General features: G+C 40.9%; 12 protein-coding genes and 2 pseudogenes across 14 annotated transcripts; 7 read left to right on the top strand and 7 right to left on the bottom strand.

Annotated features, from left to right (window-relative positions):
• Nucleotides 1-24,769: 24,769 nt before the first annotated feature.
• Nucleotides 24,770-26,837, bottom strand: LOC121743635 (floricaula protein-like). Its single transcript, XM_042136966.1, has 3 exons — nucleotides 26,335-26,837; nucleotides 25,917-26,212; nucleotides 24,770-25,319 (listed from the first exon to the last, which is right to left on the bottom strand). The coding sequence occupies exons 1-3, from the start codon at nucleotides 26,690-26,692 to the stop codon at nucleotides 24,951-24,953; spliced, it is 1,023 nt and encodes a 340-aa protein (XP_041992900.1). The 5' UTR covers nucleotides 26,693-26,837; the 3' UTR covers nucleotides 24,770-24,950.
• Nucleotides 26,838-33,013: 6,176 nt separating this feature from the next.
• On the top strand, nucleotides 33,014-36,797 carry LOC121744587 (annotated as a pseudogene).
• A 139-nt stretch (nucleotides 36,798-36,936) lies between these two features.
• On the bottom strand, nucleotides 36,937-40,296 carry LOC121744586 (phosphatidylinositol transfer protein 3-like). 2 transcript variants are annotated; one of them, XM_042138181.1, is made up of 6 exons: nucleotides 40,057-40,296; nucleotides 37,885-38,179; nucleotides 37,775-37,811; nucleotides 37,521-37,626; nucleotides 37,316-37,426; nucleotides 36,937-37,247 (listed from the first exon to the last, which is right to left on the bottom strand). In XM_042138181.1, exons 1-6 carry the CDS (start codon nucleotides 40,204-40,206, stop codon nucleotides 37,095-37,097), a joined length of 852 nt encoding a protein of 283 aa, XP_041994115.1. In that variant the 5' UTR covers nucleotides 40,207-40,296; the 3' UTR covers nucleotides 36,937-37,094. The 2 variants fall into 2 exon arrangements, with proteins under 2 accessions (XP_041994115.1, XP_041994116.1); XM_042138182.1 differs by having other exon boundaries at nucleotides 37,885-38,143; nucleotides 40,057-40,292.
• Nucleotides 40,297-49,914: 9,618 nt separating this feature from the next.
• LOC121745755 lies at nucleotides 49,915-51,036 on the top strand. Its single transcript, XM_042139713.1, has one exon. It carries the CDS (start codon nucleotides 49,915-49,917, stop codon nucleotides 51,034-51,036), a length of 1,122 nt encoding a protein of 373 aa, XP_041995647.1.
• Nucleotides 51,037-62,048: 11,012 nt separating this feature from the next.
• Nucleotides 62,049-65,636, top strand: LOC121743407 (probable beta-1,4-xylosyltransferase IRX10L). Its single transcript, XM_042136709.1, has 4 exons — nucleotides 62,049-62,273; nucleotides 63,805-64,193; nucleotides 64,340-64,581; nucleotides 64,925-65,636. The coding sequence occupies exons 1-4, from the start codon at nucleotides 62,168-62,170 to the stop codon at nucleotides 65,436-65,438; spliced, it is 1,251 nt and encodes a 416-aa protein (XP_041992643.1). The 5' UTR covers nucleotides 62,049-62,167; the 3' UTR covers nucleotides 65,439-65,636.
• An 854-nt stretch (nucleotides 65,637-66,490) lies between these two features.
• LOC121745754 lies at nucleotides 66,491-68,893 on the bottom strand. Its single transcript, XM_042139712.1, has 4 exons — nucleotides 68,805-68,893; nucleotides 67,827-68,603; nucleotides 67,443-67,539; nucleotides 66,491-67,039 (listed from the first exon to the last, which is right to left on the bottom strand). Exons 1-4 carry the CDS (start codon nucleotides 68,891-68,893, stop codon nucleotides 66,491-66,493), a joined length of 1,512 nt encoding a protein of 503 aa, XP_041995646.1.
• Nucleotides 68,894-71,786: 2,893 nt separating this feature from the next.
• Nucleotides 71,787-72,755, top strand: LOC121745390. Of its 2 annotated transcripts, none has more exons than XM_042139269.1 (4): nucleotides 71,787-72,133; nucleotides 72,230-72,288; nucleotides 72,370-72,491; nucleotides 72,584-72,755. In XM_042139269.1, the coding sequence occupies exons 1-4, from the start codon at nucleotides 71,907-71,909 to the stop codon at nucleotides 72,674-72,676; spliced, it is 501 nt and encodes a 166-aa protein (XP_041995203.1). In that variant the 5' UTR covers nucleotides 71,787-71,906; the 3' UTR covers nucleotides 72,677-72,755. The 2 variants fall into 2 exon arrangements, with proteins under 2 accessions (XP_041995203.1, XP_041995204.1); XM_042139270.1 differs by having other exon boundaries at nucleotides 71,801-72,133; nucleotides 72,370-72,487.
• Nucleotides 72,756-72,986: 231 nt separating this feature from the next.
• Nucleotides 72,987-77,648, bottom strand: LOC121745389 (chromophore lyase CRL, chloroplastic-like). The gene is made up of 9 exons (XM_042139268.1): nucleotides 77,341-77,648; nucleotides 77,216-77,265; nucleotides 76,512-76,572; nucleotides 76,389-76,424; nucleotides 76,221-76,271; nucleotides 75,991-76,083; nucleotides 73,578-73,682; nucleotides 73,375-73,467; nucleotides 72,987-73,280 (listed from the first exon to the last, which is right to left on the bottom strand). The coding sequence occupies exons 1-9, from the start codon at nucleotides 77,557-77,559 to the stop codon at nucleotides 73,143-73,145; spliced, it is 846 nt and encodes a 281-aa protein (XP_041995202.1). The 5' UTR covers nucleotides 77,560-77,648; the 3' UTR covers nucleotides 72,987-73,142.
• Nucleotides 77,649-78,160: 512 nt separating this feature from the next.
• LOC121745589 (uncharacterized protein At4g14100-like) lies at nucleotides 78,161-79,097 on the bottom strand. Its single transcript, XM_042139545.1, has 2 exons — nucleotides 78,567-79,097; nucleotides 78,161-78,460 (listed from the first exon to the last, which is right to left on the bottom strand). The coding sequence occupies exons 1-2, from the start codon at nucleotides 79,057-79,059 to the stop codon at nucleotides 78,282-78,284; spliced, it is 672 nt and encodes a 223-aa protein (XP_041995479.1). The 5' UTR covers nucleotides 79,060-79,097; the 3' UTR covers nucleotides 78,161-78,281.
• Nucleotides 79,098-79,856: 759 nt separating this feature from the next.
• On the bottom strand, nucleotides 79,857-86,759 carry LOC121745590 (succinate dehydrogenase assembly factor 2, mitochondrial-like). The gene is made up of 5 exons (XM_042139546.1): nucleotides 86,599-86,759; nucleotides 86,409-86,510; nucleotides 86,171-86,297; nucleotides 80,493-80,561; nucleotides 79,857-80,393 (listed from the first exon to the last, which is right to left on the bottom strand). The coding sequence occupies exons 1-5, from the start codon at nucleotides 86,685-86,687 to the stop codon at nucleotides 80,247-80,249; spliced, it is 534 nt and encodes a 177-aa protein (XP_041995480.1). The 5' UTR covers nucleotides 86,688-86,759; the 3' UTR covers nucleotides 79,857-80,246.
• A 15,490-nt stretch (nucleotides 86,760-102,249) lies between these two features.
• On the bottom strand, nucleotides 102,250-105,499 carry LOC121746225 (carbonyl reductase [NADPH] 1-like). Its single transcript, XM_042140163.1, has 5 exons — nucleotides 105,347-105,499; nucleotides 104,034-105,064; nucleotides 103,599-103,857; nucleotides 103,279-103,473; nucleotides 102,250-103,027 (listed from the first exon to the last, which is right to left on the bottom strand). The coding sequence occupies exons 2-5, from the start codon at nucleotides 104,123-104,125 to the stop codon at nucleotides 102,632-102,634; spliced, it is 942 nt and encodes a 313-aa protein (XP_041996097.1). The 5' UTR covers nucleotides 104,126-105,064; nucleotides 105,347-105,499; the 3' UTR covers nucleotides 102,250-102,631.
• A 10,353-nt stretch (nucleotides 105,500-115,852) lies between these two features.
• LOC121745753 lies at nucleotides 115,853-119,093 on the top strand (annotated as a pseudogene).
• Nucleotides 119,094-120,026: 933 nt separating this feature from the next.
• On the top strand, nucleotides 120,027-121,630 carry LOC121743547. Its single transcript, XM_042136873.1, has 4 exons — nucleotides 120,027-120,139; nucleotides 120,217-120,350; nucleotides 120,420-120,707; nucleotides 121,368-121,630. Exons 1-4 carry the CDS (start codon nucleotides 120,122-120,124, stop codon nucleotides 121,420-121,422), a joined length of 495 nt encoding a protein of 164 aa, XP_041992807.1. The 5' UTR covers nucleotides 120,027-120,121; the 3' UTR covers nucleotides 121,423-121,630.
• A 594-nt stretch (nucleotides 121,631-122,224) lies between these two features.
• On the top strand, nucleotides 122,225-124,422 carry LOC121744570 (inositol polyphosphate multikinase alpha-like). The gene is made up of 2 exons (XM_042138157.1): nucleotides 122,225-122,403; nucleotides 123,417-124,422. Exon 2 carries the CDS (start codon nucleotides 123,440-123,442, stop codon nucleotides 124,355-124,357), a length of 918 nt encoding a protein of 305 aa, XP_041994091.1. The 5' UTR covers nucleotides 122,225-122,403; nucleotides 123,417-123,439; the 3' UTR covers nucleotides 124,358-124,422.
• The last annotated feature ends 15,264 nt before the right edge of the window (nucleotides 124,423-139,686 follow it).

The following is a 139,686-nucleotide window of genomic DNA, read 5'->3' as shown; positions in this document are numbered from 1 at the left end:
ATTATTTCTTCCCATCCAACAAGACGAATGCACTTAAGAAAGAAATACTAGAGTGTAAGCAAGATTACGATGAATCGTTGAGTCAGTATTGGTCGAGATTTAAGGGGTTGTTGGATGCATGCCCGAATCACCGAATGATAGAGGCAGAGACCTACTCTCTGTTTTACGAAGGAGCCACTCCCGAGTCAAAGGACTTAATGAACTCCTCGAGTGGGGGAAATTTCACAAGAAAAAGGGGAAGTGAGGCAAGAGAGATCCTAGGGAAGTTGATTGACGCTAAGAAGGCGTACGATAACCCTAGGAATGCAGTGAGAAGAGGATCGGTGCATGCTGTGAGAGAACAAGAAGATGACAAAGTCGAAGCAAGGATTAATAGGCTCGAGAAGGCTCTTTTGAACGCGATTGAAAAGGCGATTCCACTGGCTTCACAAGGGAAGGAGAAATCTCCTGGTCCAGGAGATAATCAAATTCAACAATATTACGGGACCCAGGAAGGAGATTATCAGGCCCAGGTCAATGCAATGGGAAGTTGGAATCCCGATGGGAGCTGGAATCCAGGGAGACAGAGAGATGCGCCCTGGAGAAACCATCCAAATTTCAGATGGACTGACAATGAACAGAATCAGCCGGCACCGCAACAAAGTCAGCAGCTTGCACCTCAGCCCGAAAGACAAGGTAATAGGTCAGGAAGGAATCAAGAGGGGCAGGGCAACTGGATTAATCGGAACCAAGGAGACCACTCGAGCTGGGGAAACAGGAATCAGAGCAGTCAAGGGAACTCTTATGTACCCCCACACCAAAGGAATTTTCAGAACAATTACCAGGGCCAAGGAAATCAATACAATAACTCTTCAGGCGGTCAAGGAAACGCTCGTCAGAATCAAGCAAGTGGACCGACTCTAAGTATCGGCCCAGGACCCAGTCAGCCACCGAAACCACCAAAAAGTATCGATGATATGGTGCACGACCTCGTCAGTTCTCAGCAACATATGCAAAACAACCTGCAATCGAACAATGACGTAGTGCACAAGCTTCAAGATGCTCAACAGGAGCAGAAAGCAGCCATGGATATGCTGGCTAAGCAATTGTCCCAGATAGCTACTTCTTTGCGTGATATGAGGGGAAATGAAGGGAAGATTCCCGCCTCCGTAAGGCCACCGGACAGAGCAAATATAAGTCAGATTACCTTGAGATCCGGGAAGGGATATGATGGGCCAGTGGTAAGAACAGAGGAGGTGACAGATCCCAAGGAAGACAGGGAAGAAGAGGATACAATTCCTAGGCCAAGACACTTGGAGGGAGGAAGTCCCTTGGTCAAGGATGACCTTAAGACAGGAGATTTAGAGAAACCTTTGCCTAGATCAACTGAACCATTCTTCCTCGATCCAGAGCCGGAGTTGGAAGATGAGGCAGTGGGAAAAGAAACTGGAGAGTTATCAGCTGAAAGTTCTACTGGAGTAGGGAAGCGACTGAAACCCTTTCCGAGTCGGGGGGAAGCCAAGAAATAGAAGGAAGAACCGGTAGACTTCATGGACATTTTTGGGAAGTTGGAAATCAATCTGCCATTCTTACAGGCCCTGAAGATGCCAGTCTTTAGCAAGTTCATCAAGGAATTTATAGCTGGGAAGGCTAGGCCCAATGGGAAAATTCTGATAGGCGAGAACGTCTCCACAGTGATTCAGAAGAGGAAGATGCCTTCAAAATGCAATGACCCAGGTATGTTCACCTTGCCCATCTCTATTGGTGATGTGAGAATCGAGCACGCTATGTGTGATTTGGGTGCGTCGATAAATGTGTTACCACTTTCCATATACAAGAAATTAGTGGGGGTAGGCATGGTAGACACGAGGGTTGTGATTCAACTGGCGGACAGGTCATGCATCTGTCCTGAAGGGGTGCTTGAGAATGTGATAGTCAAGGTACATGACTTCTTGTACCCTGCTGATTTCCATGTGATTAAGATGAGTGATAATGAGTCTGCAGAGTCGGGCGGAGTACTTTTAGGGAGACCCTTCCTACGTACCGCTAAGACTATCATTGATGTTTTTGATGGAACAATTCTCCTTGATTATAATGGGGAGAAATACACATTCAGCATTGATGAGGCAATGAAGAAACCTCTTGACGTTGAAAATTTGCATGCTATAGATGTTATTAACCCTTTGGTCCAAGAATACCTTGAGACGGAATTAATGCAGGAACAGATTGAGAACTCCGGGATGAGTCATGCCATTGACAGAGAAGTGGCCAGTTGGTGTCAAGCAATGAACACAAGCGAGTTATCAGATGAGGAGCTAGCTGAAGCAATTCTAAAATTCTGTGCAAATCCGGAGCTAGCTAGGTCAAGGAATACACCTTATGTGGCGAGTGTGGAAGGTTCTGCTGGGTCGAGGAAGGGAATGACAACGGAAGTAACAGAGAAAAATCCCTTGCCCCAGGAAAAAGATGTTCCCAAGAAAGAGTTGAAAACACTTCCACCAGGCCTAAAGTATGCTTATCTAGAGGAGAACGAAACTTTCCCTGTGATTATCAACAGCAGCTTGACCGAGGGACAAGAAGAGGGACTGCTGAAGGTAATCCGAAGAAACAAGAAGGCTATTGGGTGGACACTCTCTGACCTGGTAGGAATTAGTCTAGATTTGTGCATGCATCACATCCGCTTGGAGGAAGGAGCAAAAGCCTGCAGAGATCCTCAACGCAAATTGAATCCTAACATGAGGGAGGAAGTGCTGAAAGAAGTATTGAAACTATTCTCCCTAGGAATCATTTATTCCATACCAGACAGTGAATGGGTGAGTCCAGTCCATATGGTACCCAAGAAGTCAGGAATACAGGTGGTCAAGAACGACAAGAATGAATTGGTGCCCACCAGACTAGTTACTGGGTGGAGGATGTGCATCGATTATAGAAAGTTAAATGAAGCGACCAAGAAAGACCATTTCCCTCTACCTTTCATTGACCAGATGCTGGAGAGGCTAGCAGGCAAGCAATACTTCTGTTTCCTAGACGGGTATAGTGGGTATTTTTAAATCTATGTGGATCCCGAGGACCAGGAGAAGACAAATTTCACGTGTCCTTTCGGCACGTACGCTTACATGAGGATGCCGTTTGGCCTGTGCAATGCGCCAGGCACTTTTCAGCGGTGTATGATGAGTATCTTCTCGGATCTTTTGGAGGACTGCATCGAGATTTTTATGGACGACTTCACTGTGTACGGGAATTTATTTGACTCATGTTTGGCTAGTTTGGATATAGTATTGAGAAGGTGCCAGGAAAAACATTTGGTTTTGAACTTCGAGAAATGCCACTTTATGGTCCCTGAGGGAATTGTCCTAGGGCACGTAGTCTCGGAAAGAGGTATACAGGTAGACCAGGCAAAGATTGAGGTGATCTCAAAACTGCCTTACCCGACGAATCAGAAGGAGGTGAGAGGATTCCTAGGGCATGCAGGATTCTATAGGAGGTTCATAAAAGATTTTGCAAAAATTGCTCAGCCACTCACCCACTTGTTGCATAACGATGTTGATTTTGTCTTTGATGAGGAATGCAAAAAGGCTTTTCAGTTGTTAAAAGACAGGCTAGTATCTGCGCCTATTATTAGAGCGCCCGACTGGAATCTACCCTTTGAGATTATGTGTGACGCAAGCGATTATGCCGTGGGAGCGGTGCTAGGTCAAAGAGTTGATGGGAAAAGCTATGTGATCTTTTATGCTTCAAAAACGCTAAATCAAGCTCAGAGAAATTATGACACTACTGAAAAAGAAATGCTGACGGTAGTATACTCATTTGAGAAATTTCGCCCGTACTTGCTTGGGTCGAGGGTGATAGTCTTCACCGACCACGTGGCTATAAAGTACCTGTTGGCAAAGAAAGAATCCAAGCCGAGATTAATCCGATGGGTGTTGCTTTTGCAGGAATTCGATTGGGAAGTCAGAGACAAAAAGGGAACAGAAAATAAAGTAGCCGACCATCTGAGCAGGATATTTCAAGGGGAGACCGAGGAAGCAATACTGGATGCATTCCCAGAGGAACATTTGTACTACGTAAAAAAAATTCCTCGACCTATCAGCTGGGAAGAGATTATGGTGTTAACAGGTCCAGGGGATGCCGAAAAAGGGAATGTCATCAAAACGCTGAGCCATGGTTCGCAGACCTGGCAAATTACTTAGTCACTGGAGAGGTGCCCAGTTCGCAAGTAATTTCCCGGGCCCAGAAGATGAAATTGAAAAGCGAGGCCAAGAACTATTTCTGGGATGACCCGTATTTGTGGCGAATGGGAGCCGACCAAGTAATCCGGAGGTGTATTCCGGAGTGGGAACAGAGGGATGTGTTGAATCATTGCCATGCCCTAGCTTGTGGAGGTCACTTTGGACCTAGGAAGACCGCAAGGAAGGTGATAGATAGTGGTTTTTACTGGCCTACATTGCATAAGGATGCGTTCGAGTTTTGTCAGAATTGTGAGAGGTGTCAACAGACTGGGGGAATCTCCAGAAGAGATGAAATGCCGCAAGTCCCGGTGATCGTTTGTGAAATTTTCGATGTTTGGGGAATAGATTTCATGGGTCCATTTCCATCTTCATACGGGAATACATACATACTAGTGGCAGTGGATTATGTTTCGAAATGGATAGAAGCCAAGGCGACCACATCTTGCGAAGCTAAGGAGGTATCGAAGTTTCTTAGAGCTAATATCTTCAATCGGTACGGAGTGCCCAGAGCTATAATATCTGACAATGGGACGCATTTCCGCAACCGGACTATTGAAGCTTTGATGAGAAAGTATGGCGTCCACCACAGACTGTCTACACCTTATCATCCTCAATCTAACGGCCAGGCGGAAATATCCAACAGAGAGATAAAGGCGATACTGGAAAAGACTGTTAATCCGTCTAGAAAAGACTGGAGTAAGAGGCTTGGAGACGCACTATGGGCTTACCGGACGGCATACAAGACGCCTATTGGGATGTCACCATATAGGCTTGTGTTTGGCAAAATGTGTCACTTGCCCGTGGGAGTAGAACACCGAGCATATTGGGCGGTCAAGGAGATAAACATGAGACCCGAATCTTGCGAGGAAGAGAGGAAATTGCAGCTGCAGGAGTTGGAGGAGCTAAGGCTGGAGTCATATGAATCGGCAATGTGGTACAAAGAGAAAACAAGACTTTGGCATGACAAGAACCTCCGAGTCAAGGAATTGCAAGTTGGGCAGAAAGTTCTCCTATTCCAATCCCGGCTCAAGTTGATGCCTGGTAAGCTGAAGTCCAAATGGGTTGGACCATACACTGTTGTGAGTCTTCGTGCAAATGGAGCAGTAGAGATCCAGGGAAGTGCTCCAAACTCTACTCCATTTCTTGTCAATGGCCATAGGGTGAAGGTATTTAGGGATAATTCGGAGATGTGTGTAGTGGACGAAATGCCACTACGCGCACTCCCTGATATCGCCTAATCGGTCTGGGAAGTGAGTGTTCTTAGAGAATTTCCTAGGTCCAGCATCCAAGAAGTTTTAACATGTCCTGACCTAGGGAATCTTGAGAACACTTGAACATAAAATGTAAATATTTAATCGCTTTCTTTAAAATCAAGAAAAACCCAAACAAATCAGAAAAAAATAATCTTCCAAAAATATTTTCGAAATACTAGACTCCTTAAGGAATATTTTTGATACTGTCATACCCTAGACCCGGGGAGTCTGGCGTTTCATTTTTTTTAGTTTAATGTTTTTCTCTAAGTGTGATTTTGCAGAAGGAAATTACTTGGGCAGGAAATTGAGAGAAGTAAAATTTTAGAGGGAGTTGGCACCGGTTCGGTTTTCAAAAGACACCTTTATGGGAGGCGTACAGTCGCTAGCGTCATGCCTGCAACCCGCCTGCAAAAATCGTCCTCGCCCATACTTATCGGATAATAACCGTGTTCTTTTATTTTTACTTACTTACTCTCTCTCTCTACATCCCAATTTCTCTCTAGGTTTTCTTTTCTAACCCTAATCAAAGAAGTTTCCGTCCAAGTCTTTGTCAAAAAAAATTTTCTGCAGAATTCTCCATGGATAACAAGCAAAGTGCCGGGAACACCTCAAAATCCGCCGATTCAAGTGCGGCGGCGTTTATGGCAGACATGCTACAAAAATTTTGGGGACCAGAAAAGGCGATGGAGGCGTTTGCCATGTTCGCGGCTGTAATGGGGAAATCCGTACCAACCGCCTCAACATCCTCCGCACCACCACCAGAGACCGTTCAAGAAACCACCGCTGAGCCGGAGGCCGTCGCAGAACCCACTGCCGCCGTTTCAGAACCAACCGCTGCAGAAACTCGCGAAGACGAAGCAGATCTGGCCGCGGGGTTGGAGTTGTTGGCCGTAAGTGCACCCAGGTTAGGATCTGCCACTGAGGGGGAAACCCCTGTTTTAGAGGATAGAGTGGCTGGTGTTTCTGAGGGGGAAACCCCTGTTGCTGATAGCCGTGTTGAGGGGGAAACCCCTGTTTTGGAGGAGTTTGTTGAGGGGGAAACCCCTGTTGATGGAGTTGAAATTCTAGAGGGCAACGAAGCCCTAGATGCTGAAAGAGATGTGGAGGGGGAAACCCCAGAAGTGGTTGGGGGCGACGAAGCCGTAATTACTGAGGAAGATGTCAGAGAGGGGGAAACCCCTGAGAAGTTTGCGGGCACAGAAACCCACGTTGGAGAAGGTTTGGAGGGGATAGAGACCCCTGTTTATTTTTCAGGGGCAACCCCATTGTTGAACAAGGAAGGAGAAGCCCTCGGTGCTGAGAATGTCCAAGAACCCATCGATGTCGGGTTGGATTTGATAGTGGATCTGACTGATGTCCCCGAAGAGACCGATTCACCAGTTAACGCAAGGGAAGCGCGGAGACAGGCTCATCGGAGCCTGCTTGATGAGATAGATGAAACCGTCCAGCAGACGGAGGAAGAAATGCTGGGTCCAGAAGCCACAGCTCCTGAGCAGGCAGAATCTCCCAGACCGAGCAGAGGGGAGAGTGATGCAGAGGAACGCCGCCACGCGGCCGAGAAGAAAAGGAAGGGGAAACAAATTGCTCCTTCCAAGATCAAGAAGGCGAAAGGGAAATCCACTGAATCCCCACTTCCTCGACCTGCCAAGGTACCATACGCTGCAGAGCCCGAGGATTCTGCTGGGTCTAGTGACTCTGAAGAAGAACAAGAAGAGGAGCTCAACTTTGAGCCAACTGAGATCTGGATTACAAGAGAGCTCCTGGACGAGATGAGAAAGTTTGACGACCCGAAACGCGCAACCATCCACAAGGAGAAGAGTGCCCAGGGCAAGTACGCTAAGTCTGGAAAAATGTACAGCTCATCGGAGCTCAAGCAGATCGCTTGCAATGATGAATTCCGAAATTATATCGACGCAATCGGCTTTGATTGGTTGCTCAAGCACAGCACCGCCGAAGTTCCAATCGACCTGGCAAGGGAATTCTTCTCCACCTTCCGATTTAAGTCCACCACCGATCTGAATACTGACTCCATCAAATTCCGGCTCTTCAATGAAGAGCATGTGATGAGCATCCGTGAATGGACTCTACGGATGGGACTGCTTACGCGCACAGAGGATGATGAGGGTTTGTGGAGCGAGAGAATGATTGGTCCGCCGAAGTAGACGCCGGGATTCAAGACGCAGAACGCATGGGAGTTTGTGGCTCACCCTAGGGTAGGTCAGTTCAAAACCAGCTGGTCGAAGGCCCACCATATTGAGAACAGGGTCCTGCGATTCGCCCAGACCTTCATTAGCTACAACCTGATGGGCACAGCCAACAATGCTCTGACGACCCCCGACTTGTACTTTACTTGGTGCATGACCAAGGGAGTACGTGTTCACTTGGGCTATTGGTTAGCCCAAGCCTGCCATCAAGTGACAGCCAACCCTTCCCGACATCTTTACACATGCCACCTTCTAGGGGCTTACCTGCAACGCAACGTTATTATGAAAATCCACAAGTCCTGCAGAGAAGTGAAGATGTGTCTACCCCCGGAGGTGTTCAACGTGGACTACTTTTTCAATAAGGGGCTGCTCATTACACAGGGAAGGGACATGTGCTTTTATGAGGTCGGTCAGTCGGAGGCGCAGACGAAGCAGGAGCCTGAGATGGTGGAGGCGAAGGATACTGCTGACATGGAAGCCGGAGCCAGGATAGAAGTAGAAGAAGTAAGGAAAGAGGTTGGATGTATGAGGTCAGAGATGAAAATGGTTTTGGAGGGGATTGTGGCCCTACGGGGTAAAGGAAGGGACAGTGCTGAGGATGCAGAAGTCAGAAAGTTAGTTGAGGAAGTGAGAAACGAAGTAGAGAATGTGAGGAAGGAGGTAATCGGTGTACGAAAAGAAGTGACGGAGATACGAAGGGAAATAGGGAGAAGTAGAGAGGAGGCCGCAGCCCTAAAGGGGCGTATCACTGACCTAGTGGCAGAATCGTCAAGGCTTTCCGACAAGATGGCGGAGGCCGTCGCACTGATGATGAAGATGACGAAGTGGCTTCAAGCGAAGTTCCCCGAGACACCGAAGGGACTTCCTGAACCTAGCGGCGGTTCCAAGACGCCGGGTCAAGGGAGTTTAGCTGTGCAGAAGCCGCCACAAGCCCAAAGGCCTCAGACCACCCCGTCTTCCTCCAGGCCCGTGCTTTTGAAGAAAACCGTACCCCGACCCACAGAAGATCAGAAGGAGACGCCGGAGTCACCGATAAGAAAGAAAGTTAAAGTGACCCAACAGACAGTGCCACCCAAGTCTGGCTCCCGCAGGGGCCAGAACCCGAATTGAATTTCCCCCAGAACCAAGTAACTTTTACTTTTCTGTCTTTTACTTTTCATTTTCCTTTCGCTTGTGTTTTTATGTGCCAGCATGCATCGTTCTGTATATATGTGTTATACCTTCCTACACTTAGCCCAATTTTTGGTCTAAGTGTGAGAAGGGGTTGTTTTGTTTTGGTTTTGTATGTTGCGCTTTCTCCCACTTAGCCCGATGTTCGGTCTAAGTGTGAGAAGTTTGTTTTGTTTTTGTGCTTTGTTTGCGTTTGTGTCTGTTGTCTGCTGTTCTTACTTCCTTTTCCCCCCTTCACTAGGATAGCTTGGGGACAAGCTTGAGTGAAGTGGGAGGGGGGGAGTAAGTATGGTGTTTGTGTTCTTTCTGTTTTAAGAGTCTTTAGGATGTGTGTTTCGCATGAGCTAGTGAGATAATAAGGCAGGTTTCCCTTAGTCAGAGCGATTGAAGAGAGAATGCATGTCAACTTTGACACCTTCTTCCTTAATAAACCAAAGGCGGTCTGAATGAAGTTGGGACGATGGAAAAAGCCTTAGATAACCCAGCTGTGCAGCCCTACTATAAGAGCGAGTTATAAGGCTAAACACTTTTTTGTGCTAACATGTAAATTGGGCTGCCACTTGATGCTTAGGGAGTAGAGTATGAAGGAGAAAAAATGGGTTTCGGAGGTATAAGCTGGACGAAGTCCAGGAAAAGGTGGAATAAGCTGGACGAAGTCCAGGGGAGGAGTAAAAAAAAAAATTTGGAGGTATAAGCTGGACGAAGTCCAGGGGTAAAGGGGATATAATACAGGAAAAAATAAAAATTAAATAAATATAATATTAGTATCCTCAAGGGCAGGAAACAATTTCAACCTGACCCAGGAAAATCAATGGGAAAAAAAAGAGAAGTAAGAAGGGTAAAACTCTCATAACCCAACGCATCAGTGGCATAACTTTAACTGGGGAGCGTTTTGATCCTAACATACCTGGTGAGGAATGAGTGATCGAGCGAACCTAACAGCTGGGGTGTCAATAGGCTATCTTGACGAACTGACGGACCGTTTAGGTAGAAGAGGGAAGGGGGAAGATTTGAAGACTGTAGACGATCGGATTGAACTTAAGCTTGTGGGGACGGTTGCCTAAAAGTCGAACCTAGTTCATGCTTGTTTGTGTTTTGATTCTTTGTGTTGTTTTCTTTTATAAGTCTGTTTTTTTATTTTGCCAGTTGTCTAGGTCCAGGAGTCTGTTTTTGTTTTTGTTTGTGTTTAGACGAAGCCGCCACCGACCTATTAGGGTTTGTATACTAGAAATCACCTTTCGAGTGATTGAATACTGTAAAACTCTAATTATCATTTTCCAATGAATGCAACAGATTATTTTTGTCGTAATGTTGTTATGTTTTACATTTAATGGATGTTTATTGTATATTTAAATGTATAAGTGAACATAACAAAGTCTAAGTCTTTGTTTTAGTAGACCGGTTGTGGGCTGCGCTCAATTTAAGGTAGCGGTCATTCCTGAAAAAAGAAAAATAAGAATTTCACAACCTAGATAGGCCTAGACTACCTATCGTGAAAGGTTGCAATGTCAGTCCGATTATTTCTAAGCCTTATTGAAATATGATGACGTTGGTGTGGTATAGTACTGAATGGATCTAACAGCAAGACGAGTCTTTATGCTATCTACTGAAAGACGAGGTCTTGATAATTAATTTCTTAATCAATGTACGTTAGCATTGAGCATACGATATTGAGTATCTACTACTTTGACTTACCAAAGGTGCGGGTTTTTCGTCACCCAACGATCCAGGTATATTGGGTAGTGGTGATCATTATCTGGCGGTGCTTGGATTGCTATTATGTTGAATCGTGCGTGATGAGAGTCTCGTTTGATAACATCCACTAGAGGAGCTCAAAACAAGGTTTTATTATTCGAAACCTAGCTAGTTGGAGTTTGATTACTCTATGAATAATAAATAAGAGTTTCTTGCTAAGTCCACTCTTGGAAATTAAAATATGTTAATTAATTAAGTCCATAGCAGACATTGATTAATTAATGGATGTTTCTATCTTAAGCGCAAGAAATAAAATTAAACAAATTAAAGGAAACCCGGAATACTTGTAATTTCGGATTTGGAAAGGCAGTGCAATATTACTTCTGTAGTGGCTGCTTGTAATATTCCAATATAAGTGATAAGGCTAATTTCATGCATCGGTCTAGGGGTTTTATTTCGTGAAATTACTGGGTCTAACGCATGTTTTAAGCCAGGTGTGTGAAGGTTTTCGCTAGATCCAGGAAAAGAAGAGGACGTTTGCATAGTCCTAGGAAACTGGCGAAAGAGCGGACATTATGAAAGAAATTGCTTGACGGAGGAAGCCTCGGAGTTGAAGGGTAGAATAGGGATTTCTACGAAGACTCTAGAAGGCTATGTCCGCATCTATAAAAGGAAGAAGCATGCAAGCTGGAGGGACCTTCTCGGTAGAGGCCTTACGAACAGCCTGTTGCTCAGTTCACTTTTCACATACTTGGTTCTAATTCGCGGAGGATCTCGGGTTCGCGCTGGGGTTCACTTTTAGCTTTCCGATAGTATTTGTGGGTTGTAACACCGTCCTTCTTTGGGGCGAAGAAACAATTTATTTCTGTTTTTTTTTTCGTTTCTGCTGAATTCGCTGAGCTTCACTGTTCGAAGCTCGGTCCTCTTTTGTTTCTGGATATTTCTCTACTTTTATACAAGTTTCATTTTCGCTTACGTCGATCGTGATGATTTCTGTCGATTGATTGTGTTTACTTGAATTCTGGAGTTGGATTGTTGGAGTTGGTTGTTTTCGTGGTTATTTTCTGGATTATTGCAGGTTAATGGTGAGATCTGGAAGAATGGAGTTTGTTTGTGGATGAATCGGGGTTTTGTTTTGCTGATGTTGTGGAGTTGTTTGTGATTGTTGGAATTTGGAGTTGATCGGAGCAGATCTGTGAGAATCGGAGTTATGGTGTTGATTTTGTTGGTTGTTGAGTTCGGATGGCTTGGATCCGGAGGTGATTAAGCGTCTGAAGTGATTCTGAGCAGGAGTGTTTTAATTTTATGCCTAGCTTACGTGTTTTCATTTCATTTCACCTAGTTTATGTAGATCTGATGTATTTCCGATTCATAGCAACTTTCCGGCGTCCAAACTTTATATTTTGTTTGAATCTAGGAGTGTGCTCTGTTTTCTTCATCTGGGAGTTTAGTTTAGTTGCGAAGGTGCATGTCGTAGTTAGTTGGAGCATGGGTTGGTTATCTTCAGCTTTTTACCGTACTTGCTATTTCTGGAAATATGGTCCCCACTGTTAGTTGCTTACTGTTTAGCTAGATTAGGTAGTCGTTTACTTAGTCTAGGGAGTAATTGTGTCTTTCGGTATTGATGTCTGATTCCAGTAAGTTTTCTGTGTCCTAGGTCCAGCGTTTACATTTCTTGCCTAGATCTAGTGTTAGTTTAAATCTCAACCCCTTTGTGTGGCAGCAGCCGTTTGTTTCCATAGTCTTTTAGCACTACTTTGCGAATCCATCTCTGTGGGATCGACCCCACTTCCCTATACTAATTCATAGTATTCGGGTTGAGGGATTTATTTTTGAAGGGGAGTCGAGTGTGTCCAACGACAAAAACACTGTAGTTCTCTAGAGTTCCTGGACCCAGTGATCTAGTGGATTTAAGGAGCGTTGTGTCTGGACCGAGCTTTGCATTAATTCTCATATGTGCACACTCGCTTACTCCTGAGTCTAGTCATTCGACATTAGAGTCGAGGAAGACCCACTTCAATAAACTTGTATTAAATTGTGGTTTCAATTTAATTAGTAAAAAGCTAATTGGGTGAGGCCATGTCCAAATTCTTCCTTAGATCCCTGACTGAGCCAAATATGTGACTTAATATAAATAGGAGAATAGAGGAGACAGAAAACAACACTTTTTCTCTTCGAAATTTTCGTCCACTCCTTTTGAGAGAGAGAGATCGAAAATTACTTTCTTCCGTGAGTAGAGTTCTGTCTTCGTTATTCAAGTCCTAGTACACTGGTGAGATTTGCCCACACAAATATCAGTCTACAGTCCGGGACACCAGTCAGAAGATCCTAGGTCGAGTTCTGAAGATCTTCACGTGGAGAAGACGCAAGCCATCTTCGATTCTTCAGTGAATCAACGAGGTAATATGGCTAACTCCGTAGTATACATGTTTTAGGATTTATTTGTTCTAAAGCATGATTATGATTCAAGTTATGAGCATGATACGTGGGATAATTAAGCGAATAGAATTTTTCTAAATAATCTGCTAAATAGATCAAATTCATGTGATCGGTTTTACTCATGCACGCTTCCGCTGCCAACCCCTTCACGACCACCGCAGATTTCCGACCACAAAGTCATGGAGAACCAGCAACCCAAGCATACCATCCGACGGAAGAATCCTCAACCCACCAAGACAAAGACTGGAGAGTCTTCGTCGAACCTGCCTGCGAAGAAGCCACCGATCGTTCCTCGAACAGAGGCGGCGGTGACGAACAGACGCGGCGGCAATTTCGTCAATACAAATCGTGACGCCCACCTGACTGCAGTAAGGCCGGAGCCAACGGCGTTGGCAACTACAATTTCTGCCATACCACTGACGATTTCCATCGCCCCGCCTGACGCAACTGCCGCCGCCTCCACTGAGCCGACCAACGAGCTAGATCCAGAGAAAATCATGAAGGAATTCCTCCAGAAATTTGGGCGTGGAGCGAAGGCTAGCGCATCTTATGCTCGCATGGTGGCGGCATGTCAAGAAGAAGAAACCACCATGTCCCTGCTTGATCCCTAACCTCACATAAAGAAACCACCCAAAACTTACCTGACACACTAACCCTTGTTATAGAACCCCCTTCCTCGGCGATCCAAGCCGAAATCCAAGCCATGGCCTCTACCCATGCCCCTGTCCTGCAACATGCAGAGGCGGCAGAGTGCTAAAAGAGCAGGTTTTGTGCAGGCTCGTGTAATCAACTGGTCAGGAGGGTGACTCCCAATCTAGTTGTGTCATTGGCACGATGACCTAAAAACCTGGTATCAACAATTTCCTCAACCCACATTTACTGGTTGGTATAGTGAGAGCAAGGGTCGAATCCCACAGAGATGGATGTTTGCTTCTTGTGATTGTGGTGATAATCTGGAGGGGGTTGATTAGCTACCACGCTTGGGTTGAGGTTCTATCTAGACACAAACTAAAGGGTGGACCTGTACTCTACTGACTGGTAAGAAGTTCTCGTATCGGGATCAGGTTGAGCACGTGGAAGGTGGGTTGGTACGACTCCAGCGCATGTGAAAAGTAGAAGTTTACTAAAAATAGGTAGACAGAGACAAGACGGGTCTCTGACCGAACTGGCTAATGAACTGCCAGATCCGCCAAGAGTCTGACAAAAAGTGAAGGACAAAAGGTAAAAGTAGCTGAAAAGTAAAAGTGGTCCACAAAGTGGATGTGGATGTTGTCATCTCCAACAAGTTTGCACAAAACTCAAATAAACAGTGATTCCATAGATAACAACTCAAATCAACACCTTCTACAAATTAAGATCCTCGATTGAAAAGCTAAAACTCGAAGATTAACAACCGATAATCCTAGATTACACATACTGACTAACATGCAAGGTGGCGACAGCCACGTAATCTCACATCTCATGCATTAAACTTCAGATCGAACGATTAAACACTTAGAATCCTGTCTAGTAAACTCAGATATAGCCTACTCAAACGAATTCATGCTTCAACACTTCGAAAACTCATGCAAACAACTGGATGTAACTAATCTAGTTAGAACGAAACACGATTGCACGAAAAGATGAAATAAAAACCAACTTCCATATCATAGCGTTTGGATCTCAACACAAGACTTCAAAAACAACGAGAAATTTAAGTTCCAACGATAGATCCAACGAAATAAAACGAAATACGAAGTTAAACTAAGAAAGCATGTAAAGATTATTTTGCCACTCCGAGCGATGAAACAGTATCCTGGCTACTACAACGGCTGGAGGAGTTGACGGTGAACTATCCCCGGTTGAACTCCGAGATCTTCAAGTGATTCTGACCGGTGGCGAGGAACGAAAGGTGTGGAGCTAGCCTCTACTCCGGAACTAAGACTTCTGAGAATGGTTTCTAAGTGTGCTTTCTAAAATTTGAGTCGTCTCCCTTCTTACTTCATGTGACCTTCTATTTATAGGGTGGCTTGCCCCAAAATTAGGGTTGTTCTTCACTGTTCATTGCCGCTTTGGCTTGTTAAATAGTTGGTCGTCTACTAGCAATCCTCTTCTCCCCATCTCGAGCCTTTGGGCACTTGTACCATTTATCACTTGAAACCTCCGATTCCTTTCCTGCTGACTTGTACCATTTCCTGCACACTTACACAACTTTTCTTACAGAATATGCATGTTAAGCTCATCATACTGACCAGTAACCGAGGCCTAGAATATGACTTATCAAGTGCCCCCATAAGAAACTAGTGGAGGAGGTAGAAGGGAATGACAAGGAGGAGGATGATGCGGGTAATGCAGGAGGGGAGGAAGAAAAAAAAGAACCGGAGGGGAAGGGTGTTGACGAGCCAGAGGGTAATGAAGGAGATGAGAGGGATGTTGAGGAAGACGCTGAGGGTGATGGGGAGGGTAGAGAGAGAGGAAGTATATGGTGAAGAGAATGTTGCTGGTGATGAGGGAGATAACGGAGAGGCTGAACAGGATGACGAGAGGAATGTTGAGGGAGAGATCCCTGCTGATGTTGAGGGAGAAATCCCTGTTGTTATTGTTGGATAAACGGAGAAACAGATCGTCAATGAGGACGATGGTAAGGAAGTTGGGTCAGAGGAGTCTGTTAGTGTGAATGTGGAAAACCCCGAAAGCGAAGGGTTGAAATAAATTGTTGATTTAAAGGATAGGTCGGAGGCGGAGGAAACGCCCGTCGACGCGAGGATGATGAGAAGAAACACCCGTCGGAGCAAGCAGATGGATGACTTGGTAGCGGCGACTAGGGCAAGGAAATAGGGGAGGGCACCCCCAAGACCCAGGAGACTCCAGAGAAGGAGGAGGAGGCTTCCGCTGAGGTCGTTGAGAAGTGCTTTGCCGCTGAGCGTAAGCGTAAGCTTCCGCGACCCTGGTTATTAAAGAGCCGGCACCAGAGCCCATCCGAGTACCTTTTGCCAGGACATTAGGAAAGCCTGAAGAGGACAGCGAGGAGGAGGAAGAGTCAGAAGATAACCCGCCTGAGGAGGCCATCTACGAAATGATGGAGGTACTGGTAACGAAAAAGTTGCTGGAAGGTATTGCCCATTTCGATGATCCCAAGAAGGCTCTGACATGTGAGGAACGAGGTACGAAAGGAAAACTTGCTAAGCCAGGAAAACGCTTCCACCCACAGTCGCTCCAGGAGATTGAGTCGGAGGACGAATTCCTATCTTACATCAGCGCCATTGGCTTTGAATGGTTGTTGGGCCATAGCGAGACGGAGGTGCCGATCGCCTTTGCCAAGGAATTCTTTACCTCGTTCAAGTTCAAGTCCACCATGGACCCTGACGCCGATTCAATAAGATTTCATCTATTTAACGAAGAGATAACAATGAGTATTAGGGAGTGGTTCTTGAGGATGGGATTGTTCACACTGGAGGAAGACGAGGAAGGCATATGAAATGAGAGGGTGATTGGACCCCTGAAGAAGGCCCCCAGGCTTCGACACACAGAGGGCCTGGGACCCCTGAAGTGTGGTGGAACCTTCAAAACAAGTGTCTCAAAGGGACTCCACATTACTAACCATATCCTCCGTATCGCCCAAGTCTTCATCGGGTATAATATCATGGGTCAGGCAAGCTCACCCGAGCTATACTTTGCCTGGTGTATGGTGAAGGGCGTGAAAGTCCATCTAATATACTGGCTGGCCCAGGCTTGCCATTTGATGACTTCCCATACCTCTCGCCATCTCTACACCTGTCACCTCCTCGGCGCTTACCTTCAGAGGAGTGTGATCATGAAAATAGCGAAATCGGTGCCTACCCTCCCAATGTGTGATCCTCCAGAGCTGTTAAACCTAGATTACTTCTTCAACAAGGGCCTTTGACTATGAAGGACGGAGAGATTGCATTTTATGAAGTGGGGAAGGCCGATACGACTGTGATGGTGGAAGACGGCGGTTTGTCAAATGCTGAGCGAGATGGATGGCGAAAGGAGATGGGGAAGTCAGGAATGAGATAGGAGAGATCTGGGTCTGAATGAGCATGATAAGCTCAGCTGTATTGGGACTGAAAGAATCGTTGGAGACGCACACAGAGAAGATAGGTTGTTACCTTGATGATGAGGACGGTGACCTCAGTTGAGCAGAGGAGTTCCCAGGCCCAGCAAATTATTCCTCCTAGACCCACTGGAGATATCAGACCCTCAGACCCCCTGCCCCAGGAGTCTCCGCCATTTAGCAAGCGTCCGTTAAGCTTATCGGTACCACAAGTAAGAAGAGGAAGGAAGTGTCAACAACAACAACCACCACCATGCAAGTGAAGAAGAAGAACACCCCCATGCCAGTGAGGAAGGAGACAGATGAGCCAGCTTCATCAGCTCCTAAGAAAGTGAAAGCATACCCCCAAAACAAGTGCCCCAGGAATCTTGCTCCCAAGGGAGCCAGAGACATAATTGATACCCCCAAGTGACCAAGTAAATTTTCATTTCAGTTTTTATTTTTCTTTTCTTTTGTTAAGTATCTGTGATGCAGGCTTTCTCTATTTTTAGCATGTTTCGTTGTGTTTGTGTATATGTGTTTGTGTGCTCTCTCTCACTTAGCCCAATTCTTGGTCTAAGTGTGAGAAGTTTTGTTGATATAGCGTATGTTGGTATCTATTGATTTCTATTTTTTTTTTTGGTTATCTTCTCTCACTTAGCCCATTGCTTGTGAGAAGACTGTTTTGTATATATGTTCTGTTGGTTTTGTTGTTTTGTGTTCTCTCCCACTTAGTCCAATTCTTGGTCTAAGTGTGAGAAGGTTATGTTTGCCGGTGTACACCAACTGCCCTGTTTTCAACTTCATAAGGATTGCTTGGGGACAAGCATTTGTGAAGTGGAAGGGGGAGAGCAGTTAGTACAGTTAGTGTCAAGCATGTATAATTGTTGGTGTCGAGTCAGTATAGTGTCAGTTTTTTTAGGATGTTTGTGTTAAGTATAAACTGGCGAAATAGAAAGCAAGATTCCCTTAGTGAGAGTAATTGAAGAGAGGATGCATGTCAATTTTTGAGACCTCTTTCCTTAATAAATCGAAATCAATTTGAAGGAAGTAAGAACGATAGAAAGGCCTTAATTGATCTAGAAGTGAAGCCCTCTATAATGTGAGTTATAAGCCTAGAGTAGAACACTTTCTACTTAAATGAAAAAGGAGAGGCTGCCACTTGATGCTTAGGGAGAAATGACATAGGGGAGTAAGGACTAAAGGCAATAGGAGAAACCGGTTGAGCTTATTTCTTTCCAATTTGCTAGACCTGCCTCATTGTAAGGGCACCCCCTAGTTGGCCAATGTTGAGCTTATAAGAAAATTTGTCCTTTCCTTGGCACCCTTAGCCGTCATATCATGTGAACAAGGGGGCGGAGTGGGGGCAGCTAACCAATTGGGGAAGGAAATAGGTCGTGAAGCAGGGAGATATAAGTAAAGAGTATGGAAATAAAAATGGCAGGAAAAGTTATAACCTGACCCAAGAAATTTAAAAAAAAAGAAAAAGAAAGAGAAGTAAAGGGCAGGAAAAAGTTGTAACCTAACCCAGGGAAATAGTATGAAAATCAGGGCAGAAAAAAATTATAACTTGACCCAGTAGAAAGGAAGAATAAGGCCACCTTGGACAAGGAACAACTCCAAAACTTTTTGGGAAGATAGATGGTAAAAAGGGAGGTTGTTTCCATCTCTTGTCCTTAAGTTCACATGTCCTTCACATATTTTTTACTTACACTTCTTTGAACTTAGGCCCCTAAAATCCTCACCCATATACTACAGTCCCCTGGCCCCGTTACAACCCAGTGAAAGACCTTAAGGAACTTCCATGTGTCAGTAGAACTCAGTGGTATGGCAAAAATGAATGAGTGAATGGTCCTAACGTTTCTGGTGAGGAATGAGTGACCGAGTGAATCCAACAATTGATGAAAATAGAGGCTATCTTGACGAACTGACAAACTGACCAGACAGAAGAAGGGAGGGGGGAATCTGAGACTGTAGACGATTGGATTGACCTTAAGCTTGTGGGGACGGCTGCTAGAACTTGAACCAGTTTATACATCTGTGTTTGTTTTTATTTCTGTGTATTGTTTGATTTATTTAATTATGTGTCTGTGTTCTGTTCTTGTCTAAGTCTTTTTGCGTCTAGGTCTATGAGTTGTCTTTTTCTTTAGAGTCAGTCAGGAGATAACCATGCATCGAAATTTGTCTTATTTAATTATTTATTTATTTTGTCTTTCATATTAGAGGACAAATATGGTTTAAGTATGAACAGTTTGATATGGCTCATTTCATGCATTGGTTATGGGGTTAAATCCTGTGATTTCAGTGAACTAATAAGTGTTTGTAAGTTCAGGTGCGTGAAATATCTGCCAGACCCAGGAAATGCATACAAATCAGCCGGGCAGACGAAAATGAGGAAAGTGAAGTGAAAATGCGCCACCAATTTACCTGACCAAGAAAATAATGAAAACGCTGGTAGGAAGCAAAAGTGAACAAGGAGCAAATTTTAAAAGATCATTTTTCGGAGGGCAAAAATGACAAATCATGAAGAAGGAGTACCCTAGGGATCTGAGCCTCAACTATAAAAGGGACAACTAGCTTGAAGATGAGAGAGCTCCAACTTACTCCTTAGTTTCACTTTAGTTTTAGCTAATTTCACACACACACTTGGCATCAATAGGGTAATTCTTGGTATATTGGGTTCGGTTAGCTTAGTCTGTTGTGTAACACCGCCCTCACGAAGGCGAAGATACAATCATTTTACTTTTCTGTCATTTTATCCTCGCCGTGAACTACTATGCCGGAAGCTCGGCGACTGCTTTTGTGTTTGAACCTATTTTCTGCAGCTGTGGAAGTTTGTGTTTACTGTTTTATGTTGGTTTTGATGCTTGATGTTGGTTTTTACTGAATTGAATGCTTTTCGCAATTGATTGTCGATTTAGAGTGGAGATCGATTGAATCGGAGTTGGTTTGTTGTTGAATTGCGTTGAATTGGAGTCGATGGATATGGATCTGAATGTGGTCGAGGTTGGATTGGATTGATCTGGAGTGGATTGTGAATTGGAGTTGTAGATCTGATACATACTGATTTGGATCTGTATGGTTATGGATGTTTTTACTGTTGCTTTCGATTTGCTCGACCTGGTAGTTTAGATCTGGTAGTTTTTAGCTTAATCGTAGCGTTTGAAGTCCGATCTGAGTTTGCTCTATTTTTCTGTGTTTGATGCTCTATTTCGTCCATGTTCATGTCAATTTGCTGAAGAAGATGAAGATTGTTGGTAGTTAGACTGAGATCTGTTCGTTTGTTTGCTTTTGCAGCTTTATCTGTCGCAGTAGCTAAATCCGGAAATCTGTTCCCTTGCTTTCCTGACATCTTGGTCTAACTGTTTCGGGAAACATTTTTACTTGACCTAGTAGTTTGATAAACTTTCCTTAGTTTAGTCATCTCTCGAATCATGCATGCGTACGTGTTTTTTTGTTTTTCTCGTTTCTTAGGTCCAGTAGTAGTTAGATGCTTTTAATTCTCTTGAGTCCAGTAGTTTAAAGAAATCTTAACCCATGAGTTGCGTGGCAGCATCAGACCCGTTCCAAACCCACTAAATACTTGCTAACATTTTCTTCTCTGTGGGATCGATCCTTACTTCCATATACTAACCAATAGTATGATGGGTTAAGGTTTTGAAACAGTGAAAAGTGTATCCAACGACCATTTCTGATTGATTCATGATCTCCTAGACCCTGTGATCTAGTGAATCCTCTGGACCTGTTGTATTGAGATATATCAAGTGCACACACTCTTTCTAGCAAACTTCAGGTACTATCTTGCCGACGGCATCTGTCCGAAGTGGTCAATCTTCGTGAAGACGTTCAACAGGCCGATAAACGAAAAACAGGCTCTTATTGCGCAGAAGCAAGAGGCTGCTCGCAAGGATGTGGAGAGAGCGTTCGGGGTTCTACAAGCTCGATACCACATTATCAAATCTCCGGCTTGTACGTGGTTTATGGAGAATATGGTCGAGATCATGTATACGTGCATAATCTTGCACAACATGATTGTCGCCGACGAAGGACCTGAAGCGGCCCTGAAACACCGGGAGGCTCTACCGCAAGTAGTCCGCCTCGAAGTGGAGTGCATCCTTCTTTGCAAGAGAGAATGTGTGTTCGGGCAAGGACACGTGATTCTATCGCCCACGCCCAACTCCAGGAGGATCTAATGGAGCACATTTGGGCAAAATTTGTCAACTGTTAGACGATCACAACATCACTTTCCATGATTATGCGGATTTCAATGAATTGTAATATTAGGATATCAATTATGTATTTTTCGTATTTTCGGATGTTGTAATTTTCATGGTTTTTAATGATTTTATGAATTATTAGTATTAATTTAATATTTCAATGAAATATTAATTGAATTTGTTGGAAATATAAATAAAAAGTGAAATTGAATGAATAGTTAAGGGATGAGATGGTTAAGAGATGGAGGGTTGCAGGTGTTGTTTCTTAGTTAAGAGAGGGGGTAAAAAGTGCAGTGGGCCCATGAATAGTTAAGAGATGAGACGGTATTGAGACATGGATGTGGATGGCCTAACACTCACATCCGTACTCTTCCGCAAGACAAGATCTTACACTATTCATTAGTCCCACTATTCTATTATTCAATTTAAATACTTTAATTACTAAAAATATTTCCACAATATTAAAATGCATTAAAAATATTCAAGTAATATTGTGGAAATGTTTTTTGGTAATTGAAGTATTTAAATTGAATAAAAGAATGGTGGGTGTTGAGCTTTTGCGGAAGAGCGGGAAATTAAAAATGAATAAAGGTGGGTTCGGGCCCATATCTGTGCTCTTGCGAAGAACATGGATGTGGATGCTCTAAACTCGCGTAAATTGAGTGATTGTTACCCGCGGTGACGGAACGACAGTGATGTGCGATCGAGATGCGACGCCAGGGCTAGGGCTAAGGATGTCAGGGCAGCCCACAACCCGCGGGCTGGCCCGAATAGCCCGTCAAACTTATAGGGTTATGGCTGGAAATTTCTAGCCCGATAAAACTTAAACCCGATTAACCTGCAACCCACTAGGACAAATCCGAAAACCTGATAAAATTTCGGTTGTTCTATTTGTTTGAATCCTAATTCGACATTTTATTGATTAATTTTATTATATAGATGGTTAAAAAAGTAATTTTAAATTTTATTATTAAATATACAAATTATATATTTATTTTTACTAATATAGTATAGATAAATAAATTAGAAACTTCAAATTCACTAAAAAATATTTAAATTTCTAAAACATACATTAAAATTTCTCGAAATATGTTTATGTTTCATTTTGTACAAATCTCAAATATTAGTATTTGATCGTGTTTATGCTTGAGTTTAAGCATATACTATCTCAAGTTCATCATAATAAAATATTTTATTGTATAAATATAACTAACTTTCATCATTATTTATTGGATTGATAAAATGTTAATTATACCGGTAGCAACCCCATTAACCTGTTGGGCTAGCCCGAAACCCGAGCTTATAAGGTTACGGTTAAACTTTTATAACATGGAAAACTACAGCTCGATTAGCACGCACCCAATTAACTCGCAACCCGAATAGGGTGGGCTCGAAACCCGCTGAGCCGACCCAATTGACATCCCTAGCTAGGGCGGCAGCGTAGGGGTTGGATGGATTGGAGAGAGAACCAATTGTGCAATTGTATTTTTTGTAAATTTTGTAATTAGAAATTCCTAATTAAGGATATAATTTTGGAAGTGTTTTTAATTAATTGTATCTTTATAATTAGAGACGCAACTATTACGTTTTGGGTCTTCAATTTAAATCATTTGTTTATGTTGGATTCTGCTATTACAAGAGATACAACCGGGCGTAATACAACCCAAAAGAATTAATACAAAAGGGGAAACTGAAATGAAATTACAATTGAGAAATTCGAAACAGTAACCGTGAACAGTGGTTTAGCCGAGTTGAGGAGGCCTCTTTCCGCAAGACGGGATACGCCCCGGTAGTGCTCTCGGTTTGGCGTGTCGTCCCCAAAGATAAAATGGCTACGTCTCTGGTGAAGCAGCACCGCAATCAACAGAGCTCCGGCGAACTGGATGGAGGAGAGGGCAGAGCTTTCGACAGAAAAACAATGCAGAGAGAGAGAGAGAGAAAGCTTATGTTGTTGTGCTTGTGAATGATATGTCAAATGCAGTGGAATGGCTAGCCTATTTATAGGCCAAACCACCATGCAGAGTCAACCAAGCCATGAAGGCTCATCATGGCTCATTCGTAACCGTCGGCGGTTACAAGCTTGTGGCAGGAGTGTGCCTTCCGTGTGTGGAGCGTGTGGATTTCTCACGTGGCAGACGTGTAGGCTTTGACTGTGCCACTCTTGACGATGTGTCAAGCCACTTGGATTGCTGACTCAGCGGTGGTCTAAAAAGATTACTACGGGTCCAGACCCGAGCCCAAAGACCAATTGCCAAGATCCAAGTCCAAGATCGAGATCAAGCCCGAGGCTCGCGAGCGGGCACGGGCTCGGGCGGGCGGTGGCGGCGGCGCGCGCGTATGGGCTCTTTCACCCATCTTGGTCCACTATAATTATTAAGTAACATAAAGTCACTTAATTTAAGCACATTAAAAGATGTGCCACTTCTCCAATGTGGGATAATTAATACTAGTTAATTATTCCCTAAGCTCAAACTCCAAGCTTTAATTAAAACCTAATCATGTCCAACTTTAATCCACTATTTCTCACTCACCGAAAATCGGATTTGAGGAAGTGAATATACTACATTTATATGCGTAAAATGTAGATCGACGCTATATCATTTAATTTCACAAAATTAGATGTCTCGTCACATTTATTATTTGGTCAAAATCCATTGACCGAGCATATTTTATTCCATGATTTCTACCGTTTAAACGTGAAACATCACTTTTGTCTAATTATACCATATTTGTTTAAACAAATACTCCTATAATTAATAAGTTTGGACGCGCTTATGTATATAATATGTAAAACTTAAGCCAATTGCAAAGTTTATTTCTATTTATACTTCTACAATAAGTTTGGTCGCGATTATATTTATGTAAAACTTAAGCCAGTTGCTAAGTTTATTTCTATTTTGGTTATCTACTAATCTCCAGCAAACTGTTCATTATTGATAAAACATATACTCTCTATTCCAATTAAATTGAGTTGTATTCTTTTTAAAATATTTTTGTATTATCATCTAAAATATTCAATATAGCTATGATAATAGTTAAATTTTTTAGTCCAGTAACTACAATACAAAGGTATAAGAGTATAAAGGCACTAATTCGAAAGCTTATTTGATTAAGTCTCTATGACTCAACATATGTGATGCAAATAATGCAAATATAGGTAGGCTATTATGTTTAGAGATGCCATCTATTTAAAACGTCCTAAATTTAAACACTTAGAGATGCAATTAATTAATGCATCTTTAATTTAAGGATGTTTATTTTTGCGTCTTCAATTTTAGTTAGTTTTAAAAATAAATTTAACGCAAGTGATTGTGTTCTTGATTTTGTGTCCTTATAACTAAACTTTTAATATAACATGAATTTATTATATAAAATTGATAAAGTAAGAGAAAAACGGAAAGGAAAAAAATGTATTAATGAAAAATGGGTCCCTCTCCCTCCACATAGAGAGAAATTTTCTATAATAGTACTCCTTCCGTCTCACTTTAGAAGTCTTATTTGAATTTAGTATGAGTTTTAAGAAAAGTAAAAGAAAGTTGATGAAAAAATATAGTGGAACGATAGTTTGCTATTGGGACTACTTGATTAATTAATTTAAGTAGATTGCAATACTAATAAATAATCAGCAATTTCGAAAATGGCATCTCATGAAGCAAGCAAACCTCAGGCAGAAAATGCAGTAGCAATAAATACTAGCTAGTTCAAGTTTAATTATGCATGCATGGGCAAGACTAGAAGGGGAGATGATCGACTCCGGCGGCGGTGATGGAGCTGGACGCGGCGGCGGCGGTGCTCCTCTCGGCGTGGCAGAGCTGACGGAGCTTGGTGGGGACATACCAAATGGAGAGACGAGGATGAGCATTAAAGATGGCGTCGATGTCCCATCCCTGCCTCGCTGCAACCGCAACCAACGGCTTGTAACACGCTTGCCTCCACGCCCCCACATTCTCCCCGCGCTCCTTGAATGCGCGACGCAGCGCGTTCGACGTCTCCTCGTCCAGGCAGTGCAGCGCGTAGCAGTGCACGTAGTGCCGCATCTTCGGCTTGTTTATGTAGTTGGTTCCCGCCTTCTTTGCATAACGGAACACTTGATTCGTCACCTGTCAGTCATAAACAACTTATATTTGTCATTTTGGTTCGTCCTTCGAATTAGTACACCTGTACTTTCACCACACATAATATATTTAATTTTATGATTTTTTATGTTTAATCAGATTACATTTTCTATGTTTTCAATTATTATGAGTGTATAACCCTAGGGGAAGGGGAAGGGGAAGGAAAAGAGAGATACTATTAGAAATGATTATGATTTTCATTGATAGACAGAGTGCTGAGAGAGAAACAGGTGTCAGTAATCTGCGTTTTTTGGATTGATGTGCATTGAATTGATTCTTGTTTGGGCCATTTATTTTTTTTGCAGAGACCAACAGTTCCGTACGCAACCTGTCGAGTTCTCATGTGGACACCTGCTTCTGCAACCTGACCTAATCAGCCCCTTTTTCCCAAAGCCCAATCCTAAACTTATTTCTCACTTCCACAATATTATCATTTTTTATTAATTATTTCTCAAATTTAAAATATTATTCCACTCCATTCTACCTACATACCAACATATTCAATAAAAAAAATAAAATAGCAAGAAATTATAGTAAATACAACAATGATATTAATTGATTGAAAAGTTATTCATGAGTTACCTTGGTGGGACACTTTTCTCCTCTGTCCTTGGCTATGTTTTGGACTTGGATCAAGAACTCGCGGCATTGCTCATAGAGATGGAATAAGTAATCGAGGCCGTTCTTTTTCCCACGCGCCACCTCCCCCGGCTCCGTCACGATAAAAGGGTGCTCCCTCTGCCGCTCATTCCCTCCGTCGTCCTCGGTCTCATCCGCGTCGTCCTCGTCCATCGACGCCATCCTCGACCTCCGCCTCTGCTTCGCCACCACCATCTCCCACACTCCGCTCCCCGCCGCGTCCTTCTCCTCCGATAAACCTACACCCCACACATTATTTTCTTCATGCACACGCAACTATAAACTATAGTTATAAAACAGATCATTATCACGTTGAGACAAAAATGAGGGTTTTCAAAAAAAAAATTTGTTTTGATCCGACCTTCTTGAGAAAGCGCGTCGAGAGCGTGGGACGCGTCGGCGGAGAGGAGGTGGCGGCGGCGCTCGGCCCTGACGGCGGCCCGGATGCCGTATCGCTCGCCGACGAGGAGGTCCCAGCGGAAAATCTGGCAGAGGCTGTTCATCATGTCGTCGAGCTCCTCGTCTCGCATGTCCAAGAGAGTGTTGACGGTGAAACCGAGCTCGGCTATTTTAGCAGCTGTGAAATAGCGTATTCCGTACGCTTGGAAAAGCTCCTCCAACCCGCCCAGCTCCCGCGGAGGTGGAGGAGGAGGGGGAGGAGGCGGCGCGGCGAGACCGCCCCACTTGAACATACTCGCCGAGAAGCCGTCAGGGTCCATTTCTTGATATGGTGATAGCTATAGTTGGAGTTGGAGGTTTGTGGTTGGGGAGTAGGGAGAGACCCCTTTTAAACTTCTCTCCTTTCCTTTACTTTTCTACTTTCCCTTGAAAATTTCATTTCAAATGCGGATAAATGGGATTTAAGAAAACATTTGTTTTTATCAATGACAAGCGGTCTTAAAATTTCTGTTAATTTATTAATGAAAAAGCAAAGAATCATAAACAACTGTTCAGTATTGTGTTAAACAATACTCCCTGCGTCCTCAAAGAATATGCACTTTGGGTTCAGCACGGATTTTAATGTAAAATTGATCAAGTAAGAGAGAGGTAGGGAGAAAAAATAAATAAAGTATTGTTAGTGAAGAATGGATCCAACCTCATTAGAGAGAAAAGACTTTCCAAAATTAGAAAGTGCATATTCTTGTGGGACGGACTAAAAAGGAAAAAAGTGCATATTCTTGAGGGACAGAGAGAGTATATAATTAAAATAGAATATAATTGGACTAAAACATTACTTTATCCGTCCCTGAAAATTTGTCACATATTTCCTTTTTCGTCTGTCCCTAAAAATTTGTCACCTTTCCTTTTACCATTTTTGGTAGTGGACCATATATTCCACTAACTCATTCACACTCACAATTTATTATAAAACTAATATATAAAAGTAGGACTCATATGCCGCCAACTTTTTCAACCCACTTTCTATTACAATTCTTAAAACCCATGCCGGGTCAAATGGTGACGAATTATTAGGGATGGAGGGAGTATTAATTTGTAAGATTATTGGAAAATTCAGAGTTAAATTTGCAAACATGCATTATAGTAGTAAGTGGTGTCATCTGTTGCTAACTTGTTAACTCATCAACGTAGTGTATTAAAAATGTCAATACGATGATAATGAAATGTCAACATAAACTTAAGTTGATATTTTAATACATGTGTTGACATGTGTTGACATTTTAATGTGATCGTGTTGACTTTTTTAATACACTATGTTGATAAGTTAACAAGTTATCAATTTAAGAAAAATTAGCATTATAACGCACCCCATCCCATAGTAGTAATACGTAACTAGGGCGTATAATATAATTTGGGAGTATTTGAGTTGTATTGTTTGTGGTAGTAGTAGTAGTAGGAATAAGTGAATAGCAAAGTGCTTTATTTCTGGAGTTTGCATGATCTGATGAAACACTGTACAGTAGCAGTGAGCAATGTTGTATTGGCTGGTTGAAAGGTGTGATTCAATGTGCCTACTGCATACTATAAGTGAAATTGTCCTTGCTGTAATTATTCTCTTCAAACATAATGTACTTGATCACTCCATGCATCTTTTGTGTTGTCAATTAGGAGTAGTATACATATCTTTTGCTTGGATGCTTCCATTAAATTTAAATCGTATATGCACGTGTAATTGATTGAAATATACATGTAACAAGTTGTTTTGCTATAGAGGATGGTCTCATCATTTCTATATTTTACCAATGTAGTATAAAGTTGCATAAATCAGCAATATGCTGTTCCATGACCCGTTCACATTTAATCCACCCCCGCATTTCTTTTATAATTTTATTCAAGCTAAGAGTATATCATGAATTGTTATCAAGACCATTAAATTTTACTAATTAATTACCACAAAAAAATGAAACTTTAACACCATTAAATTTTACTAATTAATTACCACAAAAAATGAAAACAAAGTTTCATTTAATAATTATTTTGCTTTAGCTTAAAAGTGATAATAAAAAATAATGAATTAACATTTGATTTTTATGTAATTTGTAAATTTAATGATCTTGTTAGTAGTACTCCTACTTGATAGTGAAAATGTTGATAGTACTTGATAGTGGTGTGTGCTCGCTCACAAAAGTTGAATATAGTAGGAGTACGTCATAAATATCTTAATTAAATAAGTGAAACCTAAACCCTAACACTAACATTATGTATAGCCAAGTACAAGATTCTTTGTTAGTGGTGTAAATCTGTAGCAAACCACGAATCAATGGTAAAATAGACCTAAGAAAAGTAATCAAAATATTTCCTCAAATTAGAAGGCTTGATATATAAATAAGAATAGTAATCACAATATTTCTGCAAATTTACATAGATGTTTGAAAAACTTAATTAAGTTGGCCAGTTTTGGAATTGAATTAAGAGTATAGTACTATTTTGGTCCTAAACATATGACCGATTTACGATTTTGGTCCAGAATATTCACTTTTTGAAATTCGAGTCCAAAACATACGAAAATGCTATCGAATAGGTCCTTTTTTACGGTTTCCATCATTTTTCACGGTCAACCATCAATTAACCCAATTTTGACCCGATTAGACTTAATTTGAGATTATTAATTGATTAATATTATGTTAATTATTTTGCTAAATAATTCAATTTTTTAATATTTTGAATATGAAACATCAAACCCCAATTTTTACTAAGTGTGGGTTTTGGTACATCAAACGTCAATCTCTCTCTTTTCTATCTTCTCTCTAGTCACTCTCTCTTTTCTATCTTCTCTCTCGTCACTCTCTAAGAAGAAGAACCCTAATTCTGATTCCGACCAATTATTGTTGGTTGCCATGAGTTGGAAGTCGCCGTACCCAAACGACCGTTCCACCGAAGGTCTCGTCGACGTAAAAAAAGCATATGCGAGGAAGAGGAAGGTCTCGGCTACTGGTAGTTCTGAAAAGAACGATTCACGTCCGTCTGACACCGAACAAGGACCGTCGGCTGCGTCGAGATTTGTGGGTTCTAACCCTAGCTCTCACGCGGATGTCCATTCTTCTCCGAAAATGAACCCTAGTTCTTCAGTCAGTGACCGTCGAGCTCCGTAGATGCAGTGCCTTATGACAATATTTTATTGTGGATGTAATTCGACACTAACTGTGGTTGTTTTTTAGTTTTGTTAGTGTTAGGATTGATGCAGTACCTTATGACAATGTCTTTTTGATCGTGTAAATGTTCAGGACCAATTCGAAGTAAAAAATCAATATGAAGGACCACTCTATATTGTATTTTGTTGTCCATTTATCGGTTCAATTTGATGTCAGTTTATTGACATAGTCGACGAAGAAACAATCACATACGAAGAAGCAATCACATAATGTATGCAACCAACATCAACTACAAAATTTTTTGCTTGTAAGTCTGCAATGGGTGTGCTTAAATGTTCAAGACCAAATGGAAGTAAATAATTTATATGAAGGACTACTTTGTCTTGTATTTTAGGGTTGTCCAATTATTGAATCAGTTTGATTTCTGCCTATTTTTCTAAGAAGAATAAGAAGGATTCACTTCAAAATTCAAATAGGAACAAAAAATTAGGGTTTTCAAACACTCCATCAAACCATCAAATTACTTGAACATACAAATAAGTGTTACAACAACAAAACGAATACCAAAGCGCAAAATATTCACTAATTTCTAATTTTATCCTTAATTTCGGTTAAATTCAATGTCAAATCCTCAAAATCGGCACCACCGAATGCGGTTGGCAAAGAACAGGTCGCGGTTGACGAAGAACAGACCCGTGCTTCGACCTCACGATTTGGCTCGCACCACTTGAAGAAACTGCATTCCTTCCTCTCACATACAAAGTAAAGCTTCCCCTCGATGGTTTGCCTTGGCCGGTGACAATATGAAGCGCCGCCGTCTTCTTACAGTAGCAGAAAGAATAGCTAAATCGAAGGTCTCCGAAGTCACGAACGCCGTTGCTGCTGACGGAGTCTCGACTGCACGTCTAACGCCCCATGTTCGAAGGTGTTTGGTTGTTGCAGAGATGGAGAAAAAAATTAGGGTTTTTTGGGGGGGGGAAGGAACGGGAGAAAGAATGGAGAAATTTGAATGAAATGAAGTGTTGGAGAAAGCGATTATATTACCTAATTTTTAGAATTTTCATTCAATATTTAAAATGTAAAATCCGAATAAAATAAAATAAAAGTTAAATTAGCTACAGTAATTAAAATCAGCTAATCGAGTCAAAATTTGCCTAATTGACGGTTGACCGTCAAGAATTGACGGAACCGTAAAAAAATGACCTATTCAATAACATTTTCGTATGTTTTGGACTCAAATTTCAAAAGTGAATGTTCTAGACCAAAGTCGTAAATCGGCCATATGTTTTGGACCAAAATAGTACTTTACTCTTGAATTAATAGTTACCACTTATCAGAGTAGTTCATGCACTACACTATAGGTACGTTTTCCCACCGTTGATGTTAGAAATTGTGACCATTTGAGTTTTATGGTTACCAAGCACCGTTTTCATGTGAATAAGAGTGAGATATTAAAAGAGGAGAGGAGGGGTGTTAAATAGAAAAGGGACATTTAAGAATTACTATTCCTTGGCAACGTGATAGCAGACAGAGTACAAAAGAAAGTCAGAATTTTTATCAGCAACAAGACAGTGAAGAAGCCAACTACCGGCCCCCCTTCTTCTTATTCCTCCTTACAACCCATGCATCTTATACCATTCTTTATTTCTTTCTATCACTATAAAAGAAATTTTATGCTCAATCTACACTAATATTTTTAGTAAAATGAAAGATATATGTGTAGTATTTAGTTTTATTTAGTTTTCATGAGAACCTACTCCTATGGCTATATCTATATTTAGTTCTCCTTTGCAGCCAATTGAGAGATAAAGTATATACTCCATCCGTTCTCATATTTAACCTCTTCTATTTTAAAACTCATGCTATCCATAAATTGAACTATTTTTCATATACGGAGTGAATATATCTATGAAGCTTGTACATGCACCATTTGAATATACGTATATAAAAAACGCCAAAATAGATTTCACTTTTACATAAGTCTAGGCAGCAAATTCGAATCCAGCTTTTGCAGGGAAGATTATCCTTAAACAAGATGGGTCAAGCTAGGTAACATAGTTATGATAACGGTCTTTTGCATCCTCTGTATTCAATTGCTGATATCTATTTTTCTTCCACCTCGGACTTATCAATCACAACGATCAGATATATCAATTTTCTATTTTATTACTTATTTTAACTATTGAATTGCTGCCATCAAAATACATGCTCCCTCCGTTTACGAAAAAAAGAGCATATTTACCATTTTTAGTTATCCACGAAAAATAAAACACATTTAAAAAATGAAAGTTTTCAACAACTTTTTTCTTACCTTTTTCCCTTATTTCTTACTAATAATATGGATCTCACATTCCACTAACACTACTTCTCTTTTACTTTTTCCCTTTTCTCTTACTTTACCAATTCCACATTAAAACTCGTATCATTCACAATGTGTCCTAGTTTTCATGGACGGAAGGAATATATCCTAGGAATCACTACTTATAAATTAATTACTGTAACAATAGGGAGTTCTTCAAAATACCTAGTACACTAGGTTTTGATACTCTTGATATGATGTACATTTTCTTTTTACATATGAATATATATGACCTAGAATAGTATTATTGTACCAATAAAAATTATCATTAATGTGTCTTGCGCACCTTTGGACCACATTGCATATTGACCATGCAAATTTATTCACGTAAATATATACAATTAGAATTTTGTTACTATAAAAAAGTATCTATAATTTGATATGTATTTTATAATATAATAATTAAATTGCGACAGTTACATAAATTTAAAGCTATGAGATATTTTTTGGTAAAGAAAAAGTCGTATCCTATAATGTGAATAATGACAATGGTTATTGGTATATAAATACATGAATTTGCAATATTTTCCCCGAATTTTATTTTTTAGAATGCAAAATGTATGAACTTTGGAATTCTCTGATTTTTTTTGTAAATAAAAAATCAAAACATATCTGAAAAACTAAAACACATGCGGCAACTAAAACAATTTAATCTTAATTTTATTAACTAAAAAATGAAAATTTACAACCCACATCTAATACTTCTACATATTTCACCTATCTCTCTCTCTCTTTCGTTCTCTCTCCTCATTCTTCATCACAAACTCCTTTTCTCTGTATTTTATTTCTTGGTGTATGGAGTAGATAGGAAATGGCATAGGTGATCCCAATTAGAATAGAGTTGATTTTGAAAATTGAAAGATGTATCAATATATTGAATATTAGCATGAGCAGATTTTATCCCTAAAATCACGCTCGATAATCGATATAGTACATCAATTACATGCATTTATTTTTTTTATATAAATTGAATTAATAATCATCAATGTTTATATGGATTAAGTCTTGGGCTTTTGTTCATATTTGACGTGGGCTTTGTTTACATTTTTTGGGATCCAACTATTTCGATCGCAACAAAATTTATAAGAGCAAAAAATAAAAGCTCTCTCGCTCTTGGTCTATTCCTAATTCTCTCTCCTCCAAATCTAAGTTTTACCGTTCTTTTCTTCTATTCTTTCTCCGATTTTCGGCGGGAAGCGGAAATCAAGATTATGAATCAAACAATTCGGTAGGATGGAAGTTGTGAGGAGATCACATTCTCTGATGCGCCCATTCCATTGGGGATATGCCGCCATTTTCAGCCCTAATTCTTACTCCACTGCCGCCTCTCCTCAAATCCTTTATCCATCCACAGGTTGTTCTCTTCCTAGTTTCCTACTTCGCCTTTTCATTTTATTTTATTTTTACTTTTTCTTATTCTCATTATGTGAAAATGGTGGATATATTATTCAAATTTCATGAGTGGCATCCTCCTGTATTCTAGTCGATTGAGCCTATTCCGGATTTATCTATTGTGAGCCAATTTTGAATTGGCTAACTTTCTAGTAGAACATAGATACTTGAACGAGACCTTTATTTTATTTTGCAGTTATAATTATTGGCAAATATCCTCTTTTTTTGTTCATTTCTCCTTTTATCAAAGTAATTAAAGCTATGGACTTGAATACTAGTAATCATCCTGATTTGAGATGATCTAGCTATGTTGAAGTGCATATGCTGGTCTGGCTTATATACGCACCAGGCAATTTTGAGAAGTTACCTATGCAATCTTGTTGTGGTTTATGCTCAAATTTTTAAAAAGTTGTCATTTGGAAATCCGGTTTGATATTTTGTGCTTTGTTAGTGGCGTGGCTTTTGTAAGATGTGAACTGTAGCCTCTGTTAGTGTTGGTCTACTTTAATTCACAAGAATATATTTCAACATTACACGTGTGTCCCTTTGGGTTGAGAGCCCAGTATAGCATTCTTTACTATGATAGTAGGAGTAATATATACATAGTGATTTTTGTTACTTATTGTAACTTGTTTCATTCTAACAGCATACTAGTTCTCTATAATTCCATTTGCTCAACTTGAAAGAGCGCAATATTTTGCAGCTTGTCTAAGCTCTGAATGTGATTTTACTTTTTCTGATGATTTCTTCATATGATCAAACCCTTTTCTGCATTCTTGAATCATGCAAGCTTCCATCCAGTATCAGAACTGCAGCTACTGTGCATGGTAAAATCTTAAAACAAGGATCTGAACCCCCTCACTTTTGTCCAGTTTGGTTAAGGCATATGCAGCTTGTAACAACTAACAAACCCAAACAGGCTCACTAGCTGATCACTGAAATATGTTCACGGAGTTCTAATGTGAATTCTGCCAATCTGTCGATTGACAGTTTTGTGAAGAATGGGGAAATTGATACTGCCAAGAAAGTGTTTGACGTGTTACCCACTCGAGATGTGGTGACATGGAACTTAATAATTGGAGGTTACATAAGAAGCGGATTGTTTGTGTAAGCTATAGGTATGTTCGAAGAGATGTTGGTAGCAAATATTGACCCGGATGGGTTTACGTTTGCTTCTGTGGTAACTGCATGCTCAAAGCTTGGTTCTCTTAACCATGGAAAGTATGGGCATGGCAGTGGCGAATCCAGATTTTTTGAATTGGGGGTGCGAATTTTATACTCCCTCCATCCACGAAAAATAGGCAAGTTTTACCATTTTGGTCCATATACGAAAAATAGACTACGTTCAAAAAGAAAAGTTTTCAACCAATACTAACTTTACACATGATTCTAAATATGAACCTCACAATCTACTAACACGCATTCCACTACCTTTTCTCTCCCTCTCTCTTACTTTTTCCTATCTCTATCTCACTTTACCAATTATATATTAAAATCCGTGACAGTTACAATCTTTGTCTATTTTTCATGAACGGATGAGTATTAAATATAACACATTAAAAATTCAATAATATTTAAAATAAGATCAATATTCAATTTTAAAGTCAATAATTAAACTAAGAATTAGTATCACATAAAAATAGTTATAACATAACAATAGAACAAAAGAATAAAAAGTGTAACCTATATAACATCTAATAAAAAACATGAAGACTAATTTAATTTCCGAATTCATATCAAAGTATTAAAATGTTAATAAAAAAATAAAACAAAATGCAACTACCTAATATCTAAAATAAAAATAGAAAAAAAAATTCATACACATACATTGAAAATATAAATGAGATATAAAAATATAATAAAATACATCAACCTGATACTTAACATACAAAAGCAACCTAAAATATGCCTCAACAGAAATATGAGACAGTGGGGAATCGAACATGAGTCTTTCGTGTTGAGAAAGATACAACAACCGCTAGACCACAAAAGGTTTTTGTTAAAGAAGTATCAGTAATACATTAAGAACACATTATTTTGGGGGTACACTTGTACCACCTTGTTCTTAGCTGGATACGCCAGTGGTGCATGGTCTAATGACAGAGAGAAGGATTGAACTTAATTACATATTGTCATCTGCCCTGGTGGACTTGTATTCAAGATGTGGAAGAATTGAAACGGCAAAATCGATATTCGACACTGCTGATAAAACTGATGTTTCAGTTTGGATAAATGGATTAGCAATGCTTGGTCTTGCTGCAGATGCAATTTCAGTGTTCTTGGCCATGAAAGGGGAAAATATTACACCTGATCCTGTAACATTCATTGGACTCATCACAGCATGTAGCCACTGTGGTCTTGTTCAACAAGGTCGCAAGTATTTTGATATGATGAAGAAGGATTTCTCAATTCAACCACAACTTGAGCATTATGGAGCAATGGTTGACCTGTTTGGACGGGCTGGACTTCTAGAAGAAGCTAATACTATTATTAGTGAAATGCCAATGGAGCCTGATGTGGTTATATGGAGGACTCTGCTTAGTGCTTGTAGAACTCACAAGAACTCTGTGTTGGGTGAATTTGCTGTTGGAAAAATGAAGCATCTCTCTAGTGGAGATTATGTCCTGTTGTCGAATATTTATTGCTCCGCTAAGGAATGGGATAATGCGGAAACTGTAAGGTACTCCATGAATAAGAAGAGAGTTCATAAGAGTGTCGGAAAAAGTTGGGTTGAATTGCATGGTGCCATTCACTACTTCAAGGCAGGCGATAGGTCACACCCAGACACTGAACCAATATACAGAGTATTAGAAGCTTTGTCCCATCGCTCTAGAATGGAAGGATATGTCCCTGCACCAGACTTGGTTTTGATGGATATATCAGAGGAAGAGAAAGAAGAAAACTTGAACTATCACAGTGAAAAACTAGCTTTGGCCTTTTCTATCCTAAATTCCAGTCCTGGAACTGAAATCTCAATCTCTAAAACCTGCGTACTTGTCTTGATTGCCACTGTTGGAATAAAATTGTATCGAAGGTACTGCATAGATTAATCACAGTGAGGGATAAATTCGATTTCATCGGTTTGAAATGGGCTCCTGTTCCTGTGGAGACTATTGGTAGGTAATATTTAATTTTGTAAGTCAGCCATGCTGGTTCGAATTATGCATATGAGGGAAATGGAGACCATAGTGGTCATCAGATGTGGTACTCTAGTATAATGTGTAAACTACGTAGTTAAGGACCATTCATTGGTTATGTGATGGCTGCTGCAACTAGGACCACCAACCATGGCAAGAGTGGGAGAATCTGATAAATCATGTCATTGTTGGAGCTCAATGAAATGTTTGGAGGTCTTGAGCATATATCAGAAAGAGCGGAATGAACTTCTCATAAGTAGGAAATGTGGTCGTCACTGAAGAAAATAAATCTACAGTGATTTAATACTGTGACCAACAAGACTGATGAATAAATGAATGGTTACCCTTCACCTACAATAAATTTGTTTACCCCCAGACCCTCCTGCTAATGCAGGATACAGGGTCTGCCATTAACAACAAGCAATTAGCTTTTGTCTCACCTGTATTAGTCCATACCACAGCATACTTAGCATTTACTACAAGTTAAAGCCAGATTCCTGGTCTTGTTTAAGTCAGTGTCCGGATGTCCAAGTAGATATATAGTTGTGCATATAATGACAATTACTCGGTTTACAATATCATACGACATATACTTGCTATTTTATTGTTTCTGGACTAGTAAAGGAAGCTGGAAAACAACATCAAAGGTACTCTATCGATATAGCCATGTACCTAGTACGGATTACATAATTTGTGATCTGGGATGCATTGTGATCAAGTAGGCATTTTGAATTGGAACCAGCTGCAGTTTGCCTCCATAAATCTCCGGCAGCTGGTTTTTGTCTATGTCTTCCAGCAGAGTCTCATGCAGTCTCTTATCATCAACAAACATGACCTTGTACAATGGGACACCAAATCAAATGACCGCACTATGCAGCTTTCAGTAAAAATAGGTACTCTCACCTTCTCCCTTGTTTTTTTGTCGATAAATGGGTAGACAAGCTTCCACATCATCGTAAATATATATGGTGCGTGAACAATGAAGAGTTTCCCTAGCCTTTCTGGGTAGTATTCCTGTGTTGAAAGATCAGTATTAGGAAGAATTATTCTTCTGTTTTATCAATGGCTATATATTTCGATTTGACATGTTCACTGGTATAACTCTAACCTGTAAAATGGTAATTGCTGCAAGGTTTGCACGCAAGTCGCTGTTACAGAATCCGTATCCTTGCAGATCTCCGATGATCGTGAACTTCTCCACCCCATCAGGAATCCTGCTTTCAAGAAACAGACTTTAGCACAAGCTAGTGGTGTTGATTATTTTTCAAGAATTCATATGTCTATGTGTGATTTTGGAACTTGCACAAACAATTTCAGTCCAGTCAAACTAACACATTGTGTGTGAAGAAAAAAATGCAGCACCTTTGACACAGCTTGTCAAGGGCAAACACCAAGAAACCTAGAAATTGAACCATGGCATGTCAGAAACGAGTAGTTGAAGAGGAAGAAGAGTAAGAAGAAGCAAGACGCACGCTTGAATTCATCGAGGCCTCCTTTCCTGGGAAGATGTCTAGAACCGAAGACCAGGGAAATCGGGCGGCCTTTCTTATCTGTTCCCTGCAGAAACATCTTGTTCTGAGCAATCTCATTTGGCACCTCCGATTCTGAAATGAAACCCTTTGGAACGAAGGTTTGTCTCCAGCTTAAGCACTTGATTAGCATTGCCGATGCTTTCTCCACGTCCAGATCGCGCGCACGGAGAAACCTTCTCAGCGTTGGCTCATCTACATCCTGCAGCTTATCACATTTATTGAGTGCATCTTGCAACTGCCATGATGTAATTGCATTACCAATTCTGTCGATCATAAATTAATTTGCATTTTTATATCTTCTACTGCTGTCATTACAAGCTTATAACATGTGAAATCATGATTGTCTATTCATTTTGCCAAGATAAATTGTTTTGTTCATAAATTGCTTTTCTGTAATTATTTTAGATGAAAGTTAATTTCTAGTGGTCAAAACATTTCAAACAAAATCGTATAATTCTATCCGCCACAGTGAATATTAACTTTTTTATGATAATTATACGTTTTTGTTTTGATAATGCTTCTTCATAAATCGTACTGTAATAATAGTTCTTTTATGATAATAATAGATCATAAAAAGATCAATGATGCAAATTTCTAGAAAATGGGTTTATTGGTCAAAGAAATTTGCTTACATCAAATTCCTAAAAAATAAAAACTCATGTATTTATGAAAAAAAAAGGCTATAAAAACCAAAATTTGGGTATATTCCATTCCATATATTTATATATAACTTAATTTTTCGATAATCTGAAACTATCACTTAGAAGCGACTAAAGGTAAGCTAGCTAGCAAACCCCAATGAAGAAATTTAGAACACGATAGAGAAAAGTAAATAGTAGATTCAATCCTCACAAGCTACTTCGAAAATGATATGTATAGGTTCATTTCAAATAGTTAGTTTTAATTTTTCATAATTTACAGGAACCGTTGTCATTTAAATAACAAATTTTCATTATTATCTGATCAATTTCGTAACTTTTGAAACTAGATAATAAAATTATAAATTTGCAACTTTTTTTGTTGTTCCACAGTCAAAATTGACATTAATATGATATGAAAACAAAACAGACATTATTAGAATGTTATTTAAAAGACGGCGATATATCTAAAATGACATTTTGTCGTCATACTATAATATTTGATTTTAGTCATATTAATTCAATTTTAATTATTATGAGATAATTGGAAATTTATAGTTTTATATTTATTTTAAAAGTTATGAAATTGAAAAAAAAATATTTTAAAAATAGTTTAAATATCAATTATTCTTAATTTTATCATATTAATTCGGTGGCCTCCACACAAGTGGCTAAAATGTGATATCGACCTATCGCTGCAAGGAAATAAATATTCCACCTGTCACCATAGAACCAATTCATTTAAAGTGACATAAATTTTAATGCATAATTAATAAAATAATAAAAAATGAGAAAAAATAATTAAAATTATACAGTATAATGGTGAGACCCATAAATAGTTAAAGAGAATGAGAAAAAGAATGTCAAAAATAGATATGAACTATTTTTATGGGACAGACGAAAAATGAAATATAGCCTATTAAGTATTATAAGATGGGTAGAGTAGTAAAAACATCATTAAATCCACCATTGGATCTTTTATTGCACATAACTAAACGTCTAAACCTCTTGTTCCTCCTATATTATTACCCAAATTTTGTTTTGCACAAGTACTTTGAGTGTATAATAGATCTATAACAATTTTTGTACTTAAACGTCCATAAATGCCAGCTATACTAATGAATTTTGCATACCAACTCTCCAGTGATATAAAAATCCTAACTATCAATATGTATCTTTTAATTTTAATTAAAAAAAATTATGCCAATACTCGTTACACAGTACCTTATTTCAAATGCAAATCCGAAACACCAAAACATGTAAATGTAAACAAGGACACATTCTATTTGAGATTATATTTTCTCGTTATTGGAACCAAAATTAATTATAATACGGAAAACATATTCAATACTTTTTGCCTTTACAAATGTCACTTAAATTTGCGATTCAACTTTACATATAATAATGTTTCATTAAATGAGTTATGCTTCAAAATTCAAACCATATGCAACTAAAAAATCACATAATATTGTACCTTGAAGGAGGGATATTTCATTTGGAGAGCTGTTCGCATAAGCTCAAGCTTCTTCTTTTCGTCTCCATCATCAACTTTTTCATCTCTATCTTCCATTGTTTTTTCTGGAGAATGAAAAACATCCTTGTCTTCTTCCATCGCACATACCATATAGTAGTAATTAATTTTTGAACCAAATTCTTGTCCAAAAGAAAACTAATAGTTCTCTGAGGAAATGTAGTTGCTATTGAATATATAGACCAAAAATAGATGGATAGAAGCTGGTGCAGTTGACGAATTTAATGGCTTTGTCATTATATAATAATACTAATAATCATAATAATAATAATAATAATAATAATAATACTATATTAGTACTTTTTTATTCTTTTGGTCTTTTCAGTGATGAATCAAAATATTGTCTTAATTTTGGTGACTTTCCAATCGGATGTCAGTCAAGATCTGATCTACTAATCCATTCAATTCATTTTAGAAAATACTATTGTTCACTTAGATTGAATCATTGAATATTAAGTATATGGGAAAATCTAGAAATATTAGTTGGCCCAATTTACTAAGGCTTCCGGTATCTGGTTCGAGCTAATTAAGTAGTACTCCACTACAATAGTATTAAAATTTGAATCTTAACCTCTTTTTCTTGGGTCAACTTGTTTGGTTTTAAATTGAATTGACGTCTAAAAACCAACTCATTTGATTGGGACACACTAACTGATAAAATTAGAATGACATGTCCAAAAAAAAAGTTATGAAATTTGATACTTACATATCCAAGGGATACATAATATTGTAGACTTGCAATATTATGAAAATTTCATGTCTCTTTTAGTGAATTTGATATCAATACACGATTTTACTTTTGGGACAAGTTTAAAAAAAAATTAATGATGGAAAAATCATCATTTAATGAAAACAAACTTAGCACGTATGTTTCCTTGAACGAAAGAAGACGTTGTGAATCATCTTGTTGTTTACCGACAGCCTTTCCTTATGAAAACGTGAGAAATTTGAACAACTTTAAACTTTTCATTTTCTAAGTCTTTTGGCTTTTCACTTTTAGGGTAACCTCCAAAATGTTTATGAGGTTCTTTAATGCTAAGACCTCTCATATGGTCACTCTTATCCTATAAATAGGTATGGATTTTAGAGATAGAAAACACACCAACAAATCATTCTCTCTCCCTCTAGCTCTCAAGCATTCTAGTTCTCACTTAGGAGTATTGGATTGCTCGGTTCTCGCCTCCAATTCAAGTTCGTCGGAGCCTACGAGTTTGAGGTGCTTCAACTCGGTAGGAGGAAAGTAGTTTCATCTTTGGGGACGTTGCGCCAATCCGTGAGCACTAGCCGGGGCGTATCTCGTCTTGCGGAGAGAGGGATACCTCGACTCGACTTGAAGAAGACTATAGTTTGCATCTTGTTCTTTTTATTGTACTTACTTCGTTTTATTTACCTTATAGTTTGTTGTTCTTTTGTAATAGCAAGAGTTTGTCCGTGTAAAGACTGCAATATTCCCAACAATCGCAAGATGAGATATTGTACTCTTGCTGAAATCATGTCGACCGAAGCTGGAATGAAGAAACGAACAGTCGCAATGTTCATGAGCTACGAAATGATTAATTCCATGAGATCCATTCTCTTGAGAATTGTGTTTATCGTTTGTCATTTGACAAGCAAGACCAATTTAGACTTGGTAGTAGTAATTGGGATGCACATATGGTTCAATATAATTGTGTACTTATTAATGGAGACAATATTGTGCAAATTATTTGAACGTGTTGTTATAAACAACAAAGATCACGAGGTGGTCGCAATGGTATCCGACGTGAACCATGGTAACAATCCAAATGAATGGTTTGTTGATACTGGTGCCACATGTCATGTGTGCTCCGAGAGAAGCGTTTTTTCTACTTACAAATCTGTTGGAGGTAGAAAAGTACGTATGGGAAACCAAGCCTCTTCTAAGGTGGTTGGTGTGAGTAATGTGTTCCTAAAATTAGGATCTGGAAAGGTTGTTACCCTTAAGGACGTGTTGCATGTCCCCAACATCCGAAATAATTTTGTGTCAGGCTCACTTCTAGTAAATCATGGATTTTAACTAGAATTTGAAGGTGAAAAGGTTATACTGACCAAGTATGGAAAGTTCATAGGTGAAGGTCACCTAGTGAATGGGTTTTTTGAGCTGAATGTTACGGTCATTCACCGTTGAAAAGGAATAAGCAATAAGGAAGATGACACATACTCTTATTTGCTTGAAAGCTCTGATTTATGGCATAATAGATTGGGACATGTAAATCTAAATGCTATAAAAAGATTAGTGAATCTTGATTTACTAAAAGTTTGCGAGTTTAACTCACAAAAGAAGTGTGAAGTCTGTGTTGAAGCAAAAATGACCAAGCTACCGTTTCGCTCGGTAGAACGGAGCACAAAACCTCTAGAATTAATTCATACAAACGTATGTGATTTAAAATTTGTGCAAACTAGATGTGGTAAAAAGTATTTCATCACTTTTATAGATGATTGCACAAGGTATTGTTACGTTTACTTATTAAGAAGTAAAGATGAAGCAATTGAAGCGTTTAAAGACTTCAAAATTGAAGCAAAAAATCAACTTAATTGTCGAATTAAGTGTGTTCGAAGTGATAGAGGTGGTGAGTATGTAGCTCCGTTTGCAGAATTATGTCATGGAAGTGGTATAATTCACCAAACAACGGCTCCATATTCTCCCCAGTCAAATGGAGTTGTTGAACAAAAAAATTGGACACTTAAAGAGATGATGAATCATCTATTGATTAATTCTGGTTTATCCCAGAACATGGAGGGAGACTGTGTTAACAGCGAATCATATTCTGAACAAAATTCCACTCAAAAATAGGGATGTGACTCCTTATGAATTATGGAAGGGAAAGAAACCTTCATATGCATACCTCAAAGTGTGGGGGTGTTTAGCGAAGGTAGAAGTGCCCCATCCGAAACAAGTTGCAATATGCCCTAAAACAGTCGATTGCATCTTTATTGGCCATGCACTTAATAGTAGTGTATATCGTTTCCTAGTCCATAGGTCAGTTGTGCCTGGCGTGGCTGAAGGAACAACAATTGAGTCAAGAAATGTTATATTCTTTGAGAATGTGTACCCTTGCAAGAAGCATGAGGATCGTTCTAGTGAAAGAATGATGGATGAATCCACTAGTTCTAATCCTCCAAAAAGGACGAGGTCAAGTCTTGAGGATATAGAACCAAGACGTGGTAAAAGAGTTAAAATAGCTAAGACTTTTGGTCCAGACTTCATAACTTTCATGTTGGATGGTGAACCAAAGTCATTGGCGTAAGCTTTGTCTGGCCCAAACGCAGCGCGGTGGCAAGAAGCTATCAACAGTGAAATTGAATCCATCATGAGAAATAACACTTGGGTGTTAGTATACTTGCCTGAAAGCTGTAAGGCTTTAGGGTGCAAGTGGATTCTGAAAAGGAAATCCAAGCCCCCTAGCTCAAGTGGTTGAGAAGGGTGGCAAGGATATGGCACCATCCTGGAACTCTTGAGTTCGACTCCTAGATGGCGCGACTTTGGGATTAATTTCCCTGTGGGCCTGTTTAAGGTTGTTTCCTTGGGGCTTGGCAAGCTTTCGAGCCTGGACGTGTCTGAGGGTGGCGGGTAGTCTACCGGGGCTGAACTTGTTTGAGGGAGTGCAGTCTACGAGCCAACATTGGCTAGTTCACGCCCGAACCCGTCGGAGGGAAGCTAAAGTATTCGAGCCACGAGAGGCTGTGGCGGGCTAGTTCGCTTGCCGAATGTATCTCGAACTCCTATGTATGAAAAAAAAAATGGATTCTGAAAAGGAAATATAAGCCCGATGGTACTATAGATAAGTACAAAGCTCGCCTAGTTGTCCAAGGCTTTAAGCAGAAAGAAGGGTATGACTTTTTTGATACTTATTCACCTGTTACGAGAATCACTTCCATTCGGGTGCTTTTTGCGATTGTTGCTTTGCACAATCTTGATATTCACCAAATGGATGTGAAAACTGCGTTTCTGAATGGTGATCTGGAAGGAGAAATATATATGGAACAACCCGAAGGGTTTGTTGTGCCTGGACAAGAGCTTAAAGTATGCAAACTAGTAAAGTCATTATATATGTTGAAGCAAGCACCGTTATAATGGCATTTGAAATTTGACAACGTGATGTTGGCAAATGGATTCACTATTAATGAGTGTGATAAGTGTGTTTACATTAAGAACACATATAACGGGTTTGTTATTGTGTGTATGTTGATGATATGTTGATAATGAGCAGCAATAGTGCCATTATTAACTAGACAAAAAACATATTGAAAAGAAATTTCAATACGAAAGATATGGATCTAGCTGATGTGATTCTCGGAATCAAAATATTGAGGACTAATGAGGAAATTGCCTTAACGCAATCTCATTATGTTGAGAAAATGCTTAAGAAATTCAACTCGTTTGATTGTAAGCCAGCAAAGACTCCTTTGGAGCTCAATGTCCATCTGAGCAAGAATATGGGTGATTCTGTTGCTCAAGAAGAGTATGCAAAGGTCATAGGAAGTTTGATGTTTATCACAAACTGTACTCGACCTGATCTTGCTTGTCCTGTAAACAAGTTGAGCCGATTTACGAGCAATCCAAGCAAGGAACATTGGAAAGCTCTGTGTAGAGTTTTGAGATACTTGAAGTATACTATTAACTTTGGGTTGTATTACACAAGATATCCCCAAGTACTTGAAGGGTACCGTGATGCAAATTGGATCTCTGATTCAAAAGACTCATTTTCGACAAGTGGGTATGTGTTCACTGTGGGGGCGGTGCTGTCTCGTGGAAATCAACGAAACAGACGTGTGATATGGCTCATTTCATGCATCGGTTTAAGGGTAAAATGTACGCTGCTTGATTGGTTTATCGCGCAAAACAAGTGTTAAATGTGCAGGAATGCCACTTGACTAAGGCAGCAAGGCCAAACTGATCAAGCAAGTACAAAAGGCGATAAAAGGCCAAGAATCGGGGGAGTTGATCAAGGGGAGTGATCAAGCAGTTAGCCGGGGACCACTGGCTTCTAGAAGAAGAACACGTGAGGAAATGAGCTGGATGTGGCGCACCATTCTGTTATCAAGGACAACGTTCTAGAAGGGGACATGTGCTAGCTTATGAGACGCAAGGACGGACCTGAGACATGAATTTGATACTCAAAAGCGTCGTCATTCTAGAAGAAAGACACGTAGCAATCAATGAGTAGCTCATTCTCAGCACCAGCGAATATTCCCTGTCAGGATCGTTATCCAGCTGGAGGCCGAATCGAGCCTATAAATAGAGGGTGTGCCATCACAAAAAGAGAATCCGATCATTTACTTTCCGTCTAGTTTAGCTTAGTTTAGATTAGTCCAGTTCTCTAGAATAGCTTAGCTTCGATAAAGTAATACGTAGTTAGAAAGGGAGATTAAAGAAGCGTTGCAGAATACTTGTTTTCTGTCGGCGTATTCCTAAATTACCCACCGAGATTCTTCTCGGTTTTACTTGCTTTCTTATTTTCCGAAGTATTAGTTTAGTTTTAATATCACGCTGTATTGCTCTCAGTTTAGTAATCAAAGTTATTTCATTTTCATCCTCGCATTTACTTTCCGCTGTTACGTGCAATTTACTTGACCCAGTAGTTCAATTTCCGTTGATCAAGCTAGCTAGTTTAATTCTACCTAGAGTAAAAACAGTAGTTAAAAACTCCCAAGTTAAAGCGTGGCAACAGCCAACCCTCCTGTTCACTACTCACACACTCAACACACCAACTTCTCTGAGGGATCGACCCCGAACTTGCCGCTTTACTGTTAAAGTTGTGCAAAATTGGGAGTTTACAAATTACTTTGGTAAGGAAGAAAGAGCGAGAGCAATACTGCATTGATTAAGTGGCAACGACATTTGCTAACTGATCCGAACGGTTCGGTTATCATTCCATATAACTTGATCCGCATTCTAATCGCGTTTTCGTCTCTTTCCAAAACCTTCCAAAATGGTGCCACTGCCGGGGAAGCATGGTGTTACTTTATGTTTGTGCGTAGTGCGTAGGTGTATATAGTCTTATTTCCTTGTTTTCTCATTTTGATTTTTCACTGTTGATGAGAAGGTATCAACACGGTGGACACTGGAATCATCCCTTTCTATACAGATGGACTAACCCTCATTGGAGAGTCCAGGAAGCCGGCGTTGTCACCACTCGTTACAGAGCAGCATTAGCAGCCGCAGCAGCCGCTGAACAGAACACATAACCACCACCAGCAGAGATGGCCCTTGTCGCTGACGACTCCGGTATCGGATCTCTGCACGCTCATGATGAAAAGGAGCCCACACATGCCATTGCCGCTACTCCTGGGATGCGGACCATCACGATCAAATCAGGAGTACTGGCTGTTTTGTTCCACTTTTACAGTCTTTCAAAAGAGTGTCCGTACGCATTTCTGGAGGAGTTCTGCCGATACTGTGATATTCAGCCCGTTCCGGCTGGATGCATATCCGAAGATTACAGGCTCAAAGCTATTCCCTTCGTTTTAAAGGGCGATGCGGGTGTCTGGCTGTCAAGGCTGCCAGAAGGATCCATTAGGACCTGGGCCGAATTCCGCATAATATTCTTCAACCGCTTCTTTCCAGCATCAAAGACGAGTGCCCTCAAACGGGAGATTACCGAAGCCAGACAGGAGTACGATGAGCCCCTCGGTCAATACTGGGACAGATTCCAAGGGCTGCTTCAAGCATGCCCCAACCACAAGCTAGGGGAGCGGGAGATCTACTCGATCTTCTATGGTGGACTTACGGTGGACAGCAAAAACGACCTCAACCTCGCAGCTCAAGGGGATTTCTCGAAAACCCCGTTTAGTCAAGCCAAAAATATACTGGAGAGGCTGATCGAGGCTAAGCGGTCGTACGAGACATCTCAAGGCCAGTATAGAAGAGGGGTAGTGCATGTAGCAGAGGCGCGCAATGACGAAAAGTTGGAGGCTCGATTTGAGCAAATGGAGAAGAAACTGCTGGAGGCAGTAGAGAAAGCAAGACCGCCACCACCACCTGCACCAAAGGAGACACAATATGTGCCGCAACCGTCCCCACCAGAAGAACATCATTATTATTACTGTGAATTCCCCCCTGAGGTAGAGCCGCAAGCCCAAGTGAATGCCGTATGTCATTGGAACGCGAATGGGAACTGGATCCAAGGGAAGCAGAGAGATGCTCCGTGGAGGGAACACCCAAACTTTAGGTGGACTGATCAGAATCAAAGCCAACCACCTCCGACGCAGCCCTTACAACTCACCGAGGGGTAGCCCAACTGGCCTGCTCGGATCCAGGAGAGGCCGAACACTGGAGGGAACAAATTGCAGGGCGGTCAGGCAGGATGGTCAAGAGGACCTCAAGGGAACTGGTCAAGTGGAGGACAGCCTAACTGCTCAAGCTAACAGCAGGGATGAGAGTGGGGGTACCAGCACCAAGTCCCTCAGTTTGGCAACCAGGGAAGACAACCAAATGATCAAATGGTGAACTATGTCCCGCAGTGCCAAAGAGGAAATCCGCAGAATCACTTCCAGCCAGAGCAGTATGGACCTTCCGGCTACTATCAGCATGGCCATGGAGGAGGTCGTTTTAATCAGCGATATAACAAATAGCAATTTGAAGGTCCAGGAGATGTAATGATCCCGCATCAGCCCCAAGACGCAATGCGAGAAATACAAGAGACTCAGAAAGAACATAGGGTTGCACTCGAGATGCTTACAAAGCAGTTGTCCCAGGTAGCCATGTCATTGGGCGAGCTGAGAGGGAATGAGGGAAAGCTCCCAGCCACAGTGCAGCAACCTACAAGGCGCGAAAATGTCAATACAGTCTCTCTGAAATCAGAAATAGTTTGTCAAGGCTCATCTGCGAGTTTTCCAGCACCTAGACTCAATCATAACGGAAGCCTTGAGTCCAACACCCTTGATCAAGTCACAAAAGGAAAAGAGTCTAGCACCCATGAACAAGTTACTGAGAAGGGGAGGATGGTCGAAGAGAAAAATATGACCGGTGTGATCCAACCGAGCGATCTTCCACCAAAGAGGACTGACCCAGGGGTATTTACGCTCCCAATTTCCATCAGAGGTGTTCAAATGGAGCACGCAATGTGCGACTTAGGGGCGTCCATCAATATTATGCCATATTCTATATACAAGAAGCTGGAAAATGCTAAGCTTGTCGAAACCAATATGGAAATACAGCTAGCAGACGGGTCTTGCATTTACCCCGAGGGAGTTCTGGAAGATGAAATCGTCAAGGTCAACAAATTCATGTACCCCGCCGACTTCTTCGTCATAAAGACGACAGAGCCGAGAGCAGAAGAGCCTGTGGGTATCCTTTTGGGAAGGCCATTCCTATCTACGGCTAGCACAGTCATTAATGTTCGCCATGGGACGATACATCTAAGTTTAAATGAAGAACAACTTACATTTGAAATTGACAAAGCCGTGAGGAAGCCGGATGATAGCGAGAGCATTCAATCAGCAGACACTATCACACCTTGGGAGCGAAAGTACCTAGAAAAGGAACTCTTCATTAAACCGTCATCTAACTCCACCAATGGTGAAAAGCTTAAGAGTGAAGCAGATGACTGGTTCAAGGCAACCATGACTAGGGAAATGGATGATCAAGGCCTTGAAAGAGCAATTATGGACTTCTGTAGGCCATCACGGCTAGCCAAGTCAGAAGAGATTGTTCAACCAGGGAGAGTCGAAAAACCACCTGACCAAGCTGACTTGTTAAGAAGAGAGCTGAAGGAGAATCCCATACCTACAAGGCAACCATTGCATCGACCAAAACTGCAGGAACTGGAAGGACAATCGAAAAAAAAACTGAGGATAGGTGAAGAAGGGGTCAAGTGGAAAACAGCAGACCCGAATGGGATAAACCCGAATCAGTACACGCATCCACCCACGGTGGAAAAGGAAGTGACCGACCTCTTCTCGCGAAAGGAAGAGCCCATCGATAAGCAAAAAAGGCCACCATCCCAGTATCAAATCAAGCTGATGACCAGAAAGCGGAATTCAGAATGGGCAGATCCTGAAACCATCAAGGCAAACACACACCAAGGAGACACCCCAATTCGCTCTCTTTCGATGTGAAGGGTCATCGGGTTGAGCCCTACAGAGACAAGACCAAAGCTGGAGTGGTGGAAGAAATTCCACTGACCTTTCCCCAATCTCAACCAGTGACCAGGTAGAAGGAGTGATCGGGTACTCTTGGGTAGTCTGCTTGATCAAACAACAAATTTTAAATCCATTAAATTGATCAAGCAACAACCTAGGGGAACCCGGTCAAGTCCTTATAGTTAGTGTAAATAGTTTTCTTGTGTTAGTTTTTATTTATTAGAAAGTTAAAAGACGGAAGTAGAGGCGAGAAACTGATCAAGTGGAGTTATTGAGTTTTCATCTGGATATAATTGACCACTTGATCAGTGCAACGAGGGCTAACCAATGGCCACAGTGATTTAATTAATCAGTGACAGGTGGTGATAGGACATATGTAGTCATTAGAGAGGTGTCAGGCTGCGCCAACTGTCTCAATGAAAGGACGTCCTAGAGAGAGGAAAAAGCGTATCAGAAAAGCTAGGCCAGATGGCACTCTGAAAAAGGCGCGCCCGTGCGTGAACAGTCGCAGAGATCTCAACCGTCAGAGATCCCAACAGTCGTGGTATCAGTAAAATAGGCAGAATCTCAGGGCCGTATTTCACTTTCAACCAAAAGCGACTACAGTGCATTCCTTTTACTCTCCCCACACCGATCCAAATTTCAAACCCTTGCCTAGAACATTTTCTCCACCAGCAGTCATCACCATTACGAGTGAAAATGTTTATCAAGCAGATTCCCACTCCTTCATCATCCCCCAGTGCCGGAGACAACGATGGCGACCAGGAAACTTCATCCCAAGTTCGTCAAGAAAATCCTAACTCTTGTACGCCAAACACCGCCCCACCACAAACCAGCACCGCTACTCCAAGTCCTGAAATAGATGAAGAAACTCTACGGTACCTCAATAAAGTCCTCCTGAGTATACCTCGCGAGTTGGACGATGCAGCAGCATACGCCGAACTCAAGGCTAGACTTGGGATTTCCCGGTCTAAAAATCCTGCTTCGTCCTCTAAACCAAAGATCCCACCTAGTTCTCCTACATCACCAAAACCATCTTCCATCCAACCTTCACCTTCGTCCCTAACCCAGCCGATGCAATGTAGCGCAGACACCGCCGATAAAGAAGGGTTGGGGGAGGATTATGGGCAGTCGTTCGCTATTCCGTCACCAGCAGGTGGTGGCGGCTCCGCTTCGGTCCATAAGCCGCATTTGACTGAGGGCGGCGACATCAACAGTGAAGAGGAAGAGGAATTCCGCCCGTTGTTCGACTATGGGAAGATGGAGGAAGAGGAACCGCTACGGCGTCAGACGCGGCGTATGACAACGGATCGGCTCCTGGAGGTAGCTGAAAACCTGAAAACACAATGTGAGGAAGGGACGGTGGTGCAGAAGCCGCGCACAGTACGAAGGCTGGTGGATGAAGAAGCAGAAGAGCCTCAGTTCCAGGAAGCGGGAGAGGAGGAAAAAGCTACCAAGGGCAGCCTGGCAAGGGGAAAAGGGAGTATTCTCCCTATTCTCAAGAGAAGCCGCCCCGCTGACACGGAGGTCGCCATTGCAGATGCTTCTGCGCCCGCTTCCCCACAACCAGGAGATAAGGGTAGTGATTCGACTGGAGAGGAATTGCGTTGGACCAGAACGACCAGGAGACAACAAGGAAAGCCTGAAGCCTCTCCTTCCATCGCCTACTCTCCTCAGCATGTGGTGTTGACCCCAGCTCTTCGCCAACAGATGATGGAGTTCGATGATCCTAAGATGCAGAAGAAGGTGCACCAAAGGGTGACCTCCCAGAAGAAGTTAAAGGCGGGAAGATGTTGCACCAGCCATCCCTGGAGAAGATAGGAATGAAGGAGAGGTTTTCAGCCTACATTGCCGACATCAGTTTTGAATGGTTGCGAGAGGTTAATGAGGCCCCTGTGCCTGAGGACCTAGCCAAGGAGTTTTTCACATCCTTCCGCTTTACATGAAGTTCAGACCTGAACGAAGAGAGTGTTTCCTTCAGGGTCTTTGGCCAAGAACAACTAATGAGCCTCAATGATTTCTCTATCCGGATGGGCATCTACACGGAAAAACAAGTGGCTGACGGGGTCTTGGTTGGGCGTGATATTGATCAGCAAGCCGTCTGGAAGGCAATATGCGGAGGACGCGCCCCTACGTTCAGAACTTCTGAATCCAGAGGACATCTTATTGCTGATCCTGCCCTCCGCCTAGCCCAGGTTTACTTGGCCTCAAATCTCCTCGGACAAGCAAACACATTGGCGATCCTCACTCTGGTTGAGCTCTATTTCATGTGGAGCATGAGAGAACAGAGGAAAGTCCACCTGGGGTTCTGGCTGGCGTATTCCACGAACCAGATTACTACTCATGCTGCCCGCCATTTGAACATCTGCCACCTCCTCGGGGCCTATCTGAGAAGGAACTGGATCGTGAAAAGAGTCGGACGCCCCGTCCTTTGCCCTAGTCTTGAAATGTTTGACCTTGACTTATTTGTTAGAATTCAGGTTTTAGAGAAGACGAATGGAGGGAATTTTTAGTTTTACGCAACAGGCTGGCGGGAGCAGCAAAGAAGCCAGCCCCAGAGGAGAAGAAGGTTAGAGGAGGCCTCAGCAAACCTTACCGATGGAGAAGAAGAGGATACACACCAGGCGCCCACTCCAAGGATGGAGTAGGAGGAGGCTTCAAGCACTGACAATGCATGGAAGCTCCAAGTGGAGCAGACATTGATGCAGCTGGTGGAGAATTCAAATGCTCAACTGGTTCTGCTGGACAGGATGGTGGGAACTACCCAAGACCAGACCCCTGCCAAATGACCACCACCTCCCTCTACACGCTCCCATCCGTCTCAGCGCCCGTTTTCCTTCAAGCACGCCACAGCCTCCCCCAGTAATCCTCCCGGAAAGCATTGAGTACAACCCCCCATCTCAGCTCACGTTAATTTCAAAATAATTTTAGTTTTAATTTGTTTTTGGGTATGTATAACTTTTACTCTATTCCACATCACACTTAGACCTGTGTTGGGACTAAGTGTGAGAAGTATGCATGCCCTTCTTCTATGTTGTTAGTCTGCCTATATCTGTTTTGTTTTCGTTTTTCTGTGTTTGTTAGCATGTGTTGATCGCTGGCACTGCCTCACACTTAGCCCAGTATCTGGTCTAAGTGTGAGAAGTTTCCCTTGTTTGTTGTTGTGCCGTTGCCTGTGCCTAACCCTTTTTTCCACTGCATCCAGTCCCTCGAGGACGAGTTCATATGCAGTGGGGAGGGGGGACGGGTTAGTTATAGTAGAATCATACATGCTAAAATTTTTAACAAAAATAACAAATTTCGGTTAGTAATAAAATAGGCAATATGCATGAAGTTGGATAATTGGAAGACTTGATTACTTTTTGGAAGAGTTAGAAAAAGGATTCAGTATGCTCACGTGTAAAAACTTGATTGCAAAAACTTGATCAATTTGAACGACGCAAGTATGATGGAAACGCTCAATTTCTAAACCAACTGTGAAGTCTCTCTATATGTGAGTTATAAGCCAAAAGTAGAACATTTTCTACTATTTTTACAAAAGGAAACTTTACAAGAGGCTGACTTTTAATATTGAGATGACAATTGCACAAGTAGTAAGGACTAAAGGCACTAGGACTTAGCCTTTTGAGCCATTTTCTTCCTTCGTTCCACAAACCTGCCTCACTAATCAAGGCACCCCTTAGTTAACCATGTTGAGCCCATACACTCTTACCCATTCCTTGAAACCTTAAAACCAAATTCAAAGTTTCATATCACATGAGGAAAGAGGGTCAAAGAGATGAATTTTGTCAAGGGAAACAAAAAGGGGATGGCGATAGAATGGTCGAAATGAAGGGTAGCCGGGTTGATCAAGTTAGACAATCGGGTTGATCATATAAAAAGAAATGAAGAAAAGGGTTTGAGAAAAATAGGGCAGAAAATAGTTGTATCCTGACCCAGAAAATCAAAAGTCAGGAAATAAGCCGGAAGTTATAAGGCTAAAGGTCAAAATTTGACCAAGAAGGAGCATCAAGCAAAGGAAGAAATAAATACCCCAAATCTGATCCAGCGAGTTTAGTCAAATCTTTGGCTTTTTGACTCATGTGATTTTTCTTTTTAATTTACAAATTTTATTTTAAACTTAGAACCCCTAGGACCCCACCCTAATACGTTACTACCTTTGATCCCCGTTACAACCCAAAACAAAGACCTTAAGGAACTATCTTGTGCAGTCCGATTCAAAGTATTAAATTTATGGCAACACCGAGTGAACAAGTCCTAACATCTCTGGTGAGAAATGAGTGACTGAGTGAATCAAACAGTGGTTTTTAAATTGAGCAATCTTGACAAGCTGACACCTTGATCAAGCAAAAGCGAAAGAGAAGGAACACAAGCTACTGGCAAATGGATTGACCTCGACCTCGGGTATGATTGTTGGAAAATTATTCGGTCTAATGCATACATGTGAATACGTGTTTTTTTATCTTGAAGTCTTGTTTTCGTTTTTTCTTTTACCTATGAAATAAGTAAACCATGCCTGAAATTTGCCTTATTTTTTTCTTTTTTTTATACTTGAGGACAAGTATGTTTTAAGTGTGAGCAGTTTGATAAGGCTCATTCCATGCATCGGTTTAAGGGTAAAATGTACGCTGCTTGATCGGTTGATCGCGCAAAACAAGTGTTAAATGTGCAAGAATGCCACTTGACCAAGGCAGCAAGGCCACACTGATCAAGCAAGTACAAAAGGCGATAAAAGGCCAAGAATCGGGGGAGTTGATCAAGGGGACCACTGGCTTCTAGAAGAAGAACACGTGAGGAAATGAGCAGGATGTGGCGCACCATTCTGTTATCAAGGACAACGTTCTAGAAGGGGACACGTGCTAGCTTATGAGACGCAAGGACGGACCTGAGTCATGAATCTGTTACTCAAAAGCGTCGTCATTCTAGAAGAAAGGCACGTAGCAATCAATGAGTCGCTCATTCTCAGCACCAGCGAATATTCCCTGTCATAATCGCTATCCAGCTGGAGGCCGAATCGAGCCTATAAATAGAGGGTGTGTCATCACAAAAAGAGAATCCGATCCTTTACTTTCCGTCCAGTTTAGCCTTGTCCAGTTCTCTAGAATAGCTTAGCTTAGATAAAGTATTGCGTAGTTAGAAAGGGGGATTAAAGAAGCGCTGCAGAATACTTGTTTTCTGTCGGCGTATTCCTAAATTACCCGCCCAGATTCTTCTCGGTTTTACTTGCTTTCTTATTTTCTGAAGTATTAGCTTAGTTTTAATTTCACGTTGTATTGCTCTCAGTTTAGCAATCAAAGTTATTTCGTTTTCATCCTCGCATTTACTTTCCGCTGTTATCTGCAATTTACTTGACCCAGTAGTTAAATTTTCGTTGATCAAGCTAGCTAGTTTAACTCTGCCTAGAGTAAAAACAGTAGTTAAAAACTCCCAAGTTAAAGCGTGGCAGCAGCCAACCCCCTATTCACTACTCACACACTCAACACACCAACTTCTCTGTGGGATCGACCCCGAACTTGCCGCTTTACTGTTAAAGTTGTGCAAAATTAGGAGTTTACAAATTACTTTGGTAAGGAAGAAAGATCGAGAGCAAGACTGCATTGATTAAGTGGCAACGACATTTGCTAACTGATCCGACCGGTTCGGTTATCATTCCATATAACTTGATCCGCATTCTAATCGTGTTTTTGTCTCTTTCCAAGTCCTTCCAACGTGTATTGCTCGTTCCACCATGGAATCTGAGTTTATCGCATTGGATAAAGTAGGGGAAGAAGCCGAGTGGCTTAGAAACTTCCTAGAATATATTCCATGTTGGAAGAAGCCAGTGCCGACAGTAGTGATACACTGTGATAGCCAAGCAGCTATAGGGAGAGCACATAGTGGCTTATATAATGGTAAGTCTCGACATATTCGTTGGCGACATAATACCGTCAGGCAATTGATCACAAGTGGTGTTATCACAGTTGACTATGTAAGGTCAGTGGATAACTTAGCGGATCCGTTAACAAAAGATTTAAATCGTGATCAAATGCATATATTGCTAAAAGGAATGGGACTGAAAACCACATCTTAAAAGATGAGTATAGTGGTAACCCAACCATACGATTGGAGAACCCATGGGATTGGTTCAATGGGAAAACGAAGCTATACAAATCTAGCTGTAACACCCAGAAGATTTTAATCTTCGCCCATTCTTTAGAAAGCATTGAGTGTTGTAACCTGCACGTGGTAAGAGGTTAAGTCTTTTTACTTTTAATGATTCTTGAAATCTCAAGGAGATGCACTATGGCAGGATACTCATGAAAGAATCACCTATGTAAGTGAGAAGTGAGGCCGCTTAGTGTGTGTGAGTCACTTATGAATTCCAAAGAGGTGTTCCACGGTCGAAACGGACACAACTGTGAGAACTGATGGAGTTGAGACAATATTGTGTTGATGCTATTGACTAGGCATACACCAAGGAGGAATAGTTCAAGGCATCGCGTCCACTAGCCCGCCGGTATGTCCGATAGTGTTGACTATGGAAGGTTCAAAATCACAAGTTACCTCTCCAAATACAGTATCTTTTCTCGAGAATTGAGCAAAGAGTCTGCATACATGCATTTGTGTCTGGTGTTGGTTTGAGCTTGCAAAGCTCTAACCAATGTGGGGGTTGTTGAAAACGTGAGAAATTTGAAGAGCTTTAAGCTTTTCATTTTCTAAGTCTTTTGGCTTTTCACTTTTAGGGTATTATGAGGTTCTTTAATGCCAAGACCTCTCATATGGTCAATCATATCCTATAAATAGGTGTGGATTTGAGAGATGGAAAACACACCAACAAATCATTCTCTCCTCTCTCTAGCTCTCAAGCATTCTAGTTCGCACTTAGGAGCATTGCATTGCTCGGTTCTCGCCTCCAATTCAAGTTCGTCGGAGCCTACGAGTTTGAGGTGATTCAACTCGATAGGAGGAAAGTCGTTTCATCTTTGGGGACGTTGCGCAAATCCGTGAGCACTAGTCGAGGCGTATCTCGTCTTGCGGAGAGAGGGATACCTCGTCTCGACTTGAAGAAGACTATAGTTTGCATCTTGTTCTTTTTATTGTACTTACTTCGTTTTATTTACCTTATAGTTTGTTGTTCTTTTGTAATAGCAAGAGTTTGCCCGTGTAAAGGCTGCAATATTTCCATCATAGGCAATATCTCGTAGGCATGACATCGCTACAGTTCGGCGACAGACTATGTTCGATTTCCTTAATTTCTAGTATCTGACAATATGCACATCGATTTACAGATGGTGTCTAGACTTGCTCAATTTTAACTGAATCTACAGTAAACTGTCGATTACAAATCAGAACAAAAATCTACCCCTTGCAGATATCGCAATTTTTAAATTCTCTCTCAGAGCATCCCCATTCGTGCTCTTGCCAAAGAGCACGGATGTGGGCCCGGACCCACCTTTATTACTTTTTTACTTTTTTACTTTATGCTCTTAGGCAAGAGCACAACACCTACATTCATGCTCTTCCGCAAGGACATGCTCAAGGATCCCACCATTCTATTATTCAATTTAAATAAAAACATTTAATATTAAAATGCATTAAAAATATCCGGAATACTATTACAAATTTAAAAAAAATTAAAAATTACATAATTATAATACTAAAAATTAAAAATTACACAATTAAAATAATAAAAATTTAAAATTACATAATTAAAATCCTAAAAAATAAAAAATACATAATTAAAGGCTAAAAAATACCCCCGTGGAAGACTATTCCTCTGGCCCTATCCCCAATGTTCTTCAGAGACCCCGTATCATTGCCAAATGTGAATCAAGTTACTCGGGGGTCATATTTGACCTATCGGGCAAATTGAGTTGGGCCAAAAGGGTCCACAATGAGTTGGCGGGGGGTTGAGATGGCACAAAGGGAGCGGGGGCGGATGGAGTCGCGGCGCGATGTCGGTTGGTTGTCGCCTTCTTCCTTCCCCGCGACCGGCGTTGGGAACTGCTCGGGCCTGCGTCGGGGCTACCCAAATTAGCTCCGGTGAGCTGGCTAGCCACCTTATCCTTGCCGGTGTCAGATAGGGATACCGACCTCGACCATTTGCTGGAGGAGGATGATACGCCTCCCCTATACTTCAGATGCACACGCACCTCCTGCAAAGCGCTAAGGTACTTGAACGGTTTGTAATTTATGGATTTGTAGGTCGCCAAGGCGGCACTAATGATGTCGAGCTCGCTCCTACCGCTCCCCGTCAACCGCTCTTCCTAGAGGTAATACCCCTAGAACTTTTGGATTTCTTCGTTGGCTCTGAATATGGCATTGCGCACCATACTCTCATTGCGCTCGATGGTTCCAGCCGGGCGGTTTTCATTATACCGGCGAGAGACGCGCCACCAAAACTGATAGGCTAGATTTCATCACACGAATTTGATCACTTTTCATGCTATATTGTTGAAAATTTGCATATAAAGATGCATGTTTTGCCAGGAAATGAATGGAGTGGTCCGACGAGCATGCTAATGGAATGGATTCTGGATTACATGCAAAAGTATAGGCAAATTGGATGCAAATTCAGTATTTTGAGAAGGAAGGAATCCACAAGACACAAACTGCCCAGTTTGATGGATTGGCCAGTGTCCGAGCAATGTTGACAGCTCTTCAAAGTCGCTTTTCAAAGCTAAGTTGACGAGTCTTCGTGCTATCAGCGCCCACAAGCAACACTTTTGAAGGAAAAAGAAGCCAACTACCATCATGGGGAGTGGATAAGACTTCCACATCAGATTTGTTGGAAGATATGAACAAAAAACAACAAATCTTATCTTTTGGACAACTTTTCAACCACTTTGGAACCACCCCACTCTTTAGCTAGCTTAGTTAGTTTTATTTTCTCTCTCTAAGCTTAGTTTTCTCTCATCCTTGAAGCAAATTTCGAACCATAGGCAGCCATTGCCACTTTTGCTCACCATGGGGTGAAGCTTGTAGTTGTGTAGTGTTTTAATGCTTTGAATGATCTAGTTCCTTGTTGTACTCATTTTCCAACATCTTAACTCTCTAGTTAAGGTTGTTGGGCTGATATTAAAGAGCTTTTGGTGTATTTAATTCTCTAAGTGTTTAGCATTTATGTTTGGTTGTTGATGTTCTTGCTTGTTTAGTTCAAAAACCTTATTTTCAAGTTTGCTATTTTAGGTTTGTGTTAAGCCACTTTCTTGAGGTGTATTTCCTTGTTTATTTAAGTTATCTAAGCATGTTAGGAGTCATTTTAGGAGTTGTTCATGGTTGAAAAACGTTCCAAAAAAGAGAAGTAAAAGTATGTGCAAGTAGTCGGTTGTTGTGTGATTTGCGTCGTCTAGTCGGGTTTCTTTTTGCATGCCTTTGTATGATCTTGTTGATTTCATTCTTCTAGCTTTTCTTCACCATGTTTAAGTGTTCTTGAAGCTTATTTCATCTTGTTTAAGTGTTAAAGTTTTCAGCTTTTCATTTGGTGTTTTCAAGGCATATTTAGTTGGTGTTTCTCTTGCATAGTTAAGTGTTTAGCAGCCTTCTACTTAGTTCCTTTTGCTTCTTTTACTTAGTAATTTTCGTGACAAAAGCTGGTTTCTTTCCTCTTGTTCATTTTATTCCCGAAAATGTTATTTCACAAAGTTCTCGCCACTGTTTTGATCTTGCTGCTAGCTTGCCCAGTTTATGTTCCAGTTTATATGCTTTCTTTTAAATGCATTTTATTCGCACTCTTAGTTCCCACATTAGTTTAAGTGTTATTTATATTTCGTAGTTCAGTTCCCACCCCTAATTTAAAGCATGGCGGCATCGCCAAACTCTTAAGTGTTGAAATACATAACGGATACGACCATTCCTCGTGGGATCGACATCCGACTTACCACATACTAATTAATAGTATTTTGGGAAGTGGGAACGTATAAGTATTGTTGAATAGGAAGGGACACGCGCCTGCGACACGCGTGTAAAATTCCGTCCTCTCAAAAACCTATCCCCGCTTTGGTTCGTGCCTATCTCCGGATCTTCGGAGATAATCAAATAGGCTTTGAATAATTGATTCATCTCCGTCGGAGTGTACGGGGTGCGGACACCACGAGGAGTAGGAGTAGGAGTAGGAAGAGGAGGAGTTTGAGAGCCGCCGCTGCTGCTCCCTCCCGCTCTGGGTTCGGGTGCCCACCTGTATCGCCCATCGGGGGCATCTTGGTCGTCCCCCGGGTAAGGCCGGTAGCCACCCGGAACTTGAGAACCTTGGGTTTGAGGAGGGGCCGAAAATTGCGTTTCCGGACTAGGAAATGGTTGTGAGCCGAACCATTCGTGGTTCCAACTGCGGGAGTCGGAGGGATGATCGCCAGAGCCAGACATTTTTTTTTGTAAGTTAGAGTGAAAGATTGAGAATTGATAAGAGAAGATGAGAGAATTTAGATGAGAATTGTGTTGTGTGGTGCGAAATTTTTTGTGTTGAAGTGGGGGTATTTATAGATGAAAATGTAAATTTTGGGGGAAAAATTGAAAAATAAATTAAAAGTGGGGAAAAACGGATATAATTTTTTGGGAAGTGGGAATTTTTTTTATATTTATTCAGATTTTTTTAATTAAAATCTGATTTAAAAAAAATTGTCAACGGCATTGCCGTTGGCCAATCAGGAAACGCCACGTCAACTGCTCGCTGGCACGGACGTGCTCGATGCATCCAGCAGCGCCGTGCCAGCGGCACAGACGCCGTCCGTCGGTGCGAGCACCGCTGCGGATGCTCTCATTTACAAATAAAATACTGGATATCTTCTTTTTTATAGTAGAATATATGTTGTTCAATAATGTATTAAAGAAATATACAGAATAAAATAAAAATAAAGAATAAAATTAATAAAGTAATTTTTTTTTTATTTTTTGAAATATGTTATTTTGAATGAGATATCTAAAATAGTTGCAATGAGACAGCAATATTGAAGTGTTTTTCGGTAATTACATATTAGTTACGGACTGGTAAGGCCATCCGCAACGCGTTACGCGGGTGGCCCGAGTCACGTTACGGAGGGACGAGACAAGCACGGGACGCGTTGCAGCGTCCCGGCCCGTCACCAACCCGTCCTCAGCATTTTACGCATTCCGTCACTCCGAGACGCGGCACGGGACGGCTCGCCACGCGCTCCCAGGCCATGCGTGACGCCTACACGTCGGCCCGCAAGTGGGATTCGTTACGCTGACGCAATAAGTCTTTTTTTTTAAAAATACGAATTAAAATAAAATAATTAAAAAATTAAAAAAATTGGCAAACGGTAATGTTATCGTTTTTATAGCCTTCCATTTTTTTTACTCTATAAATACTCCTAATTCATCCTCATTTCATACACAACTACACATCTATTCTTCCCAAATCATCTACATTTCCTCTCCAATTTCATCTCAAATCATCTCTCTTTTATTCTTCCCCCAAATTTAATAGATCTCATGGATCCGTATGAGCAAATGCGTCGAATAATGGAAGAATCATTTGAAGATGATCGACGTCGGGAGGCGGAGGAAGCCTCGCCGCCCCAAAGACGCTCCCGGACTTACATCCATCGTAACCGGGAGGAAGCCGCCGCAAGATTAGTCCGCGACTACTTCTGCGATAACCCAGTGTGGGGAGATACCTACTTCCGTCACCGTTTCCGCATGCGGTGACCGCTATTTCTCCACATCGCAAATACATTGGCGGCCCGGGAAGAGTTCTTCCAAGAAAGGTTCGACGCCGTCAGCCCTCCCAGCCACACGACGCTGCAGAAATGTACTACAGCAATCCGTCAGCTTGCGACTGGACAAACGGCGGATGTGTTCGACGAATACCTCCACATTGGAGACAGCACTGGGAGAATGTCCTTGCTCCAATTCTGCAAAGGCGTCCGGGCAGCCTTCACCGACGAATTTTTGATTATGTTTTTTTAATTACGTGCTCCGCGGATTTTAGACACCATATGGAAGGAAACAGGGCCGCTGATTTCCTGGCAGGTAGGGGGTCCAGACCCCTACCCTTACATATTTTGATCCAATCTCTGCGCCTCGGTACCTGAAGGCGCTAGTTAGGATGGACCAGCTGGGATATCCTAACTTCCGCTTCCGACGTAGAGATGTGGGTTGATCTAGCTCTTCTGGTGGTTGGTTTTGGTCTTTTTTCGTTCTCCCTTTAGTGTATTTAGTCATCTTTTTTCCACTTAATAGAAAGGAGGATCCCGACTTATGGGACCCCTATTTTGCCCCTTCATGTTTTTGTTTAGATCTCAGTCACTTTTGGGCTATGATCTTGTTTTTGGAACATTACATTTTGATTTTATTTACGGGTTGGGGATCTGCCTAAACCCCCCGGCCACATAGTGCGTTTCTGATTTAAAAAAAAAGACGAAGGACCCGAGGCGGAAAAATTGGTTCGACCCCGAAGCCCCCGGAAGTTCAACCGCCAGTAGTCCGCCTCGAAGTGGAGTGCATCCGTCTATAGAAGAACGGTTGTCTATTCGGGCAAGGACACTTGACTCTTCCGCCCACGCCCAACTCCAAGATGATCTAATGGAGCACATTTGGGTAAATTTTAGCGGAGAAAATTAAATTATGTATTTTGTAATTTTTTAGGATTTTTAATTATGTTTTTTTAATTTTTTACGAATTTTATGTTGTAATGTTATTTTATTTTTAATAAAATGTGTTTTTTATTAATTGAATTTGTTGGAAAAAAATAAAAAAAAATGAAATTGAATGAATAGTAATTTAAGGGACGATGAGGGGAGGGTTGCAGGTTCCGTTCCGGGATAGAGTAAAAAAGTACAGTGGGACCCGCGAATAGTAATGTAAGGGACGGTAGTGACAGCACCGTGGATGGCTTAACAGTGAACTGCGTGAGTTCCACAAATCGGAGTTTTGAGCTCTGTTAATTAGCAGTCTTCTGCTTTTTTGGAGGCAGAATTTGGGCATTGATTCGTTCAAGACAGGGGAGATTTAAAAAATGAGGAACCGGAGATTGGTATTTGCTTTGCTTCTTTGTTTTTCAACCTTTTGGAGGATTGAAGCTTTCAAGTTTCACAGAGCTCAGAAAACTGAGAGAATCTCCGGTAAGGATCTCTTTCTGCATCTGCACTGCTGCATAATCGATTGCTTCAGCTCAAACCCTATTTGCAATTTTGTGCCTCGCTTTGTTGAGATATGATGCTGAATCTATACCCTAATTCTGGTGTTTGCCTTTGAAATGGTAGGTCGGTTTCCATTCTTATGCGGTCTAATGTGATGTGATGTGATGCGATTGGATTGGATTGAAATCAATTAATCAAACATCCTAGTACCGAAAAAAATATGCAGATTCTTCATATTAAGAAGCTTTTATGTTTGTTGCTTAATGATGTTATTTCCTTTTCGCATCGGACAATCAATTAGAGCTTGCAGGTGGTTTACTCTACTTAGTTAGAGCTGTAGCTAGTTGTGCAGTTTCAGTTATGTTGCATTTTCTTCAATAAAATGACAAGTTACTACTTAGTTATATACTTGAAGCTTTGCATCTTCTTCAATAAGTTGATAATGATACAGTTCAAATCATGCTCCATCAGAGCACTAGTTTTGTTTTCCGATGATGGTTTGTGCGGAAAGATAACAAGATCAGGTTTGCATGATTACCATTTTTAGCTTTCAGGGTCACTGCCCAGGTTTTTTGTTTTCCTAGGTAACTTGACGAATGGTGCCATCTCAAGTAGAAGCATGATTTAGCTCATCCTCCCAGTCTGTAATTAGTAAATATTTAATGAGATTGATATTGACTCACTTTATGGCCATATAATTCCTCTTCGACGTGGTCCAATGAAGATATTTTTAGGGGAACTCGACACGGGACAGCTCGCTTGAGCTGAAATTTAAGATGTATCTTAAACTCAAATGCATGTTTTGGTTGCCCTACTACTGAAATATATGTGAAAATTGGCCCCCTCTTAAATTTGGTAATAGCTATTATGGAGCCTTAAATTTCATCTCTTTTATATGCTATATCAGGCCATGGTACCTTTTATAAGTTCATATATATGATTTCCTTTCATCACTCTTGATAGTTTGATGCATGTGTGAACCTCTTAGACATTGTGCATTGTTTGCCTTCTTGAGTTTATTCTATCTTGATGCTTATTCTGTTCAATATTCCCTAGAAAATGGACGAAACATGAAGTTAAAGAAATGCTAATATGTTAATGTCTTCACCTGATGCAAAACGGTCAAAGTGCATATTGCCTGGCAAGCATAGGCGTCAAGGAAGATATAAAGCACTTGATTTTGTTTAACAAATATATTAAAAATATGACAAATTATCTATTTTTGAGAGATTTATAATAATAGATCAAAAGTTGTATGTGCATCTTATGCAGCGTTCAGTGACTACATTAAAGTATGTTCTCTTGATAAATATATAACCTTTGCTAAGTTCTCTACTACATTACTATTCCTTGGAAAAGGCAAACTAGGTGGAAATCCAATCATTGTCTTGTTTCAGCAGATAGGATAGAATATAAGGATGATGTAGGAATGACAAGCAACCTGGTTTCGCTGCAAGATTGAAAGATTTAAAGCAAGCAACTCATGCATTTTAGTTGCATTTTCAAATTTTAGGTAGCGCCGGTGATGTACTGGAAGATGATCCTGTTGGAAGATTAAAAGTTTTTGTTTATGAGCTTCCTAGCAAATACAACAAAAAGATTTTACAGAAAGACCCAAGATGCCTCACCCATATGTTTGCAGCAGAGATTTTTATGCACCGTTTCCTCTTGTCGAGTCCAGTTCGTACTCTTAATCCTGAAGAAGCAGACTGGTTCTACACTCCTGTGTATACAACTTGTGACCTGACACCAAATGGCCTCCCACTACCATTCAAATCACCTCGTATGATGAGAAGTGCTATTCAGCTGATATCTTCTAACTGGCCATATTGGAACGCAACTGAAGGAGCCGATCACTTCTTTATTGTGCCTCATGATTTCGCTGCATGCTTTCACTATCTAGTAAGTCGCATGGTCTCTGGATCAATTAAAATCACAGAGTTCTCACTCATTGTCAATTTACAAACATGGATTACACAAAATCTTTGACAGATAACACTCTTTGGAATTTCGATATTTTCTGATCGAATGTACTATATGTTCTGTAGGAAGAGAAAGCTATTGAGAGAGGAATCCTTCCGTTGCTCCAACGTGCTACCTTGGTCCAGACTTTTGGACAGCGTAACCATGTTTGCTTAAAGGATGGATCAATCATAATCCCCCCATATGCCCCTCCACAGAAAATGCAGGCTCATCTAATTTCTCCTAGCACTCCTCGATCCATCTTTGTTTACTTCCGAGGTTTGTTTTATGATGTTGGGAATGACCCAGAAGGTGGTTATTATGCAAGGTATGTTTCATTAGCCTGCATAATTGATGTAATATGCTGGTTGTTCTGGTTCTTCTTCTACTCAATGCTTAAACAAAGCGCTTGTTATTTGACATATATAATGTACTATAGGAAAGAAGAAAGTGCTTGTTTAGTAGACTATTAATGCCCAATGGCACCATAAATAAGTCCTGAAGCAGAGTAGACACACGATATTTGATTACTTTAAGTCTCTTTTGCATAGTGAGTATCCAGTCCATTTGAGTGATATCACACACCTGCACTATCTTACAATCCCAAATTTCGGAAATAATGGATAGCCCTAAAACTGACATGTAAACTAAATTTGCTTTGGATATTGCAGAGGTGCGCGCGCATCAGTGTGGGAGAACTTTAAGGACAATCCCCTCTTTGATATCTCCACGGAACACCCAACTACATACTACGAAGACATGCAGAGAGCAATCTTCTGCCTTTGCCCGCTCGGTTGGGCCCCATGGAGTCCTAGGCTGGTTGAAGCAGTTGTATTTGGCTGCATCCCTGTTATCATAGCTGATGACATTGTCTTACCTTTTGCTGATGCAATTCCATGGGAAGATATTGGTGTTTTCGTCGCAGAGAAGGATGTCCCTAAGCTGGATACAATACTAACCTCGATTCCAATTGAAGAGATACTGAGGAAGCAAAGAGTACTAGCCAATCCATCTATGAAACAGGCGATGTTGTTTCCGCATCCTGCTCAGGCACGGGATGCCTTCCATCAGATATTGAATGGGCTCGCTCGTAAGTTGCCTCATGACAATAGTATTTACATAAGAAGTGGTGAAGGCGTATTAAACTGGACTGCGGGACCTGTGGGTGACCTAAAACCTTGGTAGCTAGTCTTCTTGTCATATGTTCAAACTCACCTGTATCAAATCCATTTCCCATCAAATGTACTGATTAATGTAAATTTCCCATTCAAGTTCAAATCTTGATGTAGCTGTGGTTGGTTTGTTTTAGAGAATGCAGATTTTGATGTACAATTAGTTTTTACTCAATTTTTATGATCTATTACGGGTGTTTTCTTTTTTGGTTCTAGACTGCGATTATCATTCCTCGAGTGTATTGGACTTTTTTTTTATTCCACCTTTGGGAGAGACGCATGACCTTCATGCGTCTCCTTTTAATGAAACGCATGACGATTATGCGTCTTTGTGGGAGACGCATGAGGGTCATGCGTCTCTCAATTTTTCCGAATTTTTTTAAACGACGCATGACGCTTATGCGTCTTAGGGAGAGACGCATCTCCCTCATGCGTCTTTGTTTTTTTTAAAATTTCACAAACGACGCATGAGCGTCATGCGTCTAAGGGAGAGACGCATGAGGCTCATGTGTCTCTAAGTTGCATAAATCAGGCGAGGGAGGCAGTAGCGGGCAGAACGCGAGAGAGAAATAGCGGAAATGATTTCTTGGCGATTTTCCGTTATATTCTAATAAGTTTCCTTCAATCTTTCAACATTCCTCCATTATTTGTAGTTTATTTGCATATTATTAGGGTTTTTGATAAATTTATTTTAAACTTATTAAATTAGGGTTTATAGAAAAAAAATTGTCTCTAATTGTTGTTGGTGTGTATATATATTTTTGCAGAAATCATGTCAGTATTCGTGAGTTTATATTGGGGTGGTAGAATAGTTCAACTTCCTCAAGTGGGCATTAGTTATGATCCACCTCGTGCGAGAGCCTCCATCGTATTGAATTCGTGTGTTTCATTCTCTGAATTAGTTGCAATGATATATGCTAAGATAAGGATAGATTCAAATCAACACTCCATCGATATATCATGGAGGCCAGTGACGGAACCAGAAAATTGAACAAGCCGGGGCTGAAATTAAAAAAAATACATATACTAAAATATTTAATTTTACATGTAATGTCTGTTCAACTTTTAAGACACACTAGATGATAACTGTTTTCGACGAGTCTTCATGTCTTGAAATCGCCGCAGAATAGTCTCATTTTCAATTTTTTTGAAAATTCCCCTCTCAATGTATACCACCATGATATCATTCATCCATTCGTCTCCCATTCTATTGCGCAAATCTGTCTTAATAAGTTTCATGGAAGAAAATACTTTCTCGACAGAAGCTGTTGCAACCGGGAGGATCAGTGTCAACTCAATCAAACGGTACACCAATGGGAAAGCTTTATCTCTTGAGGTAGAAACCAAAATCTTTGCTAAATTTCCCAAATCTTCAATGTTGGAGAACTCAACTTTATCAACTATATCATTGATAAAAGTTTTAAGTTGATATGGAAGAGATATGCATTCAATAGATGAGAAGTCAGCCGGATAAAGTTCTGCAAGATGAACCAACTTGTCCACATTGAAGCTAGCAAATGAGTTTTTTGGACTAAGGGAATTTATGCAAGTAAGCAATTCTGTGTTTATTTTCGGAAAATGATTCTCCATCTCTTGAGTAAGTAAATCAAGAACCTAATAATACAAAAATTTAAACTCAAGTATTTAATTATAAATGATAATTAATTGCAATCATAATTGAGAAATAAAATGTGAAGCTTAGTTAACAGTAAATCTCCACTTTGTAATGATGATAATTAGTAACGTGCCCATCCCGCTTCATACGCACATGATGATTGATGGCATCATTCATACTAATGACGTCAATGGAGTTAGCCACACAAAACTCTTCGACTTGTCCCAAGAATTCATTCCACCCATTCTCTCTCAAATCTCGCAAAGTCCTTTTGGTTGTATCAATCAAAGATGTAGCTTGAACGATATTTTGATCCCCAAGTTGTAGAATTGTTGACAAATCATTCGTTGTCCCAAGCAACTCTATCATCAAGTGTAAAATAAAAACAAAGTCATAGCTCACCATCCTCATGGACAATGTTTTTGATATACCTCTATTATCAGGATTAGAACCATCTTCAAACACATTTTCAAGCACTTCAATTATCGACGACCACTTGCTATTTAAACGAAGCAAAGTAGTGAAGTGTGACCCCCATCGAGTGTCGCCTGGTCGCTTTAAACTCGTCTCTTGATTTAAACCTCTTCCACTTTTAATTTCTCCACTTTCTATACCTTCGACAAGTTTTTCATGCTCAAGCTGCCGGAGCTTGTCTTTTCTTTTACAAGATGATCCACATGTGGTGACAATCATAGTAACAATGGTAAAAAAACACTTACAGCACCATGTCCTTTTGTAACATTTACCACTACTAATTGAAGCTGATGGGCAAAACAATGAACATACTTGACAGATGGATTTTCATTCAATATAAGTGATTTCAAACCATTGTACTCACCCCGCATATTTGATGCACCATCATAACCTTGACCTCTTAATCGTGACAAAGATAAACCATGCTTAGCAAATACTAAGTCAATCCCTTCCTTCAAAGATTTTGCTGTGGTATCGGTGACATGAACCAAGGCCAAGAATCTTTCTACAATCTCTCCATCATTGTTAACATACCTAAGAACCAAAGCCATTTGTTCTTTAATCGATGCATCGCGCGCTTCATCAACCAAAAGAGAGAAATTGCGATTTTTAATATCTTCCAAAATAACTTTTGTAGTTTCAACGGCACAACAATTTGTCAATTCCTTTTGAACTAAAGGACTAACCATCTGATTATTGCTAGGAGCATTCTCCAATGTTACCGCTGCTACCTCAAGTTTTTGCTCACGCAACCATTCAAGTATCTCTAGAAAGTTTCCCCTATTTTCAGACTCCAATGATTCATCATTTCCCTGAAAAGCCAACCCTTGTTTCAACAATATTCGAGTCACATTTAAAGAAGCAGTCAAACGAATCCGATAGTTGACTTCGTCTTCCTTATCAAATTTCGTCAAATTATATTCAACACTTTGTCTTTGATTTTTAAATCCTTCAAAAAGTATTCTAGCTTGATCATGCGTGCTATTAACTGAACCCTCATGTTCTCTAAAAATAGCAAGAGCCTTTTTCCAATTTTTACACCCCGCGCTCACAAATGCATCATCGCCAAACCGATTGTCATTAATAGGCCTAAAAAGATAACACCAAAAACAAAATGCTGCATCTTTATCCACACTATACTCCAACCAAGCATGTCTTTCAAACCATTTACATTGGAAACTCCTTTTCTCCTTACCAAATGAGCTTTTCTTAAAGACATGGCCTTTTGGTTGGAAAGGTCCCTTCGAGATGTATTCTCTTCAAATGCGGTCCCTATCTTGGACTTCATACTCAACAATAGGTCTCCGCTTTCCCGGGTCATGATCTATGTTTTCCGCACTAGATTCAACACTTGCAACATTAATTCTCTCTTGGTTCATGATCGGATTCGGAATTGAAATACTACTATCATTTGGAGCACTTGTAGTTGTTGAATCGTTCTTTGTTCTTTTGGAAAAATACCGATGCATAGCTACAATCAATAAGAATAAGATTTCTTAGTGTTATATAATATATATTTCATACAATAATAAAGATACAATGATACTATTTGCACAAATCATAATATAAATAATTTTTTCCTAATTCTTCTAACCTACTGCAATCTGGATTATGTAGACAAATTGAACTTAAAAGTATTGAGGCAAAAAAATATTATATAGAAACATCAAACGTGTCAACATGAGACTACTACTACAAAGTTTAATTATATTTTAGGCAAATAAAACATTAAACATGAGAATTGAAAATTGAATCTTGAAATCTGAAATGAGATGAGCTGTTGCACTAAGCCACTGCCACTAAGCGTCTAAGCCCTAAATTTCATACCAAGTCTATATACATCGCCCGTTGACCATCAATTGATCAATTCTTACCTGAAATCCTGAATCTCGAAAGGCACGGTTGAACGAAACCGCTGAACGGCTGAAGAACTCTAGCAGCAGCGTCAATCTGCTGCGTGTTGTCTACTGAGATGAGAATATTTGGGCCAATTGACTAATTGATTAAGGGCTACTTAGTTTATTAAGTTAAAAGTCCAAAAGAAAAAGAGGCCCAAAAGAAAAAGGTAGCCCAAAAGGTAAAATAAGTAGCCCAAAAGGTAAAATAAGTAGCCCAAAACTAGTAATAACCCACGTTTTCTTCTTCTTCCCCAATCCCCAATTTCAATTTTAGGATTTACAGGCGACAGACGGAGTCAGGGCTCGCTCCGCGGCGTCGGGGCGGAAATCGGTCAGAGCACGGTGGTATAAGGGTGATTTAAGGTCTGGTGCCGGGTAAGCCCCCGCTGGCGCGGGGGCTTGGCACTGTGTGGTTCCGTCACTGATGGAGGCATTGTTTCTTGGGTACCGCGAGTTATATATGCATTGGGGTTGACAGTGATGATAGTTTGATGTTTATGTTCAATGAGGCTCTAAATTCTACTCGTCATATTGAATTATTTGTTGAGTATTCGTCTGTTGAAAATGCCTTAATCCCACCAGTTGTTGATTATGGTGTTGGATCATCTACAAGGGTTGAACCTATGAGCGTTGATTGCGGTATGAATGAGCAAACAGATGTTGCAGATGCTGTTGTTGTTGGATTGTATAACTCAAGAGAATGTTCAAGAGCATATTGATGTTCATGTTGTACGAGGAGACATTGATCCACCATTGTCGTCATCATCATCTGATGATATTTTAAGTGATGATTCATGTGATCTTTCTAGTGACGAGGAGATAGAGTGTAAACCCGTCATTTAGGGATTTTCCAAGCTGCATGCTTGAACTGCAGTTTAGGAATCCATGCACAATTGTGGAGTGGAGGCATAATGAGTTGTTGAACCAGGGACGTAATAAAGTCTTCTATTACGTTTTCTGGGCACTTGTGCCTGCTATACATGCTTTCCAAGAGTGCCAACCAGTTTTAACAATAGACGGGACTCACCTTCGAGGAAGATTTAAAGGTAAGTTGCTTGTTGCTTGTGGTGTTGATGCTAACAAGAAATGTCTGCCTATTACATATGCTGTTGTTGATGAAGAAACTGGCGACAGTTGGGAGTGGTTTTTGGATCATGTCAGAATTCATGTGGTGAAATACCAAAGGGAGGTGTGCATCATTTCGGATAGGCATAAAGGAATCCTTAAGGCTATGCGTTCTGATGAATGAAAAAACCGCCGATATGTCACCACAAATTTTGTTTGATCCGTGTGAGGAAAAATATCTTGACGAAACTTAAGGGTAAGGGAGCTAGAGTGAAAGGCATGGTATGGGCATTGGGTGTCACAACTCAAGTACGTAAATACATGCGAAGGCGACGTGCACTACGGGAGGAAAGTCTTGTTGCGATACACGAGCTCAACAAAGCCAAAAAAGAAAATTGGTCTCTTTGTTACGATGATGAACTAAGATGAGGGTGCCCTCAACAAACATGTCAGAGAGCTACAACAACGTGTTGAGAGGTATAAGAGAGTTGCCAATTAGAGCTTTGGTTGATTTGACATTACAAAATAATAGTAGTATTCATTATCGTTTAGTAGGGGTTGACATGATTGAGTTTTATGCGAATTGGAGACGCATGAGCCTCATGTGGGTGGATTTTATGCAACTTAGAGACGCATGAGCCTCATGCGTCTCTCCCTAAGACGCATGACGCTCATGCGTCGTTCGTGAAATTTAAAAAAAAAACAAAAACGCATGAGGGAGATGCGTCTCTCCCTAAGACGCATAAGCGTCATGCGTCGTTAAAAAAATTCGGAAAAATTGAGAGACGCATGTCCCTCATGCGCCTCCCACAAAGACGCATAATCGTCATGCGTTTCATTAAAAGGAGACGAATGAGGGTCATGCATCTCTCCCAAAGGCGGAATAAAAACAAAGTTCAGTACACTCGAGGAATGATAATTGGAGTTTAGAACCAAAAAAAAGAAAAAACCCGATCTATTACATCATGAGATTCATTATCAGTAGAATTCTGGGATTTAATCAAAATTACTAAATGTTATACTGTACTTTCCTAACAGGCTATGATATCATCCAGGTGCAGAAACCAATTCTTGAATGGCTTCTAAGGTGGGACATCCATTAGAATAAATGGTAAAGAGTGAATACATTTTCCACCTTAAATGGCTTCAGAACCAAATAATAACAGCCACATGTTTATGAACACAAGTTGAATTTTGGAAGGGCATTTGAGTATTAAGAAAAAAAACAAAAAAGGTGGGTTAAGAAAGTTGATGAAAGAAAAGAAAAAAGGTCCAAAATTGGAGGTATGTGGCCAGTTTTGTGGGGGAGTATGACAGCCACGCCTCCACACAATATTACATTACCTAAGCTTTCTTATCATCATCAATATCCATCACACTACATTCATTATTCACAAGCACAGACTCAGACGTGCTACCAAAAACAGAAATGGCCACAAGTCTTCATGGAGCTAAGTCCATGGCATCACTATCTCCGCCGCCGGGAGCTACCACCGGCCTACGGCGGCCGGCCGACCGCTTTGCACTGAAATCATCCTTCTTCTCTCCATCTGTCCACCTATTCATACCATCTCAACTCTCAACTGTGCCAACCACTGCGCCTAAATTCTCGATGCGTGTTGCTTCCAAGCAAGCCTACATCTGCCGTGATTGCGGGTCATCTTTCTTTTCTTTCTTTTTTCCCTTTTTTCATTTATTGTATACATGTTCTTAGATATAGTATGATTAGAGTTGGGACTTATCTTAATGCAGGTATATCTACAATGACAGAACACCTTTTGAGAAGCTGACTGATAACTATTTCTGCCCTGGTATATAGGGAATATTCATGATTATTTATTTATGAGATAAAAGCATTTATACAAGCATTGATGATGAATGTGTGGTTGCAGTATGTGGTGCCCCAAAAAGGAGATTCAGGCCATATGCGCCAGATGTTTCCAAAAATGCAAACAGCACAGATGTTCGAAAAGACAGGAAAGAACAGATTAAGAGAGACGAAGCTGTTGGGTATGTATGTCTCTCTGTTTTCCTAACATTTTCAAGTAAGTACTTATATTGTTAGTTTCAAAAATCCTTATTTGAAATGCAACTCTATTTTTGCAGGCAGGCATTGCCCTTCGCAATAGCACTTGGAGTTGCAGCATTGATTGGCCTATATTTCTACCTCAACAGCATCGTCTAAGATTACTAGGATAACTCATCTTGTACTACTATACATTTTTTGTTACACTCATCTATTCCTCCTCTATTTCAATATCTTTTTCACCATGTTGAATTCCTTTTCCCACACTTATGAAAAATAGCAGTACTAGAATTTTAGTAATTGCCAAATTGAGGACTTCGACAGCTAAAAGGTGGAAAATATCAGAAAGTACAAACTAAAGTTTACTATCCCACAAAATTCCCAATGGAAAAAGGTCCTCAAGTCCAGGCTAATGTATGTTCATATATGCGCAACGCCCAAGAACATTATGCAACATAGTTCACAAATGATAAGAAGAGTCGGTTAATCATTAAATTTTAGATGGATCTTCTTCTATAAGCTAAATGGAGTCGAACATTTCTGTACAAATATTGAAAACAAATCAAAGGTGGGAGAAAAGAATATGTATACCTCCAAAGCTAAGTTAATTTACATTATGTGGTTCTATGACAAAAGGTGTCAATTTTGGAGGACAAATGAGCCCTCGATCCGTTTCTCTGTGAATTGGGGAGGGATAGTTAAAGAGGAGAATGTGTCACTAAAACTTGATGCTGGAGCAGGTTTAAACTCGTGTGCACCACCCTTTACGCCCCACACCTGGGAACGAAATGAAAGAGGTGATCCAGGTGAAACAAATGTATTATATATATTGGAAAGTTAATTTCGAAGAAATGATAAAGCTAAAACTCACTTGATTTCCCTCATAATCATAGCCTCTATCGGACGTGTGTATTTCACTGTTTTTCAACACTGTAAGTTCAGAGGTACAATATGATGCTCCATTCTGCAGTATATATAAACACATGCTCAGAAAGGAAATTACTAAATTAGTAACTTTCAGGGATGGAGGGTGACGTTGACGTGAGGCAGTGAAGAATGAAAAGGTGGGCATACCCATGTATTAGGAAACCCATCTGCAGGAGTTGAGCCTTCATATAAACAACGCTTCCCTCTATCGCAACGCTTGAGATATATGGTAGTCAAATGCTCTGCAATATCCTGCATTAAAGTTTCAATAATTGATGCTTTAAAGCTTGCCAATCCATAGCACAGGTGACCAAATATCTAATGCCTGAATCAGTAACTGAGGAATCAGAAAAATAAAATAGCATAACTGATGCACAAACAGTAGCTTCTAGTTTTAACTACTAAAGCTCACCAGACACCAGCATTCTGCTATACATATACATATAAAGGAATGCTTCCCTAGACACACCGGGACAGGAAGCAATATATGTGCACATAGTGTAGAGTAGTGATTAAAATGTCATCAATGCACTAAGTGCTCACAAGCTTCACACACTGCATGTGTAGGAAACATTACACTGACACACACACGCACACATGTATTTATATACACACATAATTAGATATATATGAATGACCTTTAAGTGCTTAAACAAAATATGCTTAAAAGTGGAGCTTGAAAGTGCTATAACGAAGTTGTACTGTATTAGTTTCCCAAAAAGAAAGCAGAAAAGAACATCCCCTGCTGCCTTTAGATTTTCACATTTCAGCTGATATACTCTATACAAGCTAATCTGAAATTTGAAAATGCTCAAACTGTTGAATGCAAGTAAAAAATCAAAATTTCTGATTATTTAAGCTTGAGTATGCACTCACTTAATGACAATAGATTAAAGTTTATCACTTAGCCTTGATATGGATGTTCTTATCTTATCACACGTTTACCTTGAGAGCCAGGATTAATAAATGAAAATAGTCCAAGCTAATCCACTGTTTAGTTTAAAGGATTTATTAATTTTTCACTTGTTTGATGATCTTATCGTTCAACTAGTCAATCTTATGCTTATTAATTTATCCAATCATTCAAAGAAACACCCTCTAGGGGCATTTAAATATAATATAGGTTAATCCATTGTTTACCAAGATAGATTGAAAACTTGGGATATCCTAATCACCTTATAATAATTTGCTAGATTCATATCCTCTTGAAAGCGGCAGGATTGGAGAAATCCTTGTGATAAGGATAAAAATACTCAATCATGTATATTATTAATCTTGAATAGTAAACACGCCTTAAGGAGTTATTCCGATGCTGCATGAAAAACTACAACAAGAGTCTTACAATTAAAAGAATCTAAGCCTCAGGGTCTTGCAGCAAAAGATGTTCACATGTTGAAAATAAGGAGGTCCCCATTACACTTCTCTAATACGGTGTTTTCTAAAGAAAGTGTTACATAAACTCTTACTATTATTATCTCAAGCCTTTGCTGCAGATATCTAACCTGCACATTAGGAGCATAAGTGACCGCATCACTTCATCCACTATTTCTAGAACTCTGGAGCTTATGTTGCTTAACCACTATTTCTATAACTCTGAAGCTTGTGTTTTTACTTGACTCCGAAGCTTGTGTTGCTTATCCAAAATGGCATTTATGCTACCTCACACGATACTTACTCTTTCTCACAACACAATGAGGCAGCTCTTGGATGGACCAAAGGGAATAAAATATGAACCAAGAATATTGCAGCAGATGGCCGAAGTTGTAAGAACTTCAACGTAAATGTTTAGATGTTATAAGAATAGTAGTATGATTTTCAATAGGGTGTACCACATAAGTTGTAATCTTATGTTCGATTTTATATATTTTACTTGTCCCCAAAAAAAGGAAAGTGGTTATATTCTCCTAACAAAGACAGATTTTGAGAGGTGCATACAAAAATGTTTCCCAAACTTTGACGCCACCTATAATTTGCTCTCTAAACTGCATGTGTCCCCAAATTATTGTTTCTGCTAACACTGTAGCATAGCAGTTACCACAATTTGTAACTAGCAACTATTGAGACAAAAGTCAAACCCATCTATTAGTACGTGATGAATTAACTACTCTACAGGGCTATTTGAGATATAAAATGCCATTCTCTAATTGCAGTATTGCACTAAGTTGCACTTGGTTCCCTTGCATAAATTTGCAACTCTGTTTATTCAATTAAAAGCATCTCCATCTACTCTGGCAGAGAGGAAGAATGATATCCGGTATATTCTTATTAAATAATGATATATAATAAGACTGCTTTCTATCTCATTAGAGTTAGACAAGTTATTCCAGATGAGACGTTTCGAACCTGATGAGCTACAGTTAGATCAACCTAATTGTGAAGAATGGGTTTACATCAAAGAAACAAGTAAATAAATGAATTTGTGTAGATTGTAGAATGATTTTACAATTTACACTATCGAACATAACACACAAACCAGCAAAGATGGTCACTAAGATTAACAGAGTACAATTTGTGAAATCCAGATATAGGTTCAATCAATCTAACATGTAATTGCACTTACACCAATTACTTCTTCAGGCTGTGGCCTTTGGTCCCTTGACCGATCACAGAAATTCTTGTACTCCTCTGAGTCCCGGATAGCATACGTACTCATCTGTCCAAAGGGAAGGGTTATGTAATGATCATGAAATAAGTAATACTATGATCCATGGATAATATTAATAATGATTATAATCCATAGCAGCTTATATATACAGATAGATGAAAATAAAATTATGCACTAGGCCTAACCTCAACATCACATTTCATCTCCTTTGAGCAAGGCTTTACCATGAAAAATCTCTGCATCGAGATTTCTGTTAGAATAATTAATTAGTAGAAAGATATGCAACATATCCAAACCTTGAAGTAGAAAGATATGCAACATATCCAAACTTTCAAAGTAATTTGATCAAGTACCTGCCGAAAAGGTTTGTGAGGAGTTCTCCAGAATGCCTGTCACGAAATAATCTATTGAAAATCTTGAAGATAAAGAAATCTTGCAAAGTTAATCACATCCAAGATAATATTGACATATTCTACCTGTTCAAAGTACAAAACTCTTGAACCATCCACCATTTCTGCTGCTGGACATGAGAGCCATCTAAAAATAACACAGAAGAACTATATATTTTTAAACAACAAAATAAAGGAACACCTCACAAAATACTGCATCCCTAATACGTACAGTATAATCAACAAAGCAATAATTCAGTAGATGGCACCCAGGCGCAGTATTAGGGATATTGGATGCCAAAATGTAAACAAGAATTGAAATCCAAAAAACGTCAAGTCCCACTCCAGTTAACAAAGATGAACAAACATAATGCTAATCAGTGATCCAATTTCCAGAACTCATTAAAATTATCAGGTGTCATTATCATTTGGAAAAACATGATCTTTTTTTACAGAAAATCAATCTCACCATAATATGAGATCATTCAACAGTGAAGTATCTACCCTAACCTACTAATTCCAATAAAACAATACTAGTAAAACATATATACTACTACAAAATAACTCCCATAACACCGATAAAAAGTATTCAACTATCCACCAAGGCGAAGAATTCTTGGAAACAAGCGACACGACCATACACTCCTTCGCAGCTCGAAATTAGACTATAATTTACCCTAATTTCTTACACCAACAATCCTGAGACATTATATTCCATAAATTAATCATCATCCCGTGCAATCAATCACATTCCCAAACCGATCACCGAAGACGAAGCAACAGAAAATCACCTCAAATTAAAATAGTTGTCTGGGTCCCTCGAAGCCTGCTCCCTCGAAAACTAGCAATACAAAATAAAAATAAAAAAAAATCAAAACACACAAGTTGAATTCGGCAAATTGAATAGAAAAGTAACCTTCTCGCCGGCGAGTGAGTCGGCGACGATGCGCGCATGGTCCCAACGGGTGGTGGACTTAGTGAGGCGCTTCAGCAACAGCGCTCCGCCCATTAAGACCAGAGTCTTGAGCACTACTCCGCGGGCTTTGGTCCATCCGTTGGAGGCGGAGCCCGAGCCCGAGTTCGAGCTGGTGCACATGCTGGGTGTCGCTCGCTCTACACTATCTGAATCAATCATTGATTCTTCTTCTTTTGGGGGAAAAGTAATGGGATTTTTTAATTGATTTTGCTACATGTTTGTTTGTGGCTGGCGTTGCACTTTTGGGTTATCGTAACTATTTTCTTTTTCAATATATAATTAAATAAATTAATTTGTGGCTTATAAAACATGGAGTACTACTGTTTTCCTAAATTAAAATTGATGAATAAGAAGCTTGAGCAAATTTTGTAATGTTACAAGTCATCTGTTACCATAAAAGTCTGGTATGTATCATTATATTTTGTCCCAGTTAAAAATGCATATAAATTTATTCAAACGAAATTACAATCAGACTTTTTCACTTAAAATGTTTCTAGTTTCATCATATAAAAAATTCCTATCTAGGATCATAAATATCTAGCTTATTATCCATCAACACAAATATATTCAGCGTTACGGCATATCAATTGGATCACCGTGATAATAAAATTCATAATTCTCGCTTTCATGAATTTTTATTATCTAAACATTCATTTGCTACTAAATTAAGTTGTTGGTGTGTAATTTGAGCTTATAAAGTAATGTATATTAATCAATCACGTTTAACACGAAAGGAATTGTAGTAAATTTTGGGCACCGATTATCACGAACATAAACATGCCAATAGCATTTTCTGTTGAAAGTTAACTGAAGCTGGTGATCTGATACAGAAGGAAGAGATAAACAGCAGCAAAAGCAGTGCCATCAGAGGAAATTGGAACTCAATTAGACCCCACAGGAATATCTCTTAGCAGATTCAAACCCAATGTTGATTGAAGAAGAAGAAGAGGCGTGTCATGATCTAGCTTCTCCTTAGCCTCAAAACAGTAAACAGGGGCCTGCCAATTGGGATCATCAAGCACTTTCCCAACCTCAAATGTCATCACATGTGCCCTCATTCCTACAGATTAAACACAATCTCACCTCATCAAATACCATACCAACACACTTCATTTCTAATTCATGTGTGTAATTGGGGAAAAACGGAAACAGAAATAGGATTCTACCGGAGGAGATGAAAGTCCAGGAAACAGGCCTCTTGGAGTCGACATCTTCATAATAGCGGATGAAATCGACCTTCTCCCACACATTGCAAAGGAATCCATCAATGCGGTCTTGGCCGGTGTAGGTTGCGCCGTCGAGAAAATTAGGGCGGAGAATCCCCACCGGAAAATGCACGATTTTGCACTCCTGGTTGGCGTCCAGCGTGTAGTAGAAGGAGGTGCCGTTGTTCCACTCCAAATCGTAGACCTTCTTCCCGAGCTGGTGTTGGATGATGTTGAAGTTGCGGCCGTTAGGCCAGTCGTACCAGAGGTCCGTCACTTGCAGCCCGCTGCTGCTGTTGATGAACAGGATTGAGTGGAATTGGAGCGGCCATGGCGATGGAGATGGCGATTGTGGCGGTGATGCGGCTGCGCGAGTTAACAAGAGAGAGAGAAGGGAGAGGGAGAGGGAGAGAAAGAGTGAGAGATTGGGATAAATGCGGGTTTTCTCCGCCATTTTCGACTGTGGATGAGATTTCGCGGTGAGCGAATAAATACTCGTTATTGCAAATTTGCAATCCCCACACTTTTTTCACAGTGCTGTATTTGAATTTACAACTTTAGCCTCATTTCATTCGCAATTGAATTTTATATTTTATTAATATTTTAATAATTTATACCCCATAAACTAAAAATAAAACTAATTCAATCTTTTATAATTAAAATTCATGAATGATACAGTCCCCAAAAATTTGTAATCACAGCATCCACAATGCAGCCCCCCTCAAAAATTTAAAAAAAAAAAATGCAGCCCCCCTCGTTCAGGGCTGCCACCCGACAGGGCTGTATTGCAGCTCCTCGGTTGCAGCAGCCTGGGGATGCACCTCCTTCTTGGCTGGAAAGCCGGCCGCCCGGCATGGGACGGATGTACATGGATTCCACAAGGGGCAAATGCCCACCTAAAATTTTTCTTACTTGCTACTTACAATAGTTAGTTTTATTTTTATTTTTTGAAATATTCTTATTTATGCCCCTTCTTAATACATTAAAATATTTTGATGTATATTTTTGCCCCACTCATAATTCCTGCCTCTTTGTCTCACGGCTGCCTCCTCTTTTACTATTTTTGATATATTTTCTCGTTGCTAGGGCATAGGTGTGAACCACAAGGGTTGGTGATTATATTAAACTGAAAAAACTTAACTATCGAAGAGGAAAAAATAAATATAAAGTCAAAATTTGATTATTACTAACAATATATAGACTTAACTACTGAAGAGGAAAAAAGAATAATAATAAAGTTAAGGCAAAGAATAAAGTTAATATACCTTCTGATGGAAGGGGAGCTCATTAAGTATTTAGAATACATAAATTACAGAATTGAAATAAACCGGATCCAATCATATGACTTAACCTTATTATAGTACAAGCCATAGCCATAAGCTTAAAATCATACCCTCTTCAAAAATCATTACATTGAAAGAAAGGATGGTGCGGCGGGCTAATCCCACCCTTCGATTATTTAATTTTTTTCATTCGTTATTTTATTTATAAGAAGAAAGACTCAAGTAGCTGCTAATTCTAATAGTTCAATTGAAATTTTTTTCCTTACTCTTCTCAAATGAAATTTTATGCAATGAGATTTCCTCACACAATATATATAGAGTTCTTATCTGCTGCTCAAGACACCTTGAGCTTGTGAAGCTACTGGTTCCCAGAAATAGGGCTGTCTCGACCCTTCTTGAAATCATCCCAGCCTCTCACCCAAGACTGATCAGGCGTAGCACGAGTTCCTGGTGCAGCATGATTCTCAAGATTGCTCGTCACCTTTTTCCACACAGCGATGAATACCTAATACGGATAATGAATTAGGAAAATGAATTAGGAAAATGAATGCACAAAGGAGAAAAAAGGAAAACAGCTAGCTCAGCCTAAACTTCCTTATCTTACAGGATTTACTTTCACTGCCTCAGGTGGTTCCTCCTGGCTAGTCAGCCACTTCCACAGATCGGGATTTTCCTGTACAGGATAAAGAACAGATGTGATTAAGCATAAAGAGAAGTGCTAGCTACCACAAGTAATCTTCACAAGGGCACTTTTGAGCTAGTTGAGGCAAGTTTTCTAAAACATGAAACACATTTTGTACCTTTCATAAGACCACATGGACAGATATATCTACGCCCCTGAAATGATTGCATATCTATCGCAGTGAAAACTTGTCATCTAATGATACACCCTCCGTCCCCCATTAAGTGTCCACTTTTGCTATTTTTGTCCGTCCCCCATTAAGAGTCCACTTTCACTTTTACTATAAATGGTAAATATGCCTCATATTCCACTAACTCATTTCACTCACATCTAAGATAGGACCCATATTCCACTAACTTTTTCAACCCACTTTCCTTTACATTTCTAAACTCTCGTGTCAAGTCAAATGTGAACACTTAATGGGGACGGAGGGAGTATTTCATAATATTGTACTACAAAGTAGCGTCCTCTGCTAAAGAAAGCATTATGTTATAGAATTGAGGAATAGAAGAACACAGGTAAACTAATTGACTTTTAAACTATAGAGAAGATGCACTGTTCACAAGTATACTGATCCAGTTGCTAGGACTACTCCCAATAATCTATTTGTTGGATGCCTTATCATAATGTTCCATTTTCCTAAATTTGGATTTTCTATAGACTACTTTCTCACCAAAGTAAATAATGTGCCAGTGCCATTACAAATCTTCAATCAGCCAACCCAAAGATATCCATTTTTCTTGTTTTCATCAAATAACAGATGTAAAACAATTTAGAACAATTTAAATGGCTGCCAGAGGTCCAACCCCAAATCTCTGTTCCACTCAAGGAGAGCATGCTTCCTATGGTTTCTATTGCGATTTTTACCATGTGTTTAGGCTGAACTCTCAATGTTGCTCCGAGTTGTAATTTAGGCTTGTTGGAATGATTCTACACCATTGAATCCACGTTTCATGTCACCAACAATATGTTCAATGTTTATACACTATGTTTTTTGCTATTAATAAAGTGTTATCAATTCATTTTCCATTCTCTTTAACATAGATTGAGAGTGATTAATTGTTGGTGTGCCATCTAATTTGACTTGTTCAGGGGATAACTTGACAGTGGATTAAATAGGTGATTATAGTAAGTGAATCTTACTCCCGCGCTTTCGCATGAATTTGTATTCATTGAAGATTTTTCAATTGGTTCATAGATTATGTGTTAAGCTAATTACGAACTACACATTGTATACATGTTCAGTGTACGTGATTAGGTTGATGAATTAATCCCAAAAGTATGTGTTTTTAATGTTGGTGTAGAATGATTTGAGTCTAATGAGCAACTTGGAGTGACATGTCTTTCCGTTTGTGAAATCCTTTATTGTGAATCGTTTGTTTTAACTTGTCATCATAAACCAAAATTCAAACCTTTGTGTTACTCCTTCCGTCCACCATTTAAAGAGCCCTTTTGACTCAACACGAGTTTTAAGAAATTGTTTGACTTTGTGAAGAAAATTAAAGGGAGAAAATGAGTGGAACGTGGGAACCATTTAGAGTATTAGTTTTATACTGGATTGCAGTGTAAAAAGTTGGTGGAGGGTGGGGCCCGCATATTAAAAGTGGAATAAAGTAAATGATTCTATAAATTGTGGACAACTCAAAATGGTTCTTTAAATGGTGGACAGAGGGGTACATGTTTGTGATCTAGTAAGTTTTAAACAAACTATCACCTTCCTGTGGATCGACACTTGAAATACTACTCATGACACTGTAGTAATCTTGCAATATTATTAGAGTTTATTAATTAAACTGGATATACTTTGTGAATTGAATTGGATACTCTAAAATACGCATCAAGTTTTGGCGTTGTTGCCGGGGAGACAATAGGTTGTTTAGCTTTTATTTTTGTTCATTTGTGGTTTATTTTGTTTGATCTTACTTTTATCTTATTGGTACTTACTTCGTCTTCTTGGGAGTGATAGCCATCTACCACGTCTGGACTTGAAGACGAAGGAGCATTTATTTTATGTGATCTTTTTCTAATTCTTAGCTTAGTAATTAGGTTTTTTAGTTTACACTCAAGCACACACGTTTTATAGGAACTTACCCTGAAGTTGTCGAGAGGTCTCGCTTTCAGTAGTATTGGAATATATTTGTGCATGTGCTTGGTTTCTTTTCTGTTGTGCAGATTTTAGAAAAGAGAAATTAAAAAAAATAGAAAAATTGAGAATGCACACAAGATGACATGGTACACCACCATTTTGATTACTCTATTATCGAAGAAAGAGAGGGCCGAGAGGTTCAAAGTTAGAATTATCTGGACTATCTGAGTCCAAGCAACCCACTCTTTGGGTCTAGTGAGGAAAGTGAGAATTATCAAGATTCAGAAGCCGAATCAATGGCTGGAAATAATGATGGAGAGAACTACATTATGTGCCACAAGTATAGAGATTCGGAGACATTCTATGATCGGGCGTGGATCATCGAGGGAATTTTGCCTACGCCACAACGAATATAAGTATTCCACCACATTATATCACCTTGTAGGTGTGCTCCCGTATAAGCTCCAATGTGCTGCTACAAAAACAACACAACACCAAAGAGGTTTTGGTTGCTCAATTCTTTCCTCCAATATTTATTTTGAATTAGGCGTTTCTTTATGTTTTGCTTTGTGATATGTTGTTTTTGTAGGAGCACATTGGAGCTTATGGGGGAGCACGCCTACAATGGAATAACTTCCCCCCATTAACCAAGCTGATATAATGTGTTGGAATACTTATATTCACTGTGGCGTAGGCAAAATTCCCTGGATGATCCACACCCGATCACAGAATGCTCCAAATCTCTGTTGTTCTCTCCATCATTATTTCCAGCCATTGATTCGGCTTCTAATTCTTGATAACTCTCACTTTCCTCACTAGACCCAAAGAGTGGGTTGCTTCTAATAGGACTCGGATAGTCCGGATAAGTCTCAATCTCTAAAACTCTCGGTCCTCTCTTTCTTCGATAACAAAGTAATCCAAACGGTGGTGCACCCTATGATCTTGTGTGCATTCACAATTTTTCTATTTTTCTTTTTCATTTTTGTTTTCTAAAACCTGCACATCAGAAAAGAAACCAAGCACATACCCAAATATATACCAATACTACCGAAAGGAGACTTCTCGACAACTTCGGGGTAAGTTCCTATAAAACGTGTGTGCTTGAGTGTAAACTAAAATAACTAATTACTAAGCTATGAATTAGAAAAATATCACCTAAAATAAACACTCCTTAGTCTTCTAGAAAAATATCACCTAAAATAAACACTCCTTAGTCTTCAAGTCCAGGCGTGGTAGATGGCTATTAACAGCGTGAGCTTAGATCATTGCGACTTGCGAGAGCGGAGATTCTCCATTGAATGTATAAAGTGTTATAGTTCCTATCTTTTCCTTTATCTTTGGTATTGAGTTCTATCAATATAGTCCCTATTTTCGTAGTCGATTCCGTGTGAAAGAGTGATCGAGAGAGTCTGCGATCCTCGGGGATGTCAATGAGATCGCATTCACTTGATGCGGAGAAGCGTGAGGCAGAGAAGCGTATGGGTGACATGCTCATGGAGTTCAACCAAAGGCAGGATCTCATGGCAAACATTGGAGTGACGCAATAGATGAGAGCGCAAATGGCGCGATCGGCATCGCAATTTGACTAGTTCGTGCAGATAATTGCAGCTATGAGCCTTGCAGAATCGGTTGATTGTGAGGCCGGAAAAATCGACTGAAGCAACCATTGATAACATTCACAACATGAAGAATGGTTTGGGGAAATCTACACGATTGGAGTTTCGTAAATTTAAGGGAGAAGGTTTCAGTGGCTGGATGATGAGAATGTGTGTATCTGCCTTGCATCCAGAGGGCAAGGCATTGCAGTGGCATCGCGGCTACGTGAATCTGAAAGGAGGAGTGTATGGGGATGGGAATAGCTACATCAGTTCACTGGCAGGCTGGCAGCACGTTCTGGAGCGCAAGAATATAAGGATCCATTAGCTGACCACCGAAATCTGAAGTGGGAGAGTTCTCTACGACAATAAATGTATGCATTTGATGAATTGTAGCCACGCACTAGAATTAGAGAGGATCAGGCATTTCTTTACTGTATGGATTATAATGTGAGACCACTATCAGAGAATTAGAGAGGATCAGGCATTTCTTTACTGTATGGATTATAATGTGAGACCACTATCAGTTAGTACTTCGAATTATAAACCTAGCCAACCCTCAGGTGAAAGAGGATCATACACCGAATGTCGTGACACCTAGCCTTAAACCTGGACGGAGGTTTACAAGTAAGGAGACGAAAGAGAGATGGTTAAAAGTGTTTCTAGTGTGAGGAGAAGTAAGGAGAAGTACACTCCTAACCATCGATGCCCAAAGAAGAGATGTATGTTGTAGTTACTGAAAGAAGTAGATGAGGAAGAAGGTTATGATCAACAAGGAGAAGGGGAAGAAGTACCAACCGAGTTACAATTATCCTTACATGCTATGTGGGGACACGAGGGAAATCAGTTATCAGATCATGAGGATTAAGGGTAATCCTAAAAGGGGCAATTGAGAGTGTTAATAGATACATGCAGTACTCATAATTTTCCCAGCAAGCAAGCAGATAGCAGAGAAGCTGGAGTGTGAACTGATTCAAGTGAGTGCAGCTGCAGTTGAAGTGGCTAATGGACAAAAGTTGCAGCGTAATCAGATGCTGTAGTTTTGAATGGAAGATGCAAGGAAACATATAATTTGATACTAGGGTTCAGTGGCTTTCAACATTTGTTGACATTTCTTGGAACATCAACATTTTACAGATGGCATTAGGTTGATGGGGTTAAGCAGCTGTTAAAAGGGGAGAGATGGTCTTCGAAGGACAAGCAAATCAATTGTCTATTCTTATATTCTCAGCAAGTCAGATGGGAAGAAGGTAGGCAGGAGGTTGAGGTTAGAGTGAGCATCATTGTGACTTATTACTACCATGGAAGGAGTCTTCTTCTCATGTCATAACTTGCAGCAAGAGAAGCTTTGGCTAGAGTTAGAGCAGTTATTTGGAGACTTTGCTGACATCTTTGAAGAGCCAAAACCTCTTCTACCTCAGAGACTACATGACCATAGGATCACCTTGATAGAATGAAGGATCTGATCCAGTAAATATACGTCCATATAAGTATGCTGCCCCACAAAAAGATGCAATTGAGGAATGGTCAAAGAGATGCTAGAAGCTGGACTGATCAGGCATATCTTTAGCCATCATGAATGTCCTACTGTGCTAGTTAAGATGATGGATCTGACCTAGAGGATGTGTGTGGATTACAGAGCCCTAAATGTACTCACTGTTCAGGATAAATATCCTATTTCTGTTATAGAAGATCTACTGGAAGAGGTGGGGAGTGCTACAAGGTTTTGGAACATGACACTCAAGCAAATTCATAATCCATAATGAAAAGTGTAATTGAAAGAAATTTAGGAACATGATACTCAAGTAAATCACATTAGGGGAAACTCAGAAAATAGCAGGCTAACATTTCCCTTTATGATCAGAGAGAGCTGCAGACGAATCAAGGAAGGAAGTAAAACAGAGAATCAATTGTTTTACCAGGTCAAGAAGATGAACTAGGGATTTAATTCCATTTTCATCAAGAGAATGAATGTGAGCTTCCACCCATTTCCCCAGAATCAAGTCCAGCTCAAGGTACCCCCTTTGTTTACTCCTATACAGCAACCTAAACATTTTCCATATACAGAAATTACTTCAAAAAAAAAAGCTAAAGTAGAAGAAAAGAAGAGAAGTTGGAATATGATCGATCGCAAGCGAAAAACAAAAATGAAGAAACCTGTTAAACAAGCGCCTTTTGCTTTCTTCATCGGAAAGATCGATATTAAGGGAATTGGCGCTTCCATCCGAGTAGAAACGGGCGAAGGAACCCAAAATAGGCCTAAAAGCATTCCAAAAGTTAAATAATTAAAAAAAATCTATCCAAAAATCAAAGAAAAGAGTTGAATAATAAAGGAAATTGCAGTTACCTGTGAAGAGTTTGGGGGTTGGGGAGCGGCGAATTGGAGCTGAGGATGCGAGGGACGGTGGAGAACAGGATTCTTCTCAAACTCCCCATATCGATCACTGAAATCTATGAAGCTTCTCTAGTCTGTTTATGCAAAACTGAAACTAATCAATACAATTAGTTATCAAATTTTGGTTGAAGAATTGATATCTGGACAAAACTCTTCGACGTATGAGGCTTGCTGGCCTCTAATTTAATTGGGCCGATTTAGTAATTGATGGGCAGGTCCGATGAATTAGCCATTCGTTATTTCTCATTCAACCACCTTACCAATTTTTAAATTTGCTAAATATCCCTTAAGAAATTTCTGAATAACCTCCAATTTTTATGAGAGTAATTTTGGAATTACAAGTACTTTCATTATTATTAAGTAGAGAGATGTCCATTTCTTATATTTTGGATTTTAGCACGAAGTAAAATTAGCACTTTCTCTCTCTCTCTTTAAATGTACTCCGGCCCCTTCCTTCTTTCTTTCTTTAGCTGAATTTTATTATTTCTTAGCAATGTATTCTATACTTACAAGATAGAATTTTGCATTATGTGCCAACAATGTAATTTTAGGTGTTTGGTCTACAAGTTAAAGGCCCGAGAAATGACCATGGCATGTCGTTTTGGCATTCATCTCTCACATCTACACTCCGTTTACCCTCCCATCTCCTGGCATGGATTCTAGCGATGGTAGTGGTTTCCACGGCCACGGTAACTCCTCAATCACTTGATTTTGCTTATTAAGAGGCTATGGTTTTGATTATGAGTTTTCACGGTTAATTTGTTTTTGTTTTTATGTCGATTGGAAGGCAGTGAGTTAAGGCTTTCAATTTTGAAATTGTACTTGTTAATAAAATTCTTAACTTATGGTTAGTAAAATTAATAATTATTCAATACCGTAATTTAATTATGATTCTAACTAACTGCTCCAAATGTAATTCGTCTAATAATTTATAAAATATGGCTTGACTTCGTTAATATAGTACTTCATTACCAATCTAATGTAATTCGGGAATGAGTTAGTTGGTTGTTATTTGGATTCAATGAGTTGAATTGCTATTGGAAATTGAAAGTTGGAAGTTATAATTGAATTGAATTGAATTGAATTGAATTATGCCATATAAAAAATATCAATGGACATACCTACACTCCACTATAATATCATTTGCAGTGTAAACGAACAAATATCATATACAGTTACTTACTATAAATATCATTTCCAATGGACACACCTACACTCCACTATAATATCATTTGTAGTGTAAACGAACAAATATGATATACAGTTGCTTACTATAAATATCATTTCCGATACCCATCGATGTATAAATAACAAATTTAGTACTACATTGTATTGAATACCAGTACATTGTTGTAATAATCTCTTGAATACTACAGTACATTGTTGTAATATTATTATTGATATCCTGCCGTACATTATACATATAACATCTAACTAAATAAATAAGTACAATAAAAAACCCCACATCAACTATTCATATCTGACACAACATGCAGCTCTACAAAAGTACACGACTTACCGCAACGTGTCACGCGGGTAGCCCGTATTCCGTCACGAAGGAACGAGACAGCGGCGTGACGCGTTGCGGCGCCCCGTCTCGTCCCCAGCCTGTTCCGTGTTCCGTCACGGCGTGACGAATGGCGAGAGGTCTCGCCACGCGCCGAGGCGACGTGGCGAGCCCCGGCGCCATGCGTGACGCCTACTCGTCAGCCCGCGAGTGGACATTGTCACGCTGACGCAATAAATCATTTAAAAAAATTGAATTAAAAAAAACTTAAAAAAATTAAAAAGTGGAAAACGGTAATATTACCGTTTATAGCCGTTTTCCATTTTATTTATTTATTTATATTTTTTAACTCTATAAATACTCGTAATTCATCCTCATTTCACACACAACTACACATCTATTCTTCCCAAATCATCTTCATTTCCTCTCCAATTTTCATCTAACATCTCATCACAAAATATCCGGTGACCGAAACTCCGGCGGTGGCGGCTCTGGCGGGTGGGATCTCAACGCGTTCGGCGACTAGGAGAGAATGTACAACACATTGGGTGGTTCCGGTTCGTCGACGCCGGACACCCAGGGTTCGTAGACGACGGGGGTACCAACCACCCAATTTTGACGTGGATGCCTACACCCGTCCCTCCGCCCCACGGTATTCGCAGGGATTATCCCAGATTCAGGAGGATTATTCCTTTGAACCCACTCCAGAAGAAGGCTGAGGCGGGGGAGAAGGCCGAGGCGGTGGAAGCTCCAGGGTGAAGGCGGAGGCGGACGAGGAGGAGGATCTAGGCCGGCATCCGTACGGCCCAAAGGAACGCTGGCGGTGTATAACGCCTGGATCAGCGTCTCGTACGATCCCATTGTCAGGAATCAACAACCCCGGAAGTGCTTCTGGGAAAAGGTCACCGAGGCCTACCACCAGATTAAGCCGAAGGGGTCCCGCCGCCGCACATATAAGATGTTCCGCGCTCACTTTAACCAAGTCGACAGAGAGGTCAAATGATTTTGCGTCATCCACAAGAATGAAGCGGCTCATTACCAAAGCGGATCCACGGGAGCCGACATTCTGAGGTCGGCTTTGCGGGTCTACTTCGACGACACCGACAAACAATTCAAATATGTCGATGTTTGGGAGGTCGTCAAGGACGAGGAAAGGTGGGTCGGCGGTGTGCGGTCCAGCATGGGCTCGACCTCGAAGCACACGAAGCTCACGGCGAGTGGGCAATACTCGTCTGGTGAGGGCGGTTCGGGCAGCGGGCCACAAGAGTTTGCCTCGCAGGAGGTTGAGACCCCGGCAGACGATGCCGGGGGGTCCTCCCGTGGGGGCTGTCGGCCGCAAGGGAGAAATGCGACGAAGGCAGCTAGAGGGAGGAGGGGCCGAGCCGAATCAAGCCAGGCCGGCTCGGGCTCGGGGGGACCCCCCAACTCCCCGGCTCGGCCGGCTCGGGCTCGGGGGGACCCCCCAACTCCCTTATGGCCATGTACATGACCGCCACAATGGCAGACACTTCCCGCATGACGTCCGCCCAATACCAAGCCTGGTTTAACGGAATTACGTTTATGGCAGCACAACTTGGCATTCTGCCTCCTCACGGCTTCAGTGCACCTCCACCGCCTTCGGGGGATGATTCGCCGACGGAGTAGTTTTTTTTATTTTCTATGAAATTGTATTTTAAATTATGACATTTTTATTTTTTTAGGATTTTAATTATGTCTTTTTTTATTTTTTTGAATTTTAAGTTGTATTTTTATTTTATGTTGTAATTTTATTTTATTTTTAATGAAGTGTGTTTTTTTAATTGAATTTGGTTGGAAATAAAAATAAAAAAATGAAATTGAATGAATAGTAATTTAAGGGACGGTTAAGGGATGGGGGAAGTTGCAGGTTCTTTCCCTTAGTTAAGGGATGGAGTAAAAAAGTATAGTAGGGCCCGCGAATAGTAATTTAAGGAACGGTTAAGGGACTGTTTAGTGACAGCGTTGTGGATGGCCATAGGGCTCATCTGGTAGCTTCTAAATAGCGTGAAACACCATTTCTTTCATGCCATTTCCATCGTTTGGTAGCCCGAACACCATTCCACCGACCCGGGATTCATCCGCCAGGTTTCAGCCCTACATCAACTACTATCGGCCTCTCTGTGTCAATTCCATCACGGTGGTGAGCAGGTAGGGATGTCAATGTAGCCCGCAACCCGTGGGCTGACCCGAATAACCCGCCAAATTTATAGGGTTAGGGTTAAAAATTTCTAGCCCGATAAAATTACAACCCGATTAGCCCGCACCCGATTAACCCGCAACCCGTTAGGGTCAGACCCGAAAACCCGATGGGCTGGCCCAAAAACCCGATAAAATTTCAATTGTTTTATTTGTTTGACTCTGAATTGGACAATTTCATTATTATTTTTATAATATAGATAACTAAAAAAATAACATTCAATTTTATATTAAACATATAAATTATATATTAAATTTTTATTAATATAATAAAAAATAAATAAATAAATTAGAAACTTCTAATTCATTAATAAATATTTAAATTTATAAACATGTTTTAAAACATGCTTTAAAATATTTAAATTTATGTTTTATTTTACACAAATCTCAAATATTAGTATTTGATCATGTTTGTGTTTGAGTTTAAGTATAAATCTCAAATTTATCATAACTAAATATTTATATTTTATAAATATAACTAATTTTCGTCATTATTTATTGGATTAAACGCATGTTAATTTTATCGGTAGCAACCCGATTAACCCGCTGGGCCAGCCCGAAACCCCGAGCGTTAAGGGTTAGGGTTGAACTTTTATAACCCGAAAAAATCTCAACCCGATTAGCCCGCACCCGATTGACCCGCAACCCTAGTAGGGTTGGCCCGAAACCCGGTGGGCCGGCCCGATTGACATCCCTATGAGCAGGTATACGATTTGGGCGTTTCACGATTAGGCTGAAAACGCAACATTTGTACCATTTTGCCCTCCGAATTCTTCAACCGTTTCGTCTTTGTTACCGTTGGCAACTCAAATTCCATCGACGCTCGACAGTCGTCTGTCCCCGGCTCAGTTTAGCTCGGCTTTCGTCGGCTTACCTTCGTCCAAGTAAGTTTTGATTCGAATGTTCGACTATTGTTTGCAGTGTCGATTTGTGGTGTTTTTGGGTTCGATCTATTGGTTTATCTATTGGATGGATTTGGTCTGGTTGTTTAATTAAATTCGGTCTGGGAAGCCAATTATGTTGTGCATATGTAGCAAATTTAGTAATTGCGCTTATTGTTTGCAGTGTCGATTTGTGGTGTTTTTTGGGTTCAACCTCTTGGTTTATCTATTGAAGATGGATTTGTTCTGGTTGTTTAATTGAATTCAGTCCGATTTGAGCCAATTTTGTTGGTTTATCTTCGATGAGTTTGTCTTGCATAATTGATTTCATTGGTGAGGAGATTGTTGTGCATCTGCTATAAGCTAGGTTGTGCTTCAAATTTGCCGTCAGTTACTGGTCTACTTGTTCAGTGCAGTTACTATTTTGTATCCTCTGCCTTTTCTGACCTCTTCGAATTTGGAGTTGTGAATGGTCTTATGTTGGGATCCTTCTTACTGGAATTACAAGAGATAAACAATACCGGGCGTAATACAACCCAAGAAGGAAGAACTGAAAACTGGAAATTACACGAAAATCGAAACCATCAAAGGAAATTAAACTTAGCCGAGTCGAGGAGACCTCTTTCCGCAAGACGAGATACGCCCCGGTAGTGCTCTCGGTTTGGCGTGTCGTCCTCAAAGATAAAACAACTACGTCTCTGGTGAAGCAGCACCGCAATCAACAGAGCTACGGCGAACTAGAAGAGGAGAGGGCAGAGCTTCGTATGTTGTTCTATATCCTAATGCAAGGAATGACTAGCCTATTTATAGGCTTGATCCACTACGGGGGTCAACTCAGCCTTGATGGCTGTCATCATGGCGGGCCTGTAACCGCTGGCCGTTACGAGTTTGAAAGTTGGAGTGGTCGACGTTGAATCTAGACGCTGTACACGCCCTAGTTCAACCGTCACATGTGGACTTCGTGAAGCGACTTGATCAAGACACTGATCAAGCCATCGCTCAAGGCGCAGCATGCTGAGTTGATCAGGCTGCTGATTAAGGCGCAGCATGTCGAGTTGATCAGGCTGCTGCCCAAAACTGAGGTGGTCCAAAACATTAAGTCTAGATCCAGGGACAAGCCCAAGAACCAAGCCCAAAGACCACCCAAAGACCAATTGCCAAGATCCAAGTCCAAGTCCAAGGGCATGGGCACGGCTCGTCTCGCGTGTGCGCGCGTGTGGGCTCTTTCACCCATCTTAGTCCACGATAATTACTAAGTGTAATAAGTCACTTAATAAATACACATTTAAAGACGTGTCTCATCTTCTATGTGGGATAATTAACACTAGTTAATTACTCCCTACACTTTCAACTCATAGCTTTATCAAAAGCTACAATGTGACCAACTTTTATCCACTATTTCTCACTCACCGGGAATCGGATTTGAGAAAGTGAATATACTACGGTCATCTACGCGGAATAGATCGATGCTATATCATTTAATTTCCAAAAATTAAATGTCTCGTCACATTTATTATTGGTCAAACTTCATTCACCGGACATCTTAAATTCAAGATTACAACAATCCCCCACATGAGTGGAAATAGCCAAATACATATGCATGCAGACACAAGCTCAACTCTCACGAGGTATATAAGCATAAGGATAGGTAGTTTTTGGCTTTGAACCCTCCATAGTCGACACCATCGGATACACAAGCGGCTTAGTAGCGCGATGCTTTGAACTAATCCCCCACGGCGTGCATCGAGACAATGGTGTTAACGCTTAAACACCTCAACCTCATCCGTTCTCACGTTTTGTGTCCTTTGCGGCCTTGGACACCACTTTGGATTCATAAGTGTGTTATTTGAAGCGGCCTCACTTCACACTTATATAGGTGATTCCTAATCGAGTATCTTACCCTACTCGGTCTCCTTGAGAACTCAGTCTCCTCGAGTTCCTTAGGAGTCATTAAAAGTCATAGACTTAGCCTCACCACTAGGCAAGTTTTCCAACACTCTATTGTTCTCTAGGGAATAGATATAGTTGAGTGTTTCTCATGAACTCTCATAGCTTAGTTGTCCCTTTGAACCAAGTTCTTGGGATCTCCAGTCATCATGGTTGGGTTACCACTATGACAATTCTTTAGTTTGTGGATTTCAAACCCATTCCCTCTAGCAACTTATTCATTTTATCACGGTTTAACCCTTTGGTTAGCGGATCTGCTAGATTATCTATTGACTTCACATAGTCAATTGTAATCACCCCTGTTGTGATCAAATGTCTCACGGTGTTATGTCATCGACGTATATGTCGAGACTTACCGTTATAGAAGCCATTGTTTGCCCTTCCAATAGCCGCTTGGCTATCGCAGTGGATCAGCACTGGTGGCACTGGCTTAGACCAACATGGAATATCTTCAAGGAAGTTCTTAAGCCACTCGGCTTCCTCACCAGCCTTATCTAAGGCAATGAACTCCGATTCCATTGTTGATCGGGCTATACATGTCTGTTTTGTGGATTTACATGATACAGCACCACCCCCAATAGTAAAGACGTATCTACTTGTTGAAAGTGAGTCTCTATTGTCGGATATCCAATTTACATCACAGTACCCTTCAAGTACCGGGGGGTATCTCGAGAAGTGTAGCACATGATTTTGAGTATGTTTTAAATATCTCAAAACCCTCACAAGAGCTCTCCAATGCTCTTAGCTTGGATTGCCCGTGTAACGACTCAACTTGTTCACGGCACAAGCAATGTCAGGTCGAGTGCAATTAGTCAAGTACATAATGCACCCGATGACCCGTGCATACTCTTCTTGTGCAACGGGTTCGCCTTTGTTCTTGCTCAAGTGAACGTCGAGTTCAATTGGAGTCTTAACCGGCGCGCCATCATAGGCTTTGAATTTATTCAATATCTTCTCAACATAATGTGATTGTGTTAAGATGATTCCATCAGACGTTCTTAGAATCTTCATTCCAAGAATTACATCGGCTAGACCCATGTCTTTCATGTCAAAGTTTCTCTTTAACATGGCCTTTGTATCGTTAATTACTTGAGTGTTGCTACCCAAGATTAACATATTATCAACGTATAGACACACTATAACATGGCCGTTATTAGTGCTCTTGATGTAGACACATTTGTCGCACTCGTTGATTTTAAACCCATTTGATAACATCACATTATCAAACTTCAAGTGCCATTACAATGACGCTTGTTTCAATCTATATAGAGACTTTACGAGCTTGCATACCTTTTTCTCTTGTCCAGGTACTACAAACCTTTCAAGTTGTTCCATATAAATTTCATCTTCTAGTTCACCATTTAGAAACGCGGTCTTTACATCCATTTGATGAATCTCAAGATTGTGCAATGCAGCAATAGCGAGAAGCACTCGGATAGATGTAATCCTTGTTACAGGTGAATAGGTATTGAAGAAGTCATGTCCTTCCTTTTGTTTAAAACCCTTTACTAGTAGTCGGGCTTTATACTTATCCACTATTCCATCGGCCTTAAATTTCCTTTTAAGTACCCATTTGCAACCTAGAGGTTTCGCACCTTCAGGTAGATCTACCAACACCCAAGTGTGGTTTAGCAAAATTGAATCAATTTCGCTTTGAACAGTTTCTCTCCAATGTAGCCCGTCTGGGCCATCGAAGGCTACTTTTATAGATGTCGGTTCTTCATCTAACATAAAAGCAATGTAGTCAAGACCAAATTTTTTTGGTGTTCTGACCCTACTACCACGTCTTAGTATTGTATCATTTGGATCGGGCCTTGCACGCTTGCGCGATTAAGGTTCCTCATCCGCTTATTTAGAACTAGTGGTTTCATCCTCAATTCTTGTCTCAGAATTGGATGCTACGTTTTCTTTCCTTTTACAAGTAAATGTATTTTCAAGAAATACCGTATTTCTTGACTCAATTGTTGTTCCCACAGTCACAGTCGGTATTTCAGACTTGTAGACAACAAATCGATATGCACTACTATTAAGTGCATATCCAATGAAGATGCAATCAACCGTTTTAGGTCCGATTGTAACTTCTTTGGGCGGAGGAACCATCACCTTTGTCAAACACCCCCACACTTTGAGGTATTTGTAGGATGGCTTCCTTCCCTTCCACAACTCATAAGGAGTACCATATTTTCCTTTGAGAGGGATTTTATTCAAGATATAGTTGGCTGTCAAAACAGCTTCCCCCCACATGTTATGTGGTAATCCTGAAGTCAGAAGCAGTGCATTCATCATCTCTTTTAGAGTTCAATTTTTGCATTCTGTAACCCCATTAGATTGGGGTGAATAGGGAGCAGTTGCTTGATGAAATACCACTTGCGTTGCATAACTCCTCAAACGGGGCTACATATTCGCCTCCTCTATCGCTTCGAATCGTTTTGATTTTACAACCAAGTTGATTCTCAACTTCGTTCTTATAATTTTTTGAACGCTTCTATTACTTCATCTTTACTTCTTAAAAGATAAATGTAGCAATACCTGGTGCAATCATCTATGATAGTGGTTAAGTACTTTTTACCACCTCTAGTTTGCACCATCTTTAAATCACATACGTCCGTGTGAATTAATTCAAGAGGTTTAGTGTTTCTTTCAACTGAATGAAACGGTAACTTAGCCATTTTGGCTTCAAGACAAATCTCACATTTATCTTTACTATAAACTTCATTTGCCTTTAGTAAATCAAGATTTACTAATCTTTTAATGGTGTTTATATTTATATGTCTCAATCTACAATGCCACAAGTTTGAATACTCAATCAAGTAAGAGGAAGTAGACGCATTGTTATTGATAGCCAACGGCTTGGGACCATGGCGCGTAGCCACACTAAGCTTGAAGACCCCATCGGTTACATAACCTCTTCCGAGGGATTTTCCAAACTTATACAAAACAAACCTATCAGATTCAAATACAAGTTTAAAACTCTTATTAACTAGTATAGATCCAGAGACTAGGTTCTTTCGGATGTCGGGCACATGCAGCACATCCTTCAGTGTGACAGAGACGCCAGACGTCATTTTGAGAATCACATCTCCAGTTCCTTTGACTTCGGATGATGCTTGATTTCCCATGCTGATCTTTCTCCCATCAACAGGACTGTAAGTTGAAAACTTACTCCTATCGGCACAAACATGAGCAGTTGCTCCAGTGTCGATGTACCAGCCTCCCTTGTTTTCAATCAAGTTGGCTTCTTCGGTGACCACAGCAATGAAGTTATTTTCATCCCAGTCTTTGAACTCCTTCTCAACGACGTGGGCTGCCGGCTTCTTTTTCTTGCTGCGGCAGTCTTTGGCAAAGTTGCCAGTTTTGCCATACTTGAAGCATTCGCCTTCAAATTTCTTTGCAGACTGCTTTCCCTTCCCTTTATCCTTTTGACTTGGGCGATGACATTTGTTGGAGGGACCGCCCCGCTCTAACAGATTAGCTTTGTCTTCAAGTGGGCTAAAGCCCTTAGCCTTTTGGTCGCTTTTGTGCACATCAGCCTCAATGCGCAATTTCACGATCAAGTCTTCAAGGGTCATCTGCTTTCGCTTGTGCTTGAGATAGCTCTTGAAGTCCTTCCAACTGGGAGGAAGCTTGTCAATGATCGTGCACCTTAAGAATTTTTCGGGCAAGGTCATCACTTCAGCCACTAGTGCGTGGATGATCATTTGGAGCTCTTGAACTTGCTCCATGATGGGTCGAGAGTCGACCATCTTGTAGTCCATAAATTTGGATGCTACACCTTGTTTAGTACCTGCAACATTATCTATGCTATACTTCCTTTCTAGGATTTCCCACATCTCTTTTGATGTGGTTACAACAGAGTATACATTGTACAAACTATCATCTAAAGCACTTAGAATGAAATTTTTACAAAGATAATCTCCTTTTCTCCAAGCTTCATAGTCCGCCATGACTTCGAGCCTAGTCTCTTGATCGCTTGGCGCGAGCGGCTCGTTTTCTGTGAGGAAGTTGGCGACGCCCAATGTTGTCAAGTAGAACAACATCTTTTGGTACCACCTTTTGAAGTCAGATCCTCCATACTTTGGTGGCTTCTCGGCAGGTGGCATCATTCTTGGTGCCAAAGGTGTCGTACTTGGTCCATGGAAGGAACCAATTCTGTTGCCCCCGAAGGAGCCAACAACGTGGTTGGGCATAGAGCCCCCACCATTCATGTTGGGCATAGAGCCCGCCATGGTCGTACCAGTCCCGAAGGAACTAGCACCCGCGTGAGACCCGAAGGCCCCAGCACTCGATCCATTAAAGAATCCGAATGAACCACTAAAAGTGGAAACAACCGATCAACTCGAGGTGGATCCACCAGTAGGCCCAATGTGGTTAACAAACTCTCAAGGCGTTGTTGATGAAGATGGATAGCGCCCGGGAGTGTGCATCATCGTCGGAATAGACGAAGTGTTGACCAGTGCAGTGGTCGACATGGTGGATGGAGATGCGGCGGTGGTGGTGGCAGCTACGGTGTTGGATTCAGTGGACATCTCCAGCAAGGTATTAAGTTTCGAAAGTGATTAATTCAGTTTACAGGTCCAGATTCCTTCAAAGACAAGTTATATCTCGTCTTGCGACTGTTGGGATCCTTCTTACTGGAATTACAAGAGATAAACAATACCGGGCGTAATACAACCCAAGAAGGAAGAACTGAAAACTGAAAATTACACGAAAATCAAAACCGTCAAAGGAAATTAAACTTAGCCTAGTCGAGGAGGCCTCTTTCCGCAAGACGAGATACGTCGCGGTAGTGCTCTAGGTTTGGCTGTCGTCCCCAAAGATAAAACGGCTACATCTCTGGTGAAGCAGCACCGCAATCAACAGAGCTCCGACGAACTGGAAGAGGAGAGGGCAGAGCTTCGGGAAGAAAGACAACGCAGAGAGAGTATGATGCATGTGAGTATGTTCGTATGTTATTATATATCCTAATGCAAGGAATGACTAGCCTATTTATAGGCTTGGTCCACTGCGGGGGTCAACTCAGCCTTGATGGCTGTCATCATGGCTCATCATGGTGGGCCTGTAACCGCTGGTCGTTACGAGTTTGAAAGCTGGAGTAGTCGACGTTGAATCTAGACGCTGTACACGCCCTAGTTCAACCGTCACATGTGGACTTCTTGAAGCGACTTGATCAAGACACTAATCAAGCCATCGCTCTAGGAGCAGCAGGCCGAGTTGATCAGGCTGCTGATCAAGGCGCAGTATGTCGAGTTGATCAGGCTGCTGCCCAAAACTGGGGTGGTCCAAAACATTAAGTCTGGATCCTGGGACAAGCCCAAGAACCACTACCAAAGACCAATTGCCAAGATCCAAGTCCAAGGGCACGGGCACGGGCACGGGCGCGGCTCGGCTCGGCTCGGAGCGCGTGTGGGCTCTTTCACCCATCAAAGCCCACGATAATTACTAAGTGTAATAAGTCACTTAATAAATACACATTTAAAGATGTGTCTCATCTCCTATGTGGGATAATTAACACTAGTTAATTACTCCCTGCATTTTCAACTCATAGCTTTATCAAAAGCTACAATGTGACCAACTTTTATCCACAATTGTCACTCACCGAGAATCGGATTTGAGAAAGTGAATATACTACGGTCATCTACGCGGAACGTAGATCGACGCTATATCATTTAATTTCCTAAAATTAACTATCTCGTCACATTTATTATTGGTCAAACTTCGTTGACCGGACATCTTAAATTCAAGATTCCAACATCTTAGTCCAGATTGAGTGAGGTGGTCCTTATTCGGTTTTTTAAGGTTTCCATCTACACTAGCTTCCCTCGTTCCATCAAGCTACTCCCTCTTTGATAGTGCTCTTATTTGTCGCTGTTTTTTCTGTAGTAAATTGTGCTCCCCATTGCATGTTGTAGTCCCTTGATGCTTCACTTTCCATCCGTCCATTTCCAGCATGGAAGAGCGACGATAATAATAAATCAACAAGGAGAGGATAATTTAGTCAGAGCAAATTTGTTTCCTTCATTCTCCTTTTCAACCAAACGATGGAAATAGGCCCAAACTCTCTCCTTGGGCTGAACCAAACACCTTACTATTCTATCCACAAAATCATGAAAGTCCATTAACCATCAAGCCACGTTAAAAGTAAAACAAGCTACCAGACGCGCCATTCGTTCATTTTCAGAATTGCCCTCAACTACCAAAAAATTGCCTATAAAGGGCATTTTGAGGCGAAAATTATCACTATATACCAAAAAATATAATTTTTAGGTATCAGAAACGATATAAAAATAGACCACGATATAAAAAAGATCAGCGAACATTTTTTGTGCAAAACTCGAAAATCATGTACCATTTTGAAGTTCACTCTTCAATTAATAATACAAATAAACCTATTGACTCTTTTATTTATCAATTATAAAAATTAATTTCAAATAATATAATATAATAATAAATACATAATTCAAATTTACTGCTCCGTATAATAATAAACATGCTATAAATTAATTAAAATATATTGTGGATTCTATATGTAAAGAGATTTTCATGCGTACCAAAATGAGATAAAACTATTTTTATGGATGAAAAGTCAGAACTATTTTATTAAGAAATAGTACAAAATTAAAAAGCATTACTATATAACTAAAGCATATACGCGGTCTTACTTATATAGATTAACATAATCATCTTCTATTTTCAATCATTGTAGATAGAGAGAGAGTTTGTTATTGCTCATATCTTGTACTAATAATTTTGTTGTCAAAGATTAGTAAAATAGTTAGGTCATCCGCAATGCGGTCTCTTATTCGTTTCTTAACCGTTTCATCTCTTAATTATTCATGAGTCCACTGTACTTTTCACTCCATCTCTTAACTAATAGACAGAACCTGCAACCCTCCATCTCTTATCAGTCTCTTAACCATCTCATCCCTTAACTATTCATTCAATTTCATTTTTTATTTTTATTTACAACAAATTCAATTAATAAAAACACACTTCATTAAATAAAATAAAAGTTACAACTTAAAATCCTAAAAACAAATACATAATTAAATTCGTGGTATAATAAATAAAAAAAGACAAAATTTAAAATACAATTTTATAGAAATTATAAAAACTACTCCGCCGGCAAATTATCCCCCGGAGGCGGTGGAGGCGGAATACCAAGTTGTCCCGCCAGATACACAATGCCGACATGATGGGCTTGAAATTGGGCAGGCGTCATGCGGGAAGTGTCCGCCATCGTGGCGGTGAAGTACATGGACATTAAGGAGGAGGGCAGCCCTTGGGAGCCCGCCTGGCTTGATTCGCCTCGACCCCTCCTCCCTCTAGCCGCCTTCGCCGCCTTGGTCCCTTGCGGCCGACGGCGCCTACGGGAGGACCCTTCTCCTTTATCGTCTGCCGTGCCCTCAACCTCCTGCGAGGCAACCTCTTGTGTGGCGCTGCCTGAACTGCCCCCACTAGACGAGTATTGGCCACTCGTTGTGTGCTTCGTGCGCTTCGAGGTCGAGCCCGTGCCGGACTGGACACCGCCGACCCACCTTGCCTCGTCTTTGACGACCTCCCAAACATCGACATGTTTGAATTCTTTGCCGGTGTCGTCGAAATAGACTCGCAAAGCCGATCTCAGAATGTCGGCTCCCGTGGCTCCGCTTTGGTAATGAGCCGCTTCAGTCTTGTAGATGCCGTAGAATTTTTTGACCTCTCTGTCGACTCGGTCAAAGTGAGCGCGGAGCATCTTCAATGTGCGGCAGCGGGACCCCTTCGGCTTAATCTCGTTGTATGCCTCGGTGACCTTTTCCCATAAGCACTTCCGAGTTTGTTGATTCCCGACGATGGGATCGTACGAAACGCTGATCCAGGCGTTGTACACAACCATCGTGTCCTTGCGGCTGTACGGATGCCGGCCTATTTCCTCATCCTCCTCGGCCGCCTCCGCCTCTTCCTCCACGGCGTCGAATGCCCTGGAGCTTCCACCGCCTCGTCCTCCTTCCGGAGTGGGTTCATCCGGATAATCCTCTCTAACTTGGGATAATCCCTACGAATACCTTAGGGCGGAGGGACGAGCGTATGCATCCACATCAAAATGGGGTGGTTGGTACCCCGCCGGCGTCGACGAGCCTTGGGTGCCCGGCGTCGACGTACCGGAACCCGAACCACCCAATACATTGTACATACCCCCCAGTCGCCAAACGCGTTGATGACAAACCCGCCGGAGCCGCCCTCGTTTCCGTCGCCGGACATTTTGTGATGAAAATTGGAGATGAAATGGAGATGATTTGAGAAGAATAGATGTGTGTTTGCGTGTGTAATGAGGATGAAATAGGAGTATTTATAGAGTAAAAAAAAAAGAAAGAAAAAACGGTCAAAAACGGTAATATTATCGTTTGATTTTTTTTTATTAAATTCGATTTTTTTTTTAAAAATGATTTATTGCGTCAGCGTGTCGAAGCCCACTCGCGGGCCGGCGAGTGGGTGTCACGCGTGGCGAGCTGGCTCGCCATTTGTCTCGGTGGGACGGGCGTCTCGGCGGGATGGTGATGAGACGGGACGTTGCAACGCGTCCCGCGCGGGTCTCGTCTCGGAGGGACGAGATAAGAGACACCCACGACATGTGTTGCGGGTGCTCTTAAACAATCTCCTGCGGATGTAGATTAAATTGAATTGACCCACGTAAATCTTTCATCTCATTTAGATTTCTACATGTGTTCTTGATTGGAATTTTGTTATGCAATTGGCTTTGTCGTTGTTGCATAAACATTCAGAGTCACATATCAACGTTTACCGCTGTCTATGGAGAACGAGAAAGGATGCACGATTGTTCTTTAAAAGATATTGATGACAAATTATGGGATCGAGAAATTCAAGGGGAAGAACGACTTTGGATTATCGCAATGAAAATGAAGGTCATTCTCACGCAACATGGATTATAGATGTAAAAATATTAGAATACTGTAAAGTGTAAATGAATAGATAAGCTGTTGTAAAAGCAAATCATAATCATCTTGTCATGTGGAAGACATCTGCTGAAGTTACTGAAGCATGCAGTATAGGCCAAACTCACCAAAATAAAACCTCAATAAATTTGTTTTGACAAATTTCAAATTTGAGCGTATCAAAATGCAAAACAAAATATCAGTATCAAAAACATAACACAAAAAATGACATGTTTCCCTTGTTGTAATTGACTGTTGTTCCTGCATCAAAATCAGAAAACAAAAGCTACCAGTTCTAAGTCTACTGATGCAAAGGAATCTTGATTTCAATAGTAAGAAGAGCAGAAAAGATGCAGATAAACAATGTTGCTCTTGCTTCTTCTCCCAGCTCTTCCCATAATCAAACCAGCCAGCAAAATTCCACTCCTATGTTGCCTGTTTCCCTGAATACTAAACTTGGAAACTGGTGCAACAGAAATGTGGTTCACAGAACACCATCTTGTGCCTCAGAAATTGATCTCACGCCTCTCGGAGAAGAACTTTCCAGTCACAAAATGATCGGGAAGCAAGGCCAGCCACACTGCAGTGTCAGCCCCTTCCTCAATGCTAATGTGCCCGGCCCAACTAGTCATAGCGGTCCTCACCCACCCGGGGCAGTAGCAATTGATGTATATCTTTTCGCCTTCTGGACGACTAGCAAACTCCCTCGCCATCAGCCTCGTGTAAGTGTTAACCGCCAGTTTAGACAAAGAATAGTCTGTGAATACATGAGGCCAGCCACCTTCTTTCCAAGTCCCATCCTCTGCTTGTTTCAAGAAGGTACTCATCACTTCATCAATCAATTCCTCAGATAGCAACTCGTCGTTTTCTAGCTTTTTTCTTATTTCAGCGTTTTCAATCCTCTGCACAATACAAACAAAGTTCATTCATATCCAAAGGGGAGGACACATTCAGAAGAATGAAGGCCATTTCAGAAATTCAGAATCAAAATATCTTCGTTCGACCCCTGAAGAATGCACAAGTACTTTGGTGTTTTTGTTGGTCGAAAATTCGATTACTTTCTATATAAGTAGGGATAATATTGGACACCATGAAAATCTGCTACAAGCATGAATATGTGTATAAAGGCTCAGAAGCTCAGGGTGTCACTTACATTTCTACGGCCACTCAATCTTCCCAATTTGGAACTGACATTAACAATCCGAGCACCAGGTTCCGAAGGCCTCATAAGAGGAACCATTGCCTTAATCATATTTTTGGTTCCATAATAGTTGGTCTGGATAACTTGTTCAGCATTTTCCACAGAGTTATCTGATCCAGCATTGTAATTCACTCCAGCATTGTTTATCTACGAATTCTCACACCATCAATAAGAAAAGACCATTTATCAGAAACAATAATGCTACTATCTGACATCAAAATGGTATATATCATTCCATCATCTAAACATTTAAGGGGAGAGAGGCACAATACCAATACATCCACACCACCATATTCTTCTTTGACCCATTGAACAAAGGATTCAATTGATGGAGGGTCAACGATGTCCAGTTGGTGAAACACTACATTCAAACCTCCTTCCTGCAACACCTTTGCTGCTTCTTGTCCAACGCCCGTCTCGCGTGACGTGAGAATGACTGTGATCCCGTGCAACGCGAGCTGGTGCACGATCTCAAACCCGATCCCCCTATTCGCACCCGTCACCACAGCTATAGTTTCCGAGGTCCACCATCTGCACAAGCAATTGCAATAAATAGAAACACACAAGTTTTAATCAAGCCCTAATTATAGAGAATTGAAAAGGAAAGCAACAGAAGTATCTGATTCAGGCCCTAATTGGGGATGCGAATTCATGCGGCATTAAATCGAACAAAAACTGGGAATTTGATGAGTGTGAAATTGGAATACCTTTGATGATCGCAGTAAGGGATGGTGCGGAGGAGAGAGATCTCTTGGCGCCTCTTTTCCTTTTTCTCTTTTGCCTTTTCTTTTTTATCCATAATAACCACTGGAGATCGATTCTCGTTTTCTGCTTTTTACTTCTTTGAGTTATGTGCGTAGAGAGAGAAATGGAGAAAATATGGTATTTGTGTTGTTTCCCGGGAAAATTGGAGGGAGCCAAACTCGGGTCTCATCTCATGTTTGAACAATCACATGCCACGTGGCAACTCATTTCTAATATTAACATCATAAATTGTAAATTGATTATTGTATTGTAATCTTCTTTGTATATGGACTGTTCAAATGTTTTTAATTTAACTTCGTTATCTTTCTATTCACTACTATTCATCGATCTATTTATATATCTTACCATTTTTAGTCCCATTTTAATTCATTACAAACTTTAAGAAATTGTTTAACTGATGAAGAAAATAGGGGAAATGAGTTAGTAGAAAGTAGACTCCATTTTTATATATTGATTTTATAATAGAATGTGATTGTATTAAATTAGGTGAATTGTGAGTCCTCTTATCTAAAATGAAAAAAAGAGAGCAAATGAAGCTTTAAATCACCGACATCCCAAAATAGCAAAATGAGACATTATTTCCCGGACAGAGGGGGTATTTTTCATCTTTATCTATTTTATGGAGTAATTTTCTTAAACAATAGTACAACAATAGTACTCCCTCCGTTTCATGTTAATTGAGTCATTTTTTTATTTTAGGAAGTTCTAAATTAATTGAGTCATTTTTATTTTTGACAAAATGTATTATTTTCTCTTACTTTATTTTCTCTTCATCTCCTATACTTTATGCTCTCTTACTTTATTCACCAAAAAGAAATGCCTAAGGAACTGTGGTAGCATTAGATATGGTATCAACATTTCACAGGAACTGTATCCTATATTTCTAGCATTTTCATTAGTGAAAATGTGATTAATATAATCAAGATCTGTTAGATAGATTTTCAATTTGTGGATTTATTGGAGTCACCCATCCCTACACAAAAAAGATGGAGATATTAAATTTCTTTCATTTGAACTACCACACTCCTAATTGTCAAAATAAACAAACAGAGTCTCGATTGATAATGATACATAATAGAAGGAGGCGATGTGTAACTCTGCAAGTGCATGAAAAGATAAAATGACAGTAATTAATCCAACTCAAACATACATTCATTCAACAAACATATCCCAATACAATGGGACAGCAGAAACTAAACAAAGCAGGGAAACAAACTAAGAGAAAAATAGAAAAAGCCTGGAAGAAAGGCATCACCTTCCCTTTGCCTCTATAGACTTGCCTTGAGTGAGAGAAAGAAGAGTGTAATTGTGTGAGATTCATAACACATATATATACACTCATCACTCTCAATTGTCACCATCTAATTTCTTCTTCTTCCTCCTCCTCCTCATATTGTGTTTCTTGATATGGTTTTGTTGTTATGGGAAATCCTAGTAGGTGTGAGGATATATATAAATAACTCTGTGGTTGTAATAATAGGAATCATATTAGATTCTTTCTTAGTATTATTAATTGTATGTTAATCCACATCTCCAAGCACTTAAATAATTCACAATGATTATTTTTATTTTGATTAATTGGTTAATGGTGTCATGGTCCCCTACCCCTCTCCCCTTTCTCTGGTTAGTCAATATGATTATATAATACTACGTCGCACTTATCTGTTGCTTTTAGATGACTGTTATACAAAGATACATTAATCGGGCGTAATACAACCCAATGAAAAATGGAGAAATTAAACAGAAATAACTGAATTGAAATTACAAAGAAGAATTCGAAACAATAAACCGTAAAGATGTAAGTCGAGTCGAGGAGTCCCATTTCCTAAGACGAGATACGCCCCAGTAGTGCGTGTCATCCCCAAAGATAAAAAGGCTTCGTCTCTGAAGTAGCAGCAGAGCTCCGGTGAACCGGAGTAAGGCGGGGGCAGAGCTTCGACGGGAAGATTATGCAGAGAGGGAGAGAGCGTGTATGCAAAAATGCTTGAGTTTGTTGTGTGTTCAATCGTATGCAATGCATGGAGTGACTGCCTATTTATATGCCAAGTCCACCCATTGGGCATTGATGGAGTCAACAACCATTATGTGTGCCATGATGGCTTGACTGTAACCGCCGGGGGTTACTGACTGGTGCATTAGCCATTGGGAGCTGAAGAGACACGACGCATCTAGACACACTACACGACGGGATACACCATGGACCGTCGGGGTCCATCGGGGACCTTTTGTCTCCCGTTATGCGTCGAGGTCCAGCGGGGACCTTTTGTCTCCCGTTATGCGTCGGGGTCCAGCGGGGACATGACGTGGACTAGGACCACCATGAGTCAGGGTCCGTCGGGGATAGTGTGGAGTTTGAGGTGGTCTAAAAAGAACAAGCGGGGCTTGAACCACACTCAACGACCAGCTTTAAAGAGGAGCCCAAAGACCACCCAAAGACCAATTGCCAAGGCACAAGGCACAAGGCACAAGGCACAAGGCACAAGGCACAAGGGGATAATTATTACACATAATAATTCATCTTATTAAATACTTCATCAAAGAAGTTTATCATCCCCGATGTGGGATAATTAACACTCAGTTAATTAATCCCTTAGTTTTTCTCATAGTTAATTTCTAGCTTTATTGTGACCAACTTTAATATATTATTTCTCACTCACTGGGAATCGGATTTGAGAAAATGAATATACTACGGTCATCTACTCAGAATGTAGATCGACGCTATTGCATTTAATTTCATAAAATTAAATGTCTTGTAACATTTATTATTAGTCAAATTCGTTTGACCAAGCACGATTCCAACAATCCCCCACATGAGTGGAAATTGCCAAATGCATAAGTATGCAGACACAAGCTCAACCCTCAAGAGGTATGTAAGCATAAGGATAGGTAGTTTTTGGCTTTGAACCATCCATAGTCAACACCATCGGATACACAGGCGGACTAGTAGCACGATGCTTTGAACCAATCCTCCACGGCGTGCACCGAGACAATGATGTTAACACCTAAACCCCTCAACCTCATCCGTTCTCACGTTTTGTCTCCATTTCAGGTCTTGGACACCACTTTGGATTCATAACTGTATTGTTTGAAGCGGCCCCACTTCACACTTACATAGGTGATTCCTCGTTAAGTATCTTGCCATACTTTGTCTCGTTGAGAACTTCGTCTCAACGAGATCCTTTAGGGATCATTAAAAGTCATAGACTTAACTTCACCACTAGGAAAGTTTTTCAACACTCTATTGCTCTCTAGGGAATAGATATAGATGAGTGCTTCACACGAACTCTCATAGCTTAGTTTTCCCATTGAACCAAGTTCTTGGGATCTCCAGTCATCATGGTTGGGTTACCACTATGACAATTCTTTAGTTTGTGGAGTTTAAACTCATTCCTTCTAACAATTTATTCATTTGATCACGATTTAACCATATGGTTAGCGGATCCGCTAGATTACCCAATGACTTCACATAGTCAAATGTAATCACCTCTGTTGTGATCAAATGTCTCATGGTATTATGTCGTCGACGTGTATGTCGAGACTTACCATTGTAAAAGCCATTATTTGCCCTTCCTATAGCAGCTTAGCTATCACAATGAATCAACACTGGAGGCACCGGGTTAGACCACCATAGAATATCATCAAGGAATTTCTTAAGCCACCCGGCTTCCTCACTAGCTTTATCTAAAGCTATGAATTCCTATTCCATGGTTGATCGGGCTATACATGTCTATTTTGTGGATTTCCACGAGACAATACCCCCCAATAGTAAATACATATTCACTTGTTCAAAGATAGTCTTTGTTATCGGATATCCAGTTCGCATCACAGTACCCTTCAAGTACCGGAGGGTATATCGAGAATTATAGCCCATGATTTTGAGTATATTTCAAGTACCTCAAAACTCTTACAAGAGCTTTCCAATGCTTCTTGCTTGAATTGCTCGTGTAACGACTCAACTTGTTCACTACGCAAACAATGTCAAGTCTAGTGCAATTAGTCAAATACATAATGCACCCAATGACCTGTGGATAATCTTCTTGTGCAACAGGCTCGCCCTTGTTCTTGCTCAAGTGAACATTGAGCTCTATAGGTGTCTCAGCCTATATGCCATCATAGACATTGAATGTCTTTAGTACTTTCTCAACATAATGAGATTGTGTCAAGATGATTCCTTTGAATTAGAATTTTTCATTCCAAAAATCACATAGGCTAGACCCATATCCTTCATGTCAAAGTTTCTCTTTAACACGGTTTTCGTATAGTTAATCACTTAGGTGTTACTACCCATGATTAACAAATCATCAACGTAGAGGCACACTATAACGTATCCATTATCAGTGTTCTTAATGTAGACACATTTGTCACATTCGTTGATTTTAAATTTATTTGATAACTTCACACTATCAAATTTCAAGCAACGACGCTCGTTTCAATCCATAGATGGACTTAACCAGTTTGCAAATCTTTCTCTCTTGTCCAGGTACTACAAAACCTTCAGGTTGTTCCATATAGATTTCATCTTAAGTCACCATTTATACTTATCAACTGTTCCAACGACCTTAAACTTGCTTTTAAGGACTCATTTGCATCCTAAAGGTTTAGCACCTTCAGGTAGATCAACCAACACCTAAGTGTGGTTTAGCAAAATTGAATAAATTTCGCTTAGAATAGTTTCTCTTTAATGCAGCCCGTCTGGGCCAGCAAAAACTACTTTTATCGATGTTAGTTCTTCATCCAACATAAAAGCAATATAGTAAGGACCAACTGTCTTTGGTGTACTGAACCTACTATCACGTCTTAGTATTGTATCGTTTGGTTCGGGCCTTGTTTGCTTGTGCGATTCTGGCTCTTCATCCGCTGATTTAGAACTAGTGGCTTCATCCTCAATTCTCATCTCAGAATTGGATGCAACATTTTCCTTGTCTTTGTGAGGAAATATATTTTTCAAGAAATACTACATTTTTTGACTCGATTGTTATTCCTACGGTCGCAGTCGGTATTTCAAAATTATAGACAACAAATCGATAAGCACTCCTTTTAAGTGCATACCTAATAAAGATGCAATCAACCGTGTTAGGACCGATTGTAACTTCTTTCGGCAGAGGAACCATCACCTTTGTCAAACACCCCCACACTTTGAGGTATTTGTAGGATGACTTCATTCTCTTCCACAACTCATAAGGAGTAACATCCTTACTTTTGAGTGGGATTTTGTTTAGAATGTAGTTAGCTGTCAAAACAGTTTCCCCCACATGTTCTGGGGCATCCCTGAACTAATCAGTGACGCATTTATCATCTCTTTAAGAGTTCAGTTTCTTGCGTTCTGTAGCACCAATAGATTGTGGTGAATATGGTGCAACCGTTTGAAGAATTATACCACTTGTGTTGCATAATTCCTCAAACGGGGCTACGTATTCGCCTCCTCTATCACTTTGAATCATTTTTATTTTCAATCCAAGTTGATTCCCGACTTCGTTCTTATAATTTTTTGACACTTCAATTGCTTCATCTTTACTTCTTAAAAAATAAAGATAGCAACATCTTGTGCAATCATCTATGAACGTGATAAAATATTTTATACTACTTCTAGTTTGCACGAATTTTAAATCACATACGTCAATGTGAATTTTCAAGGGGTTTCATGTTTCGTTCAATAGAATGAAACGATAATCAAGTCATTTTCGCCTCAAGACAAGTCTCACATTTGTTTTGGGTATTGACTTCTTTTGTCTTTATTAAATCCAAGTTTACTAAACTTTTATAGCATTAGGATTCACATGTCCTAATCTATAATGCCACAAATAGGAGGAAGTATTTGCATTTTTATTATTAGCCAATGGCTTTTCAACGCGGCGAATAGCCGATACACTTAGTTTAAAAAGAACCCTCGGTTACATAACATTTTCCGATGGGTTTTCCAAACTTAAACACAAAGAACTTATCAGACTCAAATACAAGTTTAAACCCCTATTTACAAGTATTGATCTAGAAACTATGTTCTTGCGTATGTCCGGGACATGTATCATTTTCTTAGAGTGATTGTCACGTTGGACGTCATCTTGAGGACCACATCTCCAAAGTCGACACATTTGGACGAGGCTTGGTTCCTCATGTTGAGCTTCCTACCCTCAACAGTCTTGTAAGTGTAGAACTTACTTCTATCAGCACACACGTGGGCAGTGACGCCCGTGTCGATATACCAACCACCTTTGTTCTCGACATGGTTGACTTCTTCAGTTACCACGTCGGCTATGTTGCCTTTGGCATGTTTGATAAATTTGGCTCCACCAAGCTTCTTGGTTGGTGGCTTCGTCTTTCTCCCGACATCTGAATGAGAGCCAAATGTCTCTCCATGTCTCCCGACGAACAGGAGGCCGACGGGTCCAAAATTTGCTCCCGACATCTCCTAAGAGACAGATGTGTGCAAAATTTCTCCTGATATCTCACATGGGATGTAAGGGTGCAAAATGTCTACTGACATTTCCCAAGGCACGGATGGGAGCCCATGTCTCCCGATGAATAGGAGACCAATTTGTTCCCGACATTTTCCACGGCACAGATGTGTGCCATACGTCTCCCGACATATTCTAAGGCACTAACGGGAGTGAAATGTCTCACCATGTCTCCCGACGAACGGGAGATGTCCATTGAGACCAATGGGACACGTCCAACGACCCTTTCCATAGGAACAACGAGAGACGTCTCGTAGGACTTACCGACCCTTCACATTCACGAGGTCTCTCCCCCACATTGGAGTCAGTCGTGTTGATCCCAAAGGCATCAACTCTCATGTTGGACCCATCCACTCAATCCATTAGAGGATTCTACTGAGCCACTAAAAATGGAACCCCCATTTCTCGTGTTGGCCCCTAAGGTCCCAACACACGTGTTGATTCCGAATGCCTCAACACTTGATCCGTTAGAGGATCTCAATGAACCACTAATAGTGGAACCGTCAATTTGCGTGTTGGCACCGAAGGCCCCAAGACTCGTGTTGATCCTAAATGACTCAACACACGATCCATTGGAGGATCTCGCGGAACCACAAAAAGTGGAACCGTCATTTTTCGTGTTGGTCCCGAAGGCCACAACACCCGTGTTGGCCTCTAAAGGTCCAACAATCGATCCTATCAAGGATCCCATGGAACCACTGAATGTGGAACCATCGGTGCCACCAAAGGTGGATGCACCAATCAACCCAAACGGGTTAGTAATTTCTCATGGCGTTATGGGTAGTCATAGGTAATGATGTGGACTCGACGGGAGTCGTGGTCATGGCGGGGACCCGACGGGGAGCCAGCGGGGAACAGTGGGCACGTCGGTGTTGGAGTCACGGAAAGCGTCGACGACGAACGTAGCAACGAGATCCATCTCCATGCTAAGGTATTAGTTTCGAAAGTTTTAGATTCAATTTAAAGTCCAAACTCCTTCTTCAACGGTAAGTATATCTCGTCTTGCGATTGTTGGTTTTAAATGACTGTGATACAAAGATACACTAACCGGGCGTAATACAACCCAATGAAGAATGGAGAAATTAAACGGAAATAAACTCAATTGAAATTACAAAGAAGAATTCGAAACAATAAACCGTAAAGATGTAAGCCGAGTCGAGGAGTCCTCTTTCCGCAAGACGAGATATGCCCCGGTAGTGCTCACGGTTTGGCATGTCGTCCCCAAAGATAAAACGACTTCGTCTCTGAAGTGGCAGCACCGCTAGCAGCAGAGCTCCGCCGAACGGGAGTAAGGCGGGGGCAGAGCTTCGACGGGAAGATTATGCAGAGAGTGAGAGAGCGTGTATGCAAGAATGCTTGAGTTTGTTGTGTGTTCAATCGTATGCAATGCATGGAGTGACTGCCTATTTATAGGTCAAGTCCACCCATTAGGCATTGATGGAGTCAACAACCATTATATGTGCCATGATGGCTTAACTGTAACCGCCGGGGGTTACTGACTAGTGCACTAGCCATTGAGAGTTGAAGAGACACGACGCATCTAGACACACTACACGACGAGATACACCATGGACCGTCGGGGTCCATCGGGGACCTTTTATCTCCCGTTATGCGTCGGGGGCCATTTGGTAATCATGTAGTATGATAAACATGATAATAGTAGTACATCTTTTATTCCACCATCAAAGTTGTTCTAACGTTCATTTTAAAAACCATATATTTGTCCTTACTTCAGCTTTTAAACAATTGTTTGAAGGATGAAATTGTCAATTTACTATTTTCTATTTTATTTTTAAAATTATTCCAATTGTTTCCTTTCATGTTTCTAGGGTTTTGCACCACTTATAAATAGTGGCAATATTATCGTTTTTGAAGTCAGACTAGATATTGAAAAAATAATTTATAAGATTTCTAGAAACTAGTTTCCTTAAAACTTTTGTTAATTGTTCTATCTCGTGGTGGATTTTCATCATAAAAATTTTATGTTTACCACATGAGTGTTTTTCGGTCCATGTGTCTTTTCCCATAGAGCCTCTTGTCATCGAACATAATTTGAGTCTTGTGAAATAGCTTAGTGAAATTATTGTTTCCTTTAAGATAAATAGATTTTTTTTTCAAGTTATGGAGATTAATGATTGCTTCCATTAAATGTTATTTCTAAGCACTATGAAAGAACAATAAATAACTTTAGTGATTTAAACAAATGGTTGGAGGTGTTTGTGCGTGTAAAATTGAGAACAAGATTCGATCAAATTAATGATGATGAGTTGGGTCGGTTTGGTGGATTTTTTGGATATGTCTGTTTTTATTGATCCGATGAGGTTTGAGTGGAGCCAAATGAATGACTCGAAAGCATGTATGGTGACAACCATCTCACATCAATTCAAAATTGGTAATGAAAGTCTCTAATAAAGTGGTTATTAGTTTATATTCTTGAGCATATCGACTCTCTTTATTATTTTGGGACATTCACAAAGCACCGTAAGTTTCTGGACACCTCATTCTCAACTTATTATGAGAATCCAAATCAAGTAGTATAAGATGAGATTGTTTGGAGTGAGGGCATTAGATTTATCCTATTTATTCCCCCTCTCCATGGACCAAACAGTGTCCACTATAAAGCGGACGTCCGTAATAGCTCCGCTCCCTTTTTTGTCCACAACCCTAGTTTTTTTGTCCGCGCCCAAAAAAAAGGTTTCCGCCACTATAGGCGGACACTTCCAATAGCCCCAAAATTTTACAACCAATTTTCATTTTAATTTTTTCCTTTGGTTTCAATCAATTATAGTTAAAATCATCGGAATTTAAATAATTAGAAAATGAGGTAATTGGGACCGAATATTCGTTGTATTGGAAACAGTAAAATTATACAACGAACATTTAAAATAAAATATAAATAAAAACGCCGCCACCGTCTAATCGGTGGTGGAGTCGAAATCCTCATCTTCTTCTCCGTCTCACTCGCTGCCACCGGCCGCCCCTACCCCAGGAGCCTCATCAGCCAAGCCTAGACGGTGTTGGATCCGACTTATGAGTTTCAAGTATATATCCTTGATGGACGGGTCGGTTGCGGCCTCGTATTTGCTGCAGACGTCCTGCAGTTGTTGCATCAACTGCACATCTAGGTTCTCCCTCAAGACCTCGAGGGAACCGGTACCCTGTGCGGCGGTGCTGGGGCGGGCTGCGGAGTGCGCGATCCAGACGCGGCCGACGATCGGCGGGAGGAAATTCCAGCCTCTCTAGCGCGTCGGATAGAGGCCTGTTGTCCCGGAGGGCGTGCACGCCTAGAGTGTGTAGCAGAGGGCTCTTCCGCTTGCTCGTCGTTCAGGTCGAATGATTGCGAGCCGTTGCCGCAGCTGTAGTCCCTGGCTATGTTGTGTCTAGTACGCTTCGGCCCAGGAGCTCCAGCCTGCTCTTGCGCACAGATGGCCTTGAATTTCGGACAGTGCTCGAGAACTTGATACTCCTCCCACATGGTGAACTTCGGCTAGCCCTCCGTGTTGTATTTGCCCATAGACAATGCCTTCACGTCGGCTTCGCTCCGGCCACTCTCAGCATTGAGCAGATTGTTCTGGTATATGCCCGCAAATTGCTTGGTGGCCGGTAGAATCCTAGACCACTTTTTGCGGAGCTATTCTCCGTCACACGGTCTGGCGTCTTGAGGTTTGAACTCGTTGTATGCCAACAGGACGCGCTTCCAAAAATGCGCGTCTTGATCTACATCGGTGAAAGGAGATTGGCTGGATTGGAAAAGGGTCTCCGGACGGGGATGGTTAAGCGCGTCGAGGTTGGTTCTGTAATATCCAAACGCCGAGCGACTCAGATTCCGCTGAAAAGGTTGGGGCGTGGGAGAAGACCTCCACGTCTGAGATGGAGGAGGAGTTGGACTCGATCCCCACTGAGGGGGAGATTGACTCCAACTCCACGACTTGGACGGAGAGTCGCCATATCCCGACGCTGGGAAGGATTGTCGCCATATCTCGATTCATCCGAGCTGGGTGAGTCGTCGTGTCCACCGTGCATTTTTAGAGAGTGAAAGTGTAGATAGTGAATGAATGGAGAGTGTGTGAAAAATGTGTAAAATGAGGGGTGGAGGAGTGGTATTTATAGGTATAATTTTTGAAAAAAAAAATAATAAATTTGGAAGGGGGCGGCCGGTGCGCCTATAGGCGCGGCGAAAAGGGCACCGGCGCATCCTCGCACAATAAACGCCGGAGGACCTTTCGCCCCGGAAATTTCGTCTGCCTCGGGGCGGACGTCCTCCACACTATAGCAAGGCGCGACGGCGGCGGGAAGGGGGCAGCCGGCGCGCCGCCCCTATAGTGGATACTCTAACTCTCAAATAAATTACGACAAATAGATGACAAATCTATACATATATATATTTATATTAATTATTTAAAGATGGTTGTTTACTTTTTTAGACCGTTGATGACTTTATATTAGCACATATGGTAAGTTTAAAGATATATTTGTTTTCTCCCCTTATCTTTTGGGGTGCGGGACTCTAGATGATATATGCTAGATCTATCTTCTTAATTTAATTCATAAACTTTTATTAAATTTCGATCTTGTATATCAATTTTAAAACCCATTTATAAAATACCAAACTATTAATTTTTTCTGTTTATAATTTCATCACTAATATCGAGCATCCGCAATAGCGGAACGGTGTGGCGGACGTCCGCTATTGTGTTAGGCTAACGCGACGGACGTCCCGAAGACGGACGAGCTCTCATCCGCGGATAATAGGCGCTAGCAGATTGCTAGCCTATCGTTGTCCGTCTATTGCGCGACGAGCAATAGGCTAACCGATTTTTTTAATATTTTTTTATTTGTAACTCATTGCACTTCATTTTTAAAATATTTGATAAACACCAACAATTAAAATGAATTAATTGTATTGTTGGATTGTGGGAAGTCCTTGATAACATGGCAGCCTGTGTGAAGTCTTTGATGATGTGGCAGAAGGAGTTTTTGGCTAGCCTATGATTAGTCTATGACCTATTGTGGATGCTCTCAAATCTCAATATAAATCATATTCCAACGAATGAAATGATTTAATCTAGTATAATGCGATGTTGATTTGCCACCTAAAATATGATGTCATTTTGGGTGATATTTGATAGTGCCACATAAGTAGATCATCAAATTATACTAGTGCATAAATCTTAATTAATTATAAAATCAGAAGAAATAATTAGTTTGATTGCAAATTCAGAACAAATCCATCGTTTTATAATTTATAAACAGCTACTAAAGTTGTGTGCAAACCAGGATTCAACGAAAGCATAGAGCAGAAAATCCAAATGCAAATAATTTGCATGCAAACATCTCATCTCATATCCACACTCAACCGTAGCTGCAAAACCATCGCACAAATCCACCAAGTCCACGCTCAAGCCATCACCAGAGGCCTCTTCTCTCTCCACCCCTCTCTTCTTCTCTCTCACATCCTCCATTCCTTCACCTCTTCACTCCAACATCACTCCACTGCCACCAATCATGACCACACCATTTACTTCACCAGGATCTTCACTCTCATCCCAAACCCCTCAGCCTTCAACTACAACACCATCATCCGGGCACACACCTCCCTCCGCTCTTCCCGCGCCGCCTTAAATTTCTTCCTCCAAATGCGCCGGACACCCATCGCGCCCGATTTCCACACTTTCCCCTTCGTACTCCAAGCTTGCGGGGCTCTGCACAACTCGCTTCCGCTTGCGAGGGCTCTTCACGCCCAAGTTGTAAAATTAGGGTTTTTGATTGATGTGTTCGTGCGGAATTCGATTTCTTCCGCGTACTGCCGGTTCGGGGATGTTGATGGGGCAAAAGGGGTGTTTGAAGGAAGCTTATTGAGGGATGCTGTGAGTTACAATGTGATGATTGATGGGTTAGTTAAGGCTGGAGACATTGATCATGGTCGGAAACTGTTCGACGAAATGCCGTTTCTTGGGGTACCCTTTTGGCTGGCTATGCAAAGCTGGACCGGCCCGCTGAGGCTATTGAATTGTTTGAAAGTATGATTGCTTTGCAGGTTCGATTCGACAATGTCGCTCTGGTTTCGGTGCTCTCCACCTGCTCGCAGCTCGGGAAGATGGAGAAAGGGAAGGAGATACACGAATATATTGAGAGAAATGGGATTGAGCTGGACCCATATATAGGAACCGCGTTGGTTGATCTATACGCAAAATGCGGGCTGGTTGAAATGGCTAAGGAGGTTTTCGCGTAGTGTCGTGAGAAGAATGTTGCCCTATGGAATGCAATGCTCATGGGATTCGCCATTCATGGCGATGGCTCATCACTTCTCCATTATTTTACAAGAATGGTAGAAGACGGGATGAGGCCGGATGGGGTGACGATCCTGGGCGTTCTGGTTGGATGCAGCCACTCGGGGATGATCAGCGAGGCTAAGAGTATTTTCGCAAAGATGGAGAGCGCGTATGGCGTTCCAAGAGAGCTGAAGCACTACGGATGCATGGCGGATCTTCTGGCGCGAGCAGGGTTGATAAGAGAAGCTGTGGAGATGATAAGGCCACCCGCAACGCGTCACGCGGGTGGCCAGGAACCCGTCACGCAGGGACGGGACGGCAGCGCGACGCGTTGCGGCGCCCCGTCTCGTCCCCAGCCCGTCACCATCTCGTCACGAAACCCGTTCCGCGGGGACGTAACGCGGGACAGCTCGCCACGCGCCGCGGTGACGTGGCGCGCTCCCAGGCCCGCGAGTGGGCGTCGTCACGCTGACGCAATAATTAATTTTTTTAAAAAAATCGAATTAAATAAAAAAAAATAAAAAAAGTGAAACGATAATGTTACCGTTTAAAAGTGTCGTTTTCAATTTTTTTGCTCTATAAATACTCCTAATCCATCCCCATTTCACACACAACCACACATCTATTCTTCCAAATCTCCATTTCCTCTCCAATTTTCATCTAACAACTAATCACAAAATGTTCAGCGACGGAAACTCCGGCGGTGGCGGCTCCGGCGCGTGGGATCTCAACGCGTTCGGCGACTGGGGGAGCATGTACAACACATTAGGTGGTTCCGGTTCGTCGACGCCGAGCTCGACGCCAGACACCCAGGGTTTGGGCAGGCCGGGGGTATCAACCACCCAATTTTGATGTTGATGCATACGCCCGTCCCTCCGCCCCGCGGTATTCGCAGGGATTATCCTAGATTCGGGAGGATTATCCGGTTCAACCCACTCCAGAAAAAGGTTGAGGCGGGGGAGGCTCCAGGACGGAGGCAGAGGCGTAGGAGGAGGAGGAGGAGGAGGAGGATCTAGGTCGGTATCCGTACGACCCCAAAGAAACGCTGGCGGTGTACAACGCCTGGATCAGCTTCCCGTACGATCCCATCGTCGGGAATCAACAACCCCGGAAGTGCTTCAGTGAAAAGGTCACCAAGGCCTACCACGAGATTAAGCCGAAAAAGACCCGCCGCCGCACATATAAGATGCTCCGCGCTCACTTTGACCGAGTCGATAGTGAGGTCAAACGATTCTGCGGCATCTACAAAAATGAAGCGGCTCAGTACCAAAGCGGAACCACGGGAGCCGACGCGGCTTTGCGGGTCTACTACGAAGACACCGACAAACAATTCAAATATGCCGATGTTTGGGAGGTCTTCGGGGACGAGGAAAGGTGGGCCGGCGGTGTGCGGTCCAGCTCGGGCTCGATCTCGAAGCACACGGCGAGTGGCCAATACTCGTCTGGTGAGGTGCGGACACTTCCCGCTTTACGCCCACCCAATACGAAGCCTGACTTAACGGAGTCCTGTTTATAGCGGCACAACTTGGTATCCCGCCTCCAAGTGGCCTCAGGGCACCTCCACCGCCTTCGGCGGATGATTCGCCGGCGGAGTAGTTTTTTTTTATTTTCTATAAAATTGTATTTTAAATTATGTCATTTTTATTTTTTAGGATTTTAATTATGTTTTTTTTATTTTTTTGAATTTTAAGTTGTATTTTTATTTTATGTTGTAATGTTATTTTATTTTTAATGAGGTGTGTTTTTTATTAATTGAATTTGGTGGAAAAAAAATAAAAAAAATGAAATTGAATGAATAGTAATTTAAGGGACGAAGGGTTGTAGGTTCCGTCCCTTACTTAAGGGATGGAGTAAAAAAGTACAGTGGGGCCCGCAAATAGTGTTTTAAGGGATGGTATAGTGACAACGTCGTGGATGACCTAAGGGGATGTGGGGACGTGTTCGTGTGGGGAGGGTTGCTGGGAGGGTGCAAGATACACGGAGACGTGGAGGTGGCTGAGGAGGCTGCCAAGCGTGTGATGAGGGTGAAGCCGGAAGATGGCTCGGTGTACTCTGTTTTGGCGCATATGTACGCGAATTCAGGGCGCTGGGACGACGTGGTGAAGGTGCGGAGGTTAAGAGAGAGCAGATGGGGGATCAGGAAGAGTGTCTGGGTGGAGCTTGATCGAGCTGGATGGGATGGAGCATGAGTTTTTCTGGGGATTGCTTGCATCCCTGCACCGAGGAGATATACTTTGTCTTGAATGTTTTGCAGCTGCATCACTACGAACAATTCTGAGAGTCGGAGAAACATTTAATTGGTGCGATTGATGATTTTGTGTCAGGGTAAGTGTTGATGACTCCCATGTTTTCATTGACGAGGTAACTATTGCATTGATACAAAGCGTTTACATAATTACAAAATCAAAGGCCTGCTCTGAGAGGGGAAGGTAGTTTTTTGTAAGTTTTAACGCGTACGCAGTTTGTGAAAAACGCCGTAGGCAGCAGCAGCAGCAGCAGCAACATTCCTACTCCCTCTGGCCACCAATTATCGCCTCTAACACATTTTTCAATTTTGTCGTTCATGAAAAATAAATTAGTTTTACTATTTTTCACCATTTCTCAAAATTCGACCAAGCCTTAATAAAAGTTTTTAACCAATTACCCACTGTTAATAATACAGACTTTATAATCAACTAACGAGATTACAACGACCAGTAATACAGACTTTATAATCAACTAACGAGATTACAACGACCAGTACCTATAATCCAACCAAAGTATGAATAATCAAGAAGTCTATCTTCTACCACTTTCATTATTTTTCATACCATTAATAATATGTACGATATAATTCACTAACCCTACTTTTAGTATCTTTTTTCTTTATGTCTTACTTTGTACTTCACTCTATTACTATATCAATTACTTATACATTAAAATCCATATTATTTGAAAAAATATTAAAAATTCATGCTATTTTTAAAAATAGAGAGAATATGTATTTTGGGATATGTTAACACATCGGAGTAACATAAATTCAAATATAAAATCACGAGTTATCCAGTAGATCCTCTGTGGAAACAAATTAATTACATTGAGATGTGACGTGTTGGTCGGAGGTGCATCCACAGCTGCTGTATGAAGTTATTTGGTTGACAAGTGGCCCCTCCTGCATGCTCACTACTCCCTAGAAACTTCCACATTGATCTACATCCAACTCTCTATAAATTTATCCACTCATCCTTATCCAAATTCTAACTCAACTCGCCATTATCAAGTCTAAATTACACTATCAAATTTCTGAGCACAATCCAAATCACAACAATGGCATTTCGCACAGCAGTGTGTATATTTGCGCTTGGATTCAATTTTGTTACCTGAGACGATTCGATTACAGCGATGATCTTGTTAATTTGCAGGGACTCTGGAAATCAATGGCAAAAGCGCTTGGCGGAGGCCCCAGCCAGAGTTCGAGTTTCACGACCTCAACTGTGCCCAAATTGAAAGCCTACGCCCCTGCCGCCGGCCATGTTCGCCCCGAAACTAAATCAAAGTAAGCTTCTCGTTTATTGTGTTGAAATTGATTGAATAAAAGGAAGTCAGGTGTTGAAAAAATGTGTAGGTGGGGGGTGAAAGGGGATATGTTTCCGGTATTCATGGCGGTGGGGATGATCAGTCTATCAGCTAGTTTTGGATTGTTCACAGCGTGGCATCAGCTGGGCCGGGGGCCCAACCTTTATGTGAAGAAGTCGAGGAGGGAGACCCTCCCGGAGGTGGTGGAGCCGGAGCATGTGGCCGAGGAGGCCGATAAGTTCATCAAGCAATCCTTCTTCAGGAAAGTTGCTCATATACAGGACATTGACCGCCAAGAAATCATGCATCATCCCCTTCGTGGAGATATTTTCACAAGGTACTATATTAGTGTCATCATATATTTATCTCCCTAATATTTACTCCCTCTCCGCGAGTAGAAGTTTCGTTTTACTGTTTTCAACCGTCTGCGAATTGGATCATTTAAAACTGATACTCGTGAATAGAAGTCTCATTTGTCTCGGACACATGTTTTAAGAAATCTTAAGAAAAGAAATATTAAGAAAAGTGGGTGGATGAAAAATCAGTGGAATATGAGTACCACATTTAGATATTAGTTTTATTTAAATGATATATGGATTGAATGAGTTGATTAAATATGTGATCTTTTTACCACTTATGGTAATTGTAACCACGAATGTGGACTGATCAAAATAGAAAAATGAAAAATGAGACTGATAAGGGAGTATATTATAATGGGACTCATGATTATTTTGTTCGTAAATCGTAATGACTATAACTAATTTTACCTCGTTTTCGGTTGCGTTATTCTCAAAAGCTAGGTACAATACACCATGATGAACTATTTCATTCTAGACAATTTAGTCAATCCTATAACTTTTAATCTTAGACAAACTAGTAGCTTTGTGTCTTCACTATTTTCTTGTTTGAAAGCTAAACACCATCATCTTGCTTGAAAGCTAAATATATGTGTGTGTATATGTTATGTGATATGTTGAATACATCTTGGTGGTTGCAGGCCAGTGAAGGTGGAGACATTGAGGGACGTTGGGGTTGATCCCGCAGCCAAATAAAATACCGTTACTCTTTTCTTATATTTGAGACATAAAAATGGAGTTGAGTTGTACATATAGTGAGGTTTGCAACATCATTCTAGTAAGATGTTGTTTGAAATTTTCTTGCACTCGAAAACCTTCGTGAAGTGGTGGTTGTTGTTGATCGAGTAACTTAATTTCTCGTTATAGTAGATGGCAAAATACCATGGCTTCATGGTTATCTTCATTTTCTTTATTATCTTTAAAATGTAAGACAGATACCTGGCTTTGTGAGAATTTCAGTTGTTTACAAGAAACAAATCATCAAGTGCTCCAGAGAGTTCTGTTCAGGCTTCTTATCGCTTAGTATAGTTTCTTAAAAATCCACGGGTGATTCAATAAAATATTTAACTCTTGATTACTTATTAAATTTGAACTTTAATGGGCTTTGGTTACTCAATTAGCCAACGCATAAATGGCACTAAGTGGGAAATTTTTTATCATTAAGTGCGTGCCTAGCCCCTTTTTGTCACCTTATTTATTCCCCATCGTCCTCTTATAAATGGAATTCTTTATTTCTTGTAGCTATCATTATACAAAAACACACATATGTAACAAGATCTCTTTGTTTTTGCTATCCAAAAATTATGTTGATAGCTTGTTATGCTAATAGCTTGACAAATCGCCTTTTAAAATTCAATTGAGTTATTTGCGTTTATCTCTCTGTATTTGTTAAGTACAAATGTGTTCTTGTATGCGCCACTTTCAAAATTTATTAGTCTAAAATCTTTGTTCAATTCTTGGGGTTTAACTAGCAATATAAATACTAGAAATTGTGAAAAATATTACTCCATTTTCTTCTCACGTTTCGCGTGGTCCTCCAAAGTAATAATGACAAAATTAGTATAACATTGGATTTCTAGTCAGGTGGCACAAACCCTGAAAGGCAAACCCCTTTAACCTCGTCATTTTCGAGGTGTTTTTAACCCAGCAAATCTTCTTTCACAATCCAGGAAAAAGGTACAAGCTTTTTTATAAGTATTTTTTTTATGGATTTGGGAAGTAGATTCTCTTTTGAGTGGATGGAAAGGGATCTTATTCAAAGCGGATTGTGTATTGTATATGATTAGTTTTCCGAATTGTCAATTTGGTGTATCTTTTCATGGCATACGACTACGATTCGTTGCAAGTGGGATAAAAAAGTGATCTTGATTTGCTTTCATGTGTACTGTCTGAAATTGTGCAATTTGTGGTTTTGCATGTGTTCTTGCTATACTTTTGACCATGATTCTGTGTAGAGGATAAAGTGCCTAATGCAACTTTAAGTTTTCATTAATATTTTTACTACTATTTAAATTTAAAAGAAGTAATTTGCTTGGTATAAACCAAGGTTTTCTTTGAATCCATCCAACCAAAAATCCTCCAATTCTCAAAGGAGAATAGAAGAAACGATACTTTCATACAACATCTTAATTGAATTTTTGAATTGGTAAATTCAAAAAAAAAAAAGGTACATACTACATGATTTATATCTATGATTTCACTGCATATATGTGGAAGTATGTAGTATAGTGTTGACATTCTGCACACCATCAAGATAGAGAAAAGGAGAGTACAGGGTAATAGTGCATTGTTGTTAGCTTAATCTCAATGCCAAACCAAAATGTGGAATATGGTAAAACTGTGGAAAATTTAGCTCCTTTTTCTGTTGGATTTGAGTATTTTACCCATAACTAGATGACTTGAATTTTGTGAAACTGCAAATTGAAGAAATTGATGATAGCCTTTGGTTGGAATAGCATCTTTCAAGAACAGGCAACTAGTTTGATTTGGACCACATGTGTTTTACTTTGGAGGTGTGGAGCATCTGACTTTAATGAAGCCCTCTTATTCTTCCTGCTGGAAAATTGGAATATTTGGATAAATCTCGTGCCCCAATTTGCTTTCAGGATTCTCGAGTCTTTTAGTATTTATTTTGAGTGTGTAGGTCACATTCTGATATCATGGCCTGGGTTTGAATCAAACTTCTGCAGAAAAATTCATTCTACTAAGCAACATGCTTAAAGTCCCAGATCATCAGGTTGCAGGACACAGAGCTCGTGATGGACGGCTCGGACCACTTGTTGACGATGCAGGGCGTTTCTACAAGCCTCTTCAGGGTGATGAGCGTGGAGATAACGAGGTCTCTTTCTATACGTCATTCTCTTCAAACGCTAAAATTTCTGACCGTATCAAAAGCTTCTTCCCCGAGTTTTATGGTACTCAGCTCGTGGAAGCATCTGATGGATCGGGTATGCAACGTCATCTAGTTCTACAGGATCTCACTTTCGGCCGTGTGCATCCATCTATAATGGACATCAAAATTGGTTCAAGGACTTGGCATCCACAAGCTCCAGAGGACTACGTCAACAGGTGTTTGAAGAAGGATAGGGGAACTTCCAGCCTTCTGCTAGGATTTAGAGTGTCGGGCGCACGAATCTTTAAAAGCACGGAATTAGGATACTGGGAACCGGAGAACAGATTGTCGATTCAGACTCTTTCAGCTGATGAAGTTAAGTTGCTTCTGAGAACCTTTGTTTCTTCTAACACATCAGAAGAGTCACATACGAAACCAGATTGTGCGTTTGCTTCAACTGTTTATGGTGGCTCGAATGGTATTTTGTCACAGTTACTGGAATTGAAGGCATGGTTTGAGGATCAAACCATCTATCATTTCTATTCTTCCTCAGTTCTTATGATGTTTGAAAAGGAGCTTGCATCGAGTGGGAAGTGCCCCCGAGCAGAAATCAAGCTTGTGGATTTCGCCCACGTTCATAAAGGCAAGGGTGTTATTGATCATAACTTCCTCGGTGGGCTTTGCTCTTTTATAAAATTCATCTCTGAGATCCTCACAACTCCAGACGACTCTTCTGCTGATTCCTTAGTAGAAGATGCTCAAAGAAACCACATCCATTCTGAAAATGGTTCAGTTTGAATTTACTGAATCACTATGATGTCAAGGCCTCTGCCTCAATTAAATAATGTTGTATTTCACCTCAAGGTGCATGATACTTTTGCGTTTTTTTTTTTTTTTTTTTTTTTGATGAATAAATAAACTAAGTAAAACTGAAACCATTGTTTACATCAGACACTCGGGCAAACCCGAGGAAAATACAAGAGAAAAGGCACAATTCGGCTAGAATGAAACATGGTAGCGACCAAGAAACAAAAAGCAAAGAGCAAGGCCCCAACTAGAACGATCCCAGTTCACGTCACCCATCGAAACCCAGAGGGGGCGGGCCTCGTTAAAACCCCTTGGGGATAAAACCCCATGGGATAAAACTACCCAAGGGGAAAAAGAGTACCCTGATGAGTGACTCAAAGTGTGTCGAAAACCAAAACATCCGAAAGATGTGAACACCATCATCTGTCTGGAAGGTGTAGAAGGACCTGCTCGTGTGGGAAATGTGAATACAAGATGCTGTAGGTAGCTTCTTTGATCTCAAAGATGACCCTACCTGCATCTCATGCTTTCCCATCAAAGATAATCTTGTTTCGCGTTCTCCTAATGATCGCCACTGAAGCCATGAGTGCAATCCTCTTCGCCATCTGAACAATCTGTGAACCTCTGATCTGCCGTCCTGCCCATTTTATGACACTCCTGATCGTCGTCGATCTTCTCGCAATGCCAAGCCATAGCATGATCTTTCCCCAAACAGCCCAAGTCTTCGGGCATTTGAAGAAAAGGTGGTCTGCTGATTCTTCCTCCCAACGACAAAGCTGACAAGTAGGGTCTAAGTTCTCCACAAAGTGGAGGCGATCCCGGGTGGAAAGGCGTCCTCGAAGTGCGAGCCAAGTAATGAACGAGTACTTAGGAGGGACAAAGTCCTTCCAAACATATTTAGCCCAGAATCGTCTCTCACCTCTCGGCCTAAACCATTCATATGCCTCGTGGACCCCTTTTCCCGCGAACCAAGAACTCCAGAGTGCCGTGATCTCGTCTCGGGTGCATCTGCCCAACATCTCATCCCGGATGGACAAGAGCTTCTTAATGAGCATAGAGTCGTTCTTCAATTATTCCAAAATAGGTATAAATTCAATTGTTCTGAAGCACTACGCAGTTGGGGTTCTTATATCTTCTTCCCTGGTGATTTGTTCTCTGCATATCCACAAATATTTTATATCTTCTGGAAGCTGTGATAATATTATGGTTACCAAAATTTCTACTCTTATTTTGAAAGAAAATGTTTGGATGCATTCTTGTTTGTCTAATGATTTTCATGCTAAACTTCTTCCCCAACTGACAACATATGCCTTTATATTTCTTTGTTTACTATGCAGAGAATGATTTGATCCCAATACTCGTTAAACTACTTTAGATATTGATTGCTTCGACTTTTGGTGGAATGTCATAATTTTGATTTAGGCAGAATGCTGGTTAGCTCAAGACTTTCAGGACCCTTTTCAAGATTCTTGATTCTTTCTTTCTCAAAAAAATTTGAAGCACGGTGTGATTTCTTATACTGAACGTTTCTCGTTGTAGATGGTCACTTGCACCTTGAACAGTATTTGTGATAAATTGAGATTGCAAAATTTTTTTAATTATGAATGGCTGTGTGTCCATGTCCAACAACCATTAAAATCTGCATCTTCTAGTTGATTCTACCAAACCACAATAAACATGAAAGTTTCATGTGAAGAGTGGGAGTGTCTGAGAAGGCATGTATATTTTTCTATTTTGCTGAAGGAAAATGAAACTCCTTAAACCAATCCTGGTGTGAAGGAGCAACGAGGCATGTAAAAAACAGGCTTCGTTTGGAGTTGGTGGAAAATTTAGTTTTGAGGCTGCTTCATCGCTTGCTCTTCTCTCGTGAAATGCTGTTTCTCATCTCCATCTGTCGCATATTTGAGCTCGAGTTGTTGCTTGATGGCCTCCTGTCTTTGACTCTTGTCGCCAAGCAGCTTTGTGATCTGCAGTTTCTACACTCCAGAATCTGGTTGTAAGTATCCTGTGTTAAAACCAAAACAAGACGGATGTTAAGCCAAAAAACAAAGGAACAAGCGAAGCGCACAACAAATCACGACCAACACACCTCCCGCCAACAAAAAGCAACAAAATGGGCAACTAGAGCAACACAATCACCAAAAGCCAAGAGTTATCCCAACCACACGCAAAGAGGGCAAAAAAAGTTAGAGAAGCGAGGTGAAGTTCACCTTTGTGTCGCTTGGCAAGTAGTATTGATTCTTTGATAACTTCTAGACCACCTCCTAACTTTGAACAAGTCGTCACACACATCGGCGGATCCAGGTGGGGTCGCGCGGGGTCGGCTGACCCCACCGGCGGTCCATCGAACACTGCCGGAAAACATCATCTTCGACCTTTGACCTGGTGCAGTTCCGTCTCCGACCCCACGGCCAGCTTCAACTCTACCAGAAGCCTTCCGCCTTTTCCAAAAACTAAGAGGAGAAAGGAACAATTCTAATAAGAATAGAGTAGAGATAGATAAGGGGAGGGGTTGCAGAAGAAGCTGATGTATTCTCAACGAAGAAGATGAACAGAGAGGTTAATATTGATTTTTGGGCTGAGGAGTGGTTAATATGATTGTTGGGTTAGAAAATCTATAAGTAAAAAATCTAATTGATTGTCTCTGGTCACTCGCCGTTAATACTGCTTTTTCATTTAATTCGCCTGCCAATAATTTTTAAGCCATGTAGTATTAACTTTTTTTCTCCTTAATTTTCCCACAAATTTACATAAATTCCTAATTTATTTAAGTTTATTAGTTAAAAAAATCAGTCAACACTGTCCTTTTTAAATAATTTTATCTTTATTACAAGAGTTACAACTTTCTTTATAAATAAAAATTCTATATTTCTACCCAATTATTATTTTGATTAAATAGAAAGTTATAGTAGGAGACTAAGATTAAGATTTTTGAGGGGCATAGGCTTTGCACAAAAAAAATTGGTGCGTTATTGATATTCTTTTAATCATGTTTTATTATTTTTTTACTTTTATTTTGTTTATTTGACCTAATTTTTATGAATATAATAATTATATACTTATGTTTTTTTATTATTAATTTTAATTACCATCCATATTAAATTAATGGATAAATTTATTTTAAAAATATCTTGAGTTTGTATCTGTTCTCATGAGTTTTATCTGTTCTTCTGGTGCTAATGTTGAACACAATCAACGACTGGAAGATATGTTTGCAATTATTTCCAATGATAAAATTTCGGCCAGCTTCAAAATATGAATATTCGTAAAAGTTAAAAATATGAACTCGTAAAAGTCAACTATCGTGATAAAACAAAGATAATTTTATTTGTAATGTATTTTTATAATATATATAATATTATTATATTAATTATCTCGTCCGACCCCACGATTTTTAAATCCTGGATCCGCCCATGGTCACACAGTTCTCTTTGTAGAAAAGGAAAGTTCGGCAGCATCCTTTAATCCATAAGCAAAGTCTCCAAAGAATGAGTCTTCTTTCAACATCCCAATTTGGTTCAAATTTTTGGAAGGCCACTTTGTTTCTAAGCCACCATATGGACCACAAAATCACATAAAATAGCGATTTCCACATCTTTTTATCAAACTTGTAGAAAGATGCATCCATCCAAGTGAAAATCACAAGATTGGGTCTTGAGGCAAACTAATTGCAAGATTCCATTGATTACAACAGAAATACCGCAAACTACTAGAGAACTTACACTCGAACATAATGTGATTAATAGTTTCTCGCTCCTTCTTGTAAAACACACATAGATCACCTACAATTCCGAGAACTCCAAATCTAAAAAGTTTATCCTTGGTGTTGTAGGACAAACCAAACCAAAAGTTTGGGTACTATGCAGTCTTCCAGTGAATTCTATTAGCATGAACTAGTTTTACCACCCGTGCTATGCACGGGCCAAATTATCTTCAGGAAAAAATAAAATATGTTTTTTTAAAAATAAAATATTTTTGAATTTTTTGAAATTCATCAATAAAAACTATTGAAATATTGTATAAATATGATTATTAGCATTTCAAAAACATACTTTTACTATACTACATCTATTAATCTATTGATCCACTATAATGGAAAGATATGAGGGAAAGAAATAGAAATAGAATTGGATATACAAACAAAAGATTGATAATTACTAAACACTAAATTAAATTAAGTACTTCATTATAAATTCTAACAACAACACATAGAATTCAAACATCTTCTTAACAAAAACGTTACAAACATCTCTCTAACACAAGTAATTCATACATTTTGAAAGACTTCTTTGTATACAACATTAAGAGTAGAATCACTTCTATTGTCAATCTCATCCCCACAAACTAAAATCTTCAATCCTTCACGACTTGTGACTCTAGATATAGCAACATAAAGTTGTCCATGACTGAATACCGTTTTTTTCAAAAATAATCCAACATGGGACAATGATTGGCCCTGACTTTTGTTAATGGTCATTGCATATGACACAGCCAGAGGAAATTGGCGTCGTTGGAATTTGAAATGTAGCCTTGGATCAGAGGGTATCAATGACATGCGCGGAATTAGAACCTTATCACCAATATTATGACCCCCCAAGACACGCGTGATAAGTCGTATTCTAGGCCTCGGTTACTGGTCAGTAAGACAGGTTTAAATGATTATATTTGCAAAGCAGTTGCTCAAAGTGTGCAGGATAAGTGTTCTGGCCAGTAGGGAAGTTCCGGAGTGTTCGGGTAGAAAAAGCGCCAGCATGGTCTCATACTGGTCCGTATACGTGCTAAAACGGCTTGAGATGAAGAAGACGGATAGCTGGGACGGATTACCCACAATTAAGGGCAAAGAAGTCAAATTGCAGCGAGGATTTACCCTAAAATCAAGGGTCGCCTCCCTATAAAAGGTAGCCAAGTTGGAGAGAGAAGGAGCTTCCGATAGACTTCAATTCACCATCATCTTTAGGTAGAGAGTTCTCTCGGTAATTTCAGTCTTTCAGCCGTGTCCCACTTCTTGCCTCGCCGAGCCATGATCACCTGACGTTCAGAATGTTCCCGAGTTCCAGTCATCGTCCGTTCCAGTTAGCTAGATCGTAGTTCCAGTCGGAGATTTTATCGCCCGGAGTGGCAAACAATCTTTAAATTGCTTTCGTAGTTTAATTAGTTCTCCGTCTTTACGTTGGATTTCTGTTGCATTTTGGGATTTTGTTGTTTTGAAGTGCTTGCTTTGGATATCCGAACGTGTTAATGCTATGAAGTTGATTTCCGTTTCGTTCATTGTAGTGTTCTTTTCTTTCCTTGTCTAGTTAGCTTAGATCTAAGGTTTCTCGGTGTTTTAAGTGCTAAATCTCTAAATTCTGTTACGTAACAAATTTCTTTAGGATAGGTAAACAAGTACTGATTGATCTGGAAGTAGATCGTTGCATGCAAGGCTTCGTTTTATTTTCTGAATCGATCTTTCATGTTGACCAGCATGCAGAAGTCCAGTTTCAGCGTTTGATTTCAGATTTGATTTCTTAGTTTTAGATCTGTGTTCGCGAGTTGTTAATCTGCATTTGCCGGGTTGGATCTGGAATTGTTATCTGAGTTTAATTTGTGTTGTTGGAGAAGATGATGTCTACATCCAGATTGGGGACCACCTTACTTTTATTTACTTTTGCTTTCTTTTGTCCTTCACCTCTGGTTGTACCTGCAGATCTGTCAGCCTAGTCACCACTACCTCCACTACACTCTGAATATTCTGTTTAGCCAAAAATAGAAATACCGTCCTTTCCAAACAATTTCTGTTACACCATGTCCCCTCATTTCCACGTACACAGTTGCATTCCATGATCTGCTCCCCCATCCTAGTCAGTAGGACGCCACCCTTTAATTACTCGCCTAGGTAGAAACTCAACCCGAGCGTGGTAGCTAACCAACCCTCCAAAACATCACCGCAGTAGTTTAAACGCACCATCTCTGTGGGATTCGACCCTTACCTCCACTATACTGATCAGTAGAAGTGGGTTGAGGAATCTTTGAAGACGAGGTCTAGGCTTAGTTAGGATCTTTATCCTGCCAGTAGGATATATCCTCACTTGAACGACACCTACGCACCACGTTACCTCTTCAAATGGCGCCGTTGCCGGGGATGGATGGCGTTTTAGATACTATTGTGTGTGATACTTTGGCGTAAATATTGTGTATAATTTTTTCTCTTTTTCTTTTGTTTCAGTTTATGAGAAGCAGTTCGGATCCTAATCCGTGGAAACCGAAGATACTTCAGCGAGGATCCATACTTGTGACCACTCGTTCTGGCCTGTCAACAACTCTGTCTGACCTAGACACGAGTAGCGACGAAGAACAGTACACCATAGAAGGACCAATTCCCGTGGAGTTGCCACTGTTGGAAGGCAATCCAGGAATGGCTGCCAACATGGACGAAGATCCAGAGATCGGTACGCTGAATGCGCATACCGAAGGAGAACCACCGCAAGCTATCGTGGTCACCCCGGGACAGACTGCTTGTGACGTGAAGCCTCATGTCATAGCGATTCTACCTACATACTGCGGGAAAAGCTATGAAGGGCCGTATGAGTTCCTTCACGAATTTTGTAAGATTTGTAGAGCGCAGAGAAGACCAGCAGGAGCGACTGAAGATGATTATAGGCTGAAAGCTCTGCCATTTGTGCTCAAGGGGGAGGCGAACACCTGGTTCATGCGCTTGCCCCCTGACTCTATTGAGACTTGGGCCGACTTCAAGTCAGCATTCCTGGGCGAGTTTTTTCCGTCATCTAAGACAAGCGCACTGAAGAGAGAAATAACGAATGTGAAGCAAGGATATGACGAGCCCTTGAGCGACTATTGGGCAAGATACATGGGTCTTTTGGAATCGTGTCCCAACCATCGCATGGCGGACATTGAAGTACATCATACTTTCTACGAGGGCATGAACGCGGTAACCAAAGACCTGGCCAATTCATCTTCGGGAGGAAGCTTCACGCAATTACGGGTCAGCGAAGCAAAGAGAGTCCTAAGGAAGCTACTGAATGCAAAGAAAGAGTATGACCATTCAAGGGAAGGATACAACCGAGAGCGGGCTGCTGTTGCATCGACTACTGATCAGGAGAACAAGCTGGAGCAGAAAATGGACTTGAAGATGGATGAGCTGAAGAAGTCACTTTTGAGTGCCATCGAGAAGAGCACTCCACCACCTCTCCCAACTGGAAACTACAAGGGTGCAGAGCAGGGGAATCAAGGGGCCCAATACGAGCATCCGAATGACTTGATCAGTACGGAGCAAGCTAACGCTGCTGGGTATTTTAACCAGAATGGGAATTGGATCCAGGGGAGACAACGGGACGCACCATGGAGGGACCACCCGAATTTTCGATTGGGAAAAGGGAACCAAAACCAGAACCAAGGTCAAGGCCAGAACCAATATAACCCTTACCCGAACCAAAACCCTAACCGTGGACCAGCAAACCCAGACTTCCAGCCCAACTGGTCAGGAAGAAACCAACAAGCCCAAAACCATAACCCACAAAGCTCAAACTCGAACCCTGTTTACGTGCCACCCCATCAGAGGAATTTCCAAAACTACCAAAATCAACCAAACCAAGCATCCCAACACCATCAGAACCAGAATCAATTCCAAGCCCAGCACCAGAATCAATATCCTCAAGATCAGTACACTCCTCCTGCCCAATATAACCAATACTCGCCTAATCAAGGACAGCAAACCTTCCAGAACTATCAACACCAAGGGCCGGGTCATTTCCAAAACTCGAACAGGCCGAGGAGATCCGTTGAGGACATGATGAGTGAAATGCTAGCATCACAACAGAACATCAAAGGAGAATTGCAAGCCCATAATGAGGTCGTGCAGGGGATGCAAAATGCCCAGAAAGAACATAAGGCGAACATGGATATGATGAATAGGCAGTTAGCTCAACTGGCCAGTTCGATGGGTGATTTGAAGGGGAATGCAGGAAAACTCCCATCTACAGTCCAAATGCCCGAGAAGGCAAATGTGAGTAAGGTCACGTTGAGGTCAGGAACTACTTATGATGCACCTCAACCGAAACAGCCGAGTGAAGGATCGAATGGAACGAAGATAGGAGGCGAGACAATTTCAGCTGAGGAAATAGGGAATTTCATGCCTCGAATGCAGGATCCATTCTTCCTGGATGATACACCAAGTATAAGAGAGGAACCCGATGCCTTACTGACCAGGAAGGAACCTCCTCAAGAGAAAAATCCCAGAATGGAGGCTCGGACCCAAGAGCTACCAAAGAAAGTTGCTGAGGAACCCGTAGAAGAGAAAAAAGGGGAGAAACCATTCCCATTCCGATTTGTTACAAAGAGGAAGAAAGAGAACCCGGTCGACTACTTGTCGATTTTTGGAAGGTTGGACGTCACCATACCATTCCTCCAAGCCGTGAAACTACCCCCGCTCGGAAAATTCATTAAGGATTTCATAGCCGGGAAAGCTCAAAAAGATGGACAAATCATGGTGGAAGGGATCGCATCCGCAATTGTGCAAGAGAAACTGCCGCCCAAGAGGGCCGATCCAGGTATGTTCACTTTACCCATAACTATAGGGGATGTGAAAGTTGAACATGCGATGTGTGATCTTGGAGCTTCCATTAATGTCATGCCATTATCAATCTATAACCGACTGAAAGGAGTGAGGCTGTCAAACACTAGGGTGTTGATCCAGCTGGCTGATAGGTCGTGCATAAGCCCTGAGGGAGTTTTAGAGAACGTGTTGGTTAGAGTACAGGAGTTCACATACCCTGCTGATTTTTATGTGATCAAAATGAGTGAGATGAAGCGAGAGAGTCTAGTGGAGTCTTGTTAGGGAGACCTTTTTTGAGAACGGCTAAGACAATAGTGGACATGGCCGAGGGGACTATTTGCATTGATTTTAATGGTGAGAAGTTTACTTTTGATATAAATGATGCCATGAAGAAACCCATTGATTCTGAAAATCTATGCTTTGTTGATGTGATTGACCCTCTAGTCCAAGATTTTCTTGAGACCGAACTATTACAGGAAAAACTCCAGGCTTTAGATGCTTGTGATCAGGCCGACGAAGAAGCTGCTGCGTGGTGTGATTTGATCAGTAGCCAGGGGTTGACCGACGAAGAAATAGAAGGAGCGATCAAGGAATTCTGTCAAAAGTCGGCGTTCATTGGAGCCGCAGGGGCAAAGCTTCCAGTCAGTACGGAAGAACCTTCAGGGGAAGACTTAAAGAAAGACGGGGAGGCCCAGAAAAACCCTCTACCCGAAGACACACTTCCACCCCAAGTCGAGCTAAAAAAGTTACCATCGAACTTGAAGTATGCCTACCTCGGGGAGGAGAACTCATATCCCGTAATCATAAACAGCAGTCTCACAAAAGAACAAGAAGCGCGGCTACTGACTGTGTTGAATAGGAATAAGAAGGCAATCGGATGGAGCCTTACAGATCTAGTAGGGATAAGCCCCGAACAATTGGAGAAGGAAGATGCCAAGAAAGAGTGTAGCTCCACTACCCAGGAGACGCCACCAACCGAGGCGGAAGAGGAAGCTAGATACCAAGTAGAAAGGAAAAGAAAGGGCAAGACCGTTGTGGAGGAAAAATCAAAAACCAAAAGAATGCGTACCCCGAACACAGGCATAGTGATCACTGAGACTGCCCGGAGGACCCTATCAAACCGGCAGACACAGAGCGATAGTGAGTACGAGGCCAGTGAAGAATCTGAATCAGATAGCGACACAACCATGGAAGAGGAGGAATACAAGGAGCGGGAACTCCCCAACGATCATCGAGAACTGTTGCATCCACCTGCCGAACCACTCCGGTATAAGCGTTGGACGGTGGAACTCACGGATGACGTTGTGGAAGAGATGAAGTAGTTTGACGACAAGAAGCTCCAGTCAGTTTACCGCACAAAGAACGCAAAAGGCAAGAAGGTTAAGTGTGGAAAGGTAATTCATCTCCCATCCTTAGATGAATTGCAAATTAGTGAATCGTTTCTAGCCCTTTTGCATGAGTTGGGTTTTGAATGGTTGTTGAGGAATGAGAAGTTAAGTGTCCCGGTCGATTTGGCCAAGGAGTTTTTCGCAACTTTTCGATTCGAAGTCACAACTGATTTGGATATAGAGTGTGTTAGCTTCAGGGTATTTGGAGGAGAAATTAGGATGAATCTGATTGAGTGGACTGTGAGGTTGGGTATATGCAGTTTGGAGGAGGCAATAGGACTTGAATGGAGAAACAGGGAGCGGGGGATTCCCCGCCGGCATGTGGAATTTGAGCCCCAGTCGGCTTGGGAGGAACTTACTCACCCCGGAGCAGGGCAGTTCCAATCCACGATCTCCCGATCGATCCACCTTAGCGACCCCGTTTTACGCCTGGCTCAACTTTTTTTAGACTTCAATCTTTTGGGGCAGTCTAATTCGGCAGTCCGGACATCAATGACGGAGTTGTACCTTATATGGTGTGCAAAAAAGGGCAAGAAGCTGCACTTAGGGTTCTGGACTGCATACACATGTCACCTCGTCGCAACTCACCCAGCACGGAATATTTCCCTCTGCCATATATTGGGAATCTTCATGAGGAACAACATCACCGTTTCGGAGGACGAAGACCTAACCCCACTAACGATGGTGAGCGCCCCAGGATTGTTCGACACCCCTCTGTTCGTCCGAACGAACACGGTGTACATGAGGCAGGGCGTGCCCCACTTTTATGCGATGGGAGAAGAGGCAATACCCACTGCTCGGATAGCAACAGCTCAGGAAGCACCAGGACATGACCAGAGGCGAGACAGAATTGAACAATCTGTGGAAAAGATGGCTGAAGAGAACAGGCAAGTGAGGTCAGAGATGACTCGCCTGGCATCGGTGATGGAACAAATGTTGAAGGAATCGTCGCAACAGAATATACTGATCCAGAGGCAAGCTGCCATGGAGACAATTGTGACGGATCTAGGAGAGGAGAACCATCGCATGCTGACGGAGATGAACAGGATGGCGTCCGTGATCGATGACATATTGGAGGAAGTAACCAGCCAGAAGCAAAGGGAAGCTGGAGAACCTAGTGGCCATGGTGGCCAGACTGATGAACCACAAATCCAGGAGACCGGAGTAGCAGATGAGCAAGAGACAGAGGAAGACGAGGTGCCGGCGGAGGCCGATGAGCCGGCGACGAAGAACGATGAGGAGGACCAGACTGGAATGGAGACAGACCCACCGAAGGAACAACCTGCACCACCTGCTCCGCGGAGGAGCAGGCGACATCGATAGACCCCCCATACCGACAAGTTAGTTTTTCTTTTAGTTTTCGTTTTTTTTCTGTTGTTTCCGTATTCTGTTTTATTGTGTTTTGGTGTTGTTTAGGTAGTTTAATTCTTCGGTGTTGTGCGCAGACCTCCCTTCTAACACTTAGCCTATTACATAGTCTAAGTGTGAGAAGTAAGGGGTTTGTTTCTTGGTAGCATGTTTTCTGCGTTTCTTTTGTATATACGTGTTTCTTTGTTTAGTGGACTTTGTCCGGTGTTCAAACCTCTCCCACTTAGCCTATTCCATAGCCTAAGTGTGAGAAGTTTCTGTTTGAGTTGTTATTTTTGTTTGATGTTTTGTTGTCTGTGTGTCTACCATACTGGCCAGTACTTTTTTTCCACTTCACAGCCTTATCTGGGGCAGACACTTGTGAAGTAGGAGGGGGGACGTAATGGCCAGTATGATGTATATATGTGTGTTCTGTGTTTGTGCTCGTTTTGTGTTTTTTAGGTCTAGTTTTTTTTATGTTGTGTGCTGATTTGGGCTTAAAACTCAACCGTCCTGAGCTGGAGGTGAGGGGAATTGAGGGAGATAAGACAAGCTGGAAAACCGAAACCACTCTCCTTAGTACCTCCTGACCAGTATGGATGATGTGAGTATGAGAGAAAAGCCCACACTTAGAGCCAAACACGAAAGCCCTCTAAAATGTGAGTTATAAGCCTTAAAGTGGAACCACTTTCCACATACACTTAAAGAAAAGAGAGGCTGCCACAATTTGCCTAGGGTGAAGTGATCACGGGTAGCAAATACTGAAGGCAGTAGGAACCCCCCCCATAAAAAAAAAAAAAAAAAAAAAAAAAAAAAGAAAACCACCACCTTTAGAACCTTTTTTTTTTCTTAACCTTTTATACCCAGATAAACACCCCTAGCCCCTGGGACTGTGTGTAAGGCATGAAACAAATGGAGCTTACTGGCCAGGAAGAAGTGTGAAAAAAGCAGAAACCAGCTGGGCAGGAAAGTTAGAAGAAAATCGACCAGGGAGACATTCCAGGTCCAAAAAAAGAAGGGATAAGGGTGGCGAAGCCACGAAAAAAAAGAGGAAGAAAGAAAGAAAAGAAGAAAATGGTCAGAGATTTGACCACACAAAAAAATGAAGGAATAAGGGTGGCGAAGCCACAAGAAGCCTACTAACCAGTTGGAAACTCAAGCCAGAAGCACCAGCTAAGAAAAGCAACTGATCAGAAGCCTGATGCACACAATCCCCCTTCATAAATTAAATAGAAGTTTTTGAACCTTAGAGCCTTAGGAACATCTACCCAAAACACTACAACCCAACAGCCCCGTTACAAGCCTTAAAGTCCTTCAGTAGCTGCACGTGGGATCCAAGTCCAAAGCAATTGTGGTTGAGCATGATGAGAGAATTCAGTCCTAACGTTCCTGGTAAGGTGCGAGTGACTGAGTGAACCTAGTGGTTGACCGAGAGTGTGGGCGATCTTGACAAGCAGATGTACTGACTGGGAGAGAAAAGGGGGGGCGGCAGAAGTTCAAGGCTGTCTAAGGCCGGATTGCACCTGGTCCCGAGGTAAGGGATGGTTGAAAATGTAGCCCAATCTGTTAGTGTTTTATGTGTTTCTGTGTTTGTGTTTGTGTTTTCTTTCTTCTTCGTCGTTGTAGTCTAGAGTCCAGTTTTAGGTAGAGTCGGGCAGGGAAGTATCCAGGCTAGAATGCGACTTATTGCTTTTTGTTTGTTCTTCACGCTTGAGGGCAAGCATGTGGTAAGTGTGAGCAGTTTGATAAGTCGTATTCTAGGCCTCGGTTACTGGTCAGTAAGACAGGTTTAAATGATTATATTTGCAAAGCAGTTGCTCAAAGTGTGCAGGATAAGTGTTCTGGCCAGTAGGGAAGTTCCGGAGTGTTCGGGTAGAAAAAGCGCCAGCATGGTCTCATACTGGTCCGTATACGTGCTAAAACGGCTTGAGATGAAGAAGACGGATAGCTGGGACGGATTACCCACAATTAAGGGCAAAGAAGTCAAATTGCAGCGAGGATTTACCCTAAAATCAAGGGTCGCCTCCCTATAAAAGGTAGCCAAGTTGGAGAGAGAAGGAGCTTCCGATAGACTTCAATTCACCATCATCTTTAGGTAGAGAGTTCTCTCGGTAATTTCAGTCTTTCAGCCGTGTCCCACTTCTTGCCTCGCCGAGCCATGATCACCTGACGTTCAGAATGTTCCCGAGTTCCAGTCATCGTCCGTTCCAGTTAGCTAGATCGTAGTTCCAGTCGGAGATTTTATCGCCCGGAGTGGCAAACAATCTTTAAATTGCTTTCGTAGTTTAATTAGTTCTCCGTCTTTACGTTGGATTTCTGTTGCATTTTGGGATTTTGTTGTTTTGAAGTGCTTGCTTTGGATATCCGAACGTGTTAATGCTATGAAGTTGATTTCCGTTTCGTTCATTGTAGTGTTCTTTTCTTTCCTTGTCTAGTTAGCTTAGATCTAAGGTTTCTCGGTGTTTTAAGTGCTAAATCTCTAAATTCTGTTACGTAACAAATTTCTTTAGGATAGGTAAACAAGTACTGTTTGATCTGGAAGTAGATCGTTGCATGCAAGGCTTCGTTTTATTTTCTGAATCGATCTTTCATGTTGACCAGCATGCAGAAGTCCAGTTTCAGCGTTTGATTTCAGATTTGATTTCTTAGTTTTAGATCTGTGTTCGCGAGTTGTTAATCTGCATTTGCCGGGTTGGATCTGGAATTGTTATCTGAGTTTAATTTGTGTTGTTGGAGAAGATGATGTCTACATCCAGATTGGGGACCACCTTACTTTTATTTACTTTTGCTTTCTTTTGTCCTTCACCTCTGGTTGTACCTGCAGATCTGTCAGCCTAGTCACCACTACCTCCACTACACTCTGAATATTCTGTTTAGCCAAAAATAGAAATACCGTCCTTTCCAAACAATTTCTGTTACACCATGTCCCCTCATTTCCACGTACACAGTTGCATTCCATGATCTGCTCCCCCATCCTAGTCAGTAGGACGCCACCCTTTAATTACTCGCCTAGGTAGAAACTCAACCCGAGCGTGGTAGCTAACCAACCCTCCAAAACATCACCGCAGTAGTTTAAACGCACCATCTCTGTGGGATTCGACCCTTACCTCCACTATACTGATCAGTAGAAGTGGGTTGAGGAATCTTTGAAGACGAGGTCTAGGCTTAGTTAGGATCTTTATCCTGCCAGTAGGATATATCCTCACTTGAACGACACCTACGCACCACGTTACCTTTTCAACGCGCCTCCAAAACATAATCACCTAAACGGGTAATGATCAATCTAGTGTCATTACACAAACCATTAGAATGATCTATGTTTCTTAACATCACAGGAGTTCCAACTTTCAACATCAATTCATGATTAGGGGTACCCGAACATTTCAAATTATTCAAAAATTCAACAGAGTGAATCTCAGCAGAACCTTTCGAAGTAGAATCTGAATTTGAAATGCTATCAGAGCTCAAATATACCCGCCCTGGAGACTGATCCACTGAAATCATGAATTGGTTAACCTCATCAACAACATCAAGAGTGGGAGCAAGTATAGCACGATCATGCAAACAATTGCTCTACTCTTCTGGATCCATATAGGAAGGGTATATGCTTTCAACAATGGTTTTAAGAGGATCTCCAGAATTTGACAAAACAATGTCAGAAGGAAGATCTATAGCGACTTCACCATCATTCGGACCACCAACAACTCCATCACCTACAAAAGCAACCCAAGATGAAAATTCCTTCAACTTAGAAGCTTCAACAGAAGATTCGACACTCAACAGTCTCATGTTCCTAGTCAACCTCAAAACTGTACAACTACTCCAAAGATATGATGAGTTAATGGTGGCATTCACAACATTCTGCCGACTTCTTTTAAGCACAACAGGCAAAATTTATCTAAAATCACCACAAAAAACTATAGTTTTTCCACCAAATGGTTTGTGAATACTGGACTCACTACACACACGAAGAATATCTTTAAAATTCCTATCAACGGCTTCTATGCAATGCTTATGAATCATCGGTGCTTCAT

Source organism: Salvia splendens, chromosome 8, assembly GCF_004379255.2.
Source record: "Salvia splendens isolate huo1 chromosome 8, SspV2, whole genome shotgun sequence".
In the NCBI taxonomy this organism is placed as follows: Eukaryota; Viridiplantae; Streptophyta; class Magnoliopsida; order Lamiales; family Lamiaceae; genus Salvia; species Salvia splendens.
Note: the sequence above shows the minus strand (reverse complement) of the source record. Positions and strands in the feature narration are given on the sequence as shown.

Coding starts and splice junctions, on each gene's coding strand:
- LOC121745590 (XM_042139546.1), bottom strand. CDS start 86,687: ATGGGGAGTTTGAGAAGAATCCTGTTCTCCACCGTCCCTCGCATCCTC. Junction 80,562..86,170: donor TAGTTCATCTTCTTGACCTG/GTAAAACAATTG, acceptor TATCCTGTACAG/GAAAATCCCGATCTGTGGAA. Junction 80,394..80,492: donor AGGCAGTGAAAGTAAATCCT/GTAAGATAAGGA, acceptor TATCCGTATTAG/GTATTCATCGCTGTGTGGAA.
- LOC121745389 (XM_042139268.1), bottom strand. CDS start 77,559: ATGATTGATTCAGATAGTGTAGAGCGAGCGACACCCAGCATGTGCACC. Junction 76,272..76,388: donor CTCACAAACCTTTTCGGCAG/GTACTTGATCAA, acceptor ATCTCGATGCAG/AGATTTTTCATGGTAAAGCC. Junction 73,683..75,990: donor AGCCTGAAGAAGTAATTGGT/GTAAGTGCAATT, acceptor ACTTTAATGCAG/GATATTGCAGAGCATTTGAC.
- LOC121743407 (XM_042136709.1), top strand. CDS start 62,168: ATGAGGAACCGGAGATTGGTATTTGCTTTGCTTCTTTGTTTTTCAACC. Junction 62,274..63,804: donor GAAAACTGAGAGAATCTCCG/GTAAGGATCTCT, acceptor TTCAAATTTTAG/GTAGCGCCGGTGATGTACTG. Junction 64,194..64,339: donor CTGCATGCTTTCACTATCTA/GTAAGTCGCATG, acceptor TATGTTCTGTAG/GAAGAGAAAGCTATTGAGAG.
- LOC121744586 (XM_042138181.1), bottom strand. CDS start 40,206: ATGGTATGTGCGATGGAAGAAGACAAGGATGTTTTTCATTCTCCAGAA. Junction 38,180..40,056: donor TGAAATATCCCTCCTTCAAG/GTACAATATTAT, acceptor ACATCATGGCAG/TTGCAAGATGCACTCAATAA. Junction 37,627..37,774: donor CTTGACAAGCTGTGTCAAAG/GTGCTGCATTTT, acceptor TCTTGAAAGCAG/GATTCCTGATGGGGTGGAGA.
- LOC121745755 (XM_042139713.1), top strand. CDS start 49,915: ATGTTTATCAAGCAGATTCCCACTCCTTCATCATCCCCCAGTGCCGGA.
- LOC121746225 (XM_042140163.1), bottom strand. CDS start 104,125: ATGGATAAAAAAGAAAAGGCAAAAGAGAAAAAGGAAAAGAGGCGCCAA. Junction 103,474..103,598: donor ATGGTGGTGTGGATGTATTG/GTATTGTGCCTC, acceptor GAGAATTCGTAG/ATAAACAATGCTGGAGTGAA. Junction 103,028..103,278: donor GATTGAGTGGCCGTAGAAAT/GTAAGTGACACC, acceptor TGTATTGTGCAG/AGGATTGAAAACGCTGAAAT.
- LOC121745754 (XM_042139712.1), bottom strand. CDS start 68,893: ATGAACCAAGAGAGAATTAATGTTGCAAGTGTTGAATCTAGTGCGGAA. Junction 68,604..68,804: donor AAGCGGAGACCTATTGTTGA/GTATGAAGTCCA, acceptor TTATCTTTTTAG/GCCTATTAATGACAATCGGT. Junction 67,540..67,826: donor AATGAAAATCCATCTGTCAA/GTATGTTCATTG, acceptor TCGTTTAAATAG/CAAGTGGTCGTCGATAATTG.
- LOC121745390 (XM_042139269.1), top strand. CDS start 71,907: ATGGCCACAAGTCTTCATGGAGCTAAGTCCATGGCATCACTATCTCCG. Junction 72,289..72,369: donor TGATAACTATTTCTGCCCTG/GTATATAGGGAA, acceptor GTGTGGTTGCAG/TATGTGGTGCCCCAAAAAGG. Junction 72,492..72,583: donor GAGACGAAGCTGTTGGGTAT/GTATGTCTCTCT, acceptor CTATTTTTGCAG/GCAGGCATTGCCCTTCGCAA.
- LOC121743635 (XM_042136966.1), bottom strand. CDS start 26,692: ATGGACCCTGACGGCTTCTCGGCGAGTATGTTCAAGTGGGGCGGTCTC. Junction 26,213..26,334: donor CGACGCGCTTTCTCAAGAAG/GTCGGATCAAAA, acceptor TGTGGGGTGTAG/GTTTATCGGAGGAGAAGGAC. Junction 25,320..25,916: donor GAGAAAAGTGTCCCACCAAG/GTAACTCATGAA, acceptor TATGACTGACAG/GTGACGAATCAAGTGTTCCG.
- LOC121745589 (XM_042139545.1), bottom strand. CDS start 79,059: ATGGCGGAGAAAACCCGCATTTATCCCAATCTCTCACTCTTTCTCTCC. Junction 78,461..78,566: donor CTGGACTTTCATCTCCTCCG/GTAGAATCCTAT, acceptor TTTAATCTGTAG/GAATGAGGGCACATGTGATG.
- LOC121744570 (XM_042138157.1), top strand. CDS start 123,440: ATGCTTAAAGTCCCAGATCATCAGGTTGCAGGACACAGAGCTCGTGAT.
- LOC121743547 (XM_042136873.1), top strand. Junction 120,351..120,419: donor CGCCCCGAAACTAAATCAAA/GTAAGCTTCTCG, acceptor AAAAATGTGTAG/GTGGGGGGTGAAAGGGGATA. Junction 120,708..121,367: donor CGTGGAGATATTTTCACAAG/GTACTATATTAG, acceptor TGGTGGTTGCAG/GCCAGTGAAGGTGGAGACAT.